The 124717-nt window shown below is 43.2% G+C and overlaps 4 protein-coding genes and 2 long non-coding RNA genes across 10 annotated transcripts in view; 3 read left to right on the top strand and 3 right to left on the bottom strand.

The window, feature by feature from the left end:
• The first annotated feature begins 3445 nt into the window (after positions 1 to 3445).
• On the top strand, positions 3446 to 52259 carry BEND7 (BEN domain containing 7). Of its 2 annotated transcripts, none has more exons than XM_085216063.1 (9): positions 3446 to 3930; positions 7656 to 7739; positions 18386 to 18685; positions 24237 to 24359; positions 26818 to 27083; positions 31823 to 32048; positions 36691 to 36810; positions 45035 to 45082; positions 50281 to 52259. In XM_085216063.1, the coding sequence occupies exons 1-9, from the start codon at positions 3870 to 3872 to the stop codon at positions 50340 to 50342; spliced, it is 1290 nt and encodes a 429-aa protein (XP_085072189.1). In that variant the 5' UTR covers positions 3446 to 3869; the 3' UTR covers positions 50343 to 52259. The 2 variants fall into 2 exon arrangements, with proteins under 2 accessions (XP_085072189.1, XP_085072180.1); XM_085216054.1 differs by having other exon boundaries at positions 3448 to 3930; positions 45032 to 45082.
• An 8463-nt stretch (positions 52260 to 60722) lies between these two features.
• Positions 60723 to 64523, bottom strand: LOC146545192 (uncharacterized). Its single transcript, XR_014881070.1, has 3 exons — positions 63772 to 64523; positions 63285 to 63333; positions 60723 to 61928 (listed from the first exon to the last, which is right to left on the bottom strand). It is a non-coding gene; the product is annotated as an uncharacterized LOC146545192 (long non-coding RNA).
• Positions 64524 to 64526: 3 nt separating this feature from the next.
• On the top strand, positions 64527 to 88280 carry SEPHS1 (selenophosphate synthetase 1). 2 transcript variants are annotated; one of them, XM_085216037.1, is made up of 9 exons: positions 64527 to 64685; positions 67446 to 67707; positions 70749 to 70852; positions 74270 to 74377; positions 75215 to 75369; positions 76193 to 76283; positions 79623 to 79722; positions 81345 to 81557; positions 86964 to 88280. In XM_085216037.1, exons 2-9 carry the CDS (start codon positions 67515 to 67517, stop codon positions 87176 to 87178), a joined length of 1179 nt encoding a protein of 392 aa, XP_085072163.1. In that variant the 5' UTR covers positions 64527 to 64685; positions 67446 to 67514; the 3' UTR covers positions 87179 to 88280. The 2 variants fall into 2 exon arrangements, with proteins under 2 accessions (XP_085072163.1, XP_085072157.1); XM_085216031.1 differs by lacking the exon at positions 64527 to 64685 and adding an exon at positions 64950 to 65227.
• LOC146545191 (uncharacterized) lies at positions 64770 to 65749 on the bottom strand. Its single transcript, XR_014881067.1, has 2 exons — positions 65425 to 65749; positions 64770 to 65262 (listed from the first exon to the last, which is right to left on the bottom strand). It is a non-coding gene; the product is annotated as an uncharacterized LOC146545191 (long non-coding RNA).
• Positions 88281 to 95783: 7503 nt separating the features above from the next.
• PHYH (phytanoyl-CoA 2-hydroxylase) lies at positions 95784 to 107611 on the top strand. Its single transcript, XM_003201854.5, has 9 exons — positions 95784 to 95978; positions 98865 to 98920; positions 99086 to 99196; positions 99395 to 99560; positions 99968 to 100049; positions 101731 to 101912; positions 102861 to 103010; positions 104600 to 104731; positions 106592 to 107611. Exons 1-9 carry the CDS (start codon positions 95892 to 95894, stop codon positions 106643 to 106645), a joined length of 1020 nt encoding a protein of 339 aa, XP_003201902.1. The 5' UTR covers positions 95784 to 95891; the 3' UTR covers positions 106646 to 107611.
• A 4646-nt stretch (positions 107612 to 112257) lies between these two features.
• The window catches only part of MCM10 (minichromosome maintenance 10 replication initiation factor), a 16320-nt gene continuing 3860 nt past the window's right edge, over positions 112258 to 124717 (bottom strand). For all 3 annotated transcript variants that reach the window (XM_085216007.1, XM_010717662.4, XM_010717523.4), the window contains exons 6-20: positions 124552 to 124717; positions 123724 to 123889; positions 122921 to 123088; positions 121666 to 121782; positions 120847 to 121046; positions 119742 to 119842; positions 118615 to 118716; positions 118420 to 118537; positions 117339 to 117567; positions 116671 to 116830; positions 115887 to 116005; positions 115213 to 115326; positions 114285 to 114430; positions 114067 to 114109; positions 112258 to 113718 (exon numbers count right to left, since the gene is read on the bottom strand). The exon at positions 124552 to 124717 is cut by the window's right edge and continues 9 nt beyond it. In XM_085216007.1, coding sequence (XP_085072133.1) covers positions 113635 to 113718; positions 114067 to 114109; positions 114285 to 114430; positions 115213 to 115326; positions 115887 to 116005; positions 116671 to 116830; positions 117339 to 117567; positions 118420 to 118537; positions 118615 to 118716; positions 119742 to 119842; positions 120847 to 121046; positions 121666 to 121782; positions 122921 to 123088; positions 123724 to 123889; positions 124552 to 124717 — 2033 coding nt within the window. In that variant the 3' untranslated portion in view covers positions 112258 to 113634. The remainder of the gene's footprint in view (positions 113719 to 114066; positions 114110 to 114284; positions 114431 to 115212; positions 115327 to 115886; positions 116006 to 116670; positions 116831 to 117338; positions 117568 to 118419; positions 118538 to 118614; positions 118717 to 119741; positions 119843 to 120846; positions 121047 to 121665; positions 121783 to 122920; positions 123089 to 123723; positions 123890 to 124551) is intronic.

The following is a 124717-nucleotide window of genomic DNA, read 5'->3' as shown; positions in this document are numbered from 1 at the left end:
GATCTCTTCAGAAGGCTGTACAGTTCTCCTCAGTTCTAGGATTCTTCAGTCATTTTTGTCCTATACAATCCCACTCTATGAGTAAAAGTCAAAACATTGTAACTGACTGCATGCACCTGTGCTGCAGATGAGGCTGGAATCAAAGGAATAGTTTAGGACATCCTGATGTAAAGGAACACTGCTGTTGTTAATACCGAAATATTATTGAATAATTATGTTTAATTGATTAGTTCTTGATCTACATGTAAAATAAATTTGTAATTATACAAAACAGATTACTGTCAGAAAAACTAGGATCAGTCAGAATGAGGAGGGGATGTTTTGAAAGTAACAATAAACTCGTAACTAGGAAATTGCCAGGGATAATCAGGATGACTTGAAGTATGTTGCAAGATAAAGCCTTTATTTAGTTAGCTAATTTCATGGCATTTTGAAATACACATTACTCAATGGCTGATCTGATTGAGGAAATACTTTGTGACTATTCTTGAGTATATGTAAAAGTGTGCTGAATTTTCCATATTTTCGCCAGGAAAAAAAAGAACTATGGTTTCTTTATGTAATGATAATAATCCAATATTGAGACATTAAATGAAATAGAAGATGAACCTAACAGCTGACTGGATTGTCCTTTGGATCCAGTACGCTTTATCGTAAGTCACTTGGCTACCACAGAGGTGCAGCCAACTAGCTGGAGCGACACAAAGCAGCAAGGAATTAAGGCAACTTTCATCCCTTTGTTTCTCCAGCTACAATAATAGAATCAGCCAGATCGGGTTGCTCAGAGCCCCGTCCAGCCTGACCTTGAATGTCCTCAGGGACAGAGAATCCACCTTTTCTCTGGGCAACCTGTGCCAATGCTTCATTACCCTTACCATAAAAAAATATATTGGAACGGTGGCCATAGCAAACAAACAGTCTCAGCCTAGTTGTAGATTACCAGCCATAGAACACCCCCAAAAGCGGCTTGCAACTTACTGCAGATGGAGACTACAGAACCCTTTGAGTCCTTGAGGTATTTTTTTCTACTTCATGGCTGAGCAACATTAGCAGTACAGGATGGCACAATTGTTTTGCAGTTACTGGATCCTCCTACACATTCTGTGGATAACTAGAAGGCTTTGACCTAAAGTCACCTTGTCCTAGTTTCTAATTCACTTTTATGCAGATGTGATTGGAGGATCACAGCCTTGGTATCCAATCTGGCTAATACTTTCATAAATGAAAACCACAAGATTTACTGATCCGAGTAATCTTAATTGGGCTTGTTTGCAGGAGAAGCTCATTCAGCATGCAGCAAAGAGGGAATCTCTCGACAAACACACAAGAAGCAAAATGAGAAATACTAAGGAAGAAGGGGGTCTGCTACCTTGTACAACGTTACTTGAAACTCCAGAGTTGAGCATTCAGACTAAAACGTCATTTTGAATTATGAATGTTCCTTTAAGCAAAAAAATCTAATGCAGAAGAGGAAGAGCTAAAAGGAAAAAAATAACAGTTCATAAAGTACTTTTTTTCATAAATTACATCCCAAAATGCTTCACAAAATTGAATAAGGAAGGAAAAAAGAACTTTTTATTTTGGTAGCACATTCCAATGGGGAATGCAGGATAAGGCCCATCATGTGAGCTGGACAGTAAACGAAGGCCTTATGTTCCATAAAATTCTCCTATTGTCCCAGTACGGATAAGAGTCAAAAGCCACTGTTTCAGCAATGCTTTAAGTCTGATAAATAAAGTTAGCAGTTAGCAGACAGGAATCAGCAGATTGTTTGGGAAAAAAAAATATATATATATATATTTGTACACAAAATTCAGGCACAGTGCTTCTTGATCTCTGATCTGACTTCACTGCGCTCTCCCAGAGATTAATTGGACCCATATAATTTAGCAAACAGCATCTGACATCCAACTACCTTTGCTGCTTCAGCATTCACCCAAAAATATGTAATGCAGGATTTTAAATAGTACGTTAGCCCAGTTTCCTCTTACAAAGTCTTACAGCAAAGTTTAGGAAAATTCCAAAAGTAGCATATTGATTGCCTCTGGGATTTTCCACTTAGCAATTTAATAGAAAATTACACCCTTACCCAATCTGCGAGGTTTCCATAACCTCCCTCATGAATTTAATTTTCCAGAGTCTAATAAATTTTTACCATTAGGCATATTTTCTGATATTGCTTCACCATTAAGCCCATTTCCTGATTTTGCTTTTTTGGAACTGTGGATACTCTCCATGTAGTGTTCGGACAGCACCTTCCACAGGTGAGTTCAGGTCTGTGTCTACAAGCACTGCTACGATAAAAATAATATTGCTCATGATCATTACTGTTACTATTAACTAGTGTTAACATTCACATTTGTTTTCCTCTGAGCAATTTTCTAACCCCAAGCAATAGGGTCAGTCAATATAACTGGAGCCAATGGAATTCTCCTGGGTACCCTGATTAGACCAAGAGATTGGCTTCTGCTCAAGTGTGCCCATGTAGCTATCTATCACTTACTCCTCTCCTTGTCATGGCAGCCCGACCGCATTTAAAACACAAGATGAAGACTGGGAGCTGTGTTTTGGTTAGCTGTAAGAGTCTGAGCGCTCTGTAGGGATGCTTTGCTCTGAAAGCTAAAACTGCACCAGAAATGCACATAGTGTAATGTAAGTGAAATAAGCGAGCCAGAAGCATGGCTGGAAGCATCAGCTGGTGGATAAAGCACTAAGTTTGGCTGTGTCTGGATCATCCATATGGCTGTGGTGACCTACTGGGTGATGGTGTGAGGGCTGGCAGGCGCTCCTGCGGAGGACTGGGACTCCTATTATGGGATGTCACGTTTAACTACTGAGTGTGAAAGCCGGTGTCAGGGCTCAGAACGCTCGTCACCGCACTCTGCAATGCCAACAGGCACATGGCTGTAACAAGCTCATGGGCTCCAGCCCAGCCCTGCTCCTGGGGTACATAAGCTGGATTTTGCCCACTTGCACAGCAACAACTTCAACCACCACAGAGTTTACAGGCTGCGATCGCCTCCTATCACCCCGAAAGTTGCCCACCGGCCCTGAATGAGCCGCGGGCCTGGGGCAGGCCCTCAGGGAGCCCTGAGGCGGCGCAGGCCGCGCCGAGGGCCGCCGTTCCGTCGCAGCAGCCGGGCACCTTTTGGCCGCGGGCAGCCGGGACCGCGACGCCGAGCCGGGGGCCCTCAGCTCGGAGGGAGCGGCGGGGCTGGAAGCGGCGGCGGCAGAGGGAGCCAGCAAGCGGCTGTGTGCAGGGGCGGGCGGGAGGCGGGAGAGGGGAGACACAAAATGGCGCTGCCCTCTCAGCCCCTCTCCCTCCGGCCACCCTCCGGCCCCGCGGGGCCCGGCCGGCCGCGGGGCCAACAGCTTCCCTGGCCTGGCGTGAGGTGGCGGGCGGGCCGGCTCGGCGGCGGGCGGGCGGGCGGCGGCCTGCGGAAACCGGCGGGGCCCGCTCGGCGGGGCGCGCCGCCTTCCCCCAGCAGGTGGCAGCGGGGTCCCGGTGCCGGCGGCGGCAGAGCCATTGCGGGCCGCGCACCCGGCGGGGGAGGCGGCGGCGCCGCTGGCCGGCATCGCCCCGGGCTCCCCCCCGCCGCCGCACCCCGCTTCCCCTCAAAGTTTGGGGCGGCCTGGGCGGGCGGGCGGCGCCGCGGGGAGGCGGGGGGGCCGGAGCGAACTTGTCCCGAATCCCTTTATTTGCAGTTGGAGCCGAAAGCTTCCCGGACTGCGTTTATTTTGCTGATTAAAAAGACGGACCTTGGTCCTGCGGCTCCCCGCCGCGCGGCCGCCCTCCTCGCTCCCCTCGTCCCCTTTTCCTCCCTCCTTTCTTCCTCCTCCTCCTCCTCCTCCTCCCTCCCGCCCGCACCATGGAGTTTACGGAGAGGAAGAGAAGCAGGAAATCCCAAAGCTTTAAACTGATCAACGAAGGTAAAGTGGCGGCGGGGAGGGGGCGGCTTTGTGCCGTCGGTCTGTCTGTTTGTTTGTGCCTGGAGAGGACTTTTGCATAAACGGGGCCGGGTTTGGGATCGGGCTGTTATGAAATGTGCGTGCTCCTTTCCCTTCAGCTCGGCTGTGTTTCTCCCTCTTCGTATTTATTATTTAACTCTGGAATCAACTCTCCCAAGCGTTGCAGCTCTTCTTTATTTCGTCGTGTTTTTACCTCCCTTCTCTCTGGTAGAACACATATATATGTGTGTGTGTGTGTGTTCTGCGTTCTTCAAAAGGGAGAAAATAACAACAAGAAGAAAAAGCCACCCCCAAAGGTGGACGTGTTTTGTTTCTTTCCAGGGAGATCTCCTACCGAATAAAGTTGGATCGCGTTTCATTGCAGATCCTCCTTGTGGGGGGGGAAAGGTGAAATGGAGAATTTGGCGAAATAATGACACTTGGGCAGCACCGGAGCTCTTTAGTATTCAACTCCTGTGGGTTTGTTGTGTGTGTATTTTCCTCCTCTACACACGTATTTCAAAGCGAAGCCCCACAGAGGTGGCTTGATTAAAATCCACGCAGCTAATTAATTGTCCGTGGGTGAGGAGGAATTGCTGGCATGCAACTTGTTCGCTTGGTGCGTCTTTGCTTTTCAGGGGAAATAAAAAAAAAAGACTATTTTAAAAGAGATCCCTGGGAAAATATTTTGGATTCATGTCGGGAAAGAAACGCAGCTCTCTCATTCAGTCTTCTGTGTGTTTTTGTGTTTTTTTTTTTTTTTTTTTTTTTTTTTTCTCTCAAAGCTACAGCTGCTGAAGTCATTTTAACAGGTGGACTTCCAGCGCCAGGGTTGATGTTGGCCGAGTATGCTGTGCTGCTCTAGCTGATTGCCTCTTTTGTCCTCATTGATTTGGTGGGAGAATTTTTATTTTTCCCCTATTTTTATTTTTATTTTTTTTCCCTTTCTTGAAGTCTCGAGCTGAAATATCTGCCAGAAACGCTGCTTGTGTGTGTCGTGCATGCCAAGTTCAGGGCAGGTGACTGCTTTGGGATAATGTCACGTTTAGGGACGAATGAGGGGTGACTTTTGGTACTTCCTGAATGGGGAGGTGAGGTCTTTTAAAGGAGCTTGGCAAAATCAGATGAGAAGCAGAGAAATGTGAAGGTGGAAATGAGCTCGCTTGTAATAACTGCTTTAACTCTAGGAGGGTCTGGAGCACTGCACATGCTGCTGCTCAAAATAGAAGAACAATGACTGGTCAGACTTGTCTGAAATTCATTGGAGGTTTTGTAAACATCAGCAGAGCCACCGGAGAGGTTCATTTCTATCTTTCATAGGTTTGGTTTGTGGGCTTTCTTAGCATGCATATTCTGAGGCAGTTTGTGCAGTGCTGGAAAGTGAAACGCGCAGGCAAACAAAACTGAAATTGAAGCCTTGGTTTTATTTCTCTCCTGAAAGTGCTGTAAAAAGAGCATGTGCTCTGTCACAAATGTATTAATATTGTGCAAATTCTCAGTTCTAACAGGATTAAATATTCCTCAATGTGTAAGGCGATCTGTTTAACTTCGTTTTAATTGGATAAATTCATTTATGGTGGTTAATTATTAGCAGTTCTTACTTTATCTGGGGTCTGGTTTTGGATGTAGAAATTCAAGTAGAAAGGCATGCTGAAAAAAACACATCCTGGAGAAGTGTATTCGCACTTTGAGGGTGGAGGGCATAAACATCACATTTTGTATGTGAGTCTGTTCTCACATACCCTTCTTCTATCACAGTTGATTATGAAGATAATTATGGATAAATAGTTGTCTCTTGTAATTGGCCTTTGCCTCTTGCTGGAGTCGCTCAGTAATGTCACAGTTTAGTGTTTACTGTTGTGAAATTGATATGGATTTCACAGCGCCTGGACTGTGACATGAGGCATAAGAAGGAAACCAAAGAGAAATTGGGATGCTAGAGCGGTCTGTTTGTAACACAGTCTGTTAATAACCCTTGCACATGAGGTGCTCAGTCTGTCCCCAAAAGCTTCAGAGCACCTGATCAGTTTGATGAGCAGTGAGCAGATTGAGAGGGAGTGCACCTCTGAAGTGCAAAGCAGTGACTTCCAGGCTGCAGCTGCAGGGCAGGAGACGAAGGTGCCCAGCTGGACACACACAGGGAGGTGCTAGAGGAGAAACTACGTGTAAGCTATATGTCTGAGGTATACAGATCTGTAAGTCATCTAATTCTGAGTTCTATGTGCGTGCTCTGAGCAGAACTTGCAAATAAGAAAATGTAAAGAAAAGCTAACGGGCTCTGAGTGCAGTCTACATAAATTCTATACTTACAGCCTTTACTTCCTCAATACTACAGCTCATATTTCACCTTTACCCCATACGCAGGCAGCCCGTACACTTTTCTCATTCTGCGTGGTTCAGAAAACCCCAGCACTACTTACTTGGTTAACACCTCACTGCTGACTTCAGTGCGTTCCTTTCTTTACCTTTTTTTTCCCCCAAAACTTGCTGACATTTCTTTCTTTTGTAGTGCTGCATTATACTTGATTCTGGTTTACTTACTGGGTTGTTCCTCCTTTTGAGCCATCAAGACAGTCACACTATACAAATAAACAGTGTGTAAGAAAAAAATGTTTGACTTGTTGGAGACCTTTAGAATTCTGTAGCTGATTGTTTCATCAGAAAGGCAGGTGTGTTCCTTTTCAGAGGAGGAGCTGCTGGTTCTGCCCTTCCTTTTTCTTGTGTCTTTTACTTGAATCCCTCCAAATGCTCTTCCAGGAGTTAATCCCCACCTCGCTTTTTGTGAGGCAGGTAAAAGTAAGAGCTGGTTTTCAGAGGGACTAACAGAGTGTTGGGAGGGCTTCAGCTCTACAGGGCTTGGTGATGAGGTAGCTATTTCAAGACATTAAATATATTGTTCAGTCTTGAGTGACTTGCCTAAGGACAAAGTGCGTGCGGGTAGCAGAGTCAGAAATAGAATCCAGGAGAGTTGCCCTTAGATTTTTTTTTTTTTTTTTGCTTGTAATTACAATTCTTTCTGTATACACATGTAAACAAAGCTGTTTTTACTGCACACATGCTGATGATTACAATGGAGACCCTCACAGCAAAATATTCTTTCATTTGAAATACATTTAGTTTTTTTTGTGTGTGTGTGTGTATCCTGTAATACCTCTGAATATAAGATGCTAATATACATTTTTAGGGCCGTAGTGGGCATTAGTTTCTGTAAGTAAACATCCCTGAACCTCCTTTCCTCAGAATTCAGAGGCTGTTGACATCAGAGTATGGCTGAAAGATGCACTTGTGATGTATATTGCTGATTTTCTTATTGAGATGAAGTTTGGAAGTTTTCCTGGTTTCTAGGAAGGTGGAGTTTTCACTGTATATCTCCTTTCTGTCTGTAAAGCAAGAAGCCAGATAATTGGCATCTGGTGGGATAATTTGCTGTGAAAATGAACGCAATAATTTAGGACAGGCATAGCTATTCCCTGAAATCTGTGAAATATTTTATCTGAGTTCTCCAGTGCGAACAAAGTTGTTTTGTTTTTATTTTATTTTTTTAGGAGGTGCTGATACAGAGCACATTTTCTATGGTTAATTTGATGTACACGAAATAAACTGTAGATATATTGATAAATTATGCAGTAAAACCGTAGCAATGTGTTCAGTGTTCATTTTTTCCAGATCACTTGAGTTCTAATTTTTTTTATCGTTTTTCATTCCAGATTACCATCATGAGATATATAAGATCTCTGACTACAGCAATGATGTTAATGGGGAGACCAAAGAAACACAACCCATTTCTTTAGGTATGTGCCTGTGTTGATTAATTTCAGAGCAACGTAGTGTGGCCATTTGCAATTAGAGAGGAAAAAAAAATCTCTGTGCAAGCACAGGAAGTGTCTGCCATTGTTTAATATGACATTTTTTTCAAGACCCTTTTATTCTACGAATTGCCAATATATCCTTTATTAATGCTGCTAAAAGTTGTAATTTCAGACGTAAATGTTTATTAGTGTCTACACACAGTGCTAATTATCACTCAGTCAGAGAGCCAGATGCTGACTCTGCAGTTTTGCAGCTCTGTGCTCACCCCATTTACATTGCATATTCGCTGGCATGCTTCACTGGCAATAGTTTGTGTAATTGGGGTATTACATCTTTGACATCTGGATAACAGAAATTCAATTTCCAGGAAGCTGCTATTTGTTTGGTTTTGCTTCTGCCTTGGGTGGGATAGAGGATTAATGTGCTGTCTTAATGTAATGTCCTTTCACCTCTGTAGCCTGCCTGCTAATCCTGCCATGGGAAAATTAAATTAAATCAACAGTTAAAAATGTGTAAAGAAAACTGAGAAGTAATATATAGTCTGCAGCATGATGTATAGTACAGCATGATAGGACTAGTTATCTGTGAGCCATTGTTTTTCCTGCCTCTGTGCTTGTTATCCTCCATAACTCTTCTGCTGTAGAACGTGTCTTCCTGCTTCCAGACCCCCTCTATCCCATCAGGACCTCTTCTGGATGCTGAACCTCTTTGTGAAAGGACAATGAGCAAAATTCAGAGGAATCAGAGCAAAGCTTTGAACTGCAATAGTGACTCTTACCATACAAAGCAAACTCTTGGTCGCCATGCTCAGGCTTTGGAGAAAGCAGGTGCCTTCAGAGCAAGAAATCTGGGGCTGTCTGATTCTGACTCTCCTTAGCTGCGATGCAAGCCTGAACATTTTTTTAGGGTGATTTAAGGTTTCTGCAGTCTGTGTGTGTTGCCCCCTAGAGTCAGTGAGAAGCACTGGTCCTGAGCATGTGAAGCAGCACCTTAAGTCGAGCTGTAGCTAGAATGCCTTTGTCTCCTTAATTCATTCTGCCATCTCCTCTTCTAGAGGTAGCAGCAAACAGAGAAAAGAGGGACATCCTGGACAGTGTAGAATCTTGTGATGGTTAGGATACTTAATCAGGGATGAGAGCAGTGTTAAATTTCCTTCTTAGCTTCTCACCATTTGAATTTTGATCAAATATTACTTCCCTACACTCATTTCCAGGGAGAAGTGTGAAGATGGCCACTAAACTTTGTTTGGATTCTGTGTTGTGTGTTTTTGGTGCAGTCTGATTCACTTCAAATGCTTTTTCTTCAACCCTAAGCCATGAAAAAGCTTTGGCAGGAGTTAGGCATCTAGCTGTTAAAGCCAGCAGACTTCTAAGAATGTGCAGGAGTTGGTGCTGACATTGGTGCCACAGGTCAGATCAAGTGATTTGGTTTAGTTGCATCCTCTCCTGAGGATTTGTTTATCTTCTGAGGACAGTCGTCTTGTTTGGTTGAAGGTGTTGAAGCCCAGAATTGCAGTTCTGGAGCCTACCTTCAGCTGCTATGAAAAGAAGAAGGTACTTATTTTCTAGAGATGTCCTGAGTTTCCACCTTCCACTGATTTGACACAACTGTACAATTTATAGCTGTGCAGGAGAGCTCACTTAGCCTTCTCTGCTTTGTCCTCAGTAGCTTACAGTGGTGTCCACTTTTATCTGGACTCTTAATGACAAAGGCAGTGATCTGAGATGTGGGCAAAGCAGTGGCAGGAACTGAACTCAGCTGAACGTGCTTCAATTCTGAGCTCCCACCTTTCAGAGGAGATCTGAGGTGGCTGGATGTGGCATTCCAGTTTTTCTTCTAAAAATTTTGTGTTGCATGGGATAATTTTTCATTCTGCTCCAGGGACGATGGGAGAATAATGCTTTCCCAAGCTTGGTGTGCTACCTAATAACCACTAAGGTTGGAAAGACCACTAAGGTCGGAAAGACCACTAAGGTCATCCAGTCCAACCATTGGCCCATCCTCACCATGCCCACTAAACTGTCTCTCAGCCACATCTGCCCTTTCCTTGAACACCTCCAGGGATTGTGACTCCACCACCTCCCTGGGCAGCCTGTTGCAGTACCTTACCACTCTTTCTGAGAATAAATAAAAACAAGTCTCAAGTTATAATCCCCGCTTCACTTAATTTTGAAGATTTATGCCAAAAATCAACCTGGCAGTGCATCCACACAAGTGCTCTGCTGTTGCTTTAGAGTCAGGTTTGTTCTCTGATGTAGGTGTTTTAACTGATCCACGAGATGACTACAGCTGTTGAGGCCTCAATAGGATGCAGCCTTTAGTATGTAAATGGCTGTTAAAATATGTCACTGAAACTATTCACTGCAGAAAAGGGGAAATGTTAATGCCGTTTTACAAATGAAGCAGTGAAGCTTTCTGGAATGTGATGTGCACGTTTCAGTTGTGTGCTCAAGAGATGTGCCCATGAGAAGAGGGGAGATTCTAAGGTAAATCACAGAATTGTAAGGGTTGGAAGGGACCTCTAGATATCACTGAGTCCAACCCCCTGCAAAGCAGGCCCCCTACAGCAGGCTGCACAGGTAGGCATCCAGGTGGGTCTTTAGTATCTCCAGGGAAAGAGACTCCACAACCTCCCTGGACAGCCTGTTCCAGTGCTTCATCACCCTTACTGTGAAGAAGTTCCTTCACATATTGGTGTGGAACTTCCTTTGCTCCAGTTTATGGCCATTTCCTCTTGTCCTGTCCCAACAGACTGCTGAATAGAGGTTGGCCTTTTCCTTTTGACTCCAATACAGATGAGTAAGTTGAAGAATTCTGTTTGTCTGGAAAGCTGCATTGAACCTAGATGATACTTTTTTTCTGCTCACACATGGAAAATATGGCTTTGTGTAAATGGGGCTGTGAATTAGAGGGAGCTTGGGCTCAAGAGCAGAGTGGTGCTGGAAGCAACTGCTGTTGGCTGCATGAGTGTAAAGCCCAATTACTTTTAAATGCAGCCTGGTTAGCTTATGAAGTTTAAGCTTCCGTGTGTGATGCAGAAGCTGAGTTTGTGGGAGATGTGGTGAGCTGTCATCTTTTCTGATCCTTTGCTCTGATAAGATGATAAATGAGAATTTGCATCTTTCTAAGCAAAGGATGCACAGCCTCTGCAAAATTGGGATCAATATATTGCTACTGTGTTTTGTAGGCAAGGACTGCCATCTTTTATGTTTTGAAGGGAGGGTTATTTGTCTGAAATCAGGAGAGTGCTCGGTCTGAAAAGGAGGAGGCAGCCTAGAGTGAAGTGCTTAAACCTTGAATATGATGGAGATTTAAGACAGACCTGTTTTCAGCTTTAACCAGTGATCAGCATCAGTGTTCTGTCAAGGCTGCTAACTCGGACTTGGAGATACTGACCCATGAGAGGACATGCTTTGTGGACAGCCCTGGTTAAAGGTGGCTTGTCTGTGATTACCTTTTGCATATACCACATTGGATTGGGTTTTTGTTGTTGGTTTGTTGATTTTTTTTTTTTTTTTTTTTTCAGTCATAATATTTTATTATCAACACAAAAAGAAGCGGAAATATAATATACCTCCAGGCTGAATGTTTTTACAATGCTTTCAACTTGAAATTCAGGCTCTATGTTTGAAAGGTTAATGTAGAAAACTAATTATATTATCCTGGTAACCAAATGTGTGATGAGACATTTGTCTGTGTAATTAACAGTGAAGAACTTTTATAGTTTCATAAAATTGAATGCTACACACAGTGTGCTTGGAGCATTTGTTTTGGAGAGATGTCCAAAGCGGAGATGTTTATGACTGATATAAAGTGAAACTGAAATGTGCTGTAATGCAGGTGTCTGTGCATTTTACAGCATTTCACATTGTTGAAATGGAAGGCAGCAGATTAATAACTTGACTGTGTCATGATAAAATAAAGAGTGTGTTCTTGGAGCAGGGAAATGATGCATAAGTTACTCACTAATTCCAAGAATTTATTCTGTCCTAGAAATAATATCCTTTGCAATTTATTTGTAGAGGAAGAAGTTGGCTTAACACTGTGAAGTTCCTTGGTACTTTTAATAGAATTATATCCCAAGTATGATTGTTGCAATAATTGCTTCTATAATTAAGACTGCGCAAAAGATCATTTGAGAACATATATAAAATAAACTAACCTTACAGATCATTTCCCTTTGGGGTTGAAGTGTGATCTTGACCTAGGATATTTCCAAGAAGCTGGTGCACGTCTGTTATTATTATTTTTAATTATACAATCCCAGTGGTATGTAAATGCTCACTTGTAGCTTCCTGAGATCTCATCTGCCTGATACAGCTTGGCATGGAGTTTGCAACTTCTGCTTTGAATCTTGCTGGGCATTGCTGAAACAGTTTGACCAAACAACTCTTTAGAAGAGTTATTTTGTTGAGATGCTTCTTGGGTCGCTTCTGATTCATCCTCCAGCGGTGCGTAACGCCCGAAATTCTGAATGGTCACAGGTTCTGACCCTTGGCTTTGATTCTGCGGATCAGTTTGCATATACTGATGTTTGGGATGTTTATTAGGGGGATGCTTATTAACCCCCTGGGCTTTTCAGCAGGTGGAGGTATCAGTAAACCCATGTGTTTCATGCTTAGCTTTGGAGTGGGGGTGAAGGCATCTAATTTCAGGGTGCTTCCCTTTACCTGAAGATACAGTGTGGTGCTTTGTGTGGTGATATGAAGAGAAGTGTGTGCTTCTAAATGACATTTTAGAGCAGTGGTAAGATGCTTTAACTAGGATTTCTTAAATATCCCTCTGTCTGCTAGGGGTTGTAAAAGTCTCCATCTCATAACTCACGTTTCTTGCCTGTCCCCTGACAGCATTTGTGACTGCTGCTCTCCCTGTTGACTTGGGTTTTAAGTTTTTAATTTGAAAAGCGTGTTGTTGCCTGTGCTGCTTCACTGTAGGCTCTTATATGCCAGCTTACACAGGGATCGCTTCTGTGAGAAACGTGCACTTAGCCAATCAGGTTGGCTACACCATTGTCCAATTCACATTATCCACAGAGCAGTCACAACAGCTTTCCATCTGATTTAGGAAACCTTTGATCTGATAAGGAAGCATGCACGTGGCTCCTCTGTTTTCTCTGTGCCGAACATCACCATTTTCGGTTCCAGGAACAAGATAATAGCAGCAAAAAGAGCTGTGTTTGAAAGCTGGAATTTGATACGGATGTAGTTTTGCTGAGAAGGGCTGCTTAACTTTCTCCTAGGCTAAGTGTTGTTCTCTAAGGAGCCATTTGAATACCATGTGATACTCACAGCAGTGCTTTGGTCAGTGCAGACTGTGCACCAAAGGCGTGTGCCTCCCCCATTCCCTGCAGAGTTCTGAATTAGCCCTCACAAGTTCTCGAAACGCGGGCAGCTGAATTTTGCTGGCCCTGCTCCAGGCAGAGCAGCATTCAAGCGGTGCCTAACGAACTGGCATTTAATATGTTTGATTATATAACCTGCATGCTCTGTTGCAATTAGTTCTGAGCTCTTGAAACTTCCATACGCACCGCCCTGTTCTTTTCCCTCACCTCTGAAGCCCTGTTTCGTTACAAACCAGGCACATACTGTCAGCTCACATGTGTTTGTCTAGCGGCCTCTTGCTGCTTTTCTTACCCTCAGTGATTTCTGGACTCGTTCACAGTTTGACACGAGGGTGGCAATCTTTGAGCTACAACGTTCCTTCCGTGGGCAGCCTGATATGTAGCCAAGAAAGGAAGTTTTCCTTAGGAGTTGTGTTTGCCAGAACACAGGATAAAATCTGACTTTTTATGAGGTCGACCAGTCATGAATATTTCCCAAAACATTTATAAGTGCTAAAAAAAATAAAGAAATGAATTTCAAAATATTGAAATCCTCGAGCCAAGAGAGTGTTTGTTGTTTGTGTATGTCAAGGGGGGAAAAAAGATGTTATACAGCCTATCAGCCAACCTTCGCTCCACTCATTCATACATCCAGTTCAAAAGATGTGCGTTAATTACATATTTGGTTACCACTGTTTTTTGCTGGAATATAATTAATGTTTTAACATATGGGTGTGCTTGCGTGCCATTTTGTCACTGTCAGTTGCACTTTGATAGTATTTGGCAAGTTATTTGGAAAACTGTAATCTGTTTGTAGGCATTTAGCCATATTTGTGTATTAAGTTTAATATGCATAATAGTGAAAAATGTTCAGAAATATAGGAGCAAGAACTGAATTAATGAATTATCAATGATACTTTATTAACTAGAGTTGTTAACAGTTCTGTTAACAGATGTCAGTCATTACTAGGACACTTGGTTCAGATTTGTGTGTTTGAAATCTACAGCTTTCAAAGCAGTAAGCTTTAGCATTGCACGTAATTTCAGTAAGGAAAGTGATTGAATTTAATTTAGGGGAAGATTACTTTTTATGAATAATTGATTTGGAATTTATGAAAAGATTTTTGCCTTTTGTTGTTTTATAAAATCACAATCAGGCCATCTGAAAAAAAAGTTAGTATTTAGGGGGCCATCATAGAAATGACTATAATAGTAACTTTTTAAAGAAATTGCTAATACATTTTTGTTAATGATATTATGTTCACATGTAAGTTCCTAAACAGGTCTGTAATTTGCCATGCTTATCTATTTTGAGCAGTACTTTGCAAATGAACTCTCTGCTTTGAAATAAAACCAAAGGGATTATTCTGGACAATCTAAGTAGCAAAACCTTGGCCTTCAGTCTGCTGGTAGGAGGCATTCCCACCTCCCAGGAATGCTGAGGAATCCTCAGTGTGTCCCCATGTGGCTTCCAGAAAAAGGCTGGAATACACACCAGCATGATGGAAAAGTCCCAGAGAGGGAAGAGAAATGGAATTTTGACGTATGGGCTGGGCCGCATACTCCAAACACTGTTCTTCCCAGTCCTTGCTGCTATCTCAGGAGGCTTTTGCAGATAGGTGATGCAAATTTATTTTTTTCAGTGCTTTGGTATCCTGATCAGCATTTGGAAAAGAGGGCTGGCTTTTAGAATCATAGAGAAGCTTGGGTTGGAAGGGACCTTAAATCGCACCCAGCTCCAACCCATGCTGTGGGCTGGCTGCCCCTCACCAGCTCAGGCTGCCAAGGGCCCATCCAACCTGGCCTTGAGCACCTCCAGGGATGGGGTACCCACAGCTTCTCTGGGCAGCTGCCAGTGCCAGTGCCTGCACTCTGAATAAAGAATTTTCTCCTAATGTCTGATCTAAATCTCTCCGCTTTTAGTTTAAAACCTCTTCCCTAGGATGTAGTAGTTTGAGCTGTGTTTTTTTTCTTGGCTCCCCATGTTGCTTTTTTTTATTTTTTAAACTTAAGTTGTTATCTATGAAGATGATTAGCAGTGGAATTGCTGGTAGCAGAATGCTGTCACTGGGTTCGAGCTAGTAGCCAGATGAGATAGAATCATAGAATCCTTAGAGGTGGATGGAACCTCCGAGAGCCATTTAGTCCAACTCCCCTGCAGTGAACAGAGACACTACAGCTAGATCAGGTTGCCCAGGGCCTGATCCAGCCTGGCCTTGGAAGTCTCCAGGGACAGGGCATCAACCACATCTCTGGGCAACCTGTTCCAGTGCCTCGCCACCCTCACTGTAAAAGATTTTTAACTTATATCCAACTCGAATCTCCTCTCTTTGAGCTTGAAGCCATTTCCCCTTGTTCTGTCTCCACAGACCCTGCTAAAGAGTCTGTCCCTTTCTTTCCTGTAGTTCCCCTTTAGATACTGAAAGGCCACTCTCAGGTCACCTCACAGCCTTCTCCAGGCTGAACAGCTCCAGCTTTCTCAGCCTGTCCTCATAGGAGAGGCATTCCATTTAGTGGATCATTTTTGGCCCTCCTCTGGGTGTACTCCAACAGGCCCACATCTCTCCTGTACTGAGGACTCCCCATCTGGATGCAGTGCTCCAGGTGAGGCCTCACCAGCACAGAGCAGAGGAGCAGGATCACCTCCCTCGCCCTGCTGGCCACATTTCTTCTGATGCAGCCCAGGATACAGTTGGCTTTCTGGGCTGTGGGGGCACATTGCTGGCTCACGTCCAGCTTCCCATCCACCAGTACCCCCAAGTCCTTTTCAGCAGGGCTGTGCTCAATCCTTACATCTCCCAGCTTGTATTAGTAATGGGAGAGTGAGAAGTTAAATCTGTTTCAATGACAGCATGTGCATTGAGGCAGATCGTGTTGGGAAGGCTGCTCCAATAGCTGGGCAGTTACAAAATAAAAACCATAAAAAGATGGAGAAGTCATAACTTGGTGGCATGAGTGAATGGGTTGTTGTAAACTTGAGTGCTACGGGCTTTGCCTAATATTCAGTATTATGTTTTCAAGGACCTTCCTTCCAATGAGAGGACGTTTTTGGGAGGAGAAAAAGCAGTTCATAAATGGGAAGTCTCCCCGTTTTAAGTAGGGATCAAGAGATCTACCTAAATGCAAAGATATACTTATTCTGAGCTTCCAGCAAGTTCTTTGTTTGTTGTGATATGTATGCAGGGTTATTTCTGTTTGGAGACAAATGTGCTTTTGTCATTATAGAGGAAGACCTCTATAAAAAGAAACATGTGACCTGAATCAAGGCAGAATAGGCTCAATTAATATTTTATGTAATTGGGTAAGGGAAATTTAATCTTTCAGAAAATGAGTCACCTGACCAGCAATGGTGCATACAGTCACTAAACCCAATAGAAGGAAATGGGTGGGAAGTTTTTTTTGATACTACCTACATGTTGCCGTTGAAGGCCAGTGGGAATTGCTAACATAAAGCTCCGAGATCACCATGTGCTGCTGAAGGGGGTGATGGTAAGGGATTTTATAGGAACATTTGGAACTCAGGGGTGGCTGGAAAAGGCAGCCCTCAGTTTAGAGCCAGGAGTGAACAGTAATTGTGGTCCTGTGGTGCTCCGAGGCCTTTCATTTCCCATTGAGGCTGGGAAGTGAAACAGTGAACCCCTGGCTGGCTTGAGTCCAACGAGTGTCATTTGTTAATTAAATCATACACGCACATAAATCTGCCGACAAAATAACAAAATACGCGTCATGTGGAACTTCCCTGCAGATGGCTTTTTCCCAGTGCTTCAGCTGGAGCGAAGACAGCATTCTAGTATCTCTGCATGGTGCTGACAGTTATTTTCTAAGTTCAGACCAGAAGCTTTCCTGAAAACCACCCACTTTTCCTGCTGTGGTTGGGGTGGGTTAGAGCCAGCTGGCTCCGCACCAAGCGGAACAAGGGTGTCAGGTCAAGTGGGAGCTGCACTGATTCAGCACAGGCAAGCTCTGACCATACGGCTCACTTAGAGGCCTTGTCAGCAGCTCCCTCTCTGGGTGCTACTTGTCCTGGGCATGCTGAGCTTGGCCAAAGTGTACTGCTGCTTTTTTAACCCCTAACCGGCTTAGCCAGCTATCTAAGCATGTGCCTAAGTTTAGGCAAGCGAATGGCACGGTTACATTGATAAAATAGTTGACGTGCCTGGCATTAGCACACTTTCATATATCTTGTTGTACTGGAGCCAGTGCACACTGCGTTTTGGGTTTTGGAGAGTTTTTTTTTTATTTCTCCTGGAATTTTCTTTTCTCTTTTTCCAAAAAATCAGTTTATCTGGGGAAGTGGGAATGTAAATTGGTTCGGGGATACCAAGTATTGCTGTACCAAGTATACTGTGTAGGGAGAGTCGATCCATCAGTTTCTTGATCTTTGTTATTCCATTTGCTTAAGATGTTTGATTTTTCTATTACCATTAAAAAAGAGAAGCTTCCTATTTCAGCAGTGGTTATGAACACTTCCTTATTACTAGTGAAATGTAATGTATGCTTTTATGAGCAAAATAGCTCCTATCTACTCAAAACATGTATATTCATTGTGCAATCAGCACTTTCCTACATAAAACTAATACTTAAATGGAGCCAGGAGTATTAAAGTATGTAATTGTTATTATTTAAATGTCCTGGATTTATTTGAAACAGACCCATTTTTCTTGTATATATTTTCTTTTTGTGCCCATAATCTACATTTTGAAGACATCCAGCAGCTAGGCTGTATAGAGTTATATGTGTATTAAGTGCTTTTTAATTTATTCCTGTATAATCCGGTAATATTAAATTCTGTGAAGTAAGGAACTGATCCTGTTTGTTAAGATCAATAGATGCAGTGTTACACTCTGTGTATGTGTGTTGTGATTACTTTGTGTTTTTCCTTTGTTGGATCTATCCTTAAGCATATAGCAAACTGATACATAAAGGTCTGATTCCTTAGGCTGTACTCAGAAAATATTCAGTGATGTCAATGCCTGAATAGGATCAGTCTCTTAAAAGGATAGAGTATTTGAAACTGCTCTAGCTATTATTATTTCCTTCTGCAGAAAAATAATCTTGCTCATCAAAGCTTTAGAAATGGCATGAAGAAAGCCAAGTTCAGCAGGTCTTTTAACCATGCAAGATCTCAACCATTGCTGTGTTAAAGCGTAGCCCAGGACGTACCCACTGCTGTTCAACTGTGTCTTTTTTATTTATTTAGTTTTGTACTCCAGCAGCTAGAAACGTACTGGCATCTAAAATCACTAATCTCAACCCATTACCGTTTTTGCTAATTTACAGTGATAACTGTGGCTCTGTTTTCATTAGGAGATGAAAGCTGGGAAATTAAAAAACAAATTACAGGGATGAGAAGATTACTGAATGACAGCACTGGAAGAATCTATCAGCGAGTTGGCAAAGAAGGAGAAAAACTGAAGGAGGAGCCCCAGGATTTAGACTTAGCCTGGGCCCAGCGCCTGGATCTCCCTGCAGAGTCTGAGGAGAGCCTTCATCCTTGTGAGAGCGACGCATGGAATGAATTATCACCCCAAGATAACCATTTTTCAGGGCAATATGGAACTCGATCCAAAACGTTCCAAAATCAGACACGAACCATGGCATCCAATGGTATGATCTAAACTAGATACTAAGAGTAATGTTTTTTTTTTTTCCTTGTGCTGCACTATGTTTCTGCCTTTGTTCTGATGATTTATTATACCGCTGCACTGAAATCAGTTATAGTTTAGAGTCAACAAAATGAGCACATAGTTATCACTTTGAAAAGGTGTGAAAGTGGGCATAGTGCTTTTTGCTACCATCTGTCTTAGGTTTTAAAACAGATTCCTGGTGATAGGACAGAATTACTCAATTCTGTTATATAGACTTAATTTCTTTACAGTACTTCTTAAAACAGCTTTGGCCATTGTTATTATATTCATACCTAATTAAGTGTCAAATTCTACCACTCCTCTTTGCAGTGAGTAATGTAGCATTGTTGTGACACTTCTTGTGGAGCAGGATTCTAGTGACTGTCATAAGCTGATGGAATCAGGCTTACAATTCTTTGCTGAACTTAAGGTACAAAATCCCAGTGTAGCCATAGGGTCTTATTCTGATAGCATCACTGGAGAAAAGATAGGATGGAGCCTACCTATGAATAGCATGTACAGGACAGTGGTCCGTCTTGTTCTGGCAGAGAATTCTATCTAAGTGGGGGGGAGGTGTTCTTTGAATGCATTGCTCTTGCTGTCATCAGTCCCAGAAAGAACTGAAGTTTTACTACCAGAATCTGAAGGTCTTCTTTAACAATCCTTAATTTAATTTAATAATTAAGGTTTTTCCTCCAGATATTCAGCCTTGCACTTAGAAAGGTTTTCATATTAAAGGACCACCTCAGTTCTGTCATCTGGTAGGCAAAAAAAAAAAAAATATATATATATATATATGTATAGATAGTTTGCACTTTCTGTAGATTGCAGTTTCTAGTTGACTCTGAAGGTACTCAGACTTCCTGTATAGTTGTCTGTCCTTATCTAAAGGCAAACATGCTCTCATTGCTTGTATCATACAAAAAAAAGTTCTATTGTTATTCTCAGTACTGCCCTATAGGAAGTGTCATCCTTGCACTGAAAGATACACAGACTTAAGCTTCACAGGACTGAGTGTTTCTCCATATAGACAGTGATTCACTCAGCTATACCAGGTGATGTGGAGAAAGGTTGCAGTAAGTCATTCTAGGTTTGTTTGCTTTGTAACACTTATTTTTTTAAAAAAGGGAAAGAAAAAAAAGACAGCCACTATTTAAAGATACAGGTAACTTAGAGTCAGATGTAGGGGCAAAGAGATGTAGGGGCTTGTTTTAGACTTGAATGCAAAATTCAGTCTATGTATACTGTGGTGGGATTTTAAGCGTGAAAGGACCTGGCTCCCTCTTTGGCCTGAGAGTTCCTGGGCACCTGCAGGGACAGTTCTCAGCACGCATCAAAGTGCCTGGGCCTGCACAGCTTAGGTGCCTGGTTCCTGGATCCAGAAAGTAGGTGGAGCAGCACCTATTTCCCCCTCAGGGGTCTGATTCAGCATGTGAACTAAATTATGTTGACGGGATTTGGCCCCATCTGCAAGAAAATGTCAGCTCTTTAGTATTCTATATTTTCTGTATGAGGACAAGAGATTTTTGGCTGACTGTTGATATCCCACAATATCAACAATAATCTGAGAAAGTCAGTTGGGGCTGAGTGGTCTCACTGTCCCTGCAGAATGGATGCCCAGATCTCCCATCTGTTGGGGAAGTGCACTGAAGGAGCCTGGGTGGAAACACCTTTCACCCCTCCCTTTGCAGCTCTTCTGCTGTAGAAAGGAATGTAATCTTTAGGCTATTACATAAAGCTGGGTGTGGGCCCTCACCCCTGGCCACCTTTGAGAGGCTGCTTGCCCAGTTCTTTGAGGGCAGATTACAGGTTCTGCCTCCAGCTGGGTGTTCTGGATCCTGCTGGGCAGTCTCTCTGCTTGGGTCCTGGTGCCCAGTCTGTCAAAGAAAAGCAAATGACATGGGTTACAAGTGATCTCTGTAAGTGCTCCTCATCTAGCACAGTTTTTTGGGGACAGAAGAGCACTATTCAGGGCACAGGATTATAACCTAGGCTTGTCAGGCTTAGGTGATGACTGGGGAGATATCCAGGCCCCTATAGCTGGTGATATGAGTAAAGAAACCATTTCTGTCCATTGGATAGGTATTGGATGGGAAGCTAGGGTTTGGCAGATATTCACTGTAGGCTGCTTGAATTACTCAAATTTGAATGTAATGGGCATCTCAGGTCATCTAGTATAGCTATTTACTTGCATGGTGAAGCTGGATCAGGAAAAGGCTGGAATTAATGTTCAGTAAATCTGGTGTAGAAGGCAGTTGTGAAAAAGATACTGGCAAAGAACGAGCAAAAAAGAGGGAAGGAGGAATGAGAAGAGACTAAGTATTGCTGCAACAGAAGGAAGGGAAAGCAAAGTGATTTGTTCCAAACTGGACTTAAGGCAGCAGTTCTGCAAGTCAGGATGTCAGGTCAATGTCTGTGACCTGCTGATTTTAGCAGAAGCATCTTAGGGCTATAAACAGTGATAAGCATGCCTATCCAATTACAGCCACCAGACTCGAGTCTGTCTGAAATAGTTTCACTTCTTCTGTCCTGTAGGTAATCTGGCAGTGATGTAGCAGCTGGATTTCTTTTTTTGGTTACGCCAAGACTGTTTGCAATGGATTTCACTTGTATGCTTTTCAAATATAAACTTGCATAGCAATATTACACTAAATCCAGCTGTAAGAACCACTGTTCTGGGCTACTTGCTTCTCACACAGGGGAAGCAGTGTAGTTCTGTGATGTATTTCTGTCTTCTCTCAATCATATGAGCCAGTATCAAATTCACATGCTGGCTAGCTTCCAAAAGAGAAGGAGATGGCTCTTTAAAGGCTCCTTCATAAAAATAAAAAGTCTTTCTCTTTTTGAAATTAAAAATTGATTTATAACAAGTTGAAAAGGGTTGCTTTTGTCCTCTAAAAATGATAAAGGTAGCGCTTGGAACAATGACTGAGAACACTCTACAAGATGTTTCTTACAAAACAGTAGCTGATCAGAAGAGGGAGGGTAGAAATAAAATAAAAAACCCTCATGAATATGTATGAAGTCAGTAGAACCCTGCTTTGATTTGAAATATTGGTGGTCTCTTTTCCCGTTTCCAGTACCTATGGTAGATTTACATGGGTAATTTCTATCAATGCTAATGGGGATTATAATGTAAATCCCCCATGCCTCAGTGGGAAAATAGACCTTTTGGTTTTCCATTGGGAGCCTCAGTGCTTGCGTGCTTTCATTAGGATTGTGTTATATTGCAACAAGGAAGATGTACAGGTATTTAGTGGTGGAATTTGCTTTGTCCAATTTTTACGAGTAATTCACCACAATGTAGAGTTTTTGTTAAGAAGAAAACAAAAGCCAGGAGCCCTGTCTCCCTCTGTAGTCTCCCAGATACTATTTCCAGAGTCCCAGTTTGAATACTTGATTCTGATGAAGAGATAAGTTTTATCCTAAGGAACATATTAATCTAAAACAACAGAGAAGTGAGAAAGGTGTAGCCTGGAGGAAGGGATGAGTAGGATTTTCTTACTGTGCATTTCTCTAATTAATAAACTTTCCTAATTTTCTGGGACTCCATGTTTCTGGGAAACACATGCTCCATTTCTGCCATGCCTGCTTGTCCTAGTGAAAAGTACAGAGTTATGCTGATGCTATAAAATTTGAAAGTAGTCTTGACATCTATTTTAAACAGTCTACATCAACAAATAGGTAGAAGGATGTTGGAGCCAAATTCAAGGGTTCTGAGTTACCTGTTGCAAAGCTTAATAAGTACAGAGGGGAAAAAATGTTACAGTGGGCTAACAACACTTCATGAGCCACTCAAAAGAGGAAAATCCAATCTGTGCCCCAAGGAGCTTTCAGTGTGAAAATATAGGATGCAAAGGAAGGATAAGTTCAAACAAAGCAGGGTTGTGCTGAGTCAATAATCCAGTTTTGTTTTAGTAGGAGTCTTTCAGATTTAGTTTCAGTAACCCATTTCTGGGAGAAAAACCACCACTTTTCTCAGGTATGATGGGTTTTGCATAACGCCTAACAGGCTGAGTGGAAGTGGACAGAGAACAAGAGCCTGGAAAGGGAGTTTTGAGGAGCATAGGGTGCACTGAAAGACCTAAGAAAGGGTTGGATCAGTTCGGCTGTGGCTAGGTTGCCATTAGCCATTGCAAGTGAAAATAGAAGTCAGAGAATGTGTGCAGCTCTGACATCAGTGGAGCTCTGATGAAAAGAATGCAAACCAAATGTAAAAAGGTATTAATAACTGGTTTGGCTTCAGAGGAAAGCAAAAGTAATAATGAAAAATGGAAGGATTTATGAGCAAAGATAAAATGAGTTGCTTGTGTTCACTTTAGTTAAGAAATGATTAAAGGGCACCTGATAACTATTAGGGTATAGAAGAAGAAGGGAAATATACCCTCTGAAGTCCACCACATGTGACACCAAGTGAGATGATTTTTGTTCCATCCATTCATGTATATCTTCATAAAGTGATCATCCCTCCTCTTGCATGCTTTGATGAGCAGTAAAATAGCCATCAATTTAAATGATGCTAAGCATATTCTGAAATGAAGGGAGGTACAGTCCATCTGGCTTCAGTTTCAAGCAGATATTGCTAGGAGTTTTGTTGTTTTTTGGATTTGTTTGTTTGTTTATTGCAATACTAAAGCCAGGGGTACTGTTCTTTTAAACTAAAGCACAGGATACAACTCTTCAGGTAAAGCTTGAAAACTTGGAGCTGTTACAGCCTGTCCTAATTGAGGACCTACCATGCAAAACATCTGGAAGCCAAGGCAGTAACGATATCATTGCAAAGAGGTAGAATTGTGTAAATTCAGTTAAACACTGGTAAGAGCTACTACAAAAGGAGAATCTGTTCAAATACAATGTGAATCATCAAAGAGAAACTTCAGAAAACCCATCTTGTAGGCTGCAGTATTGGAAAACATGCCATTAGAAACAATTCCACATTGGTGACAGAGGAGCAAATCTGAAAGATTTCCTTGCTGGTGGTTCATTTCTAGTCTGTTTTTTAATTTTTTTTTTCTTTTTATTTTTCTCTGAATAGATTTTATTTTCATTCTCAATTCTTCATGTGGTAAAGAATCGCATGTAACATTCAAGCAGTTTAAAAGTTCTAAGGCCCCCATTGAATGTGCAGTATAAACCTTTATTACGCAGCCTGTCTTCATTCTTTGTAGGACTGCTCTGAGAGATGGGCTTTTTTGTGCGTGATAAAGTGAGTATGTTTATAATGAGGTTTGGTGCTATTGTTATTCAGGATGAACTAGCTTGACAATAGAGAGCCCTGCTGTGAAGAGTGCATTGTATTCAGGCTCTGAGCCATCCCTACTGTATATAATTGCACATACTAGCAATTGGATAAAGCCTAGCAGCCTTTCCTCTTAAAGGACCACATAGAAAATTATTTGCTTTTCTGCTTTGGATCTAATTTCATGATCAAGTGTATTGATAACAGCTTCAAATGCTTGTGGGTCATTTTTATTTTTATTATATTTGTGGATTACATGATCTCTCCCCTATTTCTTTCCTCTCTCTTTCAGGAGAAATCCCAATGGTGAATTCATCAATTGGACCAAACTGCTGTACATGTAATTGCCAGTCAACTCTACAGGCTATTCTTCAGGAGCTCAAGACCATGAGGAAACTGATCCAGATTCAGTCAGGTACAGTGAACCAGTCCCATGCGTGTCCATGACTAGCATCTCCTTGCTGGAAAATGGTCTGGTAGAAAGAAGTCTGTCTAGAGGCTCAGCAGAACCTGGGTTGTTCCCTGATTTAATGACACATTGTTCAAAGTGAAATTTGCACAGGCTCTGTGGAAATGTGATTTTTATTTCTCAGGGCCAGATCCTTACCCGTAACAAGAGACATTAACTTTTAAGAATCTTTTGTGGTTAAATTTGAGAAAACTAATGTGGCTAGATGTCGTAGTAATGGGAGCTGAATGGTAGGCCTGGTAGGCTTAGATGCCATAATTACCCCCAGTTTGTGTGTATTTGTTCAGAACTGGAAGATGCTTCTTTACCTGTCACTACCTAGTTCACTAACATTAAAACTAAAACAAATTTGGAAGGCAACTTGATGTTATTGTATAAAATTTCATTCAAAGATCTTTCAAGTTCCAGCTTCACGATAGTCTAAGCTGAGCTAGCTGCTGTACATTGTGGGCTCTCCTGTTTTTCAGGCTGGCTTATCAGCTCCTCTGTTGAGCCATGTTCAGCTTCCAGTGGAGCTAACAGGAGTCTGTTTGTTGGGGAACACTCTGAGGCCTGGGTTTCTACTGGGTTAAGAGCTGTGCAGTGCCAGAAAAGCATGAGAACCAGATGTTCAAGAAATGTTTAGATGTTGTGCTAAGGGATGTGGTTTTGTGGGGAGATATTGGTGACGGGTGGATGGTTGGACTAGATGATCTTTTCCAACCTGAGTGGTTCTATGATTCTAACATAATGGGCAGCTGGGAAGTAAGTGGTTCATTGTAGGCTGCAATGAAGCTGCAGCCTCTGTACTTCATAAAAATTAGCGTAGATATTAATAAGGAGTTAGATTGGAGGCTTTGTCAGTTGAGTTACCCATCTGTTGTGAATGACTGGGAGTGGAGCTATGGAGATTTTGGTAGCTGTACAGTACCAGCTCTGTAAGAATGGGGAGTGTGGAGTAATTACACAAATATGGGTGGAGTGAAGGGCTTATCAGTGAGCCAAGGGAAGGATCAGACAGATTTTGTAGTCTGTATCAGACTGGAAATGCTTTTCAAAAAATCATCGATTTACAAAAAAAAAAAAAGGACACGAAGGCCCAGTTTTAAAGTCCTGGCTGGGACAGGAAATTCTTTGCACAGTTAAACTGATTGCATTATGTGCCTGATTGAAAATAACTTGTGAGTGAGAGGTACAGACTGGAGTTTATGCATGAAGAGCTGGTTCCTCGATAGCAAGAACAGTTCTAATTTATTATATATCTATATTATAAACAGTCCGTGAATCTCTTAATGCAAAGGCCAGGATGTATTTCCTGATATGTATGGAAAAATAGTTTTGTAGAGAAAAGAAAATATTTGGTCTTTTTTGTTGCTAATAGAAAAAAAAAAAACAACAATGTAAACATGTATATGAAGTGTAGTAACTTCTTTTGGTATTCAGATGGCCTTCTGTGCAAATGCTAAACAAAAAATTAGAGCACTGTAATTCTTATCGGGAATGAAGTGCCCCAGAAATAATAATAATAAGCAGTGTAATAAGGTTTCTTTTTTCCTTAGTCTTTGCAGATGAGGACCGTTTGTATTTCACTTGTAGTTTGGAACGAATTTGATTTGCATGTGGTAAAACAAAGATGTATAGCACTTCAGATTTCTTCTTCATTTTTCTCTTGATCTTATTAACTGATCCATGGAGACAAGTCATTGTGTCTGCAGTGTTCTGTCACATTGGGATGGGTTCAGGACTGGCCTTAATTTGTACAAATGACTTTGAAGAGTGGGTACTGAAAAATGCGAAACATTGATAAATATAAAATACGATATCTTAGGTTTCAAATGTAAGACACGAACTGTCAGTTTCTATGTATGAGCAAAAAAACCAACCTGATATAACTGCGTGAATTCTTTCCTAAAAATTAAAGTATTGAATAGTGTTTTCACTCATTCTTGACATAATAATATTTGAAATGTTCTTGCTGAGCTAATTAACTTGGTGACTATGCTCAGAAAAATAACTGTAATTGCATTAGCACTTGTTCTGTTTTATAAAAAATGCTCAAAGACAGTGAGATTTTCAGTCATCCAAGAGAGCATACAAATTAATCATTACTTAAGTCCTTCATGTCACTGGCCATCCGGTGGTCACTAGGAAGAAGAGCCATATATTTCTAATTTTCTTAAAATACTATTCATCAATATGTCTTCAAATACCTCATACTGGAGCTCGGTGTCATTATCTCCATTGTAAATACCGGAAAATTATGCAGAGGAGATAAAATGTAACTGTTCCACATGCACAAACAGCACTGAAAACTATCCCATTTATCCAGAAGATGAGTTCAGTGTGCCTGTAGTTTAATGGTGTGTCTGTGTGGTTATACGTTTCTTTGTCTATAAATTTAATTCATTACTTTTCTCTCATTCAGTTGGGACTCAAAACAGACAACAACCTCCTGTTCCTCTGATTTGTGCACAAAAGTCGACAATATCAAGAAAGAGAAATAAAAAGAAAAAACTACCCCTCAAAACTGTTGAGCCATTTACTATGAATAAGAAAACCAGTGCTGCGGAGAATGATAAGAAGCTGTCAGCAAACCCTGAAAGTTCCAATCTGCAAGCAGTTGAACCCCCTTTCAACGTAGAAACCCCTCTTTCAGGATTTGGAATTATCCTTGAATCAGCTTCATCAGATGTAAGTTAAATTTCAATACACTGAATCACAGGTTTCTAAAGCACTGATCTGGGAAAACATGTACCTGTCAGCTTGAAATGTATTCCCTCTTTGTGCTGAATAAACAAGAAAACTTTGGGTAGATTTGAATGGAGACAAATGCTGCAGTTTGGATAGTTTTTTGTTTTTGTTTTCCAACTTTCACAAAAGTGAAGTTCAGTCCTGAATTTAAGGCTTCCTGTTGCCTGAGCTTGCAGTGGAAATTTGTTCTTCATCTTTCCTGATCCCAAGAGCCACTACGAGATCAGGAAAGTGCTACATTTATAAACAGTTCCAAAACTCTGTCATTTATTGACTAAATCAGGTAGTTCTATATGCCCTTATCCTACCAGGATGTAGTCATGCACTTTATTTTATGACTGGCTGGTTCTGATAGCTTCAGAGGTCTTCTCACATCCATAAAGCTCATACCTGAGTCTGCTGAACTGAGTCTTTTAGTCTTCAACATTGTGGTTGCTAGATAAGTGCCTTGGCACTATTGATAATTTGACTGTAACGAAAGGAGCCAAAATTTCTTGCTCTTAAAACATGTACTTGTCACATGTGAAATTGCACAAAGCCTGCTTTCTTGATTCACATAACATGTATGCATCAATAGAAACATCATGTATTTGGTGGCTGATTTGCTTTGTTTAATGACCAAACAGATGTTGTCTGAGTAGTTCACTGATGAGTAAACTGATCATTAATTTCTCTAATACATTTTTAATTTTGAGAAGGTAATTTCCAATTTTGTAAATACTGTGAGATAGAAAAGCATAATTAAATTCAGCATCAATAAGCGTAAATGAAAACAATGCTGCAGATAATGTTCTACCTTTCTGAAAGTGGGAACTATAATATAAGAGAGCAGTGGTGATAATTCAGTTATATAAATGCAAGCCACACCACTAATTAGGTTGCAGTCTCATGCCATAGGGTCTCTGTAGTGATATGAGGTAACGAGTTCCATGCTTTCCCTGAGGTTTCTCAGAGGTCCTTTTGTACTATGATATTTCCTAATGTTTGAGGGAATGTTTTGGGGTGAGGCCAGTAATTTATCGCCAGTGTGTTTTTCCTACTTACAGTTTGTCTTTGCTTGTGGCACTCTTTTCAGCTTGAAACATAGTTTTGAAAACAGTGCTTTTGTTTTGTGCTTGCAATGGAATTTAATTTGACTTTATGAATGTGTTTCATTGCTGGGCACAGTCCTTTGCAGATGCATGTTTAAACTTAAGAAAGAACAGCAGAAGTGTGGTTCATAAATCAGATCTTCATCTGCCCTCCCATGCTTTGGACAGCGTTTATCACAGCAGTTGTTTGAATATAGTTACAGAGCTCTAAGACAAACAAATTGATTTTTGTTTTGCCTTTGGAAATAAAACTGTTGAGTTCTAAAAAGAGATATATTTAACAGTGGAAATAAAATGTGACCTTAAACATTTTGAGAAAGCTAAATAAAGTCATTTCTTTCTGAATGAATGGTAGTATTATCTTTTTCTGTTTAGTCATAAGGATCTCTAGCGTGCTCACTACCAGCATGTCTGAGTGCCTAAGGAAACTGGAGGATGTTTTGCATAGCACTGTAATTTAATGTTCTCTTTACAATATTGCGTGAGCTGTGGGGTCATACACAGTACTGCTGCCAGTTTTCCCCCATGTTCATTGAACTTTAAGGTCATAGAATAATCTAAGTTGGAAGGGATCATGGGTTTGAAGTATGATGGAGTTCCAGCTCCTAACTCCACACAGACCACCCCAAATCCAAACCCTGTGTCTGAGAGCGTTGGCCAAACACTCCTTGAACTCAGCTCAGTGCTGTGCCCATTGCCCTGGGCAGGCTGTTCCATGCCCACTGCCCTCTGGTGCAGAGCCTTTCCCTAACACCCCCTGCCCCTCCCCTGGCACAGCTCCACGCCGATCCCTCAGGCCCTGTCGCTGTCACAGAGCTCAGAGCTGCCCCATGAGACCTCCCCTCCGTCTCCTCTTCTTTGGGCTGAGCAAACCAAGAGACCTCAGCCACTCCTGATACATCTTATCCTCTGGACCCTTCCCCATTTTTGTAGCCCTCTAATAGTTTGCTGTCCTTTTTTGTGCTGTGGTGCCCAAACAGCAGCCGGTGCTGGAGGTGAGGCCACACAGCACAGAGCAGGGTGGGACAGTCCCTTCCCTTGCCCAGTAGCAGTGCTGGGCCTGGTGCAGCCTGGGGTACTTTGGCTTTTTTGGCTCCAGGGCACACTGCTGACTCATATTCAACTCGCCGTTGACATCTCTGCTGAAGATCTCAGTTTCTTTTACAGAAAATTAGAGCTACATAACCAAAACCAATGCAATTAGTTCAGATTTGCTAAGATGAAATAGTGCTGCTTATGAACATGGAAGAAGCCTTTGTTCAGCTCAGTGAAACCAACTCTTAATCTGGACCTTGGGTCAGATAACCCACTTTTTTAATGCAGCGATCTGTTACTTTTAGTTAAACCTTCTTGTGTTTGTTTTACTGTTGTAATGTTTCATTTCTAATCTGATCGTTTCTAATCTAAGCAGGGAGCCTACTGAAATGTTTAGGATTAATTCACTGCCTGTTAATTTTAGCACTGCACAAGCCTTTGGCATTCAGGTCTTATTTATTTTATTGTAAAGGAGTGGTTTACTCACCAGTTCCTTATGCCAGGATCATTACCTGTTAACAAATACTTTTCCTTTTGAGAAATCACATTTAAATTGATCATAAAGTTTAATTAGGTACTGATTGTCTTTGATGGAAGAATAATTTTCAGCTAAAGGAGAGCAAGTATAAATCAGTATTTTTCCTTCAGCCAATATAGAAATTGATTAAAATATTTAATATGAGGAATTCAAAACTAAAATAATATTGACTTCTCTGTGCTGATGCACAGGTGAGGTTTCAGCTGCATTTTGCAGCTGTGTTAGTGAGAATGACTTGTCTGTCCTAGCCTGCTCGTATCATTGAGGTCATCTTAGATTACTATCTTAAGACCAAAGAAGCAAAATAGGGTAGGATACTTTTGACACTCTGACAGCTACATTCTGGTTTTTGAGTAACATGAAGTAGAATTTTTCCCAGATAGTAAACCTGGCCCATATTTATTTACATTTGAAAATCTTGCTGTCACCAGAAACTTAGAAGTAAAATATTAAAGCCCACTTACATCAGAAGTTTGTCAAATGTCAAATAGAGTAACTCTGTTTTGCAGGATCCAGCATTTTTACAGTTCTCACGGTAAAAAAAAAACAACTTTTTATCCAGGAGAAACTGAAGAAAATGTGTTTTTCAGTTTATTATTTTTTTATTACTATCTGCATATTTTACAAATCTTCATTCTGCCTTCCAAAAGCATCGTGGTTTTCCCTTTCTGTGTACCCATCACCCAGTAAGCATGCATGTTCAGTGATAGTGTGTGCTTTGAAGATATTTCTTGCTGTAACTCTCTTGGTATTGATTTTAAAAATCCATGGAAAAAGAGTTATGCAGCCAAATCCTTCTACAGTTGGCAGCCCTTTCCTCCAGCTAGACTCAATAAATTTGCAGGTGATTTGATGTAGGCTGGCATTTGCTCTTGCTCTGTAAACATTTTCAAAAATGCACCATCACTGGTGAATGTATTTTCATACAGGGAAAAAAAAAAAAAAAACAAGGAGCAAGTTGTTAGGAATGAGGCTGTAATGTTACTTTGTTTTCTCATATCACAACCACAGATTTGTTGTTGTTTGTTGTTTTTTTTTTACCCTTTCCAACTTCCAGATATTATCTTAAAAAAAAACAGTCTTTTCTTGATGCATCTTCAAGCTATATAAATACTTATCCCATGCAGATGCCTTGTGTAAGCATTTTATGGTGATGGACATAGAAAGAAGAAAATGCTGTAAATATTGTTCATGTACTTTCTGATTTGTACAGACAGGGGCAGCAAAAAAACTCAGAAAGTAGACTTCTTTGAAGGCCTTTGTCTGCTTTGACCCATGGTGTACTTGAGACAAGTCTGATGAAATACAAGATGATTTTTTTCCCTCTTCTGCTCCTCCATCTACCTTTCTGGAAGTGAGATTTTTTGTGTTGAAATAAGCCATGTGCATAATATCATCCAGTTCTGAAGATGCATTTAGGGGATTTGAAACCAAGGGAAAAGTAGCTGATCAACAAGCCCTGGCGAAGAGACAACCTCCACGTCATCCTCCACTTCATTTCATATAGATGGCATTTGCACTGAGAGCCCTCAAGTTGCATGGAATGGGGCTGTTGGCCTTGCAGTTGTCCTTCCTGAAAATACCTGGCTGTCCCACAGCGTGCTAATCAGCATCGTTTGCCAAGGAAACAGGTCCATAAAAATGATTAGCTAAATGGCTCAAAAGCTTTGTCTAGGAATACTGCTCTAGGACGATCATCTGGTTTGTAATTGTTATGCAATATTGAAAGGTATCTCTTCTCTTTTTTGTTAGCTGTATGCCTTGAAATAATGTCAGTGATTGTTAACTATTAAAGTGGCTAGACGTAAGTGTGATTATTTGATTTGCCTTTTGAAGTTCTTCTTCACTGATGGAGTTTGATTTCAATGAAGTAGGCTGCTGTGGTATTGAATAGTTGGAAAAAGATTCGTGGTTTGATTATCTAAGTGATTGAGAAATCTCACCAGATGCATGATTGAAGTAAAATAATGTGTTTGAATGCCATTTTAATTAAAACATTTGTGTTCTTTTGGTAGCCAGAAGTGCAACTTGCAGAAGGCTTTGATGTCTTCATGCCGAAATCTCAGCTGGACTCTATATTATCAAACTATACTCGCTCAGGAAGTCTGCTATTTAGGAAGCTGGTTTGTGCATTTTTTGATGACCAGACTTTGGCTAACTCTTTACCAAATGGCAAAAGGAAAAGAGGGCTCAATGACAACCGGAAAGGACTAGACCAAAATATTGTGGGTGCAATAAAAGGTATGCTTTTACTTTCTTTCATACGTGTAACTAGAACATATTCTCAGCTGAGGAGGATGTAAAGGGATTAGAATTTCTGACGTGCATTAGGTCTATTAAAATATGCAGTCTTATTTTTATTCTCTTTCGTTCACTTGTTAAAAATAGATTCTACAGGGACAGCTTGTGTTAAGTTTAAGCCAATGATTCCGGTTTCTGAAGTCAGGCTCTAAGGTTAGAATCTCAATGTTCTTTTAAGTTTTTTTTTTTTTTTTCTGGATATCAGAGGCACAAAGAAATCTTGAAAACATAATGAGATCATAACTGTTCCTCTTTAATCAAAATTCTGAGGCTTGCTATTATATCTGACTGTGTCTGCTCTGTAAATAGTTCAGTAGTTGGTGGCTAAATGGGGGAGAAGTGGTGGAAGATTATGCTGGGACCGGGAGGTGAGTTTGTTGCTCATAAAATCTGTGATGGATTACCTTTTGTGGAAACAAATTTCTTAGTTGTGTGTTTCTTACATTGTGTGTTTTTTGCTAGTGATCACTACTTTCCTAGTTCCAGAATAACACATCTACCATCAAACGCTGTGATTACAACATGTAAAGAGCTAGCTAGCATTACATGGGAGATTCTGAATTGGATTCTGCAGTTTTGAAATCTCATATAGCAGAAAAAATACACAAGTTATAAAAAGACAGGCTGCACTGCAAAGCAGAACTGATCAAGCACGAATACAGACTGACCAAGATCAAATACAGGCTGGGAGGAGAATGGCTTGAGAGAAGCCCCGAGAAGGATTTGGGGGTGTCCACTGATAAAAGACTCAACAGTAGCCAGCAATGTGTTCTTGTAGCCCAGAAGGCCAACCATATCCTGGGTTGCATCAAGAGAAGTGTGACCAGGAGGTCAAAGGAGGTGATTCTGCCCCTCTACTCTGCTCTCGTGAGATCACATCTGGAGTATTGCTTCCAGTTCTGGATCTCCCAACACAAAAAAGATATCAGGCTGTTGGAGTGGGTCCAGAGGAGGGCCATGAAGATGATCAGAGGGCTGAACGGCACCCCTATGAGGACAGGCTGAGAGAGTTGGAGCCCGTCAGCCTGGAGAAGAGAAGGCTTTGGGAAAACCTTATAGCAGCCTTCTTGCACCACTGAAGGGGGAATACAGAAAAGCTGAGAAGGGACTTTGTATAAGGGCATGTACAGACAGAATGAGGGAAAATGGCTCTAAACTGAAAGAGAGTAGATTTAGACTAGATATTAGAAAGAAATTATTTACAGTGGGGGTGGTGAGACATTGGAACAGGTTGGCCAGATAGGTTGTGAATGCCCCATCCCTGGAAGGATTCAAGGCCAGGGAGGATGGGGCTTTGAGCAACATGGCCTTGTGGGAGGTGGTCCTTGTTTATAGCAGATGGGTTAGAAATAGGTGATCATAAGGGTCCAACCCAAACCATTCTATGATTCTATGATTATTGTAGGGCCCCTGACTTGTCCTGAGGTACAGGACAAGGTAACCTAGGTGACATAAAGCAATGAGAAGAATTCCTATAAGCACATTGGCAGCCAAAAGAGGAAGGGAAACCTTTTGCAGCCACTGCTGTGTGTAGTTTCACCCCCCACCCTCATGCAAGAAAACCACTGACATACAAGGAGTGAGTCCTTTGGATGGCCACCAAGATTGTTGCAGGACCAAAGTAAGTAAGTGGTGACGTATGCGTGTGAATTGACTTGTGAGAAAAGGATGAGAGAACTGGGATCAGTCAGCCTGGAGAAGAGAATGCACAGGACAAACCATACAGCTGTCCATTACTGCATAGAAGAATGGCATGGAGAAGGTGGAGCCAGATTTAAGAGGCACAAAAAGTGTTGGACACACGGAGAATTTCAACCTGATATAGGAAGCTTTTTTAACATGAGGGTGATCAGACAGTGGACCAGAAGCTCAGAGGGGCTGCAGGATCTCCGTTCCCAAAGGTATTCAGAATTTCATTGGACATGGTCCAGAGCATCATGATCTAGTTGACTGTGCTTTGAGTAGGAGGTTGGACACAGAGAACTCCAGAGGTCCCTTTTAACCCGTGTGATTCTTTAATAAGGTGTCTGTGTCGTAGTCTTAATACGCTACCTTTTTTTTTCCCTTGAGCTCAGTCATCTGTGAAGATCTGAAGTTGAATTCCCTTCATCTGTATCTTGGTCTTCCCAAAAAGCTTTAAGTGGAAGAGAAATTAATCAAAATTATTTAAAAAAAAATCTCTACTTGGACCAGCAGTGTAGTAAAAAATTGCTTTTCAGTGGATGCAGTAGCACTATTAAAAGAGCAGTCATCACCCACTGTGGAGAACAGTGTTTCTCAGTAGCTAAGTTTGTATTACCAGAGCAAATTCTGAAGTCCGGCTCAACCTCTTCCCTTGGTGACAGTGGGGAAGAAAGGAAGGAGTTGTAGTTTCAGCAGATAAAAATCGTCTGTGGTGGTACTACTGGGCACCAGTGTAATAACAATCTTCACTGGTACTTACAGTATTGCCCAAACTCTAGTTCATGATCTGTGATAGGGGAGCCTGTTCCTAGAAGCTGTGATGGAATACAATGCCAAGGGCTGATGTACTGTGTATCTTTACTCAGCCTGGTTCCAATAGCACCCTTTTTCCTTGGGCTATTGGACACTGTGGTTTCATTTGTTCCAAGAAATGACTGAGTCAGTATGAAATCTCCATGAGGACAACAACATGTTGTTTGCGTTATTTCATTAGGACGTTCCTCTGCCACGTGTTCAAGATACCCTTTAGTGGCACTTCAGTCCTTCCCCATGTCAGAGATACAAAAGTGGAGACAAGGCTGTATTCATGACAGACATGAGCAGAGAACTTAAGGGAGAGACTGCTGGCTTCAAAATTCTCCTTGTGTGGAAACATTTTAACCACCATCTTTACCAGTCGTTTAATACTGTTGCAACAGAATGATTAGCCAGGGAGAAATTCTGTCTGACTTTGGATATTCAGTGGCACTTGTTGAATCACTTGCAGCTTTTCTCCTGAGCAATCAGCGTCTCTTGTGAGCTGCATCAGTTTTCACCTACAACTCAGAGGAGTGGAGAGAGAGAGAACAAAGATCAGAAGTAGTTGTTTTTTCATTTTGTTCTTGACAAAAAATCCAGCCCTGCGTGAAGGTCCATTCCTGCAGAAGTCAATGAGCTGTCTTCAGATCCGCTGGGGATTTGATCTGATTTATGGCATGGGTGGTTACCACAGTACAGCTCAGATGAACTGGAATGATGAGCTCCCACTTCTGCCTTCCTCCTACTACATTCCCACTTATTTTTTTTCAGTCCTCGTGCTTTCATAAACACGCATCGAGCAACCAAAGCTATTCTGAATTTCACTGAAGAGAAGAACTAGCAAGGCAATGTACAGGCTCTCCAAGGCTGCCATGATTTAGTTTCCCATGCAAACTACAGCAAGCAAAGTCATAATTGTCATAATTCCACCTTAGGAACTTGCAGTAGACAACCTGGCTACAGCCTGTTGTCACAGGATGACCCCCAAGCCATGGTCACCAACTCAGTCTGTGGTCACATGTTTGAAGTGCAAGACATAGGACATCAGTCAGGCTCTCTTTGTGTTATGAACCACATGGATTCAGAAGGGAAACATTATTTCTGCCTTCAAAGAGCCTCTAAGATTGAATGCTGGCAACATGTGGGGCTGTACTGACTTCTCTGAGCTCCTGAGTGATTGTTCATCTTTGCTGAACAAACTACAGAGAAAAGTATTGTTAATGTTTTTCATGCAATGATTTTGTCAAATTGTTAATGTGAAAAGAATTTGGAGAGTGCAATTGCTTTGGACTCCTTTGTAATTACCAGCCAGTACTGTGTCAAAAGTCTGTGTACAAAAATACCAAATGATCAACTTTTGTTACATGTTCCCTCGTCCCATTTGTGCAACATTTATTCCCAAGGATTACAAATTCCTTCATCTCGGACCAGTTTTCTTTATCTGCTGGTCATAGCAGACAGTTGGTTCTGAGAACCATGACCAAGCCTACAATAGCAATACTAGCAGTAATAATCTTTTCTGTATTTTTGCTCGTTGACTTTTCACTGAGAGAGGTGTTCTCAGTTGTATGATGAACAATGTTTTTCTCAAGAAAGTCCTTCTTTTAGAAGCTTTATAAAAATGCTATTCCATCTTATTTGGTGATCTGAGAGCAACAACTGCAGAGATTTCTGCCGTAGTGGGACTTGTGTCTTCCATCAGTTTGCTTGCAGACTTAGAAATGAGACTGAGAGGCCAGCAATTGACCAGATGTTCAGTTCTCTACTTATACCATATGGAAAGCAGCAGTTAGAAGTGCCTACCACATCTGGAGACTCGGTTCAAAGTACAGTGTTATTTTTTGTGATATTCTAGTGTGAAATTCATGGATGTCACATGGGTGGTATAGACTGTTTCTTTAGGATAGGCTTTTGTAAATAATAGCTATGATAGTTATATAGACAGACTTCTGAATGATAATGAAACACTGAGTTTGATCAGATTTGGCAATTTAATTTTGTGAAGTTGATATTTTGATACATTTTCTTTGTAATCCTCTTCAGCCTCCTTTTTTTTAATTGTGGTGGCACTTTTAAAAAAGATGGTATCTTTTTATTTCAGTCTTCACAGAAAGATACTGCACTGCTAACCATGTGGATAAACTTCCTGGTCCTAGGGACTGGGTCCAAATTCTTCAGGATCAAATTAAACTGGCAAGAAGACGATTAAAAAGAGGCTCAGGTATGTATAAAAATATTAGGAAAAACATATGAGAGCAAAGTTAAAACCTTACAGCCTTTCTGTCCACAGAATTGTTTTTCTTGTTAAATGTAACTGTTGTATATGTTCACTCTATGAAAATTTGATCTCTCAGGTTTAGCAGGTTTCTGTGTCAAGTACAGGGAAATGAGTTGAGGAGCTGTTTTTGCAGCCAGATTGGTTAGAGTCTTTCTGAAATGTTGTCTCCAACCTCCTTCCATTAGCAACCTGAAACTTCTTAGAATCACAGAATATCCTGCAGTGGAAGGGACCCATGAAGATTATCAAGTTCAATGCCTGATTCTCAGGGCAATCTAAAAGTTAAGAGCATTCTTCCTAGTGTTCTGTGGAATCTCAGTTGTAAACTAGCTCATCCAGCCAGGTTGCAGGTAGAAGGTTTTAAGTTCTGTGTTACTTGGCCTGGCAAGCTACTTACTGTACTGTTAGGACATAACCTAAATTACCTCTCCTTCCAAATTGTGTGTGTCTGGAAGGACAGATGAGTTTTCTCACATTCCTTGTGAAAGAATTGACATAACTGTAGCAAAAAAAAGGAATGACCCACACTGATTGTGCTTATGAGAACCTACCAAAGCATAGGAATGAGCTTGCCAGTGGTGACTAACAAGTAGTTTCAGTAGGGATTTGCAGCAGTTACTTAGCTTTGTAGGACAGCGTACATGCTTGACTGTGGGACTAGCCCAGCACAGTTAGCTCAGCAGTGATGCAGTTCCAGCACTTTGCCCATGAGCTCTCAGTTGAGCTGACAAACACCAGTGTGCAGTCTCCAAGTCCCTCGTGGAGTTCATAGGAACCTGAAAGCAATAGCACTGATTAAGAGATGTGTAATTGCTTTGTAAAGCTTAACAAGGCTCATTCTCATCTTCGTGCCTCCTATCCTACAAGGACTTCCTTTGGCTTTGCTTACTTTTCATAGAATCACAGAATGGCTTGGTTGTAGGGGAACTCAGAGATCATCTAGTTCCAATCCCTGTGCCATGGGCAGGATTGCCAACTACTGAATCAGGCAGTAGATCACTTCACCCTTTTAGTGTTTCTTAAGGCTCTCCTGTGGTCATATTTCCTGTCCATTTCTCCCTTGGAGTATCTAACACCTGTTAGCATCTGTGAGCTTAAGGAATGGAAAACCCAGTGGCTAAGACAGGGATGCCAGTCATCCCCCTGGCTACAGAGAGGTGAGCCAAGCTACAAGAAAACAGGAGAATGTTTCCCTCCAGCTCCGTGTGTCAGAGTCAGCATTTTCAGAATTGACAGAGGACTGGGAGGGAAATGCAGATTATTCAGTAGCATAAGCTTCCCCGAGTAGAACAGCAAACCATCACTAGCTTTAATAAGGGTTTCTTGTGCAAGCTGGGGGGGGGAGGAGAGAGGGATACAAGATAATCTTGTTAAAGACAGTGTCAGATTAGTGATACTGTACAACATGACTGCTTTCTGCCCCTTCCAAAGGCTGGCTGGGCAGGACAGAAGCACAGTATTAAGCTCTAATAGGTGAAGAGCACAGTGTGGGATGTGGGAAATAGAGGGCCTTTGGCTTGTCTGCAGAAGACCCTCAGGAAAGAGGATTGACCTAATTTTGTTTAGATTTTTATTTTCTTTCATCCTTTTTTTATTTGCGCTTTTTGATGCCTCTGCAGGATATTAATTAAAATGACAGTGGTGTTCTGCTTTTACCTTTTAAATGACACTTCCATCTCTGGTCCTTTCCTGGGATGGAAGCATATACGTAGAGGATATTGTCTCCAAGTTAGCAAGACTGTAAAGAAAAATAAACGAAGCTGAGTTTAGTGAAACTGAATAAGACAGGCTCTAATCTCTGCAGAGGGAAGCTAACATATTAACCATTATGGGAGTGAGTAGTAAACAGAAATGTACCTAGCAGAAACATACCTTATTTACTAAAAGAAGTACATGCTAACTGGATTGCTAGAAAAGCTCTATTTTTTTTCTGATGTTTAGTTTACTGATTGTTCCCTGTTTTCTTTCTGCCGTTTGGACACAGGCAGATGTGTTCTTTTTTATCTAGCAGGAGTGATTGAATGTGCTGCTGTTGTTCCTGTCCAGTGCTTGGAGGTTCCCCCTTTTATGATGGAGCTGCCAGAGCTGATCATGCCAGCACTCTGCATTCTGCTTCCAGTGCAAGCTCATCCACACTGTTTCAGTGATGGCTCAGATTAACCCAACCTGACCTTGCACTGAAGCAAATGAGAAGTGTTCACATTTGCTTTGCCAGCCTTTGTGGCAGAAAAGCAGTAGGTAGCAGCAAAGAGGAGCAAACAGGTTGCAATAACATTTTCATCTTGTTGAAACAATTTTTTTTTAGTACTTGTGCTTCTGACATGAGCTTCTGATATGAGAGATGTAGATCTGATCAGACAGCAGATCTGTCCACTCCTATATCTTGTTTCCAGCAATGGCCATTAGCAGGTACATAGGTAGGTCTACAGAATCAAGGGTAAATCTGGCTATGTGGTCTGCAAACTGCAAATTCTAACTGTTAATTGTGAAGGCTTTCTGAAATTGTGAAAGCTGTATGTAACTTACAGAGGCCAACATGCAAAAGGAGGGCAGGGATGGAGAGAGATTTGATCTCCTGAGGAGAGATGATGTTCTCTGGCTCCATATTGCAACATGTTGCTTTTGAGAACCTAAAAACTAGTGGAGTCACAGCCACTGAGCTACTTGTAGTCCCCTGGAAATCCATATGAACAGCAATCACTGAGAACCAGACCCGTAAATAAAGTGTTGGGAAATACTGGGGGGTTAAGTAGGAACTTCAGTCTTACAAGAGAATGAGATAGAAGCTGAATCCTGAGGCCAAGTAAGTGTCCTACTACCAAATCATCCTCTCTGTTTTGTCTGCACTTACTGAAACCTGCCATCTAAACTTGATCTGGGCTAAGGTGCCTGAAGAACAATTCTGAGCCAGCATTAATCTGAGACTTTCTAAGCCAACTCAAAATCTGTTTCTAGTTTGTTCTGATGCACAAGCTTTACCTGAGAAAGTTCAATTTTGTTTATTTATTTCCCCGAATCCACAAAGCAACTTTTTAGTCACTACCGAGTTGTGCTAAATTTGAGCAGCAGAAGAGACAAGAGGCAGGCTTTCCATTCTGTTTGCCTTCCCCTGAGCCATTTAGTCCATCCTCTGATTAGTTTTTCATTTCAAACCACACAGTAAGACACTGCATTCATGAACAGCCCTCTCTGCTTTCTCCTGTGAAACATTATTTCAATCTGATAACATAAATCCTGCTCTAGCTTTCAGTGATATTAATAATTTCAAAGAATTCTAGCGATGAGTGTGTTGGATCTGCTTTTTGTACCTCTTTCTCTGGGGTATATTCTCTTGAGTATTCCCAAATTAAATGAAATCATGATCACTGGATGATAGATGCTGTCCAGCTTCAACCTTATTTATCATCTTTTGCCCATCTCCTAGAATTAGGTACAGAAGAGCTCCCCACTTGGAAAGCTAATAAAAAAAACAACACTTAAAAATTGTGCTTTCTAGAAAATAGTTCCCCAGTGTAAATTCTGAAAGGTTGTTATCCTAAGGCAAATAAAAATTCATTTAAGTTCTAAATCAGTGACAGGATTCATAGCTGGAAATATTATTTTTTAATTTATTTATTTTGCTTTGGCTTTTTCTCAGTTCTTTTAGATTATTGCCTGAGATCTGAGACTTGGATAGGTTTGTTGTTTTTTTTTTTATTTGTTAGATCTGAGAATAAAGCTGTCACTGCCATTAAATTTTTATTGGCCTTGTTCAGTCTGTTCAGAATTTCACAAGTTGGCTGTCACAAAGGGGAGAAGAGACTGTGAGGTTAATGTTACAAACAGATGTTATAATTAAAATTGAATAGTATGATAATCTTCTTCAGCCCTGACTATTGGGCCCACATCATGCCAACAGCACAGCCTACTGGGGCACAGCTTCATAGTGCCAGATCTGTCTCCTCCCAGCACAGAACCTGAGACTGCTTGGCTTCTGGGATCAGATGCAAAGTGGCCTGGAAGGGAAGAAGTCAAAGGAAGCCACATGTGTAATATTTCCTCTTTGAAAGCAGTGTGAGTGACTGTGCAAATTGCCTTGTAATTTACACATTGTGTTTCCCACTGTGTGGTCTTTCCACCTACAGAGAGAATAGGGGTAGGGGACTGGTGGCCTTGCCAGTGTCAGAGCAGAGACAGACGACCATTAGCATAAAGATCTGAGGGCAAAATAAGAGGGAACTGACTTGCTGTTCATGTCGCTCCGTGCCAGACTTCGTATCCAAGTCTTTTGATTACTAAACTCTTCATCCATTAATAAGCAGTAGGTCAGGGGCAGCACATCTCTTACAGTCAGTTCTTCCTCCCTTTTTATGTTCTGAAGAGTGTAAGCCATTATGCTGTAATGTCTGTCCATTGCATAGCCAGGAAAGCTGATGTTGTATGACTAATACTCCTGAAGCTGAGGGTAAGAGCTGTTCATGCAAAGTGATTACATTGTGCTTAACCTGGAAGCTTTTGATTGCCATACCCAATAAAGGAAAACATAGCACTGTTGGAAAACATGCTGAAACTTTTCAGGCAGAATAAATTTAAATAAATTGCATTCCATGACATTTCATCCTTGAATTGTTGTTTAAAATCAACGTTACCTTGTTGCAATGTAAAATAGTAGGAACAAAGGGAGAAAAGAATGCTTACACTCAAGAAATGTGTCTTTTCTCCCCAATTCTTGTTCAAATTGCTGCTTCCATTGCCTTGTATGAGGATTTTTTGTTTTGTTTTGTTTGCTATCTATTTCTCTTCATCCTTCTGATTTCCTTGGTTTGTGGTTTTGATATATCAACATCTCTGTGTTGTGGGAGATTGTGTTGATTTTTTGCTTAGCAATAGATGCATGACCAGGAAGGATGTAAGATGCGAGTCCAAGATGTGGTACAGTGCTTTTGTGGCCAGTATCTAAGTAAAGATAGCAATATCAAAATAAATGACTGCACTGATAATCTTTCCAGCCCTAGGCATGCATGTACTTCAGTACAAGGAGCAAAACAGCAAGTGTACAATTAATGAACATGTACATCTAAACAGTTTTGGGGAAGAAAATAAAAGACCTCTAAGGAAATGACTACTGTGATTGTTTTGCAAGAGCTACTGTGCTCTAGCCATGCAGACAGAGGACAGAAAGGAGTCTCAGAATTGCCTCAGCAGGGTCTATTCCTGCTTGCCTTGTCTTGCAAGCTGACTCAAGACACTTGAATTTTGGCTGGCAGTCTTTAGGTGTGGTTGTTGAAGGCAAACCTTTCCTGCTTGGAATGCAATGTGAGAAGATGCCCATTTACATCCATGTTAGGAGGTCAGGGTGTTTGTCATGCATTTGTGAGCAGGAGCTTCACTGATCATACTTTGCTTGAAGCTGTGATTACATTTCCAGTTTCTTAAAACAAATGCAGACAGCTACTGAGAAGAGTCAGTAGGTTCTCAGTGTTTCTATTTTGTTTCCACTCCCTTTTTGGCACTGGCAAAAGCATTCATTCAACTGTACTGTCAGTTTTTACTAGTTCTGACCTCTGTGACTGCATGAACGTTTGTGCTGGCATGAGGAACGAGCCTGGAACAATTGGTGACGAGCTTTATCTCCTCTTTAGTGCCATCAGTACTGTGGTACTGTGCCAGATTAAAATGGCCAGGTAATTACTTTTGTCATCATCACTGTTGGTTCTGCAAATCTGGAGACTCAAGTACTTACTTTCTGAAAGGCAGGGACTTCCTGGCCTCCACTTGTTACTGTGTTAATTCATCCCCCTGGATTTAAGCTTCGAGTTCAGCCAGGTGTGAGAAGGGCAATGAGGTAGAGGATAGCCACATCTACAAGGCTACTCCAAGAGTTTCTGCTAAGACTTAGAGTAAATTCTACCCCTTGAGTGGACGGTGTATTTGGCACAGACTCTGATATGGATGGATGGAAGATTTTCAGACCATTCCCAGCGCTCACCTCTTGTTTCCTCCATTTTCACAGCTTGAGTCCCACGGGGCCGTTTACTGTTTTTCATCTCTTGTATGCTGAATAACCGTGCTGCAGAACTGCTTGGTGCAGGTGCTTCTTCATAAGACAGCAAGAAGGGCTCAGAGTGCCGCTGCAGTAGGATATGTCCTGTCTGTTCTTTCTCAGCTGCTCACTGCACCACACTTGCTCATCCATCACTGTTGGTCCAAACCAGATGCAAACGAATGCAGAGACAGAGAATCATGTAATCTCTTATATGTGGCACTGAAGGACATGATTTAGTGGGCATGTTGGTGATGATGGGTTGATGGTTGGACTAAATGATCTTAGTGATCTTTTCCAACCTTAATGATTCTATGATTCTTTTCTCATTTATTCAGCTCCATGTTCTTTCCAAAATTAATGATTTTAATACATCCAAGCACTTAATTTTTTTATGCTCAGTGTACCACCTTCTCATAGGAAGCAGAAAAAGGTTCAAGGAACAATCAGGGTAACTTGCAGGTCCGTGTCATGTACTTGTCAAGGCTCTCCACTTCCAGGGGATGAAAGCTGTTTAGTAGTAGGGGTTTCTTGTTTGTTTCCTCTCTCTACAACTGCCTGCAAGGAGGTTGCAGTGAGGAGGCTGTTATCTCTTTTCTCAAGGGACAATTGATAGGACATGAGGAAATGGTCTCAAGTTGCTACTAGATATTAAGAAGAATTTATTCACTGAGAGGTTGGCTAAGAATTGGACTAAGCTGCCCAGAGACATAGTGAAGTCCCCATCCCTGGGTGTAAGAGACACATGGATGTGGCAATGAGGGACATGGTTTAGTGCTGAGATTTGGGAGGTCATGTTAATGATGGGATTTGATGGTGCTGAAGGTCTTTTCCAACCCAGATGATGCTGTGATTCTTTAATTCAACTAATTTTGTGGAACTGAGTAAAGAGCATATAACTAAAAACTAAACTGGCATCATGCAAGTGAGAAAGGGGTAGCAGAAGGAAAGGAACTCTAATGTAGCTCAGCAGCTAGGTGAGTTCTTCTTATGACATCCTATAACGGCAACAACTTGATAACCTTTTGTATAGCTATAATAAACATGTCCAGGACAGTTAGCTTAGTTCCAAGTAGAAGCTAAATGAAGTTGCTCAGTGCATCTGTAGTCTCGGTTGAAACTTGTTGTTAATGAATAATGTGTAATGTGCAATGAATGGATGTGATAAGATGTATATCCACCACAGTGATCATGTACGATGTCAAGGACTTCGTCTCTATGACTATAATTAGTTTGCTGAAGTGCTCTTAAAGATCTCATTGCATTTTAAAGGCCTAAAATATCATGCTGAGTTGTCAAAAGACAAAGGTAGTAGGATTTTGAACAGGACTTGTGTACATTTGACTCCTAATTCCTGGTGGATGCCTGTAATTTACTCTGGGTTCAAACACACACACTAGAATCCTTCAGTCTAATAAATTGCTGCACATCTGCTGAGCCAGTAGAACTATCTTTATGCATAGCTTTGGTCGGTGACAAATATGAGATGAACAAACCAAGCTTTTAGCCTTCTTTTACTGTGGGCTAAATTAACTCAAATTTTGCATAAGCTATGGATTAAAAGCGTGTGTGTGTATGTACATTGTAATTGATTGTGTACCTGCATGGCGATATGTTTGTGTAAGCATGCTGGTTGCCCACTTCCAAGTCATTCTGCCCTGGCATATCTGTTCCTCCCAAAACAAGCTTGCCTGCGGTCACAGGAAGTTTGGCTGCAGAAATGAGAATATTCACACTTTTCCCTTAGGAATCTGATGATGGCAGCTGCAGGAGAATCGAGCACCAGCCTTGGGGGTTCCTATTCCAAAGGCTGCTGGGGCTAGCTTAACAAACAAACTTCTATTCTGTGATTTTATGAAATGGTTGCAATTCCCTTCATGTCTTGAAACCTTAAAATGAGCCAGTGTCACTCCAGCCTGTTTCTGGCACAGCCACTTATTAATACCAAACTCCCTCTTCTAAGTTTGCATTTTTATTTTATGACCTTTTTCTCCAAGCAGTGAGTTTTTAACTGAGCAATAGCAAATTGAAGCTGAGGAAAGTAGATAGAAAATGCAAAATCACTCTACACTATGTAGCTTTTTAATCGCTTTCCTGTATTCAGTAAAAGTAATGAGATTTCTTGTTTATATTTGTAATCAGCAGAGCCAACTGACTATGATGAGAAGCCGGACATTTCTTTACTACAAACAGGTAAAATGCATTAAAATTTTTATCAGCTTCCAATGTGTGTATTTGTGTATTGCACAGCAGCATTTTTCAATAATCCTGGCATGCTGTATACCGTCGGGTAATTGTACAGAGGACCCAGCTATCTGTTTTCAGTTTTCAGTGCCCTGCATTAAAAAACAAATGCATCAGAATCTTACAATTTCCCCTCTATTTCACATGCATAAAACCTCAAAGTTCGTGATAGCAGCTAAGTTAATAAGGCTGGTAAGTTACCGTGTTTATTCTAAACAGGGACTTCTGCTCACCCTCAATATTTCTGGGAGTTTTTTGAATTCCTAACAGTGTTATTGGTAGGGACAGACACAGTGATTTTCTGTTGAAGCTTCCATTCAATTGTGCATGGTATTAGCAATATCTTAGGCTTAGAGAAGGATTGTGAAGACAGTTTTATGCTGGGTAAGTGTTGTTTTACTTCTTCTTGAAGAGCATTCACACCACCTCAAAGCCTGATAGTTATTAAAAGCAGTGGTCTTGGGAGTAAATATTTTTGCACTGAGGGTGAAATCTGAACCACCCTCTCATTAAGAGTCAGTTCATTAATAAGTACCCTGATGGTAGGAGACGAGCTCCCACAACTGATTGGAGGCAGTGTCTTAAGGAGATGATCGTTTCCCTGTCATTTCACCATGTTGCAGCTTAATGCTGACAAAGCCAAGGGAAAAAGGAGGGATGCTACGGATGCTGCGAGACCTTTAGCAGATGAATAGGGTCAAGGATGGCAGTTCATTATAATCAGATTCTGAAGGTGTAACAACAAAGGGTGGCTGGAGATCAGCTGTGCCATTTGTGTGACGATCAGAACGTGACTGGCATTGGGCTGCTGAGCGCAGGATGTAGGACCTGGAGGCTCAGGGTGGTTGGGAGAGCAGCAGTGCAGCATCTGCCTCAGCAGGATCGCTTCCTAATCTCTCTTACATAAGGGCTGGAGAAGGAGCTTTCATCCACCACTGCTGCACGCTGGGGCCAGAGCAGCAGCTGCCAGCCGCCCAGCGCGGCCGCTTGAAATCCTGCTGTCAGAGCACGTGCAGTTACTAAGGAATAGGACCAGCGAAGCAGTGGTGAGGACAAACAGCTATAGTCTTGTGCTGGCAGAGACCCAGTGGGGGCTGGGAGCACACGCTTGCTGTGAGCTGTCGTGCTGCTTTCTTGGCCAGCCACTGAATATTTCAGGGTACTATTGTGATAATAGACACAGGAAGCTCTAGTTTTGAAAGATCTCTTCCAAATGACGTCCTGTTTGTTTCTTTTATCAGGGAGGGAAGCAATTCCATTGAAAGAGAACCCTAATAAAGCTCGCTAATGCTACGTAGTGTTATCTTTTCATTGCTGGTGTAATCATGTTAAGGAGCAGAATTATCGGATTGCTGTGCTTTTCTTTGGAGGCAGCTTCTGTAGCTGCTACTTGCATCTGATGTTATCGATGGAATGGGCATGATGAGATGGTTGGGGCAGAGAAGATGGCTCTCTTTCCACTCTGCTATCAGTCTGATTGCTCATGCACCTTTGAGCATCTGTGCATGCACAGTTCTTGAGCTGCAGTGTCCCTCTGCATGTGTATGTCTCCATACTATCTGTGGAAGCATGCCTAAATAAACCACGCTACGATTTGCTTTGGTGGGGGAGGTGATGCTCACAGGCTGCCTGCCAGGCATTTGACTCACACCCATTATTATATGTGTGCAAGTGTCTCTTTATAGTACGTATCGATGTAATACAATACTGTTCTTGGAAGCAAGTGATTTAAAGTGATATACAGACAGCCTAATGACAGTAATTACAATGGAGAGCCAAAATACAGATGCTTTCTATCTAGGAGTGTCACACAGGAGGTGAAATGTAACTTTTACAGAGGTCTTTCCCTGTCTTAGTACAGCTGGTTTTATAGAGGATGTTACTGGCAGGGCATTAAAAGAGAGCTTTAATGTGAGGTATTCAAGCTGTCTTCTCTGTTTGGCTTGAAAACTCTTTGGGGAAGAGTTTGTGTGTTTGTGCAGTGGCTGCCCTGATAGCTGACATCTCCAGAAGCTATTATGAGAAAAATCAGGAACAAACAGTGGTTAACGTGGTGTGGTGGTAGGGTGAAAGCAGACTGAATCAGACTGCATAAAGAGAGTCTTGCACAAGGATGGACTGGGAGAAATGGTGGGGTGTTGGAGCTGCTTGTGATGGACATCAGGTGGTCTTGAATCATAGAATTGTTTGGGTTGGAAGGGACCTTTAAAGGTCATCTAGCCCAACTTCCCTGCAGTGAACAGGGACACCTACAGCTCCATCAGGTGCCAGAGCCCATCCAGCCTGACCTTGAGTGTCTCCAGGGACAGGACATCCACCACCTCTCTGGGCAGCCTGTTCCAGTGCCTCACCATCCTTATTGAAAAGAATTTTTTCTTAATCTAAATTTCTCCTCTTTTAGTTTGAACCCATTTCCCCTTATCCTATCACAGCAGACCCAGCTAAAGAGTCTGTACCCTTGGCCTTCAAGAACTGGACAAGCTTGTGAATGAAAGCACTCAGTGTGAACTGAATGGGAACTGCTGGTGCAGAAAAAGAGGAACTAGACTGTCTTTCATCTGTCTTTTTTGCTCAGTCAACGCTGCCCATGACCTCAGCGACATTATAAAGGGATCTGAGTATACATGGACTATTGGTGTTGCAATTCTTCAACCTGCACGTTTGCAGATCACAGCCTATGGCTGGCACTTTGAGTTGAAAGTCTGCTTGCTCTCATCTCTCTTCATAGTTGGTAGGGTAAGGAGTAAATTCAGATGAGCTAAGTTTGTATTTGGAAGTAAGTGACTCTTTGGCACAGGGAGAACTGTGCTCTGAGTGCAGTTAATTTATCCAGGTGCCAATAGCCAGGTTTGAGTGTGCTCCCTCTGGGCCCACAGGTAGCAAAGTTGTGGGCTTTGGAGAGAGGAGGGGTGTTTTGTTTGCAAAACTGTCCTTTGGAACTTGAAATCCTTGTAAAAAACATAGCTGGTGCATTCTCACAAAACTAGGGAAGGTGTTTGTGCCCAATTATATTTTAGCACTTCAGAGCAGGAATCATGCTCCCCTTTTAAAATAACTGGAGATGCTAAGAGTGCCTTTGCTTTGAAGGCTGATGATTGAAGGGCGTTTAAAGAGAATTGGAAGAAATGTGGCAGTGAAACTTGCTAGGAACTTGGGCGGAATAACAGATAGATCTCAAGAAAATACCAGAAGAATTTGTCTCTAACAAACCTTATGAAAGCTCAGGTTTCCCACAGCTCCAACTTTTGCACATACTGACACAGCTGTTGCTTAAGCTGAAGTTTGTGTCCAAACCTGAACTGAGATGGATCAGACAGCTCCCAGGCTAATCGCTGTGTGTAACTGGAAGACTGATCAGTTTCTCAGTGATGTGGGAACCTGAAAAGTGTGAGATATCTCTTTATCAGGCTGAAGACATGACAGCTTTTAGAATCTGTATCAGCTGGCATTGCAAAAACAAAGCTCATCTTATTTTGGTCTGTGATTTACACTGAGCATCTGGATTTCGTGTTTTAAAAAAAGGCATAACCATGAGTTCTGCATGTGGGAACCAATTTAAGGTGGCTGTAGCACCCTTTTCATCAACTCTCATCTTGAAAATCACATTTGGAATAGATATGCAGCCCAAGACCACAAGCCCTCCTTACGCCCGTGTTCTGGGCTGCACCTGTGCCGAAGGCTTTGGATGGATTCTCCACATTGGGGTTAATTTCAAGATGAGAAACATTTTTGATATCCCTAAAAGAATCAGAGACAGTAACATCCCAATCCTCAGGTCCAGAGGTGATACAGCTTTGTGAAAAGATGATAACAATCTCCTGGTAAAGAAACCAATGATAAGAAAATAGCAGCGATCCAATTCTATGTAGGTTGTCTCCTTTTCTCTCGAAATACAATATCAAGAAAACCAAGCTTTAAAAAAAAAAAAACACCTTTTTGAAACCTTAAATATAAATCCTTTATTGTAATATAAATCTTTATCCTTTCAATGCATGATTGTATGAGTCTTTCCTTTTTCATTGGGTCGTATTTGCCTCTTACACTGATTGATGTCTGTCTCCTGTTTGCCCTGTGTTCTCAGCACTGTAGTTGTAATTCTTCTGTCCATCTTTCATTGTTCTGTTTAGAAAGAAAAACACATTCTTAAAGTGGTATCAAAAAGATGGGTTATAATCATAGAGCACACCTGCTTCTTTTTCATTCTGCCATATGCATTTAGACTGCTGTGGTGTGGGTTTTTTTTTTTTTCTTCTCATTTTTTTCCCAAAGAACATCCAAAAATATGCACTCCGGGTTTAAAATTCATGTGGTGCTTTTTTCACTCCTTCAGAAACGTAACTTCAAAGTGGGAAGCATTGCAGTGCAGTTTGCGTCGTGGCCTAATGCAGCACTTCACATCTGAAGTGGGGTGTGCTTTATTTTCAGTGGAGAAACGTTGCTCAATATTAAAAGAAATCCATTCAGTTTGCTTTCTTTAGGCAGTTGGGTTCTACTCTAGGAGGAATTAAGCAGTCGCTGTCTGTTCACTCTGCAGGGGTTCAGCCCCACTGCAAATTTAAAAAGGGGTGGCCAACAGGGAGAGGGAGGTGATCGTCCCCCTCTACTCACCTCTTATGAGGCCCCATCTACTGTACTGCGTCCAGGCCTGGGGCCCCCGGCACAAGAAGGACGTGGGGCTCTTGGAGCAGGTCCAGAGGAGGGCACTAAGATGATCAGAGGGTTGGAGCACCTCTCCTGTGAGGAAAGGTTGAGGGAACTGGGCTTGTTTAGCTTGGAGAAGAGAAGGCTCCAGGGAGACGTCATTGTGGCCTTCCAGTACTTGAAGGGAGTGTATAAACAGGAGGGGGAACGGCTGTTTATGAGGGTGGACAGTGATAGGACAAGGGGAATGGTCTTAAACTGAGACTGGGGAGATTTGGGTTAGATATTAAGAGGAAGTTTTTCACTCAGAGGGTGGTGACACACTGGAACAGGTTGCCCAAGGAGGTTGTAGATGCCCCATCCCTGGAGGCATTGTATGAAATTGAGATTAGAATTCATATATGTCATTTCTATCTTTTGCTTTGCTTTTAAATGAACGACTGAACTGATTTCTTAAACGTGTTTTTACTTTTAAGCTAATCGCTTCAAACCTTTCCTTCCTTCAGGTAACCTGTTTGACACCACAACAGATAGCCTGATAGATGCGAGCCTCGATTTTCCTGTTTAAATTTTACATCCTGCGCCAGTGGTTTTAGCAGATACGAACCTCCTCTCATTTAAGTAATGTCCGTGCGAGGGCGACGTTGGGATGTTGGATCCTGCAGCACGTGGATGTCCACACCGTTCTCCCTTTACGTTTGTGTTGTCTCACACGTTTTCCCTGTCACTTCAAATAACAAAACCGATGGATTGTTTCACTGTTTTTCATCTTAATTAAAGATGATTTCTCTCCATATCATGCATTAGTTAATTGGTGTGGTATCCACTCTAACTGAAGTCATTCTCTTGCTTTATTTTTCCCTTTGCCATTGTACCGTTCCACATGGCTGTATGCTTGCCAGCAGTGTTTCATCTTAAGCTATGCAGAGGTGAATAAACACAGTTGGATGACTTTTCCCTCCCTTGGGACCGTGGTGGCATATCTCTCCTTCCCAAACCCAAGGGGCTCAATGAGCACTTAAGAGGTGAAGCACTTTGTTCTTGTGCGTATGCAGACCCACCTTTCCTGTCTGGCTGCTGTTTCTCTGGTTGGAGACCTGTGGTACAAATGGCCAGTCATATATACCTGTAATTCAAAGGGCACAGTTGGATTTAGAACCAAAAAGAGCAAGATCTGTCTCATTGGCATCCATTTCTGGGTGATAGCAGGGATAAGTCGTAGATCAAGCAAGCTGGAGTTCGCCTGTGTGGTCCCAGTGTGATGGTTCTTGAGTGGTTTTGTAGTGCAGATTACTGGAGGAGACCATTCTCTCCTCTGTCCACCATCTTTCCCTACCGCCTCAATCTCAAGATGCACTACTTTGCTAATTTCCAGAAAAGGAGTCTGCACACTGTGATTTTTCAACTGCTGCCCTTGGGAACACTATTTACCCATTTCAAAATAGATAAATCCTAGTCACAGACTGGCTCTCTGTTGATGTCTTGGTAGTCAAGATCACTGAATTGATCAAGAAATTGCACTGCCCTCTTAGACATGGAAAGTGTTCATCCTTTCAGGTCGGGGCAAAGCTAAAATCTTACACAGCCCTCCATGCGAACTGCTGCTTCTGCACCTTTCAACAGCACTAAATTCACTTTAAAATCGTAGGGAAAAGGTCGAGAAGGTCTTCGACCAGCAGAGAATTCCAGTGCGTTCCCTACGATTTGAGGGAGAGATTGCTATAGCCTTCACCATTGTGTTTCATTTTCCTTTGTGTATTTTAGGCGCATCTTTTCTTTCCTCCTTTGAAACTATTTGGCCTTTGAGTGTTTCAACTGAAGTGCTATTACAGAGTTGGTTTTTTTTTTAAGTATTTAAAGATTTATTTCTCTTGTAACAACCCTTAAGTCTGTTTCTCCAAAGCTGCTGAATGCCCACAAACAACACTGTGATGCGTTCATCCAGCACCCGAGAAGCCAGGCTCCCAGCCCTCCCCACCCGCAACGATGTACTTTTAGGAATGGCCGTGTCTTCTCTAAAACTGTGGAATATATTGAATGTGCACTGCAAACCTTAACAGAGTCTTTCCTTCATCATGGCTTGGAGTTGTGTGCATTGGGCAGGGGCGGCGGCGCCCCGTCGTGTCCGTATCGTAACACTTGGGCAATGGAATCTGCGTTTTGTACATTTTGGAGATTGCGTTTGTGTTTACTTAACTGTGACTACTGTGCAGACTTTCTTCAGAAATCTTTTTATAGGGTTTATTAGAAAAAAAAAAAATCATTCCATATTTAGGTAAAAATGTCTCAATCTTCTGTATATAAGTTTTATTAATATGTAAATATTTAGATATTTTTAAATTACTATGTTCTTAATAAAGCGACAAGGGACTAGTTGTGAACTGGTGTATAACATTGTGTTGTGTTATCGATCTCTGGGAAACCCTCTTTGTCAATCCAGAAAAAAAAAAAAAAACCAACCCTACAATAAATGACTTTAATTGAATGTGCCTTTCTGTGTTCTGTGCTGGATTCCCTGTTTCATCGAACCATAGGATCACAGAATCACTTGAGTTGGAAAGGACCCTTAAAGGCCATCTGATCCAACTGTCCTGCAATGAACCTGCAGCTCCATCAGGTGCTCAGAGCCCATGCAGCCTGACCTTCAGCATCTCTGGGAATGGGGCATCCACAATTTGAGCAACCTGTTGCCCTCCTCACCCTTGCTGTAAAAAACTTCTTCCTTATATCCAGTCTAAATCTCTCCTCTTTTAGTTTGAAACTATTTCTCCTTGTCCTGTCACAAAGGAATGACCCAGCCAGTCATGGACTGTACAGGAAAACGTGGAAAACCCCAGAAGTTGCCACCACAGTGCTATTTTTCTGCTTCTGATGGGAACAACTGCCTGTCAGTCAGAACAATGGCTATATCCAATCACATAAGCATTAAGTGCTGATATGCTTGAAGCCTAATTTTAATTGAATTAGGTGCCTTTACAATCTTCATTTAAAAGGTTAAGCTCTGCTTCTATGGAAACAACACATAGGAAGGACGAACCACTACTCATAATTTGGAGTATCCGCAAAGATATACACTTGGTCATTTATTATCACACCCTCATCAAATGTTGTGTAGCCTCAGAAAGTATTTCCAGAAGATACACGTTCCTGGTAATCCTCAATCCATTGCAAGGAGATGGTGGAGCAGAAGAGCGCCTTGCTGCTCCTCTTCTGGCTTCTGCATGGAGCACTGGGGAGCACTTGCTAGGGAAAAGTCCAGTGATAATTTCATTTGCACTTTGGCAGGAACCACAACGCAGCAAATGTTGCCTATGGCTGGGATGCAGCAGTGCTGCTCCATCTGTTAAAGCAGCTCCAGGACCGGAGCTCCAGCAGCCTGTCCTATTTACAGGGCACCAGAGATTAATGCTTCGGGTGAAAAAAATCCTTCTGAAGCTTAACAGGAAAAGGATATCCTCCTGGTGACATGAAAGGAAACTGAAGCCTGGGCTTTATAAAAAATGCATTAATTGCAAGACAAGAAGAAAGTCATCTGAAGTGCCTGTGACATGTCGGTTGAGAAGCGGCTGGCAGGGAAGCACACGCCGTTGCATCATCTCTGTTTGGAGAATGGTGGCCCTGATAGATGCAGCCTTCGAGAGCAGGCACTGCGGGTGGGAGGACGGCTGCTGCCCCAAGGAGCTCTGCTGAGGTTGGCAAGTGGCTGGCAGCACTGCTCTGCTTCATAGAGACAGAGAATCATTAAGGTTGAAAAAGACCCCTAGGATCATCCAGTCCAACCACCAGCTCACTCCCACCACGCCCACTAACCACATCCCTCAGAGCCACATCTGCCCTTTTCTTGAACACCTCCAGGGTTGCTGACTCCACCACCTCCCTGGGCAGTCTGTGCCAATGCTTCATCACTCTTCCTGAGAAGAAACTTCTCCTGACATCCAACCTGAGCAGGGACACGGTCCCAGGACAACCCCAGGGCTGCTGGTAAGCAAGCAGGGTGTAGGGTGTCCTACTCCACTGCTGTGTGTCCTGAATGGACAGGTGTAGCTGCCATCTCATGAGACTTTGCAAAACAACGCATCTATACACATTCTCCCCCATATCACAGAATCATAGAATGGCCAGGGTTGGAAGGGACCTCAAGGATCATGAAGCTCCAACCCCCCTGTCACAGGCAGGGCCACCAACCTCCCCATTTAATACCAGACCAGGCTGCCCAGGGCCCCATCCAGTCTGGCCTTGAACACCTCCACAGACGGGGCATCCACAACCTCTCTGGGCAGCCTGTTCCAGCACCTCACCACTCTCTCTGTAAAGAACTTCTCCAACCTAAATCTTCCCTCCCTCAACTTAAAACCATTTCCCCTTGTCCTGCTGTTATCTACCCTTTCAAAGAGTTGATTCCCCTCCTGTTTGTAGGCTCCCTTTAGGTATCTAACATAAGGCACCATCACCCCTTCCCCACCACCCGCTGTGCCACGTAGAGAAACGAGAGGAGTCTCTACAAGTAGGTCAGGTATGACTTCTCATCCTCTGAATGCTAATAAAAGCCACTGATGTGAAACCTATAACATTATGTGTATAAATAATTTAGCTCGGTTGTGTAAACATTGATACTGGGTTTAAAAAAAAAAAAAAAAAAAAAAAAGGAATTTCATCAGCTCTTTCCCCTGCATGAATACAGTGTTAGGTATGACATAACAGGAGCAAAGAATAGTTGGGGAGTTTGGAAATGGATGGAAGGAAAATGGTGGCCCCGGGGACCCTCTGTGTTGCAGGGGTGGTCACCACACAGACTGTGTGCTAGAGGTGCTCCAGCAAGGGGCAGCCATCTGGGAGACTTCCCAAGAACACCTCATCTGCAGCAATGCTCCTGCCCTGCAGCATCTCTGGAGGCAGCAGGCAAAGCGAGCGGGGACGGAATGGGGACAAGGGGGGCTTTGTACTTCCACTTGCCTCTTGGCTGTGCAAAGTCCCCAGCCAGGCACAGTGAAGTCAGCAGAGGGATCTGGGCTGGCACCAGCGTGTGGCTATTGCTGTTACCGCAGTTTAGAGAAAGCAAAGATTAATGTAATCATTTAATCCCAAGAGATTTCAGGATTCACTGACTATATCTCATGTCTCCATTCACTGTGGCACAGGGGCTATATGTGAACTGCTCTGTTCTGATCCAGGAGTACCTCTGCTCCTGACTTATTTCCCTTTTCTTGACAAATTGCACAAGCATTTTGTTCCCAGCTTGACCTGATGCTTCCATTCCTCCTCCTGCTACTGCAGTGAGGGGTGCTGGGCCCTGCTCACAGCATCCCACCTGCTTTTAGGGTGGTGAGAATGAAAATAGATCTCACTGATGTCCAGCAAGACCCATCTCAACACCCCAAATCCAGATCTTTTGCATCCACTGGGATGGAGGCAGCAGAGTGGGATTCCCAGCCAGAATCACGTCATGGTGCCAGCGGTTGCAGAGGCTGCAGCCAAGTTGCTGCAAGATTAAAAACACAGAGGCTGAGACATCAAAATATGACCAGGATCAGAGCGAGGATGCTGAGCCCAATTAATTTAGCTCTAAGCCAAGTCACTTGCAAGATACGGATCATAAAATTTGTTCAGAGCATCCTGTAGCTCCAAAGGCCAGTAAGAACCAGCACTTCTGAAAGCACCAAGTCGTCATGAGCTGAACACCTCCCTAGTGGTCAGTTCTCAACAGCCTCTGATAATGGAGAATCCAGAGCCAGGTCACAGACTGTTCCTGAGTTAGCATGGCCTGGTGCCTAGTGCCCCACATTCTTTCTCTTGGTTGAACTTCACAATGTTCTTACCAGCCTATTTGTGTTGCAGTCCCCCTGGATGGCAGCACGGCCCTGTGGTGAGTTCCACTCCTGAGCATGCCACATTCTCATTTACATCTATTTTTATGACATCCTGAGGTCAGGTCCCCCTACAGCTGTACCCTTGGCCTGACCAACGCCGAGCATGGTGGTGGAGGAGGAGCACTGGTGACAGCTGGTGACTCCCAGTACCTCCATCCCTTCATAAAAACAAACAGTAAGTTGGAAGGGATCCACTGGGAACACCGAGCCCAGTTCCCGGCTCCACACAGGACCACTCAAAATCCAGATGTCTGAGAGCATTGTCCAAATGCTTCTCAAACTCTGCCAGCCTGGGGCCATGCCCACTGCCCTGGGCATCCTGCTCCACCCCCTCTGCCCTATGCAGAACCTTTTCCTTTCTGCCCTTAAGGGAGACAACTACTCCCTTTCTTTGCCTTTCTATGGACCATGATACTGTGTAAGATCAAAACATTGCTGAGTCCTATTGAGCTCATGGATGCCACTGCCATTTGTTCCTTCCAGTGATGCCAAAAAAACAGCAGCAGCCTTAGGGCAGAATTTAGGCAAATTGGTTCTGCTGCAAGAACTCCTCCATGCTGCGGTTCCTCTTCCCCTAAGGGCATCACCTTCCCAGCTCCATCGCCTGCAAAACAGAATGTGTGCCAAAGCCCGGTGCATTAACATAGATTTTGCATTTAACATTTATTACAGTAATGAGCTTCAGCGCAGCTCCTTCACTGCCCTTTGCTGAGCATGATCAATCACCCCCATTTCTCAATGAATGCCCCCAAAGCTCCTTGGGAGACTGCCTGGGCTGGTGCTTGGAGCAGCAAAAGTACCAAGACTGGGATCTGTTGGGGTAGAGGAGGAATGGGCAGGGATGATGGAGGCCTTCAGCCTCCCCTGTTCTCCCATCCCCAGCTGAGCCAGGGAAGCCACCAACCTCCTCCCAGGCTGCAGGATTTTCCATGAAAACCAGCATCCATGCTAACTGTAATCCAACACAGTTGGACGCTTTCCCCAAAATAAAATCTCTTAAAGCTGCTGACTGCTTTTGGAGAGTTCTGATGACTCTGTTTGATGATATTCAAGTGTAAAGTCCCAGTTTATGGCCAGGGTTTTTGCCCTTCCTGTTCTGAGTCAAACCACCGCATTTCTTTACCCAGTCATCAGAAAATCAAACAGGACAGCCAGGGGAGATGTGAGTGGCTGCACTTGCAGGGTGATGTGGCAGGAACCTCACCCATCCAGCAGAATCTGGTTACACCCATCAATGGGGGGCTGGAGATGCTCAGGAGGACACCAGTGAGACCTGAAGGACGTAAAGATGTATGAAGTGGATAAAGAATTGGTTGAACTGGTAGCCAGAGAATTATTGTCAATGGCTCTATGTTCAGGTGGAGACCAGTGCTCTTCAACATCTTTATCAACGTCGTAGTCAGTAGGATTGAGTCTTCAGGAAATTACTGATGACATCAAGCTTAGTGGTGCAAGTGACACAATAGAAGGAAGGAATGCCAACCAGAGGGATCTGGACAGGTTCAGAAAGTGGGCACATGAGAACCAAATGAGGTTTAACAAGGCTAAGTGCAAGGTGTTACACTTGGGTTAGAACAGTCTCAGATTTGCATACTGATAGAAGATCTCCTAGAGAGCAGCCCTGCAGAGAAGGACTTGGGGTTCTGGTGGATGAAAAGCAGGACATGAAAAGCTGTGTGCTCTTACAGCCTGGAAGGCCAACTGTATTCCGGGCTGCATCAACAGAGGAGTGGCCAGCAGGGAGAGGGAGGGGATTGTCCTCTCTGCTCTGCCCTTATGAGGCTCCATTTGGAGTACTGAATCCAGGCCTGAGCCCCCTAGAACAGGAAGAATGTGGAGCTGTTGGAGTGGATCCAGAGAAGAGCCACAAAGATTGTCACTGGCACAGCTGCCCAGAGAAGCTGTGGGTGCCTCATCCTTGGAGGTGCTCAAGGGCTTTGAGATCCCTTCCAACCCAAGCCATTCTATGATTCCATTACATCACAACATCGGAGCTCTGAATCCACACCAGGAGCCATCAACCTCCGCTCCAAGCTCTGCAGTGCCATTTATAAGCTTCACCTGGTGGGCACGCAGTGGATGCCCGTAGCTGAAAGTGGAAATCTGTGAGCACCCGTGCTTCACACTGCAAGATTTGCTGAAGCAAGAAGGACCATGCAGGATGACCTTGGGCAATCTGGCATTTTCTCCAATCTTCTCCATCTGCAGGTGGAAGGTTGAAGCCGCACACACAGAGAAATCATTTTGCTCTCGTCCTACAGGCAGTGCTATGCGAGTGCAAAGGTTAATGCACACCCAGCGCTGTGCCCTTTGCCAGGCGAGGGTTTGCTGGGGAATCCGGATCTCTTTCTCCAGAAACAAATTGCTCTTCAACTATTGCCATCTTGTGGCGCCTGTGACCTGTTACTTGTTCCTTTCATCTGCTAATGGTGCCGGGGAGAAGCAGCAGTGTACACAGGCAATTTGAAAATGAAATGTAAATGAATCAGAAAAAGCCTACAGAGGAGCCATTAGCATAAATCCAATCAAAGGGCTTTGTTTAACTTGTTAAAAATGACTAAATATTTAGTGAGTGTGGGTGGGTGAGGTGATTCCAGCTCACACTCGGCAAGTTTCAGAAGCAAAACTCTCTCTGATTTCTTAAATGATGGAACTTAAAAGCAATTTTCCATCCTGAACTCTGCCTCCTTGCTGTGTCATTCGCCAGAATAGCGCTGCGTGTTCAAGGAAACCACCTCTAACAGGTGATCTTTGCCTCTTAACAGCAACCAAAGGACTTTGGAGCTGCATCAAACAGCAGGAGCAGAATCTGCTCCACCCCACGGAGCATTGGTGCCCTGCATTATCCACAGAAGTGATAGCAGCTGTGGCACAGCCAACAAAACCAGAGACCAAAGCATCTGTTTGATCCCAGTTCTGTTCCACGACCGTTTAGTTACACTGCAGGCGTGCAGATAAGAATATTGGGATAGTAAGGTTTGGCTCTACAGGGTGGGCTCAGATAACTGCATTAAAACTGCTCCAGCAAGAAGCAACGCCTTCCTTTTGGAACACCATCTCCCCCCTACAGGTTTGCTCTCCCATGCAGAGATCTCACTTGATTATTTTCGTTCGGGACGGTGTTAATTGCATTGCTGGAAATCAAAGCATTCGTCCCCATCACGGTGCCTGTTTCTGGGGCCATCAGCAGATTTCTGCTTTTGCTGCTCTGTAGGGTACTGCAAAGGCATCGGAGAAGTTATTTACCTGGGCACAGCAGAAAAAAATGCACCCAGAAGTCACTGCAGTGGGAGAGAAGGGGCCAGCAGATGCAAGGGAATGGGAAAGAGATGGAGAAATGGGAGGAAGTAATAGTGTGGTCATTGCTTTCCCGGTGTGTTTTGGTGCTTTCAGCGCAGGAGAAAGCCCTTCAGGAGGTTGTGTGTCACTGCATTACAGTGCTTCCCACATCCCAGCCCCACCAGAGGATTGCACCTCCTTAAGCAGCGTTAGCATCCCTCCTGCATGCAAACCAGGCACCTGCCAGTAATTCCTGCGGCTCAGCAAACCCAGCTGGGCTGGCAGCTGGATACAAGAGACATGCTTCAGTTTGTGCTGATCACTGTGCTGTGGGATCGTTATGGCAACATGCTCAGCTTCAGCCCCTCAAGGATAGCAAACCACCTAACCCTGTGTATGCACTTGAAAACTCCTTGAAATCTGGGCTTGCTTTCTACAATGAAACAACAAAATATTTCACTGATTTCCTTGGAGATGAACTGTTTCATCAAGTACACATTATATCTTTCAGGACACTCTTATACAGGCACTTTGCTGGCATCACCCATATTTCCCATTGGAGAAATTTAATGTATAAACAAAGTGCCCAAGCTTGGCAAAATTCAAGAGTGGAATCCAGCTCTGCTTCAGTTGACAACAATGTAAGATTGCTGGATGCATCCCAAGTGCATGGTACGTTGGAAACAGCAGCACTCAAAGCAGCTGGGGTTGAGCCCAAGCTATCCAGCACATTGATAGCAGATGTCACATCCTCTGCTCTGCAGGATTCATGATTTAAAGAGAAAAGGATCCTGCAGCAAGGTCTAAGAAGGGTGAAGTCCAAGGTGCTGATGCCCGCTTTGTGCTGGAGCATCCCTGTGCCAAACCTCTTGGGAGGTGGAGGTGAGGATGCTAAGTTTCTGGAGCATCTGAGGAAAAGAAAGAAGGTTTCATTGCATGGCCCAAGTGGTTCAACCCTTGCTCAAGTAAGGACACAATGCCAAGCAAGTAGAAGGTAGTAAAAGCTGGGATCACTTGACCTAATGCATTTTAGGAGAGATTTTGGTATGACCAAGTCATACAGCAGGAAGCCACCCTTAACATTGTAGACATCTCTTGTAAAGGCTCATGTAAGAGCATGTGGACACATCTGAGCTGTAGGAACATCCCAATAAGAGCTCCTGCTGCCTGAGCTCAGGGCTCTTTGTACAAACCAAGAGACAACCAGACAAACAGACAGGCAAAAACTGGGAGGGGAGTGATCCCTTGGTGCCTTTGGGGTGACCACATGCAGGCATGAAATACAGTAAAAGCAGTGAGGATGAGATGGGAGCTGCAATGGTACCTCTCTATAAAGCTGCCCCAATGCTTTCTAAAGTGCAATGATGACTTACCCTTGGGTGCAGGCGTTCATAGAACCACAGAATCATAGCTCATAGAATCGTAGAATCGTTTGAGTTGGAAGGAACCTCAAAGATCATATAGTCCAACTCCCCTGCAATGAACAGGGGCATCTACAGCTAGATCAGGTGCTCAGAGCCTGGGTAAGCTCCACCTCGTATCAGCAGTCACTGGGCCCCACTGGCTGCTTGAAGCCATCATCCCCTGCTTTATCAACATGAGATGGAGCACCTTGCTCTGCAGAGCCTGGCCCACGGAGCATCCTTATGGTCACCACACTGTGCTCATCTCACAAATGGGCACTGGTGCACCTAAATCAGGTTCTGGAAGTTTCAGTGCTTGCCTTTGACTCAAGCATCTGCTGAAATGCACCCAGGGCAGCAAATCTGGCTGCTGGGAATGGGATTTGGGAAATGGCATCATTGTACACATACTGCCTGGAGAAACACAGCAACATGAAGGAAACGGCACTTCCTTGTGCTGTCATTAAGCAGGATGGGAAATATTATTAAAACCTGCCGGGCAGGTATCATTAATTTGGATTTTTCAAATGCTTTTGATAAAACCTCCCATCAGAGACTATTAAAGCACCTTATTGAAGATTAATGGGGCAAAGTCCCCTTTGGACGACAGAAAACAAAGACGTGGCAAACATCTGCTCCTCGGAGCACAGAGGAGGAAGCACTGAGGCACAGCAGAGAGCACTGCTGACATCATTACGATTTAATGCCGCTTGCATATTAATGAGATGCAGGAAGGAACGCAGAGAGGCGAGCTGACAGCAGCACCAACTTTGCTTTGTCAAAACAGGGACGTCGGCGAGGTGATGTGTTGTGAAATGTGTTTTCCAACATGAGAAATTCAGTCATCACTACAGGGCTAAAGTTCTCCCATGAAAAAGAAATATATAGCAATTCCCATTCAGATTTGGAGACGGTTTAACACACGAGGCCCCATTTCTGTCAATGTTAAGTAAATGCATATGTTTTGACATACACCCAACCCTGCACATCAGTGGGAAAAGTCTCCAACACATTGAGCTCAGCACAAGCAGGAATCAAACAGCTGATAGAATTTTACCAGCGATGTTACTGTGAAATAGGAAATTTCTGCTGGCATTTCTTATCCTGGTTTTAATCAGCTCCATTCTCTCATGCTCTTGTGATGCTGCAGTTTCTTATTTACAAACTTTGGATGGGGAGCTTGTATTGTTTCATTTAAATACATTTCTCCTGACATTTAAGGGACGGAAGGGGGAAGAGTTCAAGTGCTGCTCATCTGGCAAGGCACTGCAGAACCAAACCTGAAGCCTCCAGCGATCATAAGCAATGCTCGGATTTAACTCGTGCAGCACTTGTGCAAAGACACTGGAGCTGCTCCCAGCCCTTGCTCGAGCCATCAAAGGGAAGAGCCTGACCTGCTGCACCTGTACAGCTGAAAGGGTTCCCTGTGCTCCGCTGGCTTTGGTGTGACAGCATCGGACAGCACCCAGGAGCACAGAGGGCTCTTTATCTCCTTTTTTTTTCTTCTTTTTTTCTTTGTTTTCTCCACTTTCTTGCACTTCCTCAGGTGTGCAGAGCAGAGTGTTCTCATGGCAATGGACCCAACCACTCCAGACTGGGAAATTTCTGTAGTTGTATACAGAAAAAAACAACCATAACAACCGTATGTCAAAGGAGGGGGGGGAGGGAAACAATCATAGAATCATAGAATGGCCTGGGTTGAAAAGGAATCATCACAGTGATCATCTAGTTTCAACCCCCCTGCTATGTGCAGGGTCACCAACCAGCAGACCAGGCTGCCCAGAGCCACATCCAGCCCGGCCTTGAATGCTTCCAGGGATGGGGCATCCACAACCTCCTTGGGCAACCTATTTCAGTGTGTCACCACCCTCTGAGTGAAAAACTTCCTCTTAATATCTAACCTAAACCTCCCCTGTCTCCGTTTAAGACCATTCCCCCTTGTCCTATCACTGTCCACCCTCATAAACAGCCGTTCCCCCTCCTGTTTATACGCTCCCTTCAAGTACTGGAAGGCCACAATGACGTCTCCCTGGAGCCTTCTCTTCTCCAAGCTAAACAAGCCCAGTTCCCTCAACCTCTCCTCACAGGAGAGGTGCTCCAGCCCTCTGATCATCTTAGTGCCCTCCTCTGGACCTGCTCCAAGAGCTCCATGTCCTTCCTGTACTGGGGGCCCCAGGCCTGGACACAAAACTCCAGATGGGGCCTCACAAGAGCTGAGTAAAGTTCATTCAATTGTTTTTTGTTTAATCCTGGAAAACCATTATTTAAATCTATGCGAATGCTACATAGGCAATTTTGGTGTGCAGGAGGCTGCTGTTTGCATCGCTTCCCTGCTTCCCCCTCCTCACTTGTGCAGAACCCTGGGGCTGCTGTTGCATCTCCTCTCCTCCTTTTGGCTTTTGCTTATGCCACGGGGAGGGCATTTCCATCCCATAAACATGGGATGGTGTCACCACACCTTTCCGCCTTGGTTGGAATTTTGGTGTATTCAGGTTTCCCTTCGGTTCTTGTGTCACAATGAAATCTCAATCCAGCCCCACAATATATCCCGAGCTGGAAGGCACCCACAAGGATCACTGAGTCCAACTCCTGGCTCCAAACATTACCACCCCAAATCCAAACCCAGTGTCTGAGTTGGCCAAACATCCCTTGAACTCGGGCAGCTCAGAGCTGTGCCCACTGCCCTGGGCAGCCTATTCCATGCCCACTGCCCTCAGGTGCACAGCCTTTCCCCAGTGGTTCACTTCCCATTGTGCTGCCCCAAAAGAGGAGGAGGAGGGATGGGAGGAATGTGGGCTCAGCCTCCATGTGAGGACTGAGGTCACCATGGCCTTGGACATCCAATGACAACATTGGGTCGATGTTCTTCAGCTCCCTGTGAGCAGCCATCTGTGCATGGAATACATCAGAGAGGAGTACAGGAGAGTCCGAAAAAAATCAATTAAGTGCACAGTCACTGACCTCCTGAAGGAGCTCAGCTTCTGGTGTTCAGCTCCACGCTCGTGGGGCTCTGCAGATAAAAAGAGTAATTAAAAACAAGGCGAGAAGTGCACCATTTTCCTTTTCCTTCCCTCTCCGCTTTTTTCTAAGCAGGAGTTTGTCAAAGGCAGCTGCACAAAAGGCAGTCTTTGAATGAACAGGCAATTACTTAATTAGGGACTTAATTGCAAATTGCAAGAAGCTAGCTGCCTTTTTTTTCTTTTTTTCCCCCTTAATAATTTATTCTGCAATGTAAAATGAAGCCCTATGCAACCCATAGTAAAGGAGCACCCACTGCTGATCAAAACTTGCCTGGCATCCAAAGTGAGATGGGTTTTAAGGGAAAACCACTTGAGTTTGGCATCATATTGGTTGGGAAGAAGGACTTGATCAGCACAGAACCCCTTCCAGGTGGGAAAACAAATGGAATCAGCTCCAGTATGTATGATGGAGACCACTGGAACCTTACCAGATGTCTCCTGGCCCATCTCGCTCTCTCAGAGCTGTTGCTAGCTCCAACTTCAACTTTTTGTATGGTTATGCAGCACAGCAACTCCAAACATGCAGGGCTGCGCAGCTTCCTTGGCTGGGGCTCCCACTCAGAACATCTCTTTGCACAGATCTGAGTCCACTTTGCACCATTTGGGTGAAATGCTCGACCTGCACAGCACAGCGCTGACTTTTCACCTGCATGATACACAATGGGGGGGATTTCTCCTAGTAAAAATGGACAGGACTGCAAGCACTCCCCTTGCAAAAAATTGGGCCAGATCTCATACCCCCCTCTTGCAAAAACGACGCTGGATAACATGCACCCTTCGTGCAAAAATCGGGCAGCACTGTATGCATTCTCCCTTAGTAGAAATTGGGTCCACTGCACGTATTTCCTTTGCAAAAACAGGACTGCATGCTGAACTGCATGCACCCTCCTTACAAAAACTGGGTTGCACCGCACGCACCTCCCTGACAAGAAGTGCGGTGCGTTGCGTTGCATTGCATTGCATTGCACTGCACTGCACGCACCGCCTCGCACCGTTCCGCACGGCTCCCACCCGCCAAGCAGATCCCGCACCGCGGCACACGCGCACCCACCCGCGCGGAGCAACGCGCATGCGCGGGAAGGCTGCGCGGGAAGATTGGGGGGGGAAGGGGGCGGGAAGCGGGGAGGAGGGGGGCGCGGCGTGCGCGCGGCCGCGGGGAGGCGCGCGCGGAGGGCGTTGCGCGTGGAAGGGGGGGGGGGGCGGTTTAACCCCCCCCTGCCCGGCGGCGGCGGCATTTCTATTCAGGCGGCGCTGAGGGAGCCCGGCGCGCCCGGTGCATTGTGGGACTGGGCCGGGAGTCCCGTTCGCGGGAGGAGGCGGAGGGCGAGGAGGAGGAGAGCCGGTAAGAGGGAGACCTGGGGAGGGAGGGAAGGAGTGAGGGAGAAGGGGGGAGGGGGGGGGGCGAGGCGGGGAGATTTAAAGGGGAATTCGCCTCCGTCGTCGCGGCGCCGCACGGCCTGGCCCCGAGGTGCGCACTACGGCCGCCGGGCCCCGCGCGTTCCCTCAACCCCTGAGGGGAGACGGAGCAGCGGGGAAGGATGTTACGAGCGGCCCCTCGGAGCGCCGGCAGCGGAGGGGTTAAATTTTTCACCCGCCGACATTTTTATTTCCCTCGCACTCCCCCCCACCCCCCTCCCGCTTTGCCGCGCCGCGGCCGTTGGGGCGCGCGCACAGCGCTGTGTGAGGCGCGCTCCCGAGGGGGCCGAGCGGAGCGGCGGGCGCAACTTCTCCTCATCCTCCTCTTCTTCCTCCCGCACAAAGAAGGGCCCCGTCCGGCCGCTGGTCCCCGAGCCATGTCCCTCCGCAGCGCTCGGCCTCGCGGTGCCCACGCCGCTGGGAGCCGCCCGGCCCCGGCCCCTTTCGGTGCCTGGCGCCCGCTCAGCGGTAGGTACGCGGCGCTTTGCTCTGCTCGTTCCGCTCTGTAGGGAGGCGAGGGTTAATGAGGGTGGCGATGGAGGGCCCTTCCAACCCGAGCCGTTCTATGAGTGCTGAGGAGCAGGAGGGCTGCACGAGGAGCTCGGTCCCGCGGGAATCGCTTAGTGTTCCGTGCGGCTTTCCGCAGGTCTTCAATAAAAAGTTACCGTGGATGCTTTCAATAAACTCGGCTCGGCTCTTTCACTCTCTGCTTGCAGATTCGGGTTGTGTCTCGCAGTCTGCGGGATCTACCTGGAGTTCCCTGCGTGTTTAGGCCGTGCCTCAGTGGTGTGCTCGCGTTTGGGTTCCTTGCTGTGTGAAAGGCATTGAGGGACTGGGGTGTGTTCAGAGAAAGGCAGTGAAGTATTGAGGGGTGTGGAGCAGCTGAGGGAGCTGGGATTGTTCATCTGGAGAAGAGCAGGCTTAGGGGAGACCTTACTGCTCTCTATAACTGCCTGAAGGAGGTTGTGGCGGGAGGGGGGTTGGCCTCTGCTCCCAGATAATAGCAATAGGATGAGAGGGAATGGCCTTATGTTGCACCAGAGGAGGTTCCGGTTGGGTATTAGGAAGCTTTCTTCTCAGAAAGAATGGTGATGATGCATTGGAACAGGCTGCCCAGGGAGGTGGTGAAGTCACTGTCCCTGGAGGTGTTCAAGGAAAGGGTAGAAGTAACACAGAGGGATGTGGTTAATGGGCATGGTGGGGGTGGGCAGGTGATTGAGCTAGATGATCTTAGTGGTCTTTCAAACCTTACGTGACTGCTTCTCTGTGTAAGTGGGCAGGGGTTGCTGAGCACAGAAATGTGGGGGAAAGGGTTCCTGTGAGGTGATGCATACATTGCTGCTGCTTGTACGCTGCTGGAATTCATTGGAATGGAGTGTTTAAAAACAAACAAACAAAAAAAAAACCCACGCAACCCAACTCTACTTGAAAAGCCCTTGTCTCTGCTTTCTGTTGTTTTCCAGCTTGTATATTCCTTTTTTTTTTTTTTTTTTTTTTTTTATTGCAAGTGCTCAGTGCCTCATGCTGCTGCCTTCCAATTATGAGCTGAACTCATTGCTCTTCCAAGACACGTCCGGGTAACTGAGTTTGGATCCCAGCCGAGCCCAGGCTGTGGGATTTGTTGTAACGAAGCAACACGCCTCTCAAAGAAGGAGGGAAAACCCTGTGCAGGGCTCCATACCTAAAACTGACAAAATATATTCAGCAAAGTAGTAGACTTGAACGTATATATCCCTGATATAATCAGTAATAAATGGTGGATAGGGTGGACTGGTTACACAGCCGGCAGGTTTACTTCTTTCTTACTTTTAGTGCTGCTGAACTCACTGATACTGCTGTCAGTTTTTCCTTTTCAGCTTAAGCCCCAAACAGCACTATCATCTCTCTGAGATTCTGTCTCTCTTCCTCTTGCTGTTGTGAGGCAGGATCTTAGCTTTCTAGGAAACCACAGCATACAGGTTGCTTGTAGAGATTCTTGAAAGCTTTTTCTCCAGGGCAGATGGATGGTGTTGTATCCTATCCATTCCTGTTTAGAAGTCAGCCTTTCAGTTAGGCCTCTATTAGTTTTGGACTGTGTTGTATGTGAGTCAGAGTGGAAAAACGTTCTAAAATTAGATGTGCATTGTTAAGAATTTTATTAAATGAGTTGCATCATTTTTTTCTTTTTGCATTACCATTCTAATGGCCAATTCTCTGTGTGTTCTCAGTATCCTTGGATAACTAAGAAAGGGCTGGAGGGGCTGGGAATATTTCAGGTTCTTAAGTCTGTAGGCATGCTGAAAGGTAAACTGGATATCTGTAGGTAAAGCAGGCTGATTACATACAGCCTTTGTTCCTCTGCTACCTGTACCAACATAACATCAAGGCTGTTTTCCCCCAAGGAGAACAGGTATGGAGTTTCAGCTTCTTACATCAGAACTGAAGCTGAGCCATTATTTGAAAAGTCTTTCTTATGTGATTAATACATAAATGGCTGAAAGTAGAGTCCTGCACTGTGTTGAGTGCAAATAGATGTCTCTGCTGAGCGTGTTGCAGTACGAGAGCCCATGTTTCCTTTTGGAAATTGACTCCAGTGCTCTGGGAACTGTCATTTCTTGCACTTCTCTCTTTTTAACTCGCTCTATGTGGAAAACCCGTTGTACTGCAGGCCTTAGAACTTTCTAATGTTCCCAATTTTTTCAATTAGACTGATCAGCAGGGAGACCAACGCCATTGTTCTGGGGAGGGAAAGGCCAGCACTCTGTGGGAGAGAACCATGTCTGTTCGAGAGACATTTAACCCAGAGAGCTACGAACTGGACAAGAGCTTCCGCTTGACCCGCTTCACGGAGCTGAAGGGCACAGGCTGCAAAGTGCCTCAGGATGTCTTACAGAAGCTGCTCGAATCTCTACAAGAAAACCATTTTCAGGAAGATGAACAGTTCCTGGGGGCAGTCATGCCCAGGCTGGGTAAGTAGTTGCTCCTCTCGTCGCGTGTGATCCTGTCTTGTTTTGTCTGCATAGATCTCATCTGCTATTTGTTTAATGTTTGAGAATTGTACGTTGCGTAATGCATGCTCATCGCCCAGAAATCTGAAGAGTTGTCTGGTAGGCATCGAGGACACGAGAACAGTATTGTTTAACGTCCTGTGGTGCACTCAACTATGAACAAAAAATGGTCAGGGATGGCCAGAGCAACAGGGACGTGCTTAGAAATTGGTCTCCTCCTCCCTCTTCCCAGTAGATGCTTTCCAAGCTGAAATAGTATCAGTTAACATCCAGAACATTAAAGTAGTACACTGTCCTCTTAAACCTGTGTGATGAATAGATCTTAGTTGACTTAAAGGTGAAGTTCCCTTCTCCCTTCCCCTCATTCCTGGGGCAGAGAACGTGAGGGACTGGGAGCGGATTGTTTCACAGCTGTGATTTTTTTCCTTTCAGTCCTCTCGTTGTACCCCACTCTTAACTTTTGCTCACCTGTAGAAGCTGCCTGGGAAGGGCTCTTTCCAAGATCTGTGTTCTTGCCAGCTTCACTTTCTCTTTGGTATTTGCACAATGATGCAAGCAATAAGGGAAAACAACCTGCACAAGCTACCTACGTGGGGAACAGGGCAAACGTAGGTATTTTGATACCAGCTACTGTACCTAATATTGATATAGAGAAATGAATGTATGTAACATGTTTGATGACATTTTATGTTCTGTTTGCCTGTTTACTCAGCCCTGTGTGGTTGATCTCCACTTCGCAATGCGGAATGGATTTTTTCATCAACTTAGGAATATCAGTGTAGTATTTATTCTGCAGTTATTTAATTATCAGTTTAGTATTCAACAGCATTATTTGAAATTATTTTAATATGGCTAATTACCTATTAGCAGAGTAACAGGTTGCAAGCCATTATTCCAGTATTGAATTCAACAAGAGATCAGTAAGGAGCCCTTACTTAGACAATAGCAATCTTTGTATGAAATACATAAGCAGTAATTGTGTGTCAAACTGGGATGGCACTACAATTTAATATTGCCTAATGAGGGGCACTTGTTGTTTGTTTTATTCCTAAATTGCTATTTATGTGTGTTTTCTCTAAATTAAATGTTACTCGCAGCAACATTTCATTTTGGCAAGTTTCTCATTTCAGTAATAGTTTGGTTTAATTTTGTAGCTTTTTTTCCTTATAAGCTTACAGGCTGTTACCAGTAGTAGAGTTACTGATAGATTTTTCTTGTCCAGATGTATGGAAAGGTAAAAAGCAGACAAATGCCAGCAATACATACGTGTGCTATTGTGTAACAGGAAGTTTCTTAGTACTGGAAGGTGGAGAAAGCAGATGTCTTAAATATGTGCTTCCAGTGAGAGAATCTCTTTAAGAAGTTTGTCCTTAGATAAGTTAGGTGTTAATTGCCTCTAATGCCTTTTGCTTAAAAGGGATAGGCAGGTAACTTTACAGCCTCTGTGGTATGCACAGTTCTTTTGAGATACAGTCAAAAGGGAAATTACCTCTTACAGGCTAAGCATCCCTCACTTCTACAAGTGGTGTTACCCAGAGCAGTCTTACTTGTGCCTGTGAGTATATCCATGAGTAAGAAACTGCAGGTTTGGTAGGAATTCCCTGAGCTGTTGTAGACCTTCAGGTCACTGTTTTCAGTCATCTCTTTGAATAGTTGCTTATTTACGATCAGACCTCTTTGCTGTTTTTTTTCTTTGTTTGGGTTTTCTTGCATGGAATGTAAATGTAGCCTCAGAAAGCCCGTGGTGCCTGAGTGTCAGAAACAGCACAGAGTCAGTCGTGCAATGTTATGGCGTGAATAGGTGAGCTGAGGGCTCTGTGTGTGAGCCAGCCCTCTTTAACTGTTTGTATGTGCCTCTCTGGAGAGGCTGAGCATCATGTATAGCAGCTTGCTGGCTTAAGCAGAGGATGAAGAGCCCTAAATGACTGTTTCTGGGTATCCCTTCTTTTCTGAGGCAAGACCTTGTGTCTCTGTAGCTCTCTGCCTCTGCAGCCTCTGCATTCTGCTCCATGTCCTCTGCAGGAGCTCAGATGACAGTGGCTGACTGTTCCTGGCAAGGACTGCCAAATGCTTGCTTGTAGCTCTTGGTAGGAGTGTGTTTTCCTGGAGGAAAGTTGCTGTGTGACATCTGCTCCCTGAAGAGTGCTTGTTTTGAGGAGCCCTGCCCTGTTGGGTATACAAAGCGGTGCCAGGCATCTTGCTGTCAGCCTAGGAAGGAGGTAGGCAACCTGCTGCTGCTTCAAGGCTGGAGATAATCAATGGGGGGCATGGGCAGCTAGTGTGCTTTACTTTGTGACCTGCCACTTTTGTACACGCTTCTGCATCACAGCAAATGCTTGGAGGTTTTAATATTGCTTATTCTGTTTGAATATCCACAGTTAGAGAAGGCTGCATTTGTGCTATTGCTGTTGTCCCAAGTGTTTCCCTGTCTGGCAGATGAGCTTGCTGCCTTTCATCCTCCCAGAAGTAAGGTGAGGGTATGCTGTTGCAGGGTCTCTCCAAGTGGGTGAATCCTCTTTGACCAAGGACCTTAGCTGTGATTTGTGGTGCTTTCTGTTTCACCTGAAGTGAGGTAGTGCTCTTTATGAGGGACTGTGCCCTTTTAAAACCATCACCAGGTTTTTGTTGAGTTAGGAGCGACAGGAAACCCTGTTTACTTTTGTCAACACTGATTTATGGAATTCCTCTTCACTTTTAACTTACATACAAGCACAGACATTCTTAAAAGGAGTGCACTTTACTGCAATAAACTGAAAAATGTTGTAGTTTCATTCTTGCTTTTAGTTATTTACACCTCTGCTCTGTTCTGGTCAGGAGTTCTCATTCTTTGCCTGTTCTTCCTCACCTGTGTAATGTGCTTTCCCAAGAAAGTGGTTTGTTGCCTTTACCCAGGCAGAACTGAGTGCTGTATTTCCCAACAGTGTTCTGAAGGTCTCTTGTAAGGACCAACAGACAACTGAGGATAAATTACTCACCTCAGTGATGGATTTCTCTCTTTGCAGGAATCGGGATGGACACGTGTGTTATTCCATTAAGACATGGAGGTTTGTCGTTGGTTCAGACAACAGATTATATTTATCCTATTGTGGATGATCCTTATATGATGGTAAGTTGACTAAATTGAATTGTTAGTTAAATATATTGTTGATTTGGTTTGATCTCACCAATCTGATGGCAATTTTGACCTTTTTTTCTAGATGTGCATCAGTAACTGTTTGATAACTGCATTCAGAGTCTTTCCAAATGCAAGTGAAAAGGGAAGGGCGATGTTTGATCCTGCAGTCCTTTCCATGGCAGCCATGAATGCTGCAGAACTCTTGTTGTAGATGAAAGCTGAATTTAAATTTTCCTCCATCTCTTCTGTGAGATTTGGCTTGAAAAAGCCCTAACGGGAAACTACAAAGCAGCAGACAGGAAGCTCCACTTAGGAGAACCATACAGTAGTTTGCCTTTTTTGAGGTTCTAAAATAACCAGGTGCCAAGTTACAACTGGAAAAGTCTAAATGACAGGAGTTGGTGATAGCATCTGGCGACTTCAGAGTGCTTTGTGAACTTTGGTTTTCCTACCTCAAGCATTGACTTGAACACCAGATAGTGAGAAAACAAGTGTATGTTTAAAAAGGCCCTAATAATGCTGTAAAGAGCTCTCCAACAAGTGGTCACTAAATGAAAGAGATGTGTCTCCTGTAATTGGAATTTGATTGTTTGCACTAGACAGTGCTTTTACTGCTGTTTATATGATTGCATGTTCTTTTGTTGTTTTGTTGGTTGTTCTTTGAGACCTGCTCACTAGGTTTGAACCATGCTGAGAAACTTTTCTCACCTTGTAACAAAAATTTGTAAGGCATAAGAAGGTTGTGGTGAATTGCATGGGTTGTTTTCTTCTGGGATACAGAGGGATTATTGAGGTGCTGCAGTAGAGAGACGTGGGTCTGTGTACAGATGAGGCTTAGGCCAATGTGATAGGAGTGGAATGTAAATTTGGCCTTAGTCCAGGTTCTGTGATTGCATGTTAGTCAGTCTGCACTGTGATCCACAGGCACCATCAGCTATAACCTTAGCATTTCCTAACTCTCAAGTCCTTCATTTTCTTGCTTTTCAATGTTAATTTCACTCCAATGGCTTTTTTCTTTTGTAGACCAATGTGATTTGAAGGAGAGGCAAATACAACTCTCCATAAAACCCTTAGACTCAGGAATCCTGGTTTGTGACCTGGCTTCATAATGCAGTGTGCTCTGGACATATCTGTGCTTTTCAGGACAGGCTGCTGCTGCCTTGCCAATTCCTACTTTCCTTCTTGCTAGCCTAGATCCTTCCTGACCCTTTTTCTTCAGCTCTGTTCTTGAGAACACCTCGTGTGTTATCTGAATTATCCCTAGAATATATGCCTGTATAATTTGTATCCATCATGGGGCTTTTCAGTTTACATGATTTGAGACTGGGGAAGTTGGAAACCAGGCTTTGTGGTATAAAGATTCTAAAGATTCCAATAGTAGATCTGGTACTGGCCTCTCTGTGGCACCGTGGAGAGGCCTTTTGGAATACAGGAGCAGGGAACTGGCTAGTCCTCTCTCTTACAGGGAACTTTCTGGTGCTCTTTTAAGAACCTTCACTGAACACTGAGGATGAGAGGCTGATATTCCATCTTTTGCATGTATAGTTTATACAATTACCAGTGGATTCTTGTGTTTCAATGAGTCATGTGCTTAGGTGATGTTTGGGACACAGCTAGGCTGACCCATCTGTGAATCCCATTACTTTTCTTGGCATTCAAACTTGGCATTCATAATTTAGTTCCCTCTGCAGCTTGGGACTTGTTGCTTGCACTCTCCAAGTTCATTCCCTTAATGGCATTGCCAACTGGCAAAAGCAGCACTGTGCTGACCTTGGACTACTAGAATAGAGAGCTGTTGTCACTGTGAGTTTAGGAACTTATCTGTCATTCCTTAAGAGGGTGTAAACCAGCAGTTGGTTTGATAAATACTGAAAATAGTGAGGGATGGTTGAATAGTCCCCTTCCAGAAAAGGAAAATGACAGGCTCTGGTATTCGTAAACATCCAGAAGCATAAAAGCAAATCGCCATCTAACTATGTGGTCCATTACTCATTCTTCTCTTCATAGTCTGAGATATAAATTAAAACCTATTCTGATTTCTAAATATATAAGGGAGTCCCTCGATGCCATTGGAAGCTCTTAAATTTATGAAAAGCTAAATGATATTCAATTGTGATTTGGAAATGTTATTTCATGTCATCAGAAAGTAAAGCAACTGCCTGCTAATACTAATTATTGCAAAGAACTCTGAATGTGTGATTAGATTTTAATGTCCTGGAGATGGTAGTAATGTGTTTAAATGTCTTCTTTTTCTCCCTCTGCCCCATAAATCTGTCTTCAACTAAAGCATATTTCTGTAGTCCAAACGGTGTTGAATAAGCAGATTGCTTTTATCATGATGACATCGCCTCTGAACTTTATGAAAAACACAGGTTTAAGATCATAGAAGCAGATGTCAAGTACAGTTTTGCAGCTGTTTTAAACAAAATGCATGGAGTCTTCCAGATTAACAAAACAGAATTTGTGTTTTAAAATCATTTCCCATCCCTAAAGACGTATCCTGTGTTGGAAAGTTACGTCTTCATCAGGACATTTGATGTCTCATTTTTAGTGGCTTTACACTCAAAAAAACCATTAATTTAGCAAAATTAGAGTAGTTAAGCTTGTGTTACCCAAGTGAAGCCTCCTCAGTCCTGTCAGTGTCAAGATTTATTAGAGCAACCTTTGACAGAAGACAAGGCCTCTTGAACAAAGTTTTGTTAGTGATGTGATGCTCACACGGAAGTTAATACAGATGTACTTGCTGCAGCAAAATTCAGCATTATCCTGTTGTTTGAAAAAGGGACAGAGGAGGGACATCTCTCACACCATACAAGTGATGTGGGACAGACAGATGCATCACCTCAGGTGTGCTTCTAAGTGGTGTCAGGCCACATATGGGAGACCTGAACGTGTGTGCCTTCTGCAGGCAGCTCATTAGTGACATCCTAACAGGAAAAGCACCTGAGAGGCAAGCTGTGTCCTCTGGAAGGAAGAGTGCTGTCCTGAAAACTGGAGAGTAAGCGTGGCTTCAGGGGCGGTGCAGGGGAACAAACAGCTTTCTCATCCAGGTCTCAGTCTCCTATTTACTCCAATCCAGAAGCAACTAATTTTCACTTCTCAGATTAGCTTCCTTGCAGCTGTAAATAAGTGCACCGTAACATTGGTGGATGTTATGAGAGCTCACTGGGATGAGTTCTCTCCTTACCTATCAAAGGAGCTGCCATCTGCATTTCTAGGTGGACACTTTGCATGTGATGGATCATGCCATGTCTATGGATGGATTTCAGGAGTTGAGCAACCTGTAGAATAAACAGCTGCCTGAATCAAAACTCATGCAAAAAAGTTTGGGTTTTTTTTTGTGGCAGGTGTTTGTCTGAACTTATGCAGATTTTTTTTCTCTTTCTTTCTTTCTTCTTTCTTTTTCAGGGACGGATAGCATGTGCCAATGTCTTAAGTGACCTTTATGCCATGGGGGTCACAGAATGCGACAACATGTTGATGCTCCTTGGAGTCAGCAATAAAATGACAGACAGGGTAAGATTTGGGGTACCCCCTTCTGAAGAAGGACCCAAACAACTATACATACTTAGAATGTATGCAGCTTTAGTGTTTTCTCCTCAAACTTTGAATTTTTAAAGAAGAGATGGCTCAATCAGTTCCTCAGTTCATAGAGCAAGTATTGCCTCATAAACTCTGAGATTATTTGCTAAAACTTCAATTTTCTGTGGCATCATAATCTGCTCCTGCTTTGGGATCCCCACAGAAATGGAGTTTCTGCTCCTGTTTACTGTGCTTTAAGGCAGGAATTGATTACCAATTGATGTACAAATTTGGATAGATACTTTTGGTTTCCTTCTACCAGCTTTGTAGCATCTCTTTGAAGCAGAAGAAACTGAACTAGGTTCTTTTAATTTTTTTTTTTCTTTTTGATGGAAGTTACCAGCATATTTGATTGTTTGCTCTAGCAAAAAAAGGATTGTTCATTCTTAGAAGAAACTAAGTTGAAATTTTACAGGTTTAGTGGAGGCCAAATGCAGCTTGATTTAACTTTGCCTTATTGCACTACACTGCTAGGCTGTACTTGATTACAATAGCAGAATAGTTGTTCTGAGTTTGCAGAACTCTCTGAATTCTCTACTTTTATAAGACCTTTTGGAGAATGTTTCTTCAGCGTTTTACAAGGAACTGTAAAACCATGGCTTTATGGGATAACGTGTGGTTTCTGCAGGCTGACTTCTTCCCAAGGCTGGCTTTTCTGTCATCAGCTTTTTGCCATGAGGGGATTTGACTTGAGTGATTAAAGCCATAGACCAGTCTTGAAATGACTAGCACTGCTGTGTATGGAACTCTGACTTCTGTTTTGATCTCTAGGAAAGAGACAAAGTGATGCCACTAATTATCCAGGGTTTCAAAGATGCAGCAGAAGAAGCAGGAACATCTGTTACTGGTGGCCAAACAGTGTTAAATCCCTGGATTGTTTTAGGAGGAGTGGCCACAACAGTCTGTCAGCCTAATGAATTTATAATGTAAGTTAAATCACTCAACAATCAGAGGCATTGGCCTGACGGGATACAGTGAAAATCCTTTAAATTCCATGTTGTGATCTGTCTCCTGATGAGTAAAGCAGTACCTTCTCCTGTTTGCATTTGTCCTTAGCACTGAACAGATGCCACATCTCTTCTGTCCTTTCTTTGCTTTTTTTTTTTAAACAGCATGTGCTTTTCCTTTTCCCCTGGTATCTTTTGGTCTTGTTCTCCTTTTGACAGGACAGTTAAGCTTCTAACCTGTCCATGTTTTGAAGGCAGTTGTGGGATATAAATTTCTGTCAGAGTGTAAAACGCATGTATAAATACCTCCCAATTAACCTGCTAATCGCTGTAAGAACTGGAGAATTGCTGTGCTTACATCATTCTGGCTGATTAACAGTGGCTGGTCTTGAATGTCCCACTGTGGCATGCTGCATTGTACAGAGGAATTTATTTGTGAGCCTAGTGATGCTTATTTTATGTCCTGAGTAAGCAAAATAGTTTGGGTGTTTTTTTTCCCTCCACTATTCTGTACTGTATCTTCAGTAAATTGAAAGAAAAAGTGTAATTTTGTGTTTGTCTGATTGCAAGTTTTGTTCTACTCCAAGAAAGAAGGATTAGTACTTTTAAGTAAGTTTGCAGTGTTTTTGCTCAGTGATACCCCTTGGCAATGAATCCCAAAGGGTAATTCAGCAATTAGTCTTTTTTTTTTTTTATCTGCACAATAAGATACATGGGTCTGTGAAAATCTAATTATCAGCACTTATTCCTAATAACATGTGACTCTCACTCTGTAATTAATATATGAATTCTTTGCTTTCAGGCCAGACAATGCAGTGCCAGGAGATGTGCTTGTATTAACTAAACCCTTGGGAACACAAGTGGCTGTAGCCGTCCACCAGTGGCTAGATATTGTGAGTACACTGCCAAAAACAAAATAGGCAGGAGGTAAAGGTGACCTTCCCCATTCCCTCAAAACCTCAGAATGAAAAACTGCAGCATATACTTTTCAGTATGAAGAGTGTATTGAGTGCTCAGCCAGGAATGATAGAAATTAATTCCTCTTCTTCCTCCTTGTTATGTCAGCCTTATCTTCTTACATGCAAGGCTCTTTTGGAACCAAGACAGCTTACCATTTTTAGTGAGTTTAGTGAGCCTATCTTAATTGGGTCTAATTCTTAGCTAGTTCTCAGGCATTGCTGTAACAAACAGAGTTGGTGACTAACAGTGCAACAGACTGGCACCCTGGCTGAAATTATGCCCTATTCCACATGCCCAAGTAGTTGGCAAAAGCTGGTTGATGTCAGTTAGGCCCTGTCTGGATTCATACTTTCTGCTTGTGTACCCGGAAATATCTCTACCTTTCACATGTGTTACCCTGTGCATTCACTAGGAATAATACTAGCTGCATTATGTATGCAGACATATTTCCATCTGTTACTTCAGGCAAAAATGTAACTATTGAACTGAAATGTGACTGCAAAATTGGCATCTGCTTATGTTGTCTGGCTCCCAGTGTATGTCTTCAGAATTATAGCTACTCAGTTTATGTTTTTGAAAGATGCATCTTTTCTGCTTTTGGGACTACTGAGCCAATAGACAGGCAGAGGAGTGAGCTGAAATTGATTTAGTCTGAATTTTAATTCCAAAGCTTGTGTTAGCAAAAGTGGAAGAGAACCAGCTTCAACCTTTGCTGGATTCTGAAGTGTGAACAACCAGATAAATAATGTTTCCCCTAAAATGGACAGGGTATGGCTCAGACTTTTTGGCCTCTGCAGAATCCTGCATTTTCCAGTCAGATACAAGGATCAAGACCTCAGATAATCTTGATAGGAAAATCAAATGAAGCAAGACGCATGTTTTATAGTGTGTCTTCTGGCCATAATCTCACTCCTTTACACATTTGTTATTTTACTGACAAACAGACTTGCAAATTAACAGCATTCTGAATTTCCACATATTTCAAGTACTTGTAATTTCCTCGAGTGTCAACCAAAAACACTTTCTGGTCTGAAAAATGGGGACAGAAGGAAATCAATTCTCTTCTTACAGTAAACAGCATATATCTTTGCTTGTGGTGAGAAATTTCTGAGTATCATGCTGCCCTTTCTTTAGCTTTGTCTTGTGAAAGAGTAAGGAAAACAGAACTAGACTTACCCATCTCAAAGCCACCTGTAAATCACGCTTCAGTATGGAGTTTGACTTTGTATTGAAAAGTATGTGGGAGAGGGTACACGGTACAGCAAGCTTCTGCCTAGGCCAGGGAGGAAGAGAAGGTGTGGAGGTACGTGACTGCAAAACAAGTTTGGAGAGGAAAAAATGAAAAAATACTCACAGAGCAGTAGTGAGTGAGTTCCTGGTGACTTGTTAAAGGATGATTTGTGGCAACAACCATGCAATAGCTGCTTTAATGAAAGCGTGATTCAAACAAGGACAAATTTTTTTCCTCTGTATTTGGTTACTGGCAGCGTTGCTGCAATCGAGGCTCAGATATGTTGCTGGCAACAGCTGTGGTGGGATGCAAAGGAAAGAAGCTGTAAAGAGGCTTCAGGGAGCTGGGCTCTGTAGGGGAACACAGTCAGAGATGTGCTGGAGGTGATGAAGCTGTGTGAATTTGGCTACCAAGATGCTCGTGTGCAGTGATTAGTCAGCAGCTGGGAACTGGCAACCCTTTGTCTCTTTTTCTTTTAGCTCATAAGCATGAAAGGCTTCCATGTGCCTTTCCAGGAAGGGTTCACTAGTTCCAGCTATGATAGATTTCTGAATGGGAAGGGTCTATCTAAACTTGCCATCTGAAGTTATGTGGGCAAACGGTCTGGCTTTGTTTCCTGTCTGCTAATCCCATTGTGCCAGTATTTGATGGTATGATATCACAGTGGGAGTCATTTGTGTCTAATTTGCAGCCTGCCTGTGTTTGTGGCCCTCCCAGCCTGTAGCCCTGCTTTCACCACATTTGTGATTGCCATTCTTACCTGTTCCCATTCCACAATCAGCCTCAAAAACATAATTTGAAAACTAATATAAAATGGCTGTTTGTGTTTTTCAGTCATAACAGAAGTAAGAATAACCTTAATCCTGTCCTATGTGTAATAGTAATGCTTTTCTTTCTTACTTGGTCAAACCAAGTTCAACTTAATTTCAGAAATCCTGATCTTACTTCTGTACTTCCTTGGTCTTTAAAAAAAATAAAATAAAATGATTTGTTTTGGTTGACCAGCCTCTTTCCCTTCTTTCCATTTCTGGATTCCTTCTTACACCACTGGAAGTCAGTTCTCATTTGTTAAGGATAAGATCCTCTTTGACAAGCCTCTTTTGATGTCAGTGCAGCGTCATGCAACAATTCTCAGCAGTTTTTCACCTTTGGTTAAGTAAGAAATTTTTTATGTGTTTATGCTTTGCAGTAGCAGTGTAGGCTTTGTGGCTCTAAAAAAAAAAATCTTTCTTAGTTCAGTTCTCTGTAATTTTATTTGCAAAAAGAAGGAAATTAAACTAGTGTGCGGTGTTGATCTAAACAGTTAAATGGTGGCTTTGTTTCCTTCTGGATCTGGAGTTACATCAGCTTTGAACAAAACAATTGTTCTTTATAAGGTACCATTTCCTAAATTATCATGAGAGCCTTTTGGGATGAGAAGTGTTGCTTAGCATGTGATGAAGGCATGAATCCACGTGAGATTTGAGAAGGGGTGGAAGGATGTGTTGATATTAAATTGTAAATAGATTTTATGAAACTGTCTTAATCCTAATTCACTAGTGATTACATCCTACCACAGTATACATCTTTGAGAGCTAGACTTCTGAATATCAGTGGCCTTTCCTGATCAAAGGGTCCAAATGTGGAATGAAGAACTTTATATTTAAAAAACAAGCCAGAGATGAAGAATTTCAACATCCAGCAAAAAAAAAAAAGTTATTTTTATTTGGTTGCAGAGTTCAAGCCAGAAAGTTTTGTGCTGTGTTTGCATAGGGTAGGTTGTTCCACTACTCCACTCTGCAAGTGAGAGCAATGTTTCAGGTGCTTTGGTGCTTCATAGACCTTGAGATGAACTTCACATGGGTACAAGCAGGGTAAAGTACATACAGGAGGCTTCAGCACCTCCAAGTAAAACACTGTATTATTCATAAGCTGAGGTTAAAAAAAAAAAAACAAAAAAAAAAACAAGTGCGTTTCGGATTAGAACTTTCAGTGATAAGAATGTGTTTTAAAATAGATAGACAAAAACCTAAGAAAATTGTTTCACTCTTTCATCCATTAGCCAGAAAAATGGAACAAAATCAAACTAGTGGTAACACAGGAAGATGTAGAACTAGCATACCAGGAAGCAATGATGAATATGGCAAGGCTGAATCGAACAGGTAAGAAGAAATGTGTCTGTTGTGGAAGGGGGAAGGACTGTGGTGGGATTTTTTATTTTTATTTTTATTTTTTTTTCCAGTTCCATACTTCATTTCATTTCATTGCCATGGGGAAATGTGACACAACTGCGTTATCCCTGCCTTCTGCCACATCTTTCTGCTGCTCAGTGTTTGTGAAGCACGCAAATTAAAATCAAACGCCCTCTTTTAATTATACAGCAAAATCACAAATGCTGCTGGAGATGATTATGACTCATATGAGTGCTGTGGGTAACATCGGAGTGAATTAGATTTTTTTTTTTTCTTTTTTTTAGGGAAATACATTGGATTTGTTCATTTGTATTTTTTGTGTCTGGAGAACTCAGGAGGACCAGACTGGTTTAAAATAAATGGGAATGGAATAAGAAAAGGAAAATTAATTTTTGTATGCTTCAGTTTAATTTTTTTAGATTATGACCTCTGCCATATTATGTGTTTCCCAAAGTATAGAATATGTAGCACCTTTTTTTTCTTTTAATTTTGGTAGGAGTAATATTTTACCATAGAAATTCTAAAGCAAGATTTCCCTTTGTTTCAAAATATCTTCAGATGAGCCAAGAACAAAATTAGATGTTTCCTTCTCAGTTGAACGAATGGAGATAGTTAAATTTATCTTCTATTCATTCAGATTTCATTTGGTATTTTTTTACATCATCCCACTGTTTTTTCATTCTTTCACAAAATCTTCCAGGATAAATAAATGACCAGGATTGTCTTATGGAAGATAACTCAGTCCTGCTCCTGTATTGAGATGCAGCAAAGACAGGCAAAACATTCCTAGTTTTGTTTTTCTCCCCTCGCCTCTGTCAGGCCCTTTTAGCAATGCTCAGATATTCAGAACTGGAAGTATTGTCCTGCAGGCAGAGGTGCCTTGCTGGTACCCAGGGCTCCTTATAGTCGCAAACTCCCAAGAATGTCACCACTGCATTGGTGGGGGAGTGGGGACTTAGGGCTGCCTGTGTCTGTCCATCCACCAGCTCTCCTTCCTTCCCTTGTGACCTGTAGGATTTGTTGTTTAGTTCCTCAGCTAAGTGTCCAGAACTTTAAGTTCTGGTCTAAATTTTTTTTTTTTTTCTTCCCTGGTCTGTCATGGAATGCAGATGTGGGAAAACTGATACAGGATGAACCTTGTCCTTGCCCTTAGGGCAAAGCTGAACTCAGAACCTCTCATCCTCAACTTGGGGAAGTTTGAAAGTGGAACAAACCCCTTTATCATGGACTGCTAATTTAAACTTGTAGTGCACGTCTAATAGGGCGTGCTCATAAATATAACTGCATTATTCGATTTTCAGCATCACTTAATATCTTAAATACAAATTGAATTTTCTTAAAGGCTGCATGTGGTTTTGGTGAAATTCCAGTTCCTTTCAGAAATAGTTTTGGGGTGGGCTTTTTGGGTTGTTTGTTTGTTTGTTGTTGTTTTTTGGGGAGGGGAGGACCTACATAGTTTATTTCAACAGCAAGCAGAACTGATTCAAATTAAAGGTATACATTCAAACTGCATAACGTTGTTGAAACGTTGCTTTCCTCGATACTTTTTTCCTGATTTTTTTTTTTTAATTGTTTTTCTCCCTCTTTTGAAGCTGCTGGACTTATGCACACTTTCAATGCACATGCAGCTACGGACATCACAGGATTTGGAATCCTGGGACATGCACAAAACCTTGCCAAGCAGCAGCGAAATGAGGTGTCCTTTGTTATTCATAATCTTCCTGTTCTTGCTAAGATGGCTGCTGTCAGTAAGGCTTGTGGCAATATGTTTGGCCTTATGCATGGGACTTGTCCAGAGACTTCAGGTAGGTGACACTTACACCATCCTTTTTCTTCCTTTTAAATCCATGTTAGAATATGAGAACGTTTTAAATGTATAAATGCTGCACTTTGCATTCAGATTCATGGTTGGACTTTTAGTCAAGTTAAAGAGCATTAGCCATAGAACTGTTCACAATCAGGTTCTTCAGCCAAATTTCCAAACTCCTGTCCTGTTCCTATGAAACACCATTACAGAAACCATTACTGTGTTTGGCATCTGGAACATTCTACAGTTGAAAGTCAGTGATGGTTCTGAATTCTTTTGCTACCTATTTTTCTCATAATTATTAGCTCCAGAACGGTGAATACTCGAGCGTCTCAGCACAGCTGCCATGGTGTTCTCAAAAGGCCAAGCCACATGCAATAGGTTTCCTCATCAAATGAGTTGTATTTTTGTTTCTCATTATGAATGTGTGCAGTTGAGTGCTGAGTGGACCAGTCTCAGAGGCTGAGGGAGGCCTCCTCTGTCCATGATCATCAGGAATACAGATGTTTTTCCCTTAAGCTTAGGAAACCTGATGTTAGGGACTGTAAGCAGAAGCAAGAAAGGAATGTAGCCTCTGAGTCATTCAGTTTTGGGGCTTTCTGTTTAATAAAGCTGCCACTTGGCAGTGACAGTGAATAGAGACTAAATGAGAATCAGGCTGTGGATGTCAAGTTTGTTTCAGATGAACATTTAAAGTCTTGAGGTGATGAAAAACTTCTGATGCTGTGGTTTGAACGCTGTCTTAATAAGTGTAGGCCACTCTGCCTACTGGAATAATCACTATCTTCTGCTGAAAGTATTTCATTTTCCCCTCAAATCTTCTGTTCCATTTTGTTTTTCTTCTTCAATGTCATTTGTTCACTTTGGGAAATGAAGAAGATACAGTAACAAATCTGTCTTTTCTCTTATCTCCTTTCCCCACCCTCTTCCTGCTCTCCAAAAGTATTATCCAAGTTCTCTGCAGTACACAACAGAGGGGGCCCCTTGAAGCAAAACAGTCTGAAGATCTGGAAAGAAGCATCACAGTGAGAGCCATAAACTTTTCCCCTAGTGAATACATGACTTACCATGATCTGCGGAATTGTTCCTTAGCCATCTGTGTTTATAACAGATGCTCTGTCCTACAGAGGGTGTGTGGCTCAGATGATGTGTAATAGGATATGGGACGTGAACCCTTTGAAGAGTTCAAATCCAGCTTCAGTCAGCTGAGGCCAGAAATATCTGATGACTGTTTGGCAAGCTGTAAATACAGTACTGTAAATACAGTTGGTACCACCAGACAGGTTCTTACTACCTACCAGTCCATGTAACTAGTGTGCAGGTAATGCTGCTGCTTGCCCTGAATACAGGACATTTGTTATCAGTTACACAGAGGCTAAAAAATAGCTTAGGCACAGAAGTGGAAAGCCAAGATGCTCTTTTGGCTAAGTGGCAGTTGGCACGGAATGGTTTAGCTGCAAACTGAGTGCCTGAATCTTAAGATCGGTGACTCGTTTTGCACCCTGGGGACAAGGCTGTCATTTCACTAAAAGAGTGTAAAAACAATGCAGATGTACGCAGTGCTGCAAGAATACTTGGAAGGGGAAAACAGCCAACTTCCAAATCCTTCTTGGGAATGAGAGCAAGAGGTGCCTCTGAAACTGTGAACTGGCTTACCTTTCAACAGAGATAGATGGTGATGAATAAAACAGCGAGACGCATCTGGTTATTTGTGAGCATTGGGCACCTCGAAAAATGTATATTGATTTCTTCATAGCCCTGTGTTCCTACATTAAAAATTACTGTGGGGATTTCTTACAGGGCAATGTCAGCCAAATAAGAGCTGAATGTGATAGCTGAAGCCTGGAGGCTATACAGCATACATTGGCTTTGTGCTTAACACTGGATGATCCGACACGTTTACATACTCTGTGTCCCAGGGTTGGTGTTCATGGAGGCAAGTGTGTGCTCTGTTGAATCTGTATGTCCAGTTGGGAGGATGCCTTTTAGGGGGGCTGTTTCATGTTGAAGTATATAATGTACATTTTTGCTCTCTTGTCTTAAACTTCCAGAAATGCTGTAGCTTTTTCATTTGTGAACAGATGTTTTTCAGTAGAGTGGGCAGGCAATGAGAAATGTACTGGAAAACAATTTGAACGGATTTTAAGACTTGTTTTTTTCCCAGTGCACATTTGCTGGGCACCTGTTGACAAAAGTCAGCGTTGGAAAGATCTCATGTCATCAGTTCCATTCTCCAGGAACTGCTGTTTATGATGTGCTTTCTGAAAATTCCAGTTTTACATGATTTTGTGCTCTCTTTTAGGTAACTCCTTGTAATGGTTAAAGTTGCAGTCAGGTGGTTATTTTAAAGAACCTCATTCTGTTTATCAGACTGACTGCTCGCAGAAATAAGTTAGAAAAACATTCTGCATGGGATACTCTTGCATGTGTGTATTTTTGCCAGTCCTGTTCTGCTGCTGGAGCTGGTATTAGGTGTCAGACAGCTTTGTTAGTGTAGTAGAGGTATCTCAACAATGCAGTCTTTCCATGCATGTTGTGAACATAAATGGATAGAAAAGGGCTGTCACGATGAGAGAGCTGTTAACAGAAGCAAGGAAACTTTGATTTTGATTTATGAACTCTTTATAAATCATCTCTTAGTTGCAGGACTTTGTCTAGTCTGTCCTTTTTTTTCTGTAGATCATTCCCTGATTGCAGTACAACAGTTTAAAAATAGCAATATTCAAAACTTACCAAAAACCCTTACGCTTTTAGAAGGATAATCCAGAACAGGTAGCAAATATCTGCATCCTTTCCATCTCCAAAAAGAAGCATCCAGTGAACTCTCAAAAACCACTGCAGCCATTTGTTCTTTTAGTCTGCAGCCCGTTTGCTTTGTCTTCAGGAGTGGTGAATGCAGACCTCTGAAACTTGGCACAACCTGAAATGCTGCGTGCTTCAGTGCAGAGTGGCACTTCTGCTTCATTTTCCGCAGCTGTGTTGCAGCAACTTAAACTCCTGGTGTCTGTGACGTTGCACTGGTGAAGACTTTGTAGTTGTGTATAGGACAAAAAGCACTCAAAGCAGCTGGCAGCACAAGTCATGTAGTGGAAGTTCTTAGAACTTACCTAAAGGGTAATAGGGACTGGTCAGCCTGCCAGAGAAGTAATTACGATTGCCACAGACTAGAGTCCTACTGCTGATAGGTTCATAGCCTTCGTTAAGGGTTATAGATCAAAGTGTGAGGGATAGCCAGTAGGTGGGAGGTATCTGTTTCAGCTGGAAACTGGAATTAGGTATATTTTTCTATTCTTGTAAAGAACATTAACAGGGTGGCCATACAAGTGATACAAAGTTGCAGGAAGGCTGCATGGGAAAAAGATAACAAAGATTATTCTCATGCTCTTTCTTGCTGTACTTCCACTCCTCCATTCTGACTGATTAGCACTCTGCTTATAAACTCTTAGAAACTTACAAATCTCTTCCCTGATTTACCTGCAGCAAAAGTTGGCAGAAGTCACTCTTCAACTTGATTTAGAGCCTGTCATGGGAATGGCACATAATTTCTTTGCAATTGATTTGTCTGTTACCTCTGGAGTAATGCTATGGTGTTTCTGCTTTTTGCTGTTAACTGAATGTTAAGTTCAGAAATCCCTGTGAGAGAGGTAGGTGTTCTCCATGGCACCCTCACTTGCTTCATACAGAACCAAAAGAATAACTTTGATATGTCCACATATCCTTACAAATTTTCTTGTTCAGTAGTTGCTGCTTCCCCATAGCTTGGAAAAACAAATGTAGAGGTGCCCCAGGTTCTAAGATGCTGTCCAAGAGCCACTGAGCCACAAGACTGCAGGGGAGAAGGTGGTGGCACCAAGCCCAGAGTGGCTGGCTCAGCATATGGCATTTTGTGCCTAGGGTTGGCTCAGAGCGTGCTGGCACAATTTGTGCTGCTGATCTGCTGCCCTTCACCAGGACAAAGCTGTCAAATAGCTCACAGGCACTCTGCTGATATCACTGTTTTTAAGAATGTTTTCTAGCATGTGCCCAAATTCCTGCTTGGGGAAATCCAAACTATTGACTGTATTCTCCAAACATCTTCCAGTGGGGGATACTCAGATGTTCCTTACAAGAGGCTGCTGTCTCTTTGAATACAGCACTTTACAGATGTTGGCTCCATCAATTGCCTGTAGCACGTGACACTGGGAGGTTTAACTAGGCACCTGTAGATGAATTTGCTGCTCTGTGTTGCAATTCTTCACAAATTTGTAATGCAGCATGAGTGGCAAGAAAGGTAAGCAATACAGAAATATGCAACTTTTTGTAGTAGAAGATGACACCAAAATATTTAATGACTTGATCAGTGCTCTCTGCAAATCTGTGCTAGAGCTGACAACAAAACTCATTGTAGTATTTGTTGCGGGACAAGGGGAAATGGTTTTAAGTTGAAGGAGGGAAGATTTAGATTGGATGTCAGGGGGAAGTTCTCTAGTGTGAGAGTGGTGAGGTGCTGGAACAGCTGCCCAGAGAGGTTGTGGACGCCCCGTCCCTGGAGGTGTTCAAGGCCAGGCTGGATGGGGCCCTGGGCAGCCTGGTCTGGTATTAAATGGGGAGGTTGGTGGTCCTGCCTGTGGCAGGGGGGTTGGAGATTCATGGTCCTTGAGGTCCCTTCCAACCCTGGCCATTCTGTGATTCCATGATACTTGCAGAATCATCAGTGCTTTGGGAATTTTAGAATGCAGAAGTTCTTTGATTTACTAACTTAATAGCAACTTTTCTAACCAACTGTTGTGCTACTTCTGAGAAGCATTTATAAATAGATATTTTTCTGTTGTCTTTGTAAGAAAAGATTTTATGGGAAAGGCTAAAAAAGGTTAAATGGGAACTCTCTAACCATGGGGTCAAAGAGACTGACTGTCAAAAGGAGCTCTGGATCAAGCCTGGGTTTGATTTTCTGCCTTTTACATTCTCTTGTAACAGTTTCTATTTTGATGAATGATGTCATCAAAGGCAATAAGATTACTTGCAGAATCAGCTGCTGCCAGTATGTGGTTATAGGTATCTGAACATGACCTTTATCCAGAACACTTCTGTGTGTACTTCTTGTAGAGGCACTTTGCAGTCCTCTGTTAGAAGTTTACAATGCTGGTGTTGTTTTTGATGTCATTTGCTGGCGACAGTGTGATGTCCTTTTGCCAGCATCTTTTATGTGTATTTGGATTTACGTACACGCCAAACACTGAACTCAGGAACAAACTTCTTCCTGTGAAGCACAAGCTCACAGACTTCCACTGTGTCCTTCCTTGGAGTCCTGCAGTTCGACAGAACCCATGAAGTCACCGAGTGCTTGTCTGAATAGGAATTTGTAGATGAAGATTGAAATTCTTTGCAAACAGACGTTAAAGGCGCTGCTTTTTTTTCTTTGCAGGAGGTCTCCTTATCTGTTTACCACGAGAACAGGCAGCACGTTTCTGTGCCGAGATCAAGTCTCCAAAATACGGCGAAGGTCACCAAGCATGGATTATTGGCATTGTAGAGAAGGGCAACCGCACGGCCAGAATCATAGACAAACCACGAATCATTGAAGTTGCACCACAGGTGGCCACTCAGAACGTGAACCCGACGCCTGGTGCCACCTCTTAATAGAGATGAAATAGCTGTTTGTTTTTAAATAGATCTATTCCTTTATCATCCTACAACTTAAAGAACTGTAAAAAAGAAAAGAAAATTTGTTGTGTCTGCACATCTGGTGGCCTTAGGTCAGTTTATGAGTGGATACAATTAATGAAATAAAATCCATTGCCTTTTTTTCCTGTTACATTAACTGAAGATGCACCTAATCTTGAGGCAGCTTCTGAGTTGAGAATTATATTGTTATCCAATACTGTTGATTCATTTTGAATCTTTAGACACTTATCTCTTGCCGCATAGGCTCTTTTTAAAGGTGCTTTCACGTAGCACAGACATTACCAGTAGTAGTGTCAAATAGCATTGTGTCCTTTCATTATGTGTATATTTATCATAAGTCTAATTTGGATGCCTTGAGTGATATTCCAGAAAGGCAATAAATTTGATAAGCGACACAGTGGGTATATCCAGTAGTAAGAGGGTTGCATGACTACATTCAATCTTTGATTTTTATTTTTATTTTGTAAGGTTTAGTCTTACCAAGAGCATCTATGACCCTGGACATTGCTTGGTGTAGTGCACTCTGTTGAAACGAGCAAGTGCTGACTTTGCATGGAAATAGCTTCAGAGTCGAAGGAGTCATTTTTAATTTCATTATTTGTAGACCTGACAACATTTATTGTATTATCAATGATTTTTCTTTATTGATGGTAAGGAAAAAAATCATTTTTTTGCAATGTGATTGGATGTGCTATAGTGCAACAAAGGTTTTGCAGACCAAAAGGAGGTTACTGTATAATATTCATTTACAATTCACTATATAAATAACTTCACAAATAATTTTTAAATATAATCAAGCTAAAATAAACCTCTGTTCTGTGGATGGTAGTGTTTAATACATTTTATATTTTGTATAGTGATTACAGCCTTTTGTGTTTCTTTAAAATCAGCAGCTGTTTAGTATAATTCTTAGTATTATTTTGTTCTTTGCTCAAATACATTTTTGTGCACGCTTTTGTGATCTGTGTTTAAAATCTACATTGCCAACATTGCAGCTTGAACTTTAGCTTGTTATTCAAAATAAATATTTAATTTTTTTTATTGCTCTTGTATAAAAGCATGAACTCTTTTGATTCCTGCCTGAATTACAAAGTGGAAAGAGGAGAAGTTCTCCTTATTATTTTTTTATTTTATTGCAAGTGTAGTGATATCAATTGTTGCTATTACTCCTTTGGTTGATTCTGCAAGCTGTGATGTCCCATGGTAATCTAGAATATCTCCTGCATGTCAGGACTGGGGACAGATAGGTTATCTCCAAATCTGTTTTCCACTTCATTTTGTTTATTTCGGTTGTCAGCACAGAATATGCAATGATTTTGGATCGTTTCCTCTCTATCCTCTGCAAGTCTTCTGGCTGTACCTCTTCCAACCTAAGCAAGAGTTTGTGAGCAGCCCTGTGAATCAAAGGAGTGCTGAAGCCATCCTTCCTCTGAGGGTTTGTTGAGCTGCCTGGTTGTAGCACATTCACTGCTAACTCTGCTCTGCCAACCCACAGGAGCCAAGGCATGCCATGCAATTCTTCAGCATAATGGAACTGAGTGCGTTTCATGGAATCAGCTCTTTTACAAAGTCTCCCAGGTTGTGGAATTAGCTCCTTGATATTCAGACCAGGAAGAAGAAAACAGTTGATAATCAATACCACTACCAGCAAGAACAGCAAGGGCTTCTGTCTATGAAAAATGACTCACTGCAGGTGAATCTGTCTGGTGCATCAAGCAAGGCTTACATTTTCAGTCTTGGTCCTGGTGACACCTGGGGCAAAACATGGCTCATCTTTTTTCATTCAGTAGCATTCTCAACAGGCACCTTGTAACGAGTTAGAATTTTTTTTTTTTTCCTTTGTGAGTAACGTGAAACAATTAGAACATCACTCTTCCTGGAAAATAGGTCTGTAAGTTTTATGTTCACAACCCAGTCTCAAAGCAGTCACTGAATTTTTGACTTTGCTGCTCTGGAAAGATAACTCTGAAGAGTTTTCACAGCAGTTCTGAACACCAAAATAAAGCATCAAAACTGGTTATCTATGCAAAAAAAGTCATTATTTATTTTTTTTATCCCCTTGCAGTTTTATGAAGTTCTATATTCTGATACAAAGTCATGTAGTTGGGCTTCTGTTCTTTGTGGTCAAAGAAGGTTACTGTGGATTACTTCATAAGATTTAAAGAAAAAAAGATAAACGTGTACAGAGCGGTCAGTGCTGTGTGAAAGCATTTGTTACGAAGGTTGGCTGTGTTTTAAACAGGTGCTAGATATGTACTGGGCAGGAAAATGTACTGGTTTTCAGATAACTGCTTTTCAGTTGTTATGTTGATAAGTTGCCATCAGTCAGGTGTGAAACCAACTCTTCTTTTTCTAAATATGCTCTGAAAGGCTTTGAAGCTTATCTGCAGGGGTGAGGGTGTGTGGAGGAGGGCTGCTTCACGAGCAAGGTAAGTGAACATTCACATCAATCGAGTCCTTGTGTTACTAAAACCTTTTCAGGGCAAATTTTTTTTTTATTTTTTTATTTTTTTTTATTTTTTTTTTTGCCTGGATGTTCTGAGAAAACTTCACATTGCAGCTGCTGTGAGCAAAAGCATTTCCAGGTGAAATGCCAGCCAAAGCCTCTCTTGTTTTCTGATGGCAGGAATTTGCATACTAAAGTGCTTCCTGGCTCCAGGCAGCTGAGATGTGGTGTTATCTCTGGTCAGAGCTGGTATGAGTATTTCTGAACGTGCCACTCAATTCAGAGTGAATGATAATGTTTTCTAAGTCTGCTGTTATCATCGCTGTATCAGATAAGGGCTGCTGTGATTTGTGTAAGAACTTTCATTTGCTAAATAAAAGACTGTAGGTCAGGCCTGAGCTATAGGGTGATGAATAGTACTGCATATGAAGAGGGCTAGCAAGTTCAAGGCTTTAAACAATCTAGCACTTTGATACCTTTCTAAATAGAGTTTTTTGAGGTTCTGGCATCAAAAAGACATGAGAAATAGAACTCTGCTTAGCTTTGTGCAGTCACAGAAATGTAATGTGCTTTCATTTATGTACACAGGTATCTGCACACACCAACTTCCATAACAGTCTTGATGAGGAGTTGTAAAACTCCATCGAAGTTGTGAGAGCAGGAGAGAGTGAAAAGGAAGAATTTTAATAACTGGAAATCTCACCAGTCTGAACAATACCATTGATAAGCAGCGTGTTTTCATAGAGAGGTAGCATCTGTTAGAATCTCTGTCTAATATGCTGGTTTCCTCGGCTTTTCCATTTTCTCCTGCATATGGGGAAAATAACATTCTGAAATTATCTGTCATGGCATATAAATTTGGAATTTTTTTTTTTAAGGTATTCTTTTCGAACTGAAGTTCTGCTAGCAATTGAGGACTGACCAACTGTTTTCTGCCTGGGAGATGTGAAAGTTACTTTGAATGGGTGCCCACCCACAGCGCATAACCCGGGGCCAGCTGTAATCCTCGGTGTGTTTCTCACGCTTAAGCTGAGCTGCAGTGCCTCGGTGTGTGGGTAGGGGTTGCCCTAAGCTTGAAGTTTCAGCTGGAGCCAGGATATGAAGGCAGGCTGTTGCCTTCTGCAGAAGGCAGTGTTGTTTCTTTCGGTTGCCTAAGATGTGTTGAAGCTAATGCTGACTTTTCAGCCTGTGCTGTTTTGTGCTTTTGTTTGCCGTGTTGACATACTTTTAAGATACGAGAACGCTGTTGCCCTAATCTCCAGCCTTGAAAGAGGGAGATATGGTAACAACAGGAAAGCAATCCTGATATTTCTAAGGTAAAAATTTGTCTTCAGACACGCATTCTTTATTAAAAGGAATTTGGTATGGAACAGGTGTCTTGCAGTCTCCTGGCCCAAAGGAAGGACAGCCCCGAGGTCACCCTATGTTGCTCAGGCCTGTGTGCAGTGCAGTATCTCCAATCGTGGTCATTTCTCATTCTCTCCATACCCCCTATTCCAGTGTGTGACCATTCCCATTCTGCACAGCTTTCTCCTCACATCTAGCAGGAATTTTCTTTGCTGTGATTTGTGCCTATTGTCTCTTAGTTTTACTGCAAATCTTCAGAAGTGTTTGGCTTTCTTCTCTCTATCCCCTACTAACTACCTGCAGACAACTGTAGGATCTCTCTGCAGCCTTCTCTTCGTCCAGGTGAACTATTTTCTCAGCTTTTCCTTGTGCACCATATACATAAGCCCCATCCTTTTGATGGACTTATGTCCATCCCTCCACTGGACTTGATTCACTATGCTTTCCCTGTACTAGGGAGCACAGAACTAGACACAGTGACGATGCAATCTTGCAGGTGCCTACTGGAAGGAAGGACTTGCCTCCTTTGGTCCTCTGGCTGTACTCTGCTAATGCAGTTGGCTCTTTCCAACCCCATGGCAGTGGTGTTGGACTAGATGATCTTTAAAAATGGTTTCCAAACAATTCAGTAATTGCAGGTTACACTGCTTGCTCGTATTTAGCTCATCTACTGAGACTTCTGTAAGCTGCTGTGTAGCCAGCTGCACTTTGCACTACTGAGTGCAGCCCTTTGAGCCTAGCAGCTCAGCCAATTTTCCACCAATTTTTAAGAGTCTGCCTGTCCCAACAGGGCAAAAACCTTCCAATTGTCAAAGTAAACATTGCCCTACCCTAGTGCAAGGAGCTATTTTGTCACAGCTGTTCTCCTCACAGATGGTGAGGAGATCTGTGAGGCCCAACTTGCCTACGTTACCAAAGTTAATCTGCACAGGTTTTTCCCAATCATTTTGTCCTTAGCATACCTGAACATGGCAAATCCAAGAGTACTTATCCTCAATCTTTTTGGAGACTGAGGTATAGCTTGTAGTTTCCCTTGCCCTTTATAAAGGCAAGTGTGGCATTTACCTTTTTGCAGTCATCATGAGACTCTCATAGCAGCAGGAGAGAAAGCTTTATGGTCGTACTGTCTCCTACTAATACATCCCACGTGGTCCCATGGATCTGAGAATGTCCAGTTTGCTTAACTGGTCCCTAACTCAGTATTCTGCAGCACAGGTGATGCTTTGTGCTCTGGGATCTCATTGCTTGGCTTAGGAGCCTGGGAAGCCAGAGGTCAGACTGTGCCAGCAATGCCCAAGGCAGGAAAGGTATCAGGTCCCTTGACTTTTTCCACACTTTTTTTTTTTTTCTAGCCTCCCTCTAGTTATTCTATGCAGGGTCCACATTTTCCTTTTGTCTCCCTTCTCCTGCTAATGTGTCTGCAAAAGTCCTTCTTGAAGCTTCTGATGATGAAAAGTGAACTTATGTGTCAGTGGCAAATTTGGTGTTACTGTCTTATCTACATCTGTTTTCCTTCACATCAAAGTTTAAAAGGCTCATTTTGCTGAATTGCAGCAGCTGCCACTTCCCACTGCAGTAAATTAGGCTTTCAGAAGACCTCATCTTTGGAATTACAGTTCTGATCATAGTGTGGATTTTAATAGTCAGTTGAGATGCTTATTAAGTTGTAATGCTATGCATTAGAACCATCTCAGTACTGCCATAGGAATTCTGATTGTTTTGTTTTTATTAGTTTTGTGATTTAATGAAGAGAAAACATTAAAACTAAAAGCCAAATGCAAAACAGCTGTATAAAAATGTTCTATAAAACTTGGAAAACTGACAGGCATAGCACTAAAAATATTTGCAAAGACACAGCTGCTGTTAAATGCCATTGGTTTTAATAAAAATACAAATGTCATCATCGGTTATCTTAATGGAGAATCACCTCCTTGTTTCTTCTTGTAAGTTCATGATATTCAGTCTGTACTTCAGTGAAGCTTATCAGTGGGTCTGGAGATGACTTGCTCTGTAACGTTCTTTTCAACTTAGTGAATAAAATAGAACTTTTTTTTTTTTCAGTTAAACAGTGTGTCATGTTATGTATGATAGAACAAAATGTACAGTTTTCTAGTTTTAAAGAGTGTGAATACAGCAGTCTTGCCGTGTGTGTCCCCATGTGTTTCTCAGCACTGCAGCAGAGTGGTGGCAATGCCCAGAATCAGTCTTTTATTGTATCAAAGTATGTGTTTGAAGTGGTCATGGACTGTGTCAGTGTGATGGTACAAACAAAGGGTGGTAACCCCAACCTGCGCCCACTTGGATAAGGCCTCCTCAGTCATTCTGGGCTGTGATGTAACAGGGTCACCCTGTAACACGGGAGTTGCTTACACTACTGGCAATATCCAGTTGCTGGCTTATGCAGCAACACTACTAGAAAAACAATAATTAACAAGGAATAATTGCAATCAATGCACGGGGAGATGGGCTTTCTGAAGCTTGAACTATTGTATAAAAATGCATATGTGTGCATGTATACACATATATATTTGTATGTGTGTTAATATATATATGTATCTATGAAAGCATCTTAGTTTTCAAGCTCCTACATCAGCACAGCAGCTACTAACATTCTTTTTGTTTATTTTTTTCAGACTCAAAAAAACACTTTTGCATAAGATGCTGTTAAGCTTATCAGATGAGAAGAAATAGCTGCATTGCAACAGGTGTGTGTCATAACTGATGTGAGCAGTGTTGTTTGGCCTTATCTTATATGGGATTATTATTTGAATTTTGAAACAGATGAAGATTTGAGTTCCTGATTCAGTCTGGATTGCAAAGGTGTATCTGCATATATATACAGCAATTACCTGAATTATAAATAAAGCTTTCGGTGCAGTTATAATTAGGATTTCTGTAATAAAGCTGTTACTCACGATGCTTTTTTGCTTTTCCCTTCCTTCTCATTAGAATTTTATTTTAGAGACTTCTATTACCTTTCTGTTTACTTATGACTAAGAGTTTTCCTATAGGTCAGGAATCAAAGGTCTGATTTTTATTGGCAGTAAAAAGATGTGTGCTGTCAAAGCTGCTGCTGTTGTCCCTTCATCATAGCTGTGTACTTGCCTCTGACTACACACAGTAGTTTTGTCATATGAGACTCTTTCTTTTGGGTTCCTAATCTTGTTTGTCCCACTTGTGTGAATACCTGTGTTCTCTTGTAGTCCCAGAAGGGAGCCACAAACCAGATGACCGTGAGTTCCATGTTGATTGAAATGTGGATCTGCCAGCCACAAGAGCCAGAAACTAAAATGCAGTCTACACACCTTGTCATGGTACGCCTTTACTTAAACCATTGGGAGTTTTGCCACTGGTTTTTGAAGGGATTCAGATTTTGGGGGATAGAGGTTAAGTTCAGAATCGCTTACCATCCCTAACTTGGTTTCTGTTTAGCATCAACACACTGAAACTTAGTACATTGAGCTCTCATTTCATCAAGGTGCTTGTTGACTCAAGCCTCCTGAAGTAGCTGGAATGCAGAGTTTAGGGGTACGCCCTGTCATCATGAGATGGCCTGGAGCAACAACACACCTACTCTCCTGGAGCTGTACTGCAGTGATAATGCTGTGTCTTGAGGAGCAGGACCTGGCTGGATTTATCACACAGAAAGGAGTGATGAACCAACTGAACAGGTGTATAGGTTGGCATACATTGGGTTGCAATAATAATGCAATCTCTTGGCATAATTTTCCAGTCCTGATGCTGTTATTCAGACTTCTCCAGCTCATGGGGAAGAAGCTGAGAGCAGCCTGCTCCCCCCCCAGAGCTCTACTATCCATCTCCATTTCCCTGCAGAGCTTTGTTCTGCCTTAGTCAGAGACACCCTGCCCCCCCATAGCAGGGTATGGGGAAAGATGAAGGATGCCACATTCCAGCAGGAGAAACCTCACCTTTCAGCAGCGCGTGCTTCACAGCACAAGCCTCAAAGGGAAATGGGACAAGGGTAGACAGTGATAGGACAATGGGGGAATGGTTTTCAACTGCCAGGGGAGGTTTAGGTTAGATATTAGGAGGAAGTTTTTCACACAGAGGGTGATGAAGCACTGGAACAGGTTGCCCAAGGAGGTTGTGGATGCCCCATCCCTGGAGGCATTCAAGGCCGGGCTGGATGTGGCTCTGGGCAGCCTGGGCTGCTGGTTGGTGACCCTGCACATAGCAGGGGGTTGAAACAAGATGATCATTGTGGTCCTTTTCAACCCAGGCCATTCTATGATAAATGGATTGTCACACTGATGGCACAAGGTAACCTAAACAATGCCATGGGGGACCTGAAGTCCAGTGTGGAGGAGTGGTGTGGTTCTGAACGCTGTGGTGGCAGCAGGGAACATGCAAATATGACAACTTTTAGAGCTTAGGTCTTAGGTATGATTGTTTTCAGTCCCTTTATATTCTTCTCCTTGAATACAAGTTAACTCACAGTGCTAAGTCAGCTGAGAGGCTGCTAACAACAGTCTGAAATGAACACAGCTTTGTAAGCATGCACACATGAGAGCTAAAAGGGAATATCCCTGCCAGCTTCAGCCACGGTCTGCGCCCAAGCGCTGCTCTCCGCACAGGGCTGATTAAATCCTTGCAGTTCAGTAAGTGCTGACAGAGAAGGGGGGAAAAACACGCTCAGAGCTTCCCCGCGTCCATCCAGCCTCCAGCGCGCCCTCCCAGTCGCAAACCGTGCCAACCCTCGGCTCCCGGCAGCGTTTTCGTAACCTTTCTGAGCATGCACGGCTGCTGACGCATGTGCAGCTCAGGCGAAGGCTGCAGAGCATGATGGGGCTCCGCTCCTCCCGCCTGCATATATAGGGTCAGGCTGCTGGACGGGCGCTGCGGCTGCCGGGCGCGATGGAGCAGCTGGGGAAGCGGTCGGGGCCGGCGGCTCGGCTGGACGCCATCCTGCGGCACCTGTCCCCGCGGGCGGCCCCTGCTCTCGTATCCTTTGTGCGTTGGGTGGGAAGGGCCCGAGGGACGTTGGCACTCCTGGGGTGGGAGCCGTGCCCTGGCTGGGGGTTGGTGGCGTGCTCCAAGGGATGCGGCAGGGTTGGTGCGCGCCCTGCAGTTCTGCCTAGCCGTCCCCAAAGCCTCTTGCCGCCTGCTGTTTTCTCGTTGGGCTTTAGCACAGGGCCGTGCAGCTGATGTTTAGCTGCCTCTTGGCACATGGCTTTGTTTGCTTATTTTTCAGGATCTGACCATAAAACACGATGGAAACGCAGCAGTGTTCATGGTGCAGCTGCCTGCCCGGCAGGGTTGGCTAGTGTGGATATCAGTGTGCATCAATGGGAGCAGCGAGCAGGAGGATTTATCTTAAAGATTAACGAGTTTGAGGGAAACGATCTCTGCAGGGGTTAGCAATCACACAGCAAGTCTCAGACCTTGCTGGCAGTTATGGGCTTGGACCGTGACACCAGCAGCAAGAAAAGCATAGAGCTTTCCTTGGTGCTGTGCTTGTGAATGAGAAGTGAGCAGACTTTGGAGGTGATCCGTTTTACAGTAGATGAAATAAACGCGACTGGGACAGAAAGTTCCACGTTTCCAGAAGTTAAGTGAAGGCTGTCTGCTGGTGCTGTTTTTAAAGACACTGCCAAAAATATTACTTAAAAATTTAAATGCTGCTAATTCTCATCTAAATGTCGGCAAGTTGTTTGAATTATAGTAAATTGGTGAAGAGGATGTGATTAAATAGGATGTTAATCTCCAAATGTATAAAAACTATAAAGGTACAAGGATAGTAATGACTGGAATGGCTGGAAAGAAACCTGAAGACTGTATTGTTCAACACCTTGTTGTGCTCAGGGTTGTCACCCTTTAGATCAGATTGATAAAGGTGCAGGCAAGAACAAAATGAAATTACACTGAAATGAAATTACCCTGTTTGTAAGGGGAAAGTAAAGTTTCTGATGGGATCCCAGAGCTTTTCCCCATTATTGCTTGGCTGGTGTGTGTTGTTTCAGGCAAACCCAGGGGACCCTCCAAGTCTGGAGCCAGTTACACGTGCTGCTGTTTGTAAATCCATCTGTGAAGGCTGTAATACAAAGAGATTAGGTCAGAATTATGATTAAACTGGGCTGGAATTAGAAAGATATATGGGTAAAGGAAATGACAGAAACCAGTGGAAATAGGTTTGTTTGATTTATGTCCCCTTGGTGTACTGATTTTGTTTTAATGTGTGGCTTTGGTGAATGTGACATGACAGTCACTTTTCCTCCCAGAGAATCTCTCTCCTTTTATGAATGGAGAAACGTCTTCCCCTTCTATTTGCTCTTATAGATTGGTATAATAGAGACATGAATATTCATAATGTTGGAATTTGCATATTGGAAGATCAGACATTTCTACACAGCAGTGAGAGAAAAAAAAACTAGCACACAGGCTGTAGAGTTAAAGGTCACTTCAAACATGCAGGCAAATAGTAGATTAAGAAAGCAGCCACACAGGTGGTGTTATTTGAGTGTCTGACTTCTCCAGGTCACATACTGATGGTGCTGGTAGAGCTCCTGGGGATCTTGAACTTCACTGTGCTTGTGGTTCAGCCTTTTCCAAAAGGCTTTGCTTGCCTGTGTGTGCTCCCAGGTGCTATGCTGTCTGCACAGTTTGTTAACGTGTCTATTGTGAGAGCACATGATTCCCAACTGAGGATGGTGTGTGATGGAAAGAGAATGGTTTAAATACTCTGTGTCTTCACAAAAATGAGATGTCAGAGGTCACAGCTCCCTTCCAGCAGTAGTGCTGTCCTTAAGGAAAACCCCTTGCAGTGGGACCTGCTGGGTCCCTTTCGAGCAGGGTTCCCTGTGTCCTCTTCCATCATTCTTCCATCCAGTTTTCAGCACGTTTTCCTCCTTTGGCTCATTATTTTTTTTTCTACACTCCTCTGCACGTGCCATGCTCTTCTCCCACTGTATTCGACTCTCAGCATATGGATTGTAGATAGAACTGATCACAAAACCTACTAAAGGAGCACATGCTTTTATGGCACATGGAAAAGGCTGTGGTGAGCCATGCAGGAAGGTCTGCAATCTCTATAAGATAACCACAAAACTCAGGGGTCTCCCAGTTGGACCAGCACAGACACAGAGATTCACTTTATATATATATTTTTGTCCTTTCTCCTGGGTCAGGTTTCAATACTGTTGTGCAAAGCTGTTGTGAGTGTTCATTATCGAGTGATGCTTACTTGTTCTGTGGGTGAAATTGTTCTGTCTCTGCATAAGAGAATGCAGTTGTGCTTATTTAAAACAGTTGAAATAAACTGTGGTGAAGGGCCCATAGGCTTTCCTCTCTCTGTGCTTCCCCTGATAGGTTTGGAGGGATCTACTCTGCAGTAACTGGAGGCAGAGCAGGTTTGCACCAGTGCTGTGTGTGAATGTGAAGTCCCAGGTTCATCTCGTTTGAATTCTGGCTCTGAATTTGGCACAGTGGTGATTGGAGGGGAGAGATGGAGAAGCACCTTCAGGGGACAGTGCAGGCTTTGGATAGGTTTGATTGTTCTCCACAGCATAAGGAGACTAGGCAAGTAAACATCTCCAATGAGCATCTCATTAAATATCTTTATGTTCTTGGAGATAAACCCTCTGGCCTCCTTTGGAGTCTCAGTCATTGTACTGACTTTCCTATATGTGTGGACAAGGCTGTACTATAGTTATAGTTCTTTGCCAGGCATGCTGCTCAGAAGATGGGGAAGATCTCTCAGAACCAGAATAAACAAGAGCAAAAGCAAGAAGTCCAGCACAGCATGTTCTTTTAATGTGAACCATACTGTAGGATTCAGGATGTGTAGATGTTCTACTCTTTTGTGCTGGAGTTCCTTAATTTTCATTGCAGACATTCATTCCTACTTCAGCACAAGTTAGTGCTGTTCATCAGCCAGGGAAGTTTCGGTAAGTTATAACCTCCTTTGTAGAGAGAAAAAGCCAAACTAACTAAAAAACCACAGCACCTGCCATGGGGAGGATTTCTCACTGATTTCCTTCAGGCACTGGTTGGGGATCTGGTGCTCCCATTGCTCCTGCTCTGCACTGATGTGTCTCCCTTGTCTTTTTCAGCTTTACTCTGGACAATGGTATCCTCACTACAGAGCAAAGGCAGTTCTATGAAGACAATGGTTATCTGCTCATTAGGAAGCTTGTTTCTGATGAAGACATTGAGCGTTTCAGGTACAGGATGCTTTGTCCAAGGTGCTGGTGGGTCTTGTGTAGAGCAGTATCCTGGGGGAAGCTCTAGGCAGCTAGATGAGTTTGGGCTTTAACTGAATATGTGTGCGTGGTATTGATGGATTTGGTGTGTTTGAGGAGAGTCATCTGGCCAAAAATAGTGAAAATATGCTCCATCTTCTTATTCCCTCTCTGTTTCAGGAAGGAGTTCATAAGGATCTGTAAGAAAGAGGTGAGAGTTCCTGGAGCTATGATTATGAAAAATGAGGCCCTGAGATCCCAGTATGGCCAGACTGAAAGCGTCGTTAATAAAGTGCAGGACTTCCAGGAGAATGAGGAGTTGTTCAGATACTGTACTCTGCCACAGGTAAAAATAAAAATAAAAACTTAAAAGAAAATGGTTGTGAAAAAATATATATTTGGGGGGGGGGGGTTATTATTATTATTTTATAATTATTTTATTATTATATTTATTATATATTTTTATTTGGGTTTTAATGCCTACCTGAAGAAACTTTTTTTGGTTCTGCTAAAGCCATATTCATTTATCCTTTAAAGCCTCTGTATGTCACTCCCATAAGCATATTTATGAGGAAAGATATTAAAAAGAAAGATATTCTGCATGAACGTAGGATGGATGGAGGTCTGAGAGGGAAACTTAAAGCAATGTTCATCAGCTCCTGTGGTGGGTGACCCACCTGCTGTGCCCTCATCCTCAGCAATTTCATCTCTCATGTTTCTGATATTTTTTTTCTGATGTTGTCTTCCCTGTAGATCCTCAAGTACGTTGAGTGCTTCACTGGGCCCAACATAATGGCAATGCACACCATGCTGATAAATAAACTTCCAGATTCTGGTAAGGAGATCTTGGGAAAGAGGAGTACAGAAATAGATGTGTGTACATTGTTTGTCTGGCCAGAATTGAGGGCATCTTTTGGTAGGGGCTGTTTTCTTTAAATCATTACTTACTGTGATAACAGTTACTGTATTTCAATCTTAAGTGTTTTTTGTTGTTGTTGCTGTTCTCTGTTTTCTCTAAAGACTGTTATTTTCTTGGCTGCACCACTGATTTTCAAAGTGGGCCAGCAAGCTCCCTATTCAGCCAGCTGCACTTGCACAAAGGCTCGCTGTTGGAAACATGACATGCTTTTAAGTTTGACTTTTCAAAGGTGTTGAAAATAAGTGCTTCTGTGGACCTCAGTGAAAGGCAATAAATACAGAGATCATCTCTGCTCAGAGTTTATGTGCTCCTGACCTCACTGTCAGTTGGTGCGTGCCCAGTGGTTCGATATGAAGATATTTGAACATGTGCCAAAAGAAGGATTTTGAAGCCTGGCTTTGGCTGCTGCTGGAAATTTAAATCATGACTTACAGGAGAGCGATGAGTAGGGAGAAAGAGAACCTGACTAACCGTGTTGCAGTTTGTCAAGGTAGCTTATGCTCTGCACAAGGTGCTTTAGTTTAGCAATGATGAGACATGAGCTGTGTTTCCTGTGCTCGAGTATGCAGGTTCTGAGCAGACACACAGTGTGGTGAATTACTAAAAATACTGACCTCATGAAAGTCATCACCAGCTGTCATCTTAGAAACTCCACAGAGAGATGTGTTATTTTTGCTTGGAAATTCAACAGGAGACCCAGCATTCTTAATACAAAAGTAAGACAATAGCAGTAAAGAAATCAGAAGTTGTTCTATAATTCTGAGAGTACTTTAGGTTAGATGCAGTCCTCTGGAGAGTTTTTGAGGCTGCCTGAAATCTAAATAACATGACAGATGAGGCAAGTAGGTTGATGATAGACACCCTGGCTACATCTATCCGAGGTGTAAAATCCATGGCAAAATAAAGCATCTAATATGTAAAAGGTTTTGGTCTGGAAGAGGATGATACGTTTCAAGAAGAAGCAAGCAAATTTTCAGTAAAGATTTTTTGTTTATGCTTCGGGAGGAAAATAAATCTTTAGGAAGAAGGCTAGTAGAGTGCTGGGTAGACTTTCTGGGGAGAGAAGAGAGAAGACTGGACAAACATCTGTTGGCACAGCTCAGGGAGGATTGATTCTGCTTACAACACAGCAATAGATCAAATGACTTCTTGATAGCCTTTCCAGCGCTGCTGATGAAAGTCTTTGTACTGGGAAAGGTTTATGCAATACTGTGTAGGTTAAACGTTCACAAATTGGACAGCAGCCAGCAAAAGGCAAAAGCTTGGCATGTGGGTGGCGGAGGCCACCAAAAGGAGGAGACTTCTGAAGGGTCACATGGCCAGGCAGCCTCCTGGCACACGCTGTATTCCCATGCTGTTGCTGACATAAGTGCACAATTGTGCTCTTGGTCTTGGACTCTACGGGTGAAGGCACAAGCTAACTCATTTCATTTCCAAATCAGTGGTGGTCTGGAGCACATATAAAGTCAGCAAAGTCTTCATGTGAAGGCTTGCAAGCAGTGCCTTCTTCAGACATGATATGAGTGCAGTGTCTTCATAGGAAGGAAGAGACCATGTCATGTTTGATGAGGTTGAAGATTTTGACCTTGTGTTGCAGACAAACAGACTTTTCTCCACCCCATGCATCAGGACTTGCACTATTTCCCGTTCCGGCCAGCAGACCGCATCGTGTGCTCGTGGACTGCCATGCAGAGAGCTGATGAGAACAATGGGTGCCTAGTTGTCGTGCCTGGGACACACACATTGCCTCTGAAGCCTCACGGCTATCCAGAGTGGGAGGTAAAGTTGCATGGAGGCACTGGGGGTGTTGGGGCCACACTTCACCTGGGTTGGGTCCACATAGCGGGATGGTGCACAGGTCAAAGCTGAGGCTTTCAGTGATGGCTTTTGTCTGTCCAAACGCTCATTGTTGCTTTCTGGCAGAGTTGCTTAGTTTATTTAACACCATATAACTCAGCAATGGCTCTCTTGAACTTGGGCAGATTTGCTTTTTACCCAACTTCACCTAAAGCCCTGTGGAATGAGGTTGCCTCGTTTCTTCATCAAGAAACGCCTGGTAAATTATGGAGAAATGTTGGCTTACTCTCCAGAATACTCCCCAAGCTGTGGACCTAGGTTTTGGAGCGGATCCTTTTCTGGAAATGAATTGCACCCCTAGTTCAGGACCAGGATCTAAGGCTTCTGAATAGTCTGGCACATTGTGGCACCACTTCATAAACACATGCAACCATTTTCCAGCATCCTTGCCAAGTCTTAGGACTCACAGAAGTGATTTCGTTCCTGCTCGGTGAGTATGCGTACTTTCCTGTAGAAGAGAAATGGAAAATAAACAACTGGATGGAGTTAAATATCTAGTGTTATCTTCATCTTAAGAGCAGATACTACCTCACCTGGCCCAGCACTGATAATGGTTTTACAGGGTGCAGAAAGCTGGACTCTGAAGGTGCTTTCTCTGTTGTCTCCAGCAGAGAAACACTTGGTTATCAGCACAGAGCTTCAGAAAACAGAAGCAGTATTATTCTGCTGTACCTCAGATTGTAGTAGGAAGACTGGCTGTCAAAAAGGCAGGCTCTTGGTTGAGCATACTGAGTATACTGCCCAGAAGAACGCAGATCAAGAGCTCTCTACTTTTCCTTGCACTGAGAGTCTGCACTTGCTCCATCTTTAACCGAGTGATTTTAACTCGGTTTTGTTGGTTTTTTTTTTTTCCAATTTTATTTTTCCTAGGGTAAAACAAACAAACTGTTTCATGGGATACTTGATTACGATGAGAAGAGTCCCAAGGTTCACCTTGTTATGGAGAAGGGAGACACAGTGTTCTTCCATCCCCTGCTCATTCATGGCTCCGGGATAAATAAGACATCAGGTTTCCGAAAGGTAAGAAACCAACTCATGCTCTGTTTATTTATATCTAAACTGATCAAAATAATACCTCACCTCTCCCCGTAGCAATCTCATGAATATTTGGATTGGAATCTTAAAATCAGAGACTCACTAAGACCATCTAGTCCAACTGCTGACCCATCACCACCATGCCCATTACCATGTCCCTCACTGCCACAATTCACTTCTTAATGTGTTAGCTTTTCTATTAGCTTCTGAATATTCTTTTGCTCACGCTCTCTCTTTTTTTTATTGTTTTTTTATTTTTAAAGTATAAGCATGTCTGAATAGCACGTTGTGGGGGTGTTTAAGGGAAACAAAGCAGGAGCAGAAATAAGGAGTTGAAACTGTTAGAAGCTTGGCTTGCTTTATGTGCTTTCCCAATAGTTCACCTTCAGCCATTCCAAATTTTTCTCTTAACTTCTTTCCCCTGCCCTCTGCGTACCTCTTTTCTGAATATCAGGAGCCTCCAGTATCCAGTAAATAATTTTTATTTATTTATATGATATTATGACTTTTTTTTTTAATGCTAAGCATTCTATTTCACATCATCTGTTTTGCATTATTAACAGAATGACAGATAAAAATGCCCTTCTGATCTGGTATCAGAAGCAGATTCATGCATGCACGTAAGGGAACTGTAGCCTCTGTTCCTCATTAGCCGTAATGCAGAATTTCCCCCCGTGCACTGCAGCACAGGCAGTGTTACATTCTTGATTTTATTTTTATTTTTTTTATTTTGCCTGCATCAGCCACCATCTGACCCTTTCTCTGAGCCCCAGTAGCAGCTTAGTGGGGTGGCATGCCGTGTTCCTGCAGTCCTAAAAGCAGAGTGAGCACATCAGCTACTGGGAGTCTCATCTGCTGGCTTTCTCCTCCGTAGTGGAGCCATAACCTTGTTTAGTGTCCTGCAGAAACACAGGAGCTTCCTCATATCTTGCCAAATCCAAATGTTACTCTACTTTTGGTGTAAATTAATGATTTTGTGGAGTTCCTTGAACAGGGTTATGGTCCAGCACTTTGAAACGTCATGATTTTGCTTGCTGCTGACATAGCTCTTTTTCCAGTTTTTATTTATTGAATTCTTCTAGACTTTGCTTAACCACAAACTGATTACAGAATCTGACATAGAGCTGCTCTGATTCCAGCTTCTCTGATTGCTAAGTTTAATTGCTGATAATTCGAGGTCAAGTAGGCAGTGCATTACTTGTTGTCAAGAGCAATAACATGACTTGTTCTGCTCAACACTCAAGTGAAATCCAGTATACTCAAAGCTTATAAAAACTTCTAAGATAGACAGCTTAGTGCTGCTTTATCATTTCCAGGGTGTCTGGAAGCATCCTACTTAATTCTGGTGTATGGAAGTAGAAGGATGGGAAGAGGGGAGAAAGAAGAGGGTGTGTGCAAGAGTATTTCTCCAGGGGTACATTTAGGGGAATAATCTGAAAGGAGGAAGGAATTTGCTGACTTGGTCAGTAAGGAAGGAGTGGGATGCTTATCATCTGGCACACAGGAGCTTTTTCTACCATTTTCTTTTTCTGCAATCAATTTGGGAATGAATGATGGCCCATTTCCCCACACAGAGCATAAGCTGCCACTTTGCCAGCTCAGATGGCCACTATATTGATGTCAAGAACACAACCCAGGCAGACCTGGAGAAGGAGCTGCAAGAAATGGTACACAGGAGATATGACATGCCTGCTCTGGCACTCAAGGTAGGACTTCTGTACATGTGCTTCATTACCATCCAGTTTGGTCCCCTTTGCTCAGTTTCTCTCATACAACAGTTCTGTGCTTTTTGCTATTCCAGTGTCACAGATGGAGCTGAGGTGCTTGGCAGAATAAAAGATGCAGAATTCTGAAAATGACTGCAGGGGTTTTTTTTTGTTTGTTTGTTTGTTTGTTTGACCTTTTGCTGATAAGACTTCTTGCTGTCTGCCTGCCTCTGCTGAAGAAGTGATCCTGCTGTCTAGGCGGCTCCTTCGTGTCCCTTGAGCTCTAGAAGTTCCTCCTGCAGCCCTGCTTATCAAAGTGGATTTTGTGAATGTACCTTTATCCCTTGCTCTGCAACCTGGATTATCACGGAATCAGAATGGCTCAGGTTGGAAGGGACCTTACAGATCATCTTGAGTTTGTGCAGACAGTCAGCACTTCTTGAGGTGACTGCAGCTGCAGTTAATGTAAGTGAGGAGGAGCCGTGCACTCTGCAGTTCTGAGGCTGCTCACATTTGCTGCTTACACCGTTCAGGGGCTTTGGGCTTTCTGACCAGAAAGCCCAGCAGGTATGATGAATGACACAAAGCAGGGAGGTTTATGAAGAACTTTTCCCTGCATCCCCTGGCTTCAGGTTTGTTACGAGAAGTGTGTCTGAAGCAGAGCTCTTTGCAGTTGTGTTTGGACTACACGATAGAAGTAAGAAGATGCATTTATCTCTTGCCCTGAATTTGCAGTAATAAGGTGGAGTAAATTCTGTGCTTGGCCACAGTGGTATGGCCACAGTTCTCATGGGTTCAGCTCCAACTGGCAGGTGCATTTTCTTTTTAAAAACAAGGAGCCACATCTCGCTGCAGAAGTTGGTTGTTGTTGTTAAATATAATCCTGTATCAGTTGTTTAGATTTGAGGCTACAGCAGGAACGCAGGCGATGTTACACATCTGCCTCAGAAAGATAAACAAATGGGGGTGATGGATCCTTGCTAAATAATTGAAACCATTGCATAAAATAGAAAACAAATCTAAATTCTTCCAAGGCTCAGCCACTGGAAGAGGAAGAAACTTTGTTGCAGGGATTTCTTAATCCACAGCAGCTCTCAAACACATACACATCCAGCAACAAGGCAGTAAAGCCTACACGTGATAGGCAGTGTGTTCTTTTTAAATCCGTGCAATATCTGAGGTGTTGGGGAGGAGAGGGCTTTTCTTTACACAGTTGCCTTTGTTTGTTTTCCCACAGTGTGCCAAGGTAGGGCTGGGTGTCAGCCTCTGTTCGGCAAGCCTGGACTTATGTTTGCACAGTTCCAGCTGATTGACTTTTGATACCTGGAGATAGTTAAGTTCCCTGTGAAGTCCAAATGGATACACAGGGAGGCTCATTCCTGCTCATGAGTTGGAAAGTGACCTCTGTGAAGTAACCAGCAGTCTTTTCTTCTTTACAGTCTTCAGCAGCGTCTGCTCAGAACTTGGTTCCTGGTTAAGGGACTGTATTTGTATGCAGTATTTCCAGCTGGTTTCTGTTGCACAAGGAATACTGTGTGCTCATGTGTAGCAGTACTTAAGATGTCAGTCCATGAGCTTTTTCAGTCACCCAGAAGTGCACAGGGGGTGCACTGTGTGTTCAAGCAGGTTAGGACGATTTAAGCAAGGATCATTCTCATTGTGCTGCTAATGTTTTCCTTCTGCCACCTGCCAGAATTGAGTATGGGCATCTTTCAGTCTGTGTCAGAGCTGCAAATGATCCCCTTTCTGCAGGTAGAAGCTGTGCTAATTTTGGCTGTATTTTGGTTCTTGATCTTTAGGATTTGAAAGGATGCTTATTGTCTCACTATGATTTTCCTTTGTCTCATTTTTGTTTTGAAGGATATTTGGACCTTCAGAGCACGAGTTGTGCAAGGGGAAAGAATTAACCTGTAGAACAACCTGCGAAGACCAGGATGGAAAAATGTGCCTATATGAGCTGCTGTGATGGGAAAGCACAGACCCCACATCAGCAGTTGGAATTACATGCACTTTGTTGACCTCTGCATTGGTAACTTAGCCAAATGCTGTACTGCTAAGTGGTTTTATGCTAATACAAAATAATTGCACTAAGGTTGAACGGCTGATGTACGTCAAGGAAAATCTAACCTAGAAAACAGATTTGCTGTGGTTCTTTCAGACAATCAAAGAATAATGGTCTTTAAAGATCACCTTAATCATTTTGATGTCTTCACTCTCATTTTTAAGGTTTCTCCTGTGACATACCTTTGAGCTGATGCTATATTAATATAAGATTTTTATGCAAGGATTTATGTAAGAGTTTGTAATTTTTAAACTGCCCAACATCCTGTTCTATGCAAAGGAAGTGCAAGGAGTCAGTTTTATGTGAGCCTTCTGTACAGGATGAGCTCACATGGGAGGTCATACTGATACCAGCAGAAAGAACTTGCAAGGAACTGGGTAAAGGGAAAGCAGCAGCTTGGATCGAAAAATGAGACTGGTGGAGCCGAGTATTACTGCTTGCACCATTCCTCAAACATAGCCTAGTGTGCTATGATAGCTAACCAAGCAGCACTGGCACAAGGTAAATGTGTGTCTGGTAGAGCTGGAAACTTCTGGGCCTGCAGAGCATCCTCTGTTGGCCTTGCACAACTGCTATAGGGCTGTGTAAAACAAGGGGGTCCTGCTCTGAGGCTGGCAGTTCAGTAAGCGTGCCTTTTGGCATTGGCTGGCCGGGAGGTGGTTAGGCTTTCCTCACAGTGTAGCGGGTGGCAGGGTGGATTGATGTGCACTGAAATGATCTCTCGCCTTTCACAGTATTTTTTTTCTTGACTTCTGAAGGATTCTTCTGCTTTCAGAATCTGTTTTTGGAAACAATGATTAAATGCGAGCAAAATGAAACTGAGAGGTTGTGTTGTGTTATTGCCATTCAGAAATCCTGTCGATGCATATGGAGTTGTATACCCCAGTAAAAAACTGTAGTCCTCAATCCTTTTCCACTCTGCTCTGCCATCTGGTAAAGAAACCAACAAGGCACCAAACCCTGCTGCTGCATCTCAGACCTGCAGAGGCACCTGCTCTGAAACACCCTGAACATTCTCAGCTTGGTCTTTACTTGCTGTGAGCAAAAGAATTCTGGTGGCTGGAGGCTCTGCTCAGCCCTGCTTGTACTCTCTGGGGTCTTTGTGAGCACCTTGGACATCCTGTCCAGTTCCTGAGGCAGGGTCTGTGCTGTTGGTGCTACCCGTGTAGCTGAGCTGACTGCAGAGGGAGCTATGGCTGCAGAGAAGAGCTGCAAGTGTCCACCTGTTTTCGAGCTTCCAGGCTCTGAGTTTCTCTTACTGGGACTGAGAGAGGGAGAGAAAGAGACGGGAGTGAACAACTTTGTTTTTCAAAGTTTGTGCATTTATGGGTTTAGGCTGAAGTTTCCTCTTTCAGAGGAACGAAGATGCTGAAGACCTCTTCGATCATTTAACCTCTGCAGTCATCCTTCCTGGTGAAGAGATGTGCTTGCTTCTTCCTACAACTGGTCCAGCATACTTTGGAGGTGACATCACCCAACATTGTGCCAGTTCGGCTCACCAGCACCCTGGTAATGCAGACGGTTTTGATTCCTTCCCCCTGAAATGGCTCTGGGCTCAGCCAGGCTGACCAGGGCTCCTTGGCTCCTTCTCAGCCAAGCCCACGTGTGCAGGAGGGCTGCTGGGACCTGGAAGTCCTGGTTGCTCTTCCACCCAACAGAGATTCTACAACGATAGATATCCAAAACACATGCCCCAGAGGTCAGAGACAGACAGCTGCAGGTGTGGTGAAGAGAACGTCAGCTTCCATGCTCTCTGGATGCAGCTTTTGAGGTGCTGATGGTTTAGGACTGGTGGAAAGGATGCCAGGCATTGGGTATGAACACATTTTCCCTTATTCAGTTGTCTGCACTTGCAGGAAGCCCCACTGGTTAAGACACGTTGTGAGCCTTTACATGTTGAAAATAAGTGCTGCTGCGTAGCCTGAAAAAAGACAATAAATGCAGAGGAAATCCTTTTTTCAAGTTCAGATGTATTTTTCCAGACTAAGAGTTCAGACATCAGATTGTGCCTCCTGCCCTCCCTGACAGCTGGTGCATGCTCAGCTCTTTGACAGGAAGGCACTTCAACAGGAGCCAGAGGGAAGGTTTTGAAGCCTGGTTTTGGTGCCTACTGCTGCAGATCAAAGTTGTACCTTCGTACAAGAGAAATGAGGAAAAAAGGAAGCTTAATTAACCATACTACAGGCTTTCAAAGCTGATTCAGCTCTTCAAAAGCTTTTGCAGTTTAACGAAGCTGAGACCCGAACTGTTTCCTTTGCTGAGGTGTCCAGACTCCACGCAGGCATGTCGTGTAGCGAGTGCAGTTTGTTGGTGTAACTCCACAGAGCAGCTGCGGACCCAAGAGAATCACAGAATCACAGAATTGTAGGGGTTGGAAGGGACCTCTAGAGATCATCGAGACCAACCCCCCTGCCAAAGCAGGTTCCCTACACCAGGTCGCACAGGTAGGCGTCCAGGCGAGACTTGAATATCTCCAGAGAAGGAGACTCCACAACCTCCCTGGGCAGCCTGTTCCAGTGCTCCGTCACCCTCACCGTGAAGAAGTTCTTACGCACATTCGTGCGAAACTTCCTATGCTGCAGCTTATGTCCGTTTCCCCTCGTCCTGTCTCCACGTACCACTGAAAAGAGACTGGCCTCACCACTATGGCCGCCACACCTCGGATATTTATAAACCTGGATCAGGTCCCTCTCAGTCTTCTTTTCTCAAGGCTAAACAGACCCATTTCACTCAGCCTTTCTTCACAGGGGAGATGCTCCAGGCCCTTCACCATCTTTGTGGCCCTCCGCTGGACTCCTTCCAAGAGATTCCTGTCTTTTTTGTACTGGGGAGCCCAGAACTGGACACAGTACTCCAGATGAGGCCTTACCAGGGCAGAGTAGAGGGGGAGGATCACCTCCCTCGACCTGCTGGACACGCTCTTCTTAATGCACCCCAGAATGCCATTGGCCTTTTTGGCCACGAGGGCACACTGCTGGCTCATGGCCAACCTGTCGTCCACCAGGACGCCCAGGTCCCTCTCTGCAGAGCTCCTCTCCAGCAGCTAAGAGCCAAGACTTGGGCTCTGATTGTGCCACAGAAGAAGACTGAAACTCATTTGGCCTCATAACTGTGTCAGCAAAGAGCGTGCTTAGAGCTTCACCTGCAGCTTCGGGCTTCTACAGTGAACGCTGTTAAGCTCTGCTTAACCAAGGGCTGGTTACAAAACCAGTTGCCTGTGGGGAGGTGCGAGCAGAAGTTGTGCAAGGAGAAAAAATCTTTGAAGTGGCCTCTCAAGGCCAAGATGGAAGGCTCAGGCTTCATCTGAGGACACTTCAGGATGTGTCTCAGCATCAGTCTCTGAGCTGGGAGTGCCACTGCTCACAGCCACACTTACAGGCTTTCTGCCCTGTGTGAGTAACCTAACCAAATAGTGCATTGCAAAATCATTTTATGCTAATACAAAATAATTGCACTGAGGCTGAACAGCTGCTGCACTTCAAAGAAAACCTGACCTACAAAGAATAATGATGACAGGAGATGTGCTTCAGTTCTTGATTTTTTTTCCTCTACTATCTCTCTTGATGTATTTTTGGTTGATACTATGCTAATGTAAGATTATTAATAATCTTAATGGAAGGAGTGGTGAGCAGGACTAGGGAAGTTATCCTGCCCCTGTACTCAGCATTGGTGAGGCCTCACCTCGAGTACTGTGTTCAGTATTGGGCACCTCAGGTACAGGAAAGACGTTGAGGTACTGGAGCAGGTCCAAAGAAGAGCAACAAGGCTTGTGAAGGGATTGGAGAATGTGCCCTACAAGGAGAGACTGAAGGCTGTTCAGTCTGGGGAAAAGGAGGCTGAGGGGAGACCTTATTGCTCTCTTCCAGTACCTGAAAGGTGCTTACAGCAAGAGTGAGGTTGGTCTCTTCTCACTGGTGACAGGATGAGGGGAAATGGCCTCAAGTTGTGCCGGGGTGAATTTAGGTTGGATATCAGGAAACACTTCTTTACAGAAAGGGTTGTTAAGCACTGCAATAGGCTCCCCAGGGAGGAGGTTCAGTCATCATCCCTGGATGTGTTAAAAATCATTTGGACGTGGTGCTCAGGGACGTGAGTTAGCAGAGGGTTGTTAGGGTAGTATGGTTAGGTTGTGGTTGGACTCGATGATCTTTAAGGTCTTCTCCAACCTGAGTGAGTCTATGATTCTATGATCTTAACATAATGGCATTTACAATTAGATGAAGTTATTACTATAAAATTGTATGCAATATTGTGTTTCTTAAGGCTTGCCAGGCAGCTTTATTGAGTTAATGCACAGCGCCCTGACCTTGCAGCAACCCCAATGGAACAAGGGCAGTTTGCACCTTGCAGGAAGCCGCCCTTCCTCCAGGGCATGATGTGCCAATCCCCATTTCACTGCTTCCCATCCCATCAGGCTGTGGAGGGAGGCAGCCCAGGCTCTGCCATCAAAGGTGGATAGGCAAAAAAGGCTGATCCTTTAGTAGTGTATTTCTTTAGAAGGGTATTAATTTTCATTAATCTAGCTTGAGAGGTGATAAGATTACACTGATTAGCACAGAGGAGTAAAATACTACAGGTTTAATTTATGTCAGACGTTTGTAGAACCTAAGGAAAGATAATTGGTGGCAGCAGGGCAAGGTGCTCTGAGTGAAGGTTTCAGCAGCAGAGGGCTCATGACAGACAGGCTGGCTGAGGTACCAAACACCAGCCCTAATTTCATAGGTGATTATGAGCGCAGGGGGGGCTCATCCTGCTGTGCTCACAGTGCACACTGTATCTGCAGGTGAACATTTCTTGACTGCAAAAAGGGGCTGATTTATCTATCAGCTCTCTCTGCATCCTTAAGTTGCTCTGACAATGCACTTGCAGTGTTTCTCTTCCGGTGCAGTTTTGCTTAACAGTTCAGAGGAGGTGGCAGGGGTTTGTGCACTCACAGGGTTGCTCTCCTCCCGCCTGCATCTGCTGGGCTGGAGCCATCCCTGACATAAGTAGCTCTAAAAATAGACTGAAGCACATGGAATTGGTAAAATAAAACCCCCACCACTCCCTTATTTACTGCTGGGTTTAAGCAAAGCAATTGGTTTTGGTACCCTCACCCTGCTTTTGCACACAGGGATCAATGGATACCATTGCTTTCAGTCCTTCCCTCTGAAGGAGGCATCTACCTCACCTCTGAGTTTCATTTCTGCATAACTTCCCTTCCAGTGGCCAGAGAGAGGAGCTGGCAAAACCCTGAAGCTTTCAGCTTGCTGCCTGAAAGCTGATGGAGAATTTTACTCTGCTTTTGTGGACTCCAAATGAGTAATGCCTGTCTGAATGAAAAAAAAACGAACACACACAACACAACCGTGTGGGTGCCAGTTATGGACCATGAACCAATTTCTTTTGGTGATTCAGTAGAGAACTCTCAAGGAAAAGGAAAATCCTCTTCCTTAGAGAAATGAACCCATCCAAACCCAGGGAGCACGCTATTGCACGGTGTTTATTCTGAACGAGTCAAGAGGAGACATTTCCAAGCAGTGTCACAGTTCCATATTTGCAGTCACCAATCAGTGACACCCTTCTGCCCCCCAACAAACGGTATCAAAACAAGACTGAAATGAATGCATTATGCTGAGCAACTCTGCCCAGCAAAAGCACCACTTGGAGATGAGGGCTGCAGAGTACGGAGGTAAACTGGCAGATGCTTAAAACAGTGTCACTTACTTGCAGCCCTTGTACAAGCAAACAGAAGAGGTATTGATGGGGCCACCGGGACAGGAGATTGTGGCTGTTTCACCAGAACACAGAGCTGGTGATTCCAGGTACCTAAAAACACTTTCTGAGCACAAGTCAGATGCAACAGAAAAATCAGGTTCAGGTAAAGCTGGCTGAATTCAGCTGGCACCCCTGCAGCAGTGTGCTGTCAGAGAACATGTCTGTGTGAGGACAGCCCTCCTGCTAAGCCACCCAGGGGAACCCTGCTTTTGCTTCATCTCAGACAGGTCCTGGCCCCCTGGCAGCTGTGCCAGCATCAGAGGTCGGCGTGGTAGTAAGAGGGAAGGATATAAAAAAGGATATAAAAATAAGGGTAAAAGCTATGAAATGTAAGCACTCCGCTCTTTAAAAGCGCTCACAAAGCAGCGCCAGATTCATTAAAATAGCCTTTTCAAAGTGGGAGTGGAGCTGTACTAATGTAGTGCAGATGGTGCTGGGAATCCAGCACGGAGCTCTGGCCAGTCTACAATGCAGACATTGTGGGTTTGCAATGCTAAAGGCATAGGTGCATTTTTGAAGTCAGAAGTCAAGATGATGACCCAGGAACCACTAGAAATCTGTTTTTGAGTAGTCAAAGGGAGCAATTTTGGGGCTGATGAGGACTAGTAGTAGAATCCTCTTAACCCTTTTTCTGCTATCAGCTGAAAAAAGCATGAGGGTGGCATTACACACCACACCACTAACTTCACAAGTGCTCATAGAGGCTGTAGTCCTTCCAGTTCACGATTTCTTCCCTTTAAATCTGGTGCAGCTGAACATAAATTGGGGGATTCCTCGGGTTTTCTCAGTACAGATTCCACACTACCATTCTCTTTTCTAGATTAAGTCTTGTAAACAAGCTGTTGCTAAGAAAGAGCAGACATGGATGTGTATTTCACATGCAGCCTTATTCAGTCACTTTTAAGATCAAAGCTGGATATCCATGCAGTGGTTTGGCAAAGACTTTGTGGATGTCCTTCTCACAAGGAATTGATTTCTCTGCTCATTCATCCCTAAAGCCAGAATCCTCTTGGCTTTCCAGTAAAGAAATGTGTGGGTTAGACATAGAAATTCATCTGTGTGTTGGGAAAACATCAACTTCACGTCACTTAAGGCTATTGAGGAATTTTGGTTGTTCTTCCCCTCTTGGTAGAAGTGTTTCTCCACCGATCTTCGGACCTTTTTTCTCCTACAAATATGAATCACAGAGAAAAGTTAAAACATATGAAGATGTTTCCTAGTTTTATGACAGAGTTGGGACTGATTTATCCAACTAAATGTTGACTGACACTCCAGAAATATCCACATTCTGACTGCTTACGGATACAGAAAAAGGAAATTCTCCATGGCTAATTAAAACAAAGCTTCAAGAACAGAAGGCGAAAGGAGAAACTCCACTAAAACAAAGCCTGGAGAAGATGCAGAGCTGCTTGGCTTTGCTGGCAGCTTATAAGGGCACTGAAGCAAAGCATGGGACAGAAGCACCAGGAGAAGCAGGGAGCACTGGGGTGCTCAGCAGCTGCTGGTTCACACTTACCTTCAGCATCCCATCTCGCTCCCACTTGAAGAGGCCGCAGGTACTGAAAGATAAAGGTGGCAGGTGAAGACAGCTGTGTGCTGCACAGTATGAGGAGGTCCTAAACGACCCCACACTTCTACCACACCAGTTAGCAGGAGGGACTAACACTACAGTTTTAGGATGCGATTATGTGACTTGCAAGCCCACAGTAGTATTTCACAAGGCTTATTTCTTACCTGCAGGGCTTTTTTGGGAGCCTGTCAAGGGCAATAGCTCGGTTGCCACAAGGACATTTGAAAAACCGCTTGATGCCATCGTGCCAGTGGTAGTCGTGGTTATCCTGCACACAGGTCTCCAGAGGCTTGAAGTAGGTGTAATTACACTGTCAGGGAGGAGAAAGAAAGCTGTGAGTTGCTTACCAGCATGTCAGGCCCAGGCTGCGGGCTGAAGACAGCTGATCATCCAGAGCAAAGTATTTGTGTGACTTCTCCCATCTGGAGGCATCCACCAGTGTGAGCAACACACCCCCCCAGGCTTTGCCACTGCTCCTTCTATCACCATCCTGCCTGCTTTGCCACCGCCCTGTGGCCCTGCTCCCAGCATCCTGCGAGGCACAGTCACCCTCTGTGCTGCCCTAAAGAAATAGGAAAGGCAGTGGGAGGAAAAGTATAGCAGAAGCTGCAAATCCATAATTCCTCCCTTGTCCTCGGCACATTTGGGATTTTTTAAACTCTGTTCCTTTTCTTGATAGCGAACTTCCAGGAAATACAGACAAAGGAATCCCAGTGTTATGTTTTTCAAGGCATGAGGTTTCTTTTAACATGGAATATGGGGAGCTGAGGGTCCTGGTACAAAGTGCTTCAGGGATGCAGCTGAGAAATGAATGCCAGAACATCAACATCCAAGGAACCCACTGCAATAAACAAATCGAGATGTTGAGCATAACACTACAGCCTGCTTTGACAGCGTCTTCATATCTCAAAGTCACTCAGTGCACAAGCTGCTCTCAGCAACAGCCACAAGGAATTAAGCAGTCTCCATTTGATACTTGCACTGAACTATGGCCACGTGAGTGACTGACGGGGTTCTGCAGGATGGCCTGGTATCATTCTGTGCAATCTGTGCCCTAATTGCCTGCTGTCACCCTGACTCCACCTCACTCACCGTTTTACACGTTACCACTCGACATTTCACTTCCTTAATGCTCCTCATCTTCTCTTCCATTTCTTCTTTTTTCATCAGCGGCTGAAAGTATTGTTCCTGTAGCTCAGCTTCAGCCTGCATGGGCACAGGAAAAAGGGTGTGAGGAGAAAAAGATGCAAGAAGCCACTCCACACGTGGCCTTTAAGCAAATTACTGGGACTGTTTGCAGCAAAATGCAGTCCAACAGCCAGAGAAACAGCAAATATTTTTTGCTTCAAAAAAATCCATATAGGTTTAGCTGTGCTCCACCACCAATGATACCAGCTGCCTCTGAGATACCTGAGTGGGAGAATTACCAACAGCAGATACGAGTGAAATGAGCACACACCTATGACAGTGCAGGTAGAGCTCAGGTGGGCAGATGTAATGAATAGGATTGGTTCTTAGCCAAAATATTACACCTCAGCAGACCTTAAAACAACTATGAATTCATACTAACACAGCATGTGCAAGAGCCACATCCACTGGAAATGCAGTATTCCTAGGAACATGCTCAGAGATCCCTGACACCGCTCATCATGCTGACTTAGTGCCTATGACACATTTAGATGCCTGCTTCTTGCTGAAGTCATTAACAGGAGCCTTAACAGCAACCCCATTCTAAGCTATCAGCTGTGGCTGGGTTGAGGCCGTACCTCTTTCAGGACATTCGTGTGCTTGGATTTGGCATTCAGGATTTTCTGAAACTCTTCTGACTCCAGATAGGCCAGCTGCTCACGTCTTTTCTTCTGGGCAGGTTCCTGTTCATCCACACCTAAGAAAAGCAAATGAGTTCAGTCCTAAGTTCAAAAAAAGGTTGTGATTTCTAAACATGACCACTGGAGGAGATTTTGAAAAGGCAGATGCTCAGGTCAAGCAGCAGCCTTTAGTAGTTCAGGAGGATGCGAAGCTGAGTTCAAAGCTGGCTTCAGAAAATAAAAGCATTTTATACACAACACTGCATCTTCTCTTGAAGAACTGTAGCAGAAAGTTTCATACCACTCCAGGGGAGTGAGCATTGTTGTCTCCCTTACTGATGGAGAAGTTCCGTAAGAAATGGAGGAATACATTCAAGATCCCACAGTGTATCACCATCAGGGAAACTCAAATCCCATACAGAAGTCAGTTTTGCAGGTGGGATCTTTTCTTGATTTCCCTTGATTGAGTTAGCCATGCTTTGCTGGTGCTAAAGTGTGGCAAGAAAAGGAACAGAGATGAGGATAAGGAGCTATCTATCAGAGATGACATCTCACACTCTCTCCAACAGGGTTAGAGATCATTCAGCCTTTGAGTCAAGACCACTGCAGAAAAAACCCCTAAAGTTCTAAATAGCCCAAACTCAGCCTCTTTCTGGCATAGCAAGCCCTTGACCCAGTTAATAGTGCTCTGTCCAGCAAAATATAAGTATTTTTTTCATTTCTACAAACCAGCATTACTTACCATTCTCTGCTTCTGCTTTCTGTGATTGAGCAACGTTTTTCTCAACTCTTTCAACAATTTCTAGGACATCATCAAGATCAGCTCTTTTCCTCTTGATGCTGTTTGGATCAGTTTTAGCAAGAATGTGACCTTTTGCTCGTAGTCTGTGTATTGCAGCCAGCTAGAAAACAAGAAAGAGCTGTGAGTGTATTGGTGACCAGCCTGGCTTCTGTATTCCTTCTTCCAGGAGTCGCTGAAGTCTGTCAAATGAAGGAAACAAGATCAACTGGTCTGGACACAGAACTGGACAGAGAGAGGCCTGATAAAACCCCTATCTCTGCTGTACATCTAATTCAACACGTCACACGGCTTCTAGTCACTTCCTAATGTATAAAATGACTCTTGCAGGGGTGTTATCAGCATCTCTCTGCAGATGTGCTTTAACTGCTCCACAAATCAGCAAGTCTTCCAGAGGAAATTAATAGAAAATCACATCTAACTACTCTTTTCCAAGAGCAACAAGCTAGCCTATGTATGAAGATGACAGAATCACAGAATGGTTTGGGTTGGAAGGGATCTTTAAGATCATCTAGTGATTTAAGATAGAAGACTTCTGCATTCCACAGATCCAATTTCCCTTAACTTCCCTTTCTTCATAGTCAAAAGCAGCTCATTCAAAGAGCTGTTACCTTTTTGGCTTCTGCCAAGCTATCCAGCTTTGGTGTTGGAGGGGGAGATCCATCAAAGAAAAGGATATCTTCTCCTTCTGAGAAGCCTGTGCCCAGCCTGGGCCTTTGAGGAACTGACATTTTTGCAGCTTTGGGGAATTCTGCCCCTGGTTTTGGGGACAGGAGTGAAGGCTGTCTGGAGGTGGATGGGAGAGCAGGGCTTCCAGCTTTACTTGTGTTCTGGAGAAACCTTTAAAGACAAAATAATTCATTGAAATAAAGATATGAGTCAGAGACAGCAAAGTCTGAGAAACATATAGGAACAGAGGGATGCAGATGGTGAGGTTTTTTGTTTGTTTGTTTGTTTTTTTAACCTAACTGGCTTTTTGTTGCTAGAAATACATTTAGTGATTCAGGCATTCAGGAGAGCAAAACTAAACTGGTAAAGGATTCACTGGGTCACTGAAATGAAAAAGTCACTAGAAAAGGTGAACAGCCAATTGCTTTCCAAAACAAAAGCAGAGAGGCTTCAAATGAATCTGACAGATAAGGGCTGAAAGCACTTCAAAGAAATGGGCTTTTTGTGGAACAGGTAGTTAAAAGTAGTAGGCTTCTTTGTCATATGAGTCACATAAATACTTGAGTTTACTTAAGTCATTGCAGTGGCTGGACAGGTTTGAGGGGAAAAAAGATCCCTTCAGGGATATTGTAATAGGCAGCACCTTTAGCTTGGGAAGTCCCTGAAACACACTGGTGTAGATTGGGAGAATATCTGGGGGAAGGAAGTATCACGATGATTGTACCTCAGGCTCTGTTTCGGATCCTTGAGGTTTTGGCTTTACTTTTGTTCAGCCTTCGAAGGTTACTAGGCTACATCAACCTCTTCTTACATGCAGGAGACCCATGCAGGCCAGCAATGAACACAACTTGGAGTCCTGATCCCAGCTTCCTACTCTTCCCACCATTCCTGTTGCTAGGCAGCACACTGGAGTGTTTGATTCCACACTGAATAAATAGTTTTTATTAAAAAAAGAAAATTTCCTCCACAGCTGTACTGAGCCACAATAATGGATCTCTTTCTGTGTAAGTCAGTATGTATTACCTTCTCTGAATCTCTTCAGATCGCTTTTTCCTGGCCTCCAGCAATTTCTGTTTCTGTTGCTTGAGCAATGCTGATGCAGAGATAGACTGGAAACCAGACTCTTGCTTCTTTCCAGCATCTGTAAAAACGAAACAGTGTAAAACACCAGCACCATTTTGCTCAGAAAGAGCTGTGTTTGCAGGCACAAGGACATACCTGCTTTGGTCCAGTGCTTGCAGAGGTTTCTTGCTCCAAAGGTTGGCTGTGCCAGCAGTTCTTTGAATTCCTCAGAATATGGCATAGGTCTCTTTGCTGCACCTGGGGAGGAAGAGGCATACATCCAACACAACTGGAGCAAGGAAGGGAAGCACACCTGGCTTTAAAGATGTAAAGCAGCCTAGGTTGGAAATAACTCTCATAGGTCACCTGATCAAGCACTCCCCTGCAAAGCAGGGCTAACTCACACATTACATTTGGTTGCTCAAGCACTGCACACCACAGGCATTTCCACCCCTTCAGCAACTCCATCAGTCACTCAGTCCTCCATTGGCATCGTTTGCCTGCAGTGCTCTACCACTCCCATTTGTGGGCAGCTTTTGCTGAAAGGCCCTCATCCATCACATCTCTTCCTTGGAGACTTAAGAGCAGCTAAAGGCTACAGACAGTACACATAGACTGCTGTCTGAAATGGTGGCAATTGAAAGAGCTGAAATGTGGATAAGATATCTAGGCAACATCTGGAGTGCATGCTTTGAATATCCTATCATCTGCTCTCCACTGAGTGTAAAGAAGGTGCAATATTAAGTGCTTTTCGGAAAAGAAATGGAGGCAGAGAAGATCAATGAATTTCCAAAGGCTATGGAAGGAACATGCTTTGAAGATGACAAAAGAAAAGCTCAAGAAATAGGCTGGGTACTCAGCAGACCCCCTGCATTGCAGACCTGTCTCTGATTTATACTTAGTATTCCTTGGAAGTCTCCAAGACTGACAGAAGTCATCTATTTTAATCAATTAAAATAAATTCTCTGGTTCAAAGTTCTTAGAACTTCCAATTCTCATTAATCCTGCAAAGATCTTCTGTCATTGTCCAAAGACAGAACAGGAGACTTAATTCAGGGGGCACCACTGCAAAAAGGTGCACAGAGCTACACAGTTGCTTAGTTACATTTGCCTCACAGCTGTGATCTCAGGAAGAAAGGAGTTTAGATCAACTGAGAAAGCCTGCAGAGGTCTGTAGCAATCATTGCCTCATTTTTTCAGTGGGTAACGGGGTCCTGGGACACAGCTACACGTCAAGCTGAAAATATCTGGAGGGTGAAGAGGCTATATGGGAAGTTAGGTACCAATTTTCTGCCTGGTTTCCTGGACAATTGCATCAGCTCCTCTCACAACCATATTGGAGAGAGTGGTCTGAACCTTCCTTTTTGGCACTGCAGCAGCTGCCCTAGAAAGAGGAAAAAAAAACAGAACATCAGAGTTTTTCCATGTTCAGAGCAAGGACAGAAGGTTGAATGCTATCCCAGTGCTAAAACTCCAGTTGCTCTTTAATCCAAACTGGTGCTTCTCTCCTGGCATCTTCCTCTCTTTGGGAGCATTAATCTAAATCCAAATTCCAGCACAGTGTTTGGGATCCTTGTTCTCACTGGGTTGGGATACACATTCTTTATATTTAGTATTCTCTCAGTGCATATGTCATTGCTAAGCCTCACTCACAGTCAGCTCCAGGGATGGAGAGGAGGCTGGAATTGCTTCATTACTGAGAGGTCACAGCAGTTATCAGATGGCAGCAGCCAGGGAATCAAAGCAGTGTGCAAGCACAGCACGTGATCCAGCTGTGACTCGAATTTTTCCACAGCTGTCTTTGGGGAGAGTTGGATGAAGGGTCAGACCCCTCTGCTCTAGCATGAGATGCATACTGACCTTAACCATTCAATAATACACAAGGTATTGTGTATCACTGCCTTTTCGTTAACATGCAGCGATACTGTATCATTTCAGTCAAGAAAGGGAGAAGGAGGAAATACAGAATACACCGAGTCTGGGATTAAAAAGTAATGAGCCATGACAAGGTGCAGTAAGGGAATGGCACTGAGAAGTACTCATCTTGTAGTCTCGAATGCTTGGGACCTCGTGATAAAGGTTATTTTATCTCCTGAAACACAATACCCACTGGCTTCACAATGCAGTAATAACACATCTTTTCACATTGTATCACTGACTGATGAAATCTTCCTATCAAATAGCAGCTCTGTTATCCTGTGAGGCCAGAAGGATTACACCATGCGTGGGACATCTATTCTTGTTTGATGGATGCACTTAAGTCATGGGGAAATCTAGCTAAATAGATGCTGTTGTAGAGAGAGCTTCAGACTTGTATAAGGGAGAGAAATTCTGTTGAAAAGGTGGGAACTGTGCTTTAGCTCAAGGGAAATAAGAGGTTTATCTTACACTGAAGCCGCATACGCTGTTGAAGAGACTCCTCCGTAGTGAAATCCATCCTGACACAGCCTCTCCTTCAAACTGGGGTTTTTCCTACCAAGTTTTTTGGGAATGCGGCCACCAGAGAAGGTAGACTGCAGATCTGCCCGCTTTGAGCTGAGCTTCTTGTACTGGGATTGGATGTGATACTGACAGTATTCACAGTCATTCTGAAAAAAGAATGAGGAAGTCTGTAGTAGAACACTGGTAGATAGAATTTACTTCATTCCCCTCGTGTAACCCACGTGTAACCTTCTGCCCTACTGCCATTCCAAATGCTTTTAGTTCCTCCCGAGTTCTTCATCCCTTCTCCTTTTCCTCTCTTGGTTTTAAGTGCTTCCCCACCACCAACAACCCTTCTGACTTTGTGCAGGCACAAACATTCTGCTGGTTTATGGGCATGATGGCCAAGGGAATTTGTTAAGATCACCTCCAAAACCCATTCCCAACTAAAACATCCTATCTTTTCACTTTGGCTGAGTTCCTTGGTGCAGTGCATGGAAGCCTGCACTTGGCACAAAGGATAATGGAGGGCACAGAGGTGGTGAAATGAGTCCAGACCATTGTTTGTCACTGTAGCTCTAGCTTTGCATTTAGGGAACTGCAGTGCTGCTGCTACAGGCCTGTCACAGCAACAGCTCCTCTGGGTTACATTCCTCAGCTCTACCTTAATTAGTCACAAGTCGAGATACAGAAAGAAGTAATAAAAGAGTTCCAGCAGCAGCACAAAAGCAGCAGCTGCATTTTTACCAACACCTTACAGGATACTTTCACTACTGAAGTACAAACCAGGTTCACAATCTGTGCACAAGGATCACCATTCTTCTTCCTGGCTTTGCAGGTGCCCATATCCAGAGCTTCACCCATGAGCAGGATCTTCTGTGGGTGATCAACAGACAAACACACCTAGAGAGAAAACAGAACATGCCTTCAGCATGGATATACTGAACATGCTTCTCTCTAGATGTTGTAATAAAGGACGTTCCCGTTCAACTGCTCGGCTCTGAAGTTATCACAGCAACTGCATTTCAACAAAAACATCCTCACAGAGGATGAAGAGATGGAATTCTTTGTCCTTCCATAAGCCAAGGTACAACCAAAGCTCACTCCTGTGGCTCAACATGAGCATCGCCTTCACACCACAGATAGTGGGACTTGTATTTGTAGGCAAGAAGTAATTTTGAAGTCAGTTTTAATGTAGTTCTAAATGTGCACACCTCAGCTAAGAAGAGCCATTCAGTGCTGCCTTTACATTACCTCTGGATGCCTTCCTGCTCACCAGCAGGACTTCAACTGCATATCCTTGTTAATTTAAGCAATTACGTAGTTTAATCGACAATTAATGAGATTCTTAATTTTTCCATTTGGAGAATTCAAAATGCAAAACAGTCCATCACCAGCTACTAGATTGAAATTACCCTTGACAGAAGTCAGTAAAAACGGTTTCCATTCCAGTGCAATTAAAAAGATATTAAAAAAGCATTTAACTTATTAACAAAATGAAGCTACCTTAAATGTTTTGATACATGGAGAAAATTAATTTGTCACGTTCCGCATTTATAAGTAATTGATTAAACAAATTAAGTATTATGTATCAACTTATTATACATAACACATCATTTGTTTTATAAATCAAACACTACTTCTTCTTAATCATGATTTTGGAACAAGGAAACCTTTTCCAATCACGTCTCTCGAGGAGAGGAACGAGCACCCCCCAGTTTTTCAGCTTGTTGAGACACTGTGGTTGAAAGCAGCTGAATAATAAATTGCCATGAAAATACAATTCCTGCATCTGAAGAAGAGGTGAGCAACCTACCAAGAGCAGGTTAAATGATAGAATAAACTTTGGTTTTAAGGGCTCCTTGAAGTCAGATGTCCAGAAGGCTGAGAACAAATAAACACCGTGCAAATATCTGAATGCAATTGAGACTTATTAGGCAGACTGCTGTAATTTCAATCCTGATGTGTTACAAAACTAAATCCCAGGTAGGTATAAAGATGTTCAGCTACGGGCTGATGGGCAAGTGAAAAATCCTCTCACCTCATCTGAGCCTTCCTTAGGTTTCATAGGATTAGCATTGAGCAGCCCAATGACCGTGCCTTGGTCTGTCTTCCAGAGCTCTTTGTGGACATCCCCAAACAAGAAGAGCGAGACACACTGACTGAGGTCACGCAGGTCGTTCAGCCGCCAGATGCTGAAGGTTCTGCCCTGGAACAGACATTCACTTTTACAGCTCAGCAAGAGGACACCAACTGCACCCCCACGTTCTTGTTGCATTTTAAGGGTTGTTATTATTCATAACCTCAGTAAGATGTAGCCACAGTATGTCCAGCCACGCCACACAGCCAGTTCTAGGATTCTTAGAGACCAACGCAGCACAAAAACGCTGCTGTCACCGAACTTCCTGATATGGGAGCTGGGCAGCAATCCTGCTTGCTGAATAGAGGCCTTGACCCCACTCAACCAAAACCAAGGCATATTCAGTACTGTTTCATCAGTAAAGTTTTACAGGACACGTGCTCCATATAGGACTGAATGATCTCTAGGAAATTATGGAAGCAGTCTGTTGGCACACTTAAAGCAAGAGAGCTATCTAGAAAGGCTGGGAGTCACTCATTTCTTTGCACTAGCATTTCACATGTTACAGTGGATGAACAGAGTTATGCAGTGTGTGCACACCAGTGCCCAGTACAATTGCTCCAAGGAAGGACTCACCCTGAGGACTAAAAGCAGCATAACTGCATGAAACCAGATGAGCCAGGATCTCTAACACAGCAGCTTTTCATTTACTACAAGGAGGTGGTTGATTAAGTTAAATGAGTTCACGCAGCAAAGTTACTTACATTATTTGTGCTCTGAGGAGTGACCTTCTTTACTATGACTCCAAATGTTACCCAATCTGTTTCCTCTAGATTTTCAGTAGCAAGTTTGTGCTTCAGTTGGGACAGCCGGATCAGCCTCCTGTTAGCCATTTTTCTGTCCATCTCAGCTGATGAGACCCGGGGTTTTCTGCATCAAATACAGCATGTAAAAGAGAACACATTCATTTACATAAACAGTCAAAACCACTCAGCATTCTCCCGGGTAGAATACATCTCACTGCAAAATGCCTCTGTGCCTTATTTCACCCTGAGTTCACTTGAAACGAAACCCCTCTGTTCCAGATGCTGTACAAATATTGGAGAGCTACAAGTCAAGCATGTTGTTCTTTGTCCAAATAGCTGCACTGCAACTTAGCCCCTGAGCCTTCAGTAACTCTTCTCACTTCAGGAAGGACTATCACAACTCTCTGGAAATATGCTAGAAATTCACCATGGTTTCTGGTGAGGAGGGTACAGTAAGTGTTCAGAGACCTCTCGTGGTCACAGTGAGTATAGGAATTCAGAATGCTCCCAGGAGTTCCAAGTATGAAACAAAATTTGCTCAGCTGGGGCCCAATCAGACCTTATTAGTGCCAATCGTTGAGGATATGCCAGGGAAGGCAGTGATAATAAAATTAGAGACTTTCATTAGGAAAAATAAAAATCAAATTTAATGAGCAGCCAAGCAATGCTGTGGCTTTGTGTTACCCCAAGTCCTCCGCTCACAACTTGTGCAATTAACACATCACAGGACGTGGTACATACATGAGCACAGCCTCCCCAGGCAGAGGTCAGTGCTGGGCTGCTGACCTTAATCTCAGTCCTGAGAAGGTTTCCACAGACACGGGCTGCAGTGTCGTACTGGAGCACGCAGGCACGTGAGGAGTCTTCTCTCTGGGCACCTTATTGGGTGTGTTCCCTGGGGCAGACTTGAGAGGCTGGAATGCCAGACTGAGGACTTGTCGTGGTGGAGGAG

Source organism: Meleagris gallopavo, chromosome 1, assembly GCF_905368555.1.
Source record: "Meleagris gallopavo chromosome 1, MGAL_WU_HG_1.1, whole genome shotgun sequence".
NCBI classification, from domain to species: Eukaryota; Metazoa; Chordata; class Aves; order Galliformes; family Phasianidae; genus Meleagris; species Meleagris gallopavo.
Note: the sequence above shows the minus strand (reverse complement) of the source record. Positions and strands in the feature narration are given on the sequence as shown.

Excerpts from the sequence above, each read along its gene's own strand:
- SEPHS1 (XM_085216037.1), top strand. The coding sequence starts at position 67,515 with ATGTCTGTTCGAGAGACATTTAACCCAGAGAGCTACGAACTGGACAAG. Across the intron at positions 76,284-79,622 it reads TCCACCAGTGGCTAGATATT|CCAGAAAAATGGAACAAAAT; the intron begins GTGAGTACACTG and ends TTCATCCATTAG. Across the intron at positions 79,723-81,344 it reads GGCAAGGCTGAATCGAACAG|CTGCTGGACTTATGCACACT; the intron begins GTAAGAAGAAAT and ends CCTCTTTTGAAG.
- BEND7 (XM_085216054.1), top strand. The coding sequence starts at position 3,870 with ATGGAGTTTACGGAGAGGAAGAGAAGCAGGAAATCCCAAAGCTTTAAA. Across the intron at positions 18,686-24,236 it reads ACGAACCATGGCATCCAATG|GAGAAATCCCAATGGTGAAT; the intron begins GTATGATCTAAA and ends TCTCTCTTTCAG. Across the intron at positions 36,811-45,031 it reads ACGATTAAAAAGAGGCTCAG|CAGAGCCAACTGACTATGAT; the intron begins GTATGTATAAAA and ends ATTTGTAATCAG.
- PHYH (XM_003201854.5), top strand. The coding sequence starts at position 95,892 with ATGGAGCAGCTGGGGAAGCGGTCGGGGCCGGCGGCTCGGCTGGACGCC. Across the intron at positions 99,561-99,967 it reads GATACTGTACTCTGCCACAG|ATCCTCAAGTACGTTGAGTG; the intron begins GTAAAAATAAAA and ends TCTTCCCTGTAG. Across the intron at positions 101,913-102,860 it reads ACGGCTATCCAGAGTGGGAG|GGTAAAACAAACAAACTGTT; the intron begins GTAAAGTTGCAT and ends TATTTTTCCTAG.